The sequence below is a fragment of the Drosophila melanogaster genome, chromosome 4 (genome assembly GCF_000001215.4).
Source record: "Drosophila melanogaster chromosome 4".
NCBI classification, from domain to species: domain Eukaryota; kingdom Metazoa; phylum Arthropoda; class Insecta; order Diptera; family Drosophilidae; genus Drosophila; species Drosophila melanogaster.
In genome coordinates, this window is record NC_004353.4 from 609,924 (window position 1) to 724,123 (window position 114,200).

Genomic DNA, 114,200 nt, shown 5'->3' on the forward strand with positions numbered 1-114,200 from the left:
CGCTCTTAAAAGTAAATAATTTCGTTTGCTCACCTATTAAAACTATATTGGTACATATGTATGTACTTTTTGAAATAGGACGTGAGAAAAAAAAAACTAAAAAACATAAGCAAGCCGGTGGAAAAACAATTCCAGCTTTTAAATTAAAAAAAATATTTATTTATTCTTTTTGGCTTAAAAACCATTTTACTTTAAAACTCCATTGGTTTGCCTACCCTTTAAAAGCTTTATGGACAACGATGCAAACGTTGATGTTTTTAAGCTTTCCAAGTGTTGTCTTTATTTTCATTAATGGTCCGTTTTGGTTTCCTATGGATTCTTTCCCGAACTACCTTTATTAAATGGAAAATTAAATTATCATTAATCATTAGAGCTACTATAACGGCTTTCACAAAAAAAAGTAAGCAATCGAATCGTTTAGTGATCAGTAGATATGCAACGATTACATATACATATGCATATACATATATGAATGTCAGATTATTACGATTATCAAGCAAGATATTAAAAGTATTGGTAACGCCTTTTTTTTAATATTTCGTTTAAATTTTCAGTAGAGAGACAATCACTTTTAATGAATATTATTCTCGTTCTATATTAATTAAAGGCCAAGTGTCAATAATTCGTATAAAACATAAAACAAGAACATCAGTTTATGCTGTTAGCTCATTTTGTACCAATTTCATTATTCCGAATTTGTGGTATTTCGTCGATGCTATTTTAACTTATTTTTTTTAAAGAAAATTTGTTTTCATGGATTTTAATGACGTTATAAAAGTTATCGATACCAGTTGTTTTAACAGAATTGCTGAGTATAAGTGAATTTAAAAAATAAAAAATAAAGAAAAAAGACTGAAAATGATACTCTGGTCTTTACCAAGTATCAATAGAAAATCTACAAGGGATTTTGTGGTCGTAAAAGAACCACTTTAAAATTAAAACGAGACTTCCATAGTAGTAGTCGGCTGTAAAGGTATCAATAAAAGTGGTCCTAAATGACAAAATGTACAAATAAAATAATAAAATCCGTTCAAATATCTTGTGTTCCAAAGCCATAACATCTTGAATTGATAACAGTAATCATCCGTGAAATGTAATGTTTAAATCGAAGCTAGCGTCCCTTAACAAGAATACATACACACTGTCATTTTGTGTAAATATGTATAACATGTATGGTCGTATGTATGTATATAGCAGCGTCGGAAAATGCAGGCTCATATGTGTATACGCTTCCTTGTATATATGGATATGCACATATGCCAGTGAATACCGAACAGGAACAGATCCTTCCAAATTATTTATACATTAATCACATTCATGCTTATACAAAGTGCATTAAAGCTAATCAATTTATTTTTTAGTCTTGGATTTTAAACTGGACCCACAAACACAAATAATGCTATTGACATTGGTAAATCCGCATCAGAGTGCGTACAACCCAAATCAAAAATAAAACTGTTCGAAAACGATCCCAACAAAATGAAAATGGTTGGGTGCCACCCAAATGACAAAAAGGTGAAATATGATGGTATTAAAAGTAAAACTTCTTCCGTAACCATTCTAACTTCCGTACTAAATGATGCTATAAGCGCCCTCAAGTCTGCGTTTTACAAAAATCAAGCTCCAATTAGCGAGCAAAACAGATCTCAAATTGTTTCGAGAATGTCATTATTAAGGACAATACTGCTTATTATAATTTCAATTCACTTTAAATTGGCACATGCAGATCAGGGTACGTACTGCTTAACAATATTAAGACTTAACAGTAAATGATATCTTTTTAATGCTCACGAATATCTGCAGTTGTTCTATTGGATACAACTCGAGAAGCTACATTAGAGTGGACCAGGTATCCATATGGACCTCAAGCCCAAACACCAGGGGTACGCATTATATGTTATTGTTGCTCTTATTTTCAATTTTTATTTAAAAAACAAACGTTTGTTTGTAGTTAAACTTACGTCGACAATAATAAGATAGTAGTAATAAGATATTTATATTCAATTTATTCTATGTCAATTCGATTGTGTACAAATTCTTAAAGATTTTATATAGATTTCTTTATATGTGCTCTTTTTTCTAATTGAAAATCATTTAATTTTGAACGTTTTTAATATGTAAATATGCTTATGCTGCTGCGACTGCCAACGACTTCCAGAACTCTTCGCTTGCCGCTCAAAAGAACCTTTGTCTTCGACTTTTAATTTTCTCAGAAGCAGAATCAAATTCATGTGAAATGAACTTACCACAGTTTTTTAAACGCTGATATAATCATGTGTTTTTATTTGGTATACACAACATTTGGAATAATGTTTACTTTGATCCGAAGCAGATGACTAACATTCTTCAGCTGCCATAGAAACGTTTGGGAAATTTATTTAAAACATTTGAAAAGAATTCATCGTTTCGTCGTTTCTAATCATAAAATGTCTTTTTCAGTATAACCAAAGACACTAGAATAACAAGATGCGTAACGGCCATACATTGGTTTGGCACTATGCAGCCACTTTTTTAGTGACGGCCAAAATTGCTCTCTTTCCGCTCGCTCCGGCTGAGAGCGTAAGAAATCTAAAAATAGAATTTGCTTGCTTGTGTGAGTGGAAACAAGAGACGAGAACGCGTATATGATTTTCGGGCCGAAATAAATTCTGATCGACGAAAAGAATTTACATTGTACATATTAGGGTAGTTTTTTGCCAATTTCGTAGCAATATGATAAAATAAGATAATTTTTAAAAATTCGCTCTGACTATTATAATTTTAAAGCTTTTTAAATTTGTTTGTTAAAATCGCCGCTCGAATTAGCTACCGTTTACACATTTATATTTATGTTTAATTCTAATTTGTCTTTCATCTGCCAATCTTTTAAAAGCGAAATATTTTTTTAAACACTTTTAATGTTAATGTTACATCATATTAAGTCAAATGACTTAATAAATATACTAAATAATTAAAGGAAGTACAATAGAAATTATTATAACTACTGTAATTTCATAAATTTCATAAAAATATGATAACTGTTTATTGCAAAAGTCATATCAAAGACACAAGCACTCAACAGTTATTGCCTTATTAATTTTTCAAGATGAATACTCTAATGACAAATATTCTTATATAAAGTCATTTTTGAAATTTATTTTTGTGATATGTACATAGATTTGGCTATTTCTAATCTATTTTCAAATAATAATAACGTTAAGGCAATGCAAAACAAGAATCGCATGGTGCCAATTGATCAAAAATAATATAGATTTAAAGTCAAAGAACTTCTAAGGTGAAGGGCATATTTTGTCAAATTTATAATGCATGAGCATACGTGTGCACACATACAGTTGTCTGCTATCACTTTATGCGTTGAAAAGAGCTGTTCGCTGTAGCGCTCTCCGCTCTCTCGCTCTCTAACCAAAATTCGAGAGAGCCTGGAGCCGCCTTCAGAGCCACGGCGAAAAAATCGTGTGCCAAAAAATCGTATGGCGTTACGCATCTTGTTATTCTAGTGTCTTTGGTATAACCCACTTATTATATGTATAGACAATAACTGCAAGGATATATATATAATATATTAAGTATTGTGTTTTTTTTAAATTGCAATGAATATGTACATAATTTAAAGTTAATAGTGTATTAAGATCCTATAAAGTTTCTTTATGTACCGATACAAAATATCTCCTTCATTTAAACTTATTTTTAGTGGGTGGAGGAGTCATTTACCGACTTCGTTAAGGGCATTAACTGGAGGAGCTATGTGGTTTGCGATGTGGCATATCACAACGTCAATAACTGGTTGTGGTCGCCGTTTATCGATCGTGGATCAGCAAACCGACTTTACATTGAAATTCAGTTCACAATACGCGATTGTTCTTTATTCCCAGGTAAGTGTATAAAATTGTTTCTAACAAAAAAATGATACGAATATTGGTGAACAAATTTTGAAGTTCCTGTTATGTATGCGGTTTGTAGGGTATTATTTAGTGTAATAATCTTTATTAGAAAAATGTGTTCAATTTTTTTAGGAAACGCCTTGTCATGCAAGGAAACATTTAGCTTACTTTTTTACGAGTTTGATGCGGCTACTAGAGAACCTCCACCATGGCAAACAGACAGCTACAGGCTGATTGCTCGCATCGCGGCTGGCGAGGGGCGCTTCAATCAGAACTCCGATGTAGATATTAACACAGAGGTGAAGAGTATAGCCGTCAACAAAAAAGGCGTATATTTTGCTTTCAGAGATCAGGGCGCTTGTATTAGCGTTCTGGCAGTAAAAGTATATTATATTACGTGTCCTGCTGTTACCGAAAACTTTGCACACTTTAACGAAACACCTACGGGAAGAGAAATTACTATAATTGAGAAACAAAATGGAACATGTGTCGATAACGCAGAACCGTATGAGACGCCAACTTACTTATGTAAAGGTGATGGAAAATGGACAATTCTTACTGGTGGGTGTCGTTGCAAGGCTGGCTATGAGCCGAATTACACAAATAAGACTTGTACAGGTTGGTATTATTTATAACTTTCCAATGTTTAACTCCTTATTATTTTCCCATCCGCGAATTGAGTAATTATTGTAGCCGATCATAATGAACTTAGGAAGAGCTCTGATTTTGTTTTACTTCAGATGAATTGCTCATCAGTTCTCTTAGTTTAATGTCTTTATAGTGTCTTATTTTCTAATAGTTTAAGTAAATGACATCTTTCGTATAATAAGAGGGGAAGTTGTGGATAATAACGTTCATAAGGGAGCTGCATAAATTTATTATTTGTAAGTTGTTCTTTATTTTGATTAGAAGTGAACCTAAGCTTTTTGCATTCTTCAACTTCAGCTACTTAGGCAAAACGTATTTACTTCTCGATAACAGTATCGAATTGAGTTAGATCTGCTTAATTTATATATTTTTAACATGAGATTTCAATAGTTCGGTAGGGGTAGAGTGCCCCGATCCCCATCATTTATTTATATATATATTTATATTTATATATATTATATTTATTTGGCGCTTAGGTTATGTTGCGCATTTGCTGCACGTGCACTTTAAACATGCTTTGCGGAGCGTAGACAACATAATACTGAGCTGTAGCTTTTAATGTTATTTTAATATATTTTTTCAGAATGTCCACTTGGGACATTTAAATCCCCAGAGGTTACAAAATGTACTCCGTGTCCTCCCAATTCAAATGCTTCAAAAACTGGTTCACCTTTCTGTAAGTGTGCGTCTGGATTCTATAGACATCCAAATGATGGTCGACATATGCCGTGTTATAGTCCACCAGCTGCGCCTACTAATCTCACGTTGTTGTTTGTTGATCAAACAAGTGCAATAATATCTTGGAGCGCACCGGCCAAAAATGAATCGTTTTCATCTGAAACTAATTCTAAAATATATCACAGTGATATTGTGTACAAGATCAAGTGTAATATATGCAGCCCAAATGTGGTTTACAATCCCTCAACTGACACATTTAACGAAACAAAAATAACACTTACAAATCTGGAACCGGTAACGACATACACTGTGCAGATACACGCAATAAATAGCGTGTCTCATATTAACGAATTTAAAAGGCACTCCAACGAGTCTTCCCTGGTGGCAGTCAGTGACATAGTATTTTCAAATACGTCTTTATTAAATATACCTTTGGATTTAAACGAAGTAAAGACTGGTCAAGCTGAAATCGTTTTTACAACTGAGTCAGTTTTGCTCTCGACAGTTTTTAATTTGCGTATATTGGCTATAACTAATAAAGATGCCGATCTAGAATGGGATAAACCTGTTCAAAGTGATTTTCCACTTGAATTTTATGAAGTGCGCTGGTTTCCAAAGGTCGAATTAGATGCTATAAATAAATCAGCTTTGAACACAAAAGAAACGAAGGCACATATAGTAGGACTTCTAGAAAATACGGAGTATGGATTTCAAGTTCGTTGTAAAACGAATAATGGATTTGGCTCTTATAGTAACATGATTTACGCCCAAACTCTTCAATCCGTTGGTTCAGGTAATTGTCATTCTTATATATAGTAATATATATATATATAATATATATAGTAATATTTAATCATATATTCCATCATAACAGTATATGACGATTCTGTGCAAATACGATTTATTGCTGGAGCCATCGTGACGGGAGTATTATTTCTAGTCATTTTTATAATAGCTACAGTATATTTCATGAGATCGAAGCATCAGGATGATCTTGATAAAAAATCGACAAATCATTTGCCATTACCACTTGACTACGCCAGCAACGAAGGTAAGATTTTTTTTATAAATAATATGCTAGTTGTGTATTCAAACTATGAAAATCATATCATAAAAATAATCCAAAAAAATTTAACCTTTTTAAAAAAAATGGATGTGACTCGAAGCATTTATGCAGACAAAAGATTTGGAATCGTTATTTAGAGGCAGATGTATTCTTCACCTGTACATTTTATTTTACCCGTTGGGAAATATAAAATGTAAGCTCTTGTAGCGCACCTTTTAATAAAAGCACTAGGGCGCTTAAGATTGTTGTATGAAAATAATTGCGATTATATAAGCAAACGTCGATAGAAATTATGGGGTGAGCGCTTTTTGCACCTTCGATCGGCATTATTGTGGGTGTGCTGAAAAGGTTTCTGGCAAATCGATTTTTCAATCAATGACAACTCAAATGAATTAATAAGAACAAGTCGTGCAGAAAGAGTATTATTATTCCCATTGCTCGTAGAGAAAATTTTATTACCCAATATCTATCGATATCGCAGAAAAATGATAAAATTTCCCGTTCGCATTTACACTAGCTATGTAACGGGTATCTGATAGTCGGGAAACTCGACTATAGCATTCTCTCTTATTTTTGATTTAAAATCAGGACACCTTTGAGATGTCGAGAATTGGCCCGGAATAGGAGTCGTTAGAATCTAAGTTTTAATTTCTCGAAACCACGTGTAACATAATGGAAAAAGCTTTTAAATTGAGAGAACTGTTAGACAGCAGTACAAACGCATGTTCCAAAGTACTGACTAAAAGTTATGTCCCCTAATATTTGACCGTAATAATAATAAGGGTAAAAATTGAATGGATAAATGTGTAAGTGTGCATATAAGGCATATTTTCTGTATCCATTTTGTGTGCTTAATTAGTGCAACATTTTCGAGCGATTTAAAAGACATGGATACGGTTCTGTTGTCAGTGGGTGCTTCCCTATGACGTTTTTTGTCGGACTAGTTGAAACCTCCGAAAGAAAAGAAATACCAGATTGTCGATGAATAAGTATAGGGTAGCTGGCGTCGATGTCCGAGTATAACATTTTTGTTCGTGAATTTTCGATTTGGTAATTATACAAACGCTATATCCATACAATACAACATATTTTTATTTTTATTTTTAGTTAATTCTATGGATACTACTCCAATTGTTAAAAAACTTCATTTAAACGGTATAACTTTTCGTGACTTTGTATATCTTTGCTATATTCTAAGTTTAAGTGGTTTTGGTTGCATGCATTTAGTATATTTATGGATAGTGTCGTCATTAGAAGTAGATAAGTTAAATACCAGTTCTCGAAATCTATTTCTAAAGGCGTGTTAACTTTTAAATTAATAGTCTTCCTGGTAAGGTAAGCTGCAGTTTTTGCTTTTGTGCCTGTCGAACTGCTTGTAGGCAGTCAGTGAGTTCAGTGAGTAAGTTTTTACAACTGAACAACTGTAACTTTTCCGTAACAATACGTGAAATTGGAATTCAATACTCTGAATTGGTACCGAGTATAGCCACGGAAAACGGTTCTGTTAGTACAAACTAATAAAATTTAATTAATTTCCGCGTCCGAAATTGATGCTTGTTTGGGTTTAAGGGTAATTCGTAGGGATTGTATAATTATACAAAGTTAAAAGACAAGGGCAATGTCCGATTTCAGAGCTCTCTTCAACTTTATTGTCGAAAATGTCTTTTTTCTTGAAACTAAAATTTTAACAAAATTGCAAAACAGACTGCTACAATCTTGGCTTGTTTTTTCCAATCCATAATAATAATTGGAACCGAGTATAGCCACGGAAAACGGTTCTGCTTGTACAAACTAATAAAATTTATTTAATTTTTGCGTCCGAAATTGATGCTTGGTTTATGCATATTATGCATAAAAAAGTTTGGGTTTAAGGGTAACTCGTAGGGATTGTATATATTTACAAAGTTAAAAGACAAGAAGGGCAATGTCCGATTTCAGAGCTCTTTTCAACTTTATTGTCGAAAATGTCTTTCTTCTTGCTACTAAAATTTTAACAAAGTTCAGAAAAACAGACTGCTACAATCTTGGCTTGTTATTTCCAATCCATACTAATAATTATATCTTTAATAATAATTATGTATATATACCTAAGTATTTACTAGAATAAATGGTAATTTTGTCAAGACTCTTATTATCCTATGTCCATTTTAGTGACGACGCCTTTATTTGGAAATAGCAGAAGCTACGTAGATCCGCATACCTATGAAGATCCTAATCAAGCTATAAGGGAATTCGCTCGAGAAATCGATGCAAACTACATTACAATAGAAGCTATTATCGGTAAGTTTTTTGCCACATTCATACTAAATATTTAGTATCTTACGAACAACATTGTTTAGGAGGTGGAGAATTTGGCGATGTATGTCGTGGTCGATTAAAAATACCCCCAAACTTTGTACAGGACATTGATGTGGCAATAAAGACTTTAAAACCAGGCAAGTTTGCAAGTGGTTTAACAAGTATTTGTTTTAACATCTAAAACATTCGTTATCACAGGGTCTTCGGAAAAAGCGCGCTGTGATTTCTTGACAGAGGCTTCTATTATGGGACAGTTTGATCATCCAAACGTTATTTATCTACAGGGAGTAGTTACTCGGTCTAATCCAGTTATGATTATTACTGAGTACATGGAAAATGGCAGCTTAGACACATTTCTTCGGGTGAATGATGGAAAGTTTCAAACATTACAGCTTATAGTTATGCTTCGGGGTATAGCCAGCGGGATGTCATATTTAAGTGATATGAATTATGTACACAGAGACTTGGCGGCACGTAATGTTCTTGTAAATGCCCAATTAATATGCAAAATCGCGGACTTCGGATTGTCACGTGAAATTGAAAATGCAAGTGATGCATACACAACTCGGGTAAGTAAAACTGATCGAATAACTTATGATTTAATTGTACGATATATATGTACAAGAGAAACTGTTTAATACGATAACAGTACCATTACGATGTGTTTATTATGAATAATATGAAGGTATCTAATCTGATACCTTTAAACCACGTTTTAATGTCATTAGGTGATTTTAGGGAGCAGTTTTTTTTATTACAAATTTTTATATGAAGAAGTTTTAGTGTTTTAAAGGGTTTGCCACGCCCGTTCTTACGCCAGCAAATATCTTGATCCGTATGAACGACGATATCTCAGAAACTATAAAAGCTAGAAGGTTGTAGAATTGAATTGCACCTTCAACTCTAGAAATATTACATTTGGGACAAATATTAGTAACATTTACAAAAATTTAATAAAATTAATGTATCTTGTTTCGATTGAGGTAAGCTCTGTTCGAAGTATATTACAGATCTCAACACCCCAAAATAAAATAAGTTAAAAAGGCGGCGTCATCATTATAATTTTCTGTGTTAGTGGGCCATTGTTTTTCACATGTGTTTCCTTCGTCTTTACATTAGGCTTATATGTTTGTTATTTAAAGGGCGGTAAAATTCCTGTACGTTGGACTGCGCCGGAAGCCATTGCTTTTAGAAAATTTACTTCAGCATCGGATGTTTGGTCGTATGGAGTAGTTCTATGGGAGGTCATGTCCTATGGGGAACGTCCATATTGGAACTGGTCAAATCAGGTATGACCTCGATCCAAATCTATTATATTTTTATTTATACTTGTAACACCTATTCATTCTCTAGGACGTGATAAAGAGTATAGAAAAGGGCTACCGTTTACCAGCTCCGATGGATTGTCCAGAAGCCCTTTATCAGCTAATGTTGGATTGCTGGCAAAAGCAACGTACTCATCGCCCCACATTTGCAAGTATCGTTTCAACTCTTGACAATTTGGCACGACAACCACAGTCATTATTGACAACACGACCCTCGCCAGAATCAGACGGTAATCATATTTTGGATGGACAGCGCGGTCAAAATATTTTCATAAGCACTGACCTTTGGTTAGAGCACATTAAAATGTCTAGATACTGTCATCATTTTAAAGAGGCTAATTTAATAAATGCTCAACAGGTAAACTCTTCTAATTATCATTTTTGTATTAATCAATTTTTTATTGTCAAATATTAATAGTAATTTTCGTGTACAGATATCCAGGTTAACAGCTCAACAACTTTCGGACATGGGAATTACTTTAGTTGGACATCAAAAAAAGATCTTACATCAAGCCCGGCAACTCGACACTATAATATAAACAATTTATTTTTACAAAGTAGTGTAAGGTGTACATATAATGAATACATAATGTATTATATAAATAATATAATATATGGTGGAACTTTCTTATTTCGAATCAACATCTGCATCATAAAATCAAGTTATACAATATTATTCACATGCATTTTTATCTTCTTTTGCCAAAAAAGATACAGATTTCGAATTAGGAAAGTTCGAGTGTAATTGACACGTGTGAAATACCAGAACACATACATTTTATAAGAATTTTATAGGTTCTCTTAACTAGAACAATAGAATATATAATAGGAAAAGTATTGTTTTTACGTTGTTTAAAAATTATACCTTATATATCAATGTGTACCAATTATTTATTATACGAACAATTTTCAAGCTTATTATTATAAGAGTTTAGAGGCGCTATGATTGCCTTGCTATATTTTACCTTTTTTTGTTGTGATAGAAGTGGAATTAAAGAACTATTCATCTTTATTAGATTATATTTCATGGTTTACTTTGCATAAAATAGTGAAAAACTCAATAAAATTACACTCGTACGTAAGGTGCGGTATTCCGGCCTAAATCATAATGTTACTACCGTGTTATCACTAATCAGTATTATTAAATTAGTAGGATTTCAAAATATCATTATATATTATGTCTAGTAAGTATTCCAAAGGAAAATTGAGCGCTATAAAGTCTTCGTGCCTGAATTCAGCAATACAAGATGTATTAGTCTATACCAGTGGTCCCACTGGACCCACTCTAATGGGCGTTGCTTGGTGGATTTAATAGTAATGCCTGACCGTGAATAGAAAGCTCCGATAAGGTTGCTGTCTAAGAAATACATTTTTCATTTCTATAAATAAAAACTGAAATTTATTTGTATTTTATCATTTCTTTTCGGCCTGTTAAGTTTATATACAAACTTCAAAAAATAAATAAATTATATTAATTTGGGCTATATATTCTTAGGTTATGCCGTAATTGCAAATTATATATTATATTTGCATTAAATAGACATATTTATTTTTTCATTCATTCTAAACCAAACATGCTGATATGAGCACTACCGTCGATTGCCTACAGCTTGCAAATTTCATTTATTAAGTATCTATACATCATAACGTACTTACGTATTTATTTATTATTTATAGTTCGATGATACATAACTCAAACGACAGAAGTCTAAAATAAATATGAACTCTGCTTATACAGTATATAATGTCGGGTATAATAGTTTTTTCACAACGTTTGGTATCGAAACTTTTGTATATTAAGGGAGGCCCTCACTTGCTTTTTTTGCAGCGAAGTCGTAACTAATAAGTGCTTGTCTAATTCAATTATACTAGAATTACGTGTTTATAAGAAGGGACTTGGCCAGATCGACTCGGCTAAAGATGCTCTATATACAGTTAATTAAGCCTAACACAGTCAGAAGTGGACTATCCGGAATACTTACATATGTAGATCGTCTCTGGATTGATTCTAACTAAGCACAAAAAAGCGTTCCCAAGAAATGTAGGAAACAAGGTAAGAGTTTATGAAATCGTTTATATATACATTTATTTAATCGAATATAGTTCCAGAAGGGAAAACAAGCATCGGCAAACGAAAGATTAAATATAATTTCTTTTCATTAAGACTTTTTAAAAGAAAATTATATTAAATGGTAAAAGAATAAGTCGGATAATAAGAAATTAAACAGAAACCCATTATAATATGTAAAAATATTAATACCAAAAAAATATAATTCTTAATAATATTATTTAGACGTTTCAAAATAAACAAGAGAAAATGCTATAGTCGACTTCCCCGACTATCACAACATTTTTGAAAAGCGTTGCCTTGGCAGTTTTAGGAGAATGTAGGCGCAAGAGTGGGCGTGGCAAAGTTTTTAGGCAATCAATACAAATTTACACGACTGATAAAAATATAAAAAAATATCAAAACATTTTGCAAAAGTGGGCGTGCAGCACGAATCGACAAACTTCCGCTGTGTACTTAATCTCAACCTTCTAGCTTCTATAGTTCCTAAGACCTCGACGTTCATTCGGACTGACGGACAGACGAACCATGGCTAGATCGACTGGGCTATTGATCCTGATCAGGAATATATATAATTTATGTGGTCGGAAACGTTTCCATTTGCCTGTTACATACGAACATACATACCTTTGTCTTGCGTCTTAATTTATAACTTCGTCTATATAAGGATAAGAATGTTAAAAATAATGTAAGTTTATTTTCAAAAATATATTTAGATGTAGTTTTTTTTATTTTGTTTTTGTATTTTAATTTTACATCAAATTGTTAATTCAATCAATTTAAATAAATAACGTTCATATCTATGTTAGAACATTTATATACATATTCTTAATAATTAATAATCAAACAAACAAGTGCATCAGTGCAGACAATTTTTTCTTTCGTCTTTGGATTGTATATAATCAATTTCCTTATATTTTCAAAAAATACAAACTATTGGATTTTTGTTGAACACTATAAAAAGCCGTTTGATGCAATGTACCTAGCCACATTTTTTTATATTCACGTGAAAAAAACTAGTACTTTTCCTATGCGCTCCCCAAACTTCGACAGGAAAATCAATGTGCGCCTGATGTACTGAGATTTCTTTTCGATTTGTTAAAGTAGTCATTTTGTTTTTACGATTAGCAAAAACCAAATCATTCTAACCACGCTTTTCGAGACCTCTTTCTCATATTATCAGGACTGCAATCATGCAGCTTTTAGTGATTCCTGCGCATCACTGGTTTTTGCATAGGACTGACTGCCTTCTACATCTAAACGTCTTTATCTTCCCTCAAGGAATTCGCCAAAAGTCATTAGTGCAATAGCGGTAATAAAACACACAATTTGTAAATGCCGCTATACGAACAAAAAATATTTCTATTTATTCAGCATTGTTACATGTTTAAAAATTCACAAAATTTGAACCAAATGAGAAACAAAACTTAAAAACGAATAATAGAATATGTATGTAAGAATAATTCGTTAGAGAAAGTTTTTTTTACGAACAGGCACATTCTACAACCTGCATATCACTCCATGTCGAAATTTTGAGTTTGTCGCTGTGGTTTTCGTCAACATGCAATATTTCAAGCATCTCAAGCTTTGAAGGAGTACAGCATGGACGGGGGGCTCTTTTGTGATCTTCTTGCCATATCAGACTTTGCAGTAGGGCGTGGTGGTGGGCGGGATTGTGACGTGGTGGACATCTTCCGTGGCAGTACCCTGCATCGAATACCTTCGGCTGTAAAATGAATTCGAATCCCTTAATGCTCTTAAAGGCAACATCCAATTGATTTCTACAACATCGTTGGTGCAATTTGTAACAGTTGTTGGTCCACTTATCTTTTCTCCAGGTGCTATCATGGTTTGAACGGTGATGCACGTATTGATCGCTTCTATTATTGGTCAGCATGATTTGGTGAATATCCGCGTCGCCGTGCTGTTGGGAATTCAGCGTTCCGTGTCCAATTATATTAAGAACTGGCATGAGGTTTAAGTGTTCGTCGCTTGAGGCGGTCGAGCGTGGTGGTGTTGACGGGCTGAAATCACTCAATATACGAGCCCCTATACTTTTACATTTATCACATTGAATTTCTATCCCCAAGTTTTCATGGCTTTTGTTCAACCAACTACGAACAGCTTTGGTCACGTCAAATTCTATCCACTGTGTTCGAGTTTCTTGGAAGCCAACATTTCCAAATTCAATTTTACGAGACGTTATCTTTCTTCGTCTATTCGCTGAAAGAAGTTGATATACTTTTAAAGTTAATTGCTGGCTACTATTTTTGTTAGATTGGTTCAAATTGACATCACCAAAATTACAGTGCCTTTCGATGTTATCATTCCCGGAAATTTGACTGATCTTATTTTTCCTAGATCCTGGCCCTCGTCGGAAATTTGTTGCCAACGATGAACTATAGAGAAGCATAAGCCTAACATTGGCCTCGTCGATTTTATCATGGTGAAAATTTGCATCTTGTGCATTTGTCAATGGAAAGTGTAAAAGAATATTCATTGTATCCTGTTCGCCACGTAGTAGGTCTCCATAATTTTGATGCTTTTTTGGGTTTTGGTTTAATCTGTTAATTTTTTTAAGCGACCTTCTATGGCGCAATCGTTTGTTGCTTATATCATTGAATCCGTTTGTGGTAATGCTTAGAAAATGTAGGTCTCTTGTAAAGGAAGCTCCCATGAAGTTGTTAAAATAGCTGTTGCCCTTCTCCTGGTTACTTCTTAGGCGACTTAAGTATTCTATATATTTGCTGGAATATTCAGCTTGGCTTATATTGACCTGTAAATAAATAATATCCTTTAGGTGGACCCTTCTGTATACGGTTTGGCATAACACTGCACAGCTTTCTTTTACAGGACGTGACAATAGCTGTAATTTAAATCTTACCTTTCTCATATCTGGTAGTTTTTTAATTCCAAGGCCCTTCAAAACGAGGTGCTTTAGTCTGGTTTCATCTACTCTTTTTGATGGCTTACTATGCCTCTTAGTTTCTAGGCCGATATCCCTAGTTTCCCTCGTTTGCCTACTTTGAATTGGTACGGTGTTTATCCACTGAACTGACAATTTTTTATTGAATAATTGAGGAAAGTTTTTTGACTGGCTTACATTAATCAGACTATATTTATTTGAACTGGCATTGTAGATTGAGTCTCTGCTTTGTTTGCTAAAGCTTTCAAATACATTTTTAAGACCCATTTTCGGAGTTGATTTGGCTCGGATTATTGGATGTTGATTTGTTTCTAGTCTCTTAGCTTCATTTTCTAAATTTTGAAGCTGCAAATTGGTAAATGTAATATTTTCTTTAGGCTGATAGTATGAAAATACTGCTTTTGAACTTGACGTTTGGCGGAATATGCCATGGCCACTGACTTGATGCTGAGTTGACATCAATAAAATCAATATAAACCATATTTTGTAAAGCTTTAGTGACCTACTACAAACTAGGGTGAGCTTAGCCTCAGCATTATCAGTAATAGGCGGATGTTTGCAAGGAGGTTCTCGTGCTTTAGAGTTTCTTATAGTTATGGTATGGTGAACACAAATATGCCACAAAATACTAACGATCCAGTTGGACTTGTTCAAAAGCGATGGAAATATTTTTATTGTACGGTTACTAACTTTACATTTATGTTGAAAAGAGTCGCACCACACAGCTGTTTCCTTTTTTGGCGTTAAGTTTGGATTAATGTCTATTATCATGTTTTCTCCGCATGGCCATTAGGGTTCCTTTGCTAATGTCAATTATAAAAATGATTATCGTTCTTCCAGTCGATCAATCTTCCAGTATGTACTCTTCTTCAAAATTACACATTCGCATGCCTACATATGTATATACATACTAATGAACGTTGGCAAGTATCTACATATGTATGTAGGCTCAGAATCTCTGTAAAAATGTTCACATCCACACCATTACTTATTAGGTTAAATCTGCACGAGTTTGTTGATTGCATTGATCTTATTTTCGGGATTTCGTTTACGGCACTTAATTTAAAGAAACAAAAAATTTCTTTCGGTAAAGTAAATAAATGATCACAGTTCCTCGAAAATGTGTATATATTTTCGTCTCGGTCGCACTCTCATTAACATTCTTGTACACATCGATACGGAACCTGTTCGGACATTGCTTCAAATTCGACTAAAATACCCACAGCAAATGCTTACTTAACAGCAGCAATATGAACATTAGTCTCATACCCCCACACACACCCACACATCTGCAGTGGACTCATGCACGTCTTACAAACACAAGATTTTCTGGGTGTTGCGTTGTGTGTACCTGTGTACAGGCGTATTCACATGCAACATCCCTTACATCTTGCTTGATTATACTCCGCCCGCCGTGCATTCCCAGGATAGGCTTTGCTCCCTTTCCCATAACCAGATCGGATTCGGAGAAAAAATTGTTTCGAATTGTTCGAAAGTGTGGGGCATGGCAAAGTGTTTTTGGTGTACCTATAGAGATTGGCAAGACAAGTGACAAATCAATAGAAATTTACAAAACTAAAAGTATAAAAAAAATGCACAAGTGTGGGCGTGGCAGTTTTGGGCGGTTTTAGGGCGTGGCAAACTTGCTCTGCTTCTGTCTCTAGAAGTTGCATTCTTAATCGCAACATTCTATTTTTTATAGTTCCTGAGATCGAGGCCTTCATACGGACAGACGGACACAGACAGTTCGACTAGGCTATTGATCCTGATTTGCTCGAAAACGTTTCCTTCTGTCTGTTATATGGTTTTCGAGTAACTGGTTTAAAAACCCTAAGGTGGCATATGGCTCATATTTCCAATCGCGCATGTTCAGGTACAACCAAAAACTATGTTTTCCCTAAGCATAGTTGTAGCAGAATACTATTATCTTTTTTAAATTATATTTTGATTTTTTTACTCGTATTTAAATATTGAATATTGATATATTTTCTAAAATACCTTAAATTATTGAATAGGGATTTCTTATACATAAAATATTTTCTCGAAAAGTGTGTACATTTATGTTTCCTTTTTTTATTAAATTTGTTAAACGAAATTATTTAATTGACCAGCGTACTTCTTAGACAACTTAATCTAATCGGTATCAATTTAAACGAATCTGAATATCTAAGTTATTTACAAAGATTATATGATTATGAGTATTCAAGAAGTGGAATGTGAGGCTATAATATTTAGAAGATTATAATTAAGTAAGTTTTATGTGAAGTCTCGGTTAGTCAGGTCTTGAGGGTGGTGGCGTTTCAATCTTCTTCTCGTTATTCTCCGATGGCTTTGGGCTGCGATACTTAGTCGTCTAGCTAGACTATTCGGATAAGATTCTAGTCTGTGCTTATGTTTCCTGACCCTATATTTTTGAACTCCATAGTAAGCAAGGCAGGCAAATTGCTGATCAAACGGTACTTAGGAATAATAAATGACAAAAGACATAGTAAAAGAACAAAGAAGCGCCTAGCACTTTTTCCTCTCTGTATTTTTGTTTCTCTTAACTTGCATTTTACATTTTGAATCGTCAGAGTTTTCTCAAAGACACTAGAATTCTTATTCTAGGGTCTTTGGTTTTCTGGTGTCTGAGAAATGTTTTTCAGGTACATTACATATATATGTACATTATTCATAAATATGTATATAAAAAATATTCAATAAAATAAAAACTGAATTACTTAATGTATTTATTTTTTATATTCTTTGGGAACTTTTCCTGCTGTTTAGATATAAGACATTCAAAAGCATCCGTGTGGTCGATTTCTAAACGTATTTAAGAAACATTACTGAGTGAAGTTCACGAAAGCTTTGTAATAAATATATGTAAATATCCTAGAAATATTAATTTCGGAAAACACCCTGAAGCCTTTCCGGGATGCAAACGGATGCGTTTTGAATTGGGAGGTTTACAAAGTGATTGTAAAAAACTTGTCTCAATGTGATTAACGTAAGTGCGATATTTTGTAGAGCAAAATGATGACCACTTCGTCAATCTTAATCTAATTTTCCACATCGCTATGACCTTTGCTCGTAAAGCAAAAGGAAGCTTTTCCGACCATACATATAAAGTATATAAATTAAGCACTTATTAAGTTAAGACAAATAATAATTATTATTCTTTATTAAGTGCATCAGAATACGACTGATCACTTTTGAGCTGTGTTTAAAACTAAACTACAATTTCATATTCAAATATTTATAGCGGCACTTCTGCCTACTTATGATAACATATATATTCATGGGAAGGATCAGTAACCTGTTTCTTGTGTCATATTTTTATTACTCTTGTAAGTTTTTGTCAATTTGCCAAACCATATTTGACTTCGCCACCTCTAACGTAGTATTCCATACTGTGTGCATAATAACTTATTATTCAAAGAAGAATACAGATTTAAAACTGATTTTAGCATTTTAACTGTACATTCTTAAATGCGAACATTCACCATTTAAAGGCTTTTGAAAATAAATGGCATTGAGATTATTCATTTTCCGAGTCGTTCTGGTAGACAAATATTTAACTTTGCCCTTTGTAAATGCTTTTTATGACTTCCAAGCTGAGTGTTTTCTGGACGGTAGGCGTGTATACAGATTTGAAAAAGAGGTTGAGTAAATTGGCTGAAACCCTTTTATTTGAGTAAATGGGAAAAAATGTTTGCTCTTGTATTTGTCCAACGCATAGATTCTGAGTCCTTTATTAGCATTTATGCTAACAAGAGAGAATGCTAAAGTCGAGTTCTCCGTTTATCAGATACCCGTTACTCAGCTGTAAGTGTAAAAGATTTCAATACTTTCTGGGAGTATCGGTAGAAGTTGGGGAAATAATAATAAAACACACAATATTTATATTTGTTCAAAAGTGTGAGTGTGACAGGCTTGGGCGGCAGGGATCGACTCGGCTATTGATCATGATCAAGAATATACATACCGAACTTTTTCGGAGTTGCTTCCTTCTACATGATGTAAATACTTTTCTAGGAATCTAGCATACTCTTTTACTCTACGAGTATCGGATATAAGAAGTGTATATATGTATGTACATATGTAGGTAGATTAGTATATTGTATGTACATCTGTATATATAGCACATTCTTCACCTCGATATAAAATTGTATAAGTAAAAGTATAAAAAAAGTAAAAGTAAGTTACAGGTATGTAAAAGGAGTAGTACACGACCATATAAAGTATACATATCTATGATCAGGATCAATAGCCAAGTCGATCTGGTCATATCTGCCTGTCCGTCCGCATAAACAAGATGTTAGGAGCTATAAAAGCTAGAATGTTGAGACTAAAAAAATACAGATTCCTGAACCTGACGCAATCGCAATCGATCTTTACAGTATAGGATCCTTTCTTCTTCAGAGTTTTGATAAAAAATATATCCTTTTATCGTTTTAATTTGCAAATCCAATAATTTGTACACCATAAGGAATTCTTTTGAAGTCATTCATTTTAAATTAGGTTCTCTATTTGTGGGCTGGCTTGGACACGGGTACTCAACAGACTTAAATATATATTTTAAATGGGTCAGTAAATTGTTAATCATTGTTTTGTGGGGGAAATCACCATTCAAGCGTAAATCTTATTTAATTTAACATCCGGAACTAAATTTGTAACACACCGTGTATTTACACAAACTTACCACTGCGCCTACGACCCCATTGTTAAATTGGGCAATGTCTGAACCCCCTTCTTAAATCATTATTAAATTAAATTGTATGTAAAAACGTCAACTAACCAGCCCCCTTATTTTTAAGCGTCGCTTTTATTATCATCGCTACAATGGGGCAATCTCCGTTTGCGGAACAGAGCATTGTATTAGGTAGCTTAGCTACTCAGTTTAATACCAGCAATTGCCCGGCGAGGGTGCTGTTTTTGTGACTCTGAACTAAGTCAAAAACGAGAGCAAAAGACGCAGTGTTTGATTGTCCTAGACTATCCGTTTGTCGTCCTTAATACTTATTAAAATTTATTGTCGAAATGTACACAAACTCCGCAAGCGATGGTGACGGAGGAGGAGATGTGTGTAAGCACGAATCTATTGAAATGAGTAAAGAATTGGGCCACACAACCAGCTTGCAGTCCAGCTCACCTACAACTACGGACACGTCCAATAAACAGCAGGTTAGTGTATAAATTATAAAGGCGCTCATCCCTAAATACATAATATATTATTATTAATTCTCACCATGTGAAATCTTTAATCACAGTTGGTTTTCTGGAATAATAATAAAAATATCCGCTAATCAAATTGTGATAATGTAATGCTCTTAAAATAAGGTCCGAAGCAGAACCCATACATTAATCAAAATTTTCTTTGTATCGGCTGCTCAATTTTTTTACTTTTTTAATCCCAGATTACGGGGAGGCTTCAAAGAAGCAATTTCACAAAGCTAATCAATAAATTCATCCCTCATCTAGTTGTTGGATTTTTTTTTACATCTTTATTTGTTATATTTCAAAAACCTTATATACGAATCTGACGTCTTAAGCTAAAGACCTCTAACCAAAGATGTCTTCTTGTTGCTTTTGTTTCTCTGGTATTCTATTTATTTTACGACTATTTTGTCATCGTCTTATCATATTATAAGTAAAATATCGTAGTAGATATGTTTCCGACCGTCCACCTTTTTTGATTATATTCTTTAATATCTATCGATATGCCTGAAAAATTATGAAATTTTGCGTTCGCACTTCCACTAGTTAAGAATCGGGTATCTGATAGTCGGAGAACTCAGCTATAGCAATCTCTTTTTTTTTTATAAACAGGTAGTTGTATGTGTACTTCTTACTTGTAGGTTACTGAGTATACTAGATTCGTTAAAAGCTTGTAACTAGTAGAATGAATCGTTTCCCTATAAAGTGTATATATGCTTGATCAGGATCAATAGCCGAGTTGATCTGCCAATGTCCGCCTGTCCATATGAACGTCTCTATCTCAGGAACTATATAAAAGCTAGAATGTTGAAATTAAGCATGCGGATTCTACAGGCATAGTAGGAGCGCAAGTTTTTATACCCGTTACTCGTAGAGTAAAAGGGTATACTACATTCGTTGAAAAGTATGTAACAGGCAAAAGAAGACGTTTCCGACCATAAAAAGTATATATATTCTTGATCAGCACCAATAGCTAAGCCCAACTCGCCATGTTCGTCTGTCGCGCGAAACCGACAAATAATTTGTAAGATATGCTTTTTTCCTAATTATAACAGGCGAAAGAAAGCGTTTCCGACTATATAAAGTATATATATATATATATATATCAGGATCCGTCCGTATGAACGTTGAGATCTCAGGAACTAAAGAAGCTAAGAAGTTGAGATTAAACATACAGTTTCCAGAGACATAGACGCTGCGACCACTCTAACGCCCACAAGCCACCCAAAACTGCCACGCCCACACTTTTGAAAAATTTTTAAATTGTTTTCTCATTCTCACTTCTTGTGGATGTTGAATATAGCATTCTCTCTTGTTTCATTTTAATTTGTCTTACTATTTTATCGGTACACCAAAAACTTAAGTACTTACGTACCTACAAACCAAAAATTTGTAACTTGGCTCTTAGAGTTTTGAGCGGCTTGTGGGTATTAGACTGGACATGGCAAAAAATTGTTTGGCCAATCTATAGAAATTTACAAGCCAAATAAAAATATGAAAATATATCAAAACTTTTTTTACTCGTTTTAATAATAGTTGAGCAACATTTAGATTCCATATAAAATCGAATCTAGACATTTATATTTGTATATATTTATATTTTTAATTTTTCAGTTGGTAAAAATTGAGCAACTCCCCGATCGCGGATCATGGTCTTCCAAAATGGATTTCATACTATCAGTAGTGGGCCTAGCTATAGGTTTGGGAAACGTTTGGCGATTTCCCTATTTGTGCTACAAAAATGGAGGCGGTGCATTTATATTACCATACATTATTACACTGTTTTTGGCAGGTATTCCAATGTTTTTCATGGAACTAGCTCTTGGTCAAATGTTGACGATTGGTGGACTCGGTGTATTCAAAATTGCACCCATATTTAAAGGTGAGAAAATATTTTTGTTACCCTTACCTTTGACCTTTACCTGTAAACGACTATATAATAATTAACGTTTTTTTGCAAGTTATGGCTATGCAATGAACGACATAAACATTTTTATATGGTATCTCTTTTAAAGGAATTGGGTATGCTGCTGCTGTAATGTCTTGTTGGATGAATGTATACTATATTGTCATTCTTGCGTGGGCGGTATTTTACTTCTTTATGTCGATGAGAGCAGGTTTGTAATCGGTTTAATTTAAATCATATTTAAATTTAAATCTGCTATTTTGTGCTTAAACACATTACGCTCATTCAGATGTTCCGTGGAGAACGTGCAACAATTGGTGGAACACAGTCAACTGTGTCAGTCAATATGAAAGGAAAAATTTGCATTGCTGGGATAAGATTATCAACGGCACCACGCAAAAGGTTTGCTCCGTATCTGCTCTTAACATAACATCTTTAGAACTCACAGATCCAGTCAAAGAGTTTTGGGAGTACGTAATATATTCAAGTGCGAGTTCATTAAATCATTCAATCAAATGTTTTGTTTAAGGCGGCGAGCTCTTCAAATATCGCATGGTATTGAGGAGATTGGAAATATTCGCTGGGAGTTGGCTGGAACTTTATTACTTGTTTGGATCCTCTGCTACTTTTGTATTTGGAAGGGAGTAAAATGGACAGGGAAAGTAGTATATTTTACTGCCTTGTTTCCCTACGTTCTCCTGACGATTCTACTGGTTCGCGGAATTACATTACCTGGCGCTTTAGAAGGCATTAAATTTTATATAATTCCAAACTTTTCAAAGTTGACTAATTCTGAGGTAAAATAAGAATTTTATTATTTTCATAAAAACAAAAGAGAATGCTATAGTGGAGTTTCCTGATCAAAGTGGCCAATGTGTTCTTGGCATACCGACGCATTAAATATGTAGTACAAGTGTTGGTATGACAGATTTGTACGGTTTGTGGGCGTTGGAATGGGCGTGGCAACTTCCTGAGAAAAATGGGGGGAACGCTGTAGCATCGCGGCAACGTATATGCTTCTTAAACTAAACTTTCTACCATTTATAGTTGTCAGACAAACGATCAAGACTAGATCGACCCGTCTTTGGTCTTGATCACGAGTATATAAATTCGGTTAATGATCAGAAATGCTTCCTTCTTCCTGTTAAATGCTTTTTAACCAATAAAAATATACCATTTGACAACGAGGTGACGTTCGATTTAAATAAAAATGTCTGTGAACTATACTCTATAAATAGTCGACTATAGCATTTTCTCTTGTCCTTTACTGAGTTCTTTATCGTATTCCAAAACAGTTTTGGAAAGTTTAAGTCCGTAAAAAATTGAAGTGAACTAATAATTGAATGCTATGGAATAAAAGCATAGTCTTAGTTATATCATTGATTAAAATATTTTTAAAATATGTTATAGGTGTGGATCGACGCTGTGACGCAAATATTTTTCTCATACGGGCTTGGACTTGGTACTTTGGTGGCGTTAGGAAGTTACAACAAGTTTACCAATAACGTCTACAAGTAGGTCACTGAACTCAAACAAAATTTACATTTTGTTGGTAAAAAAAATTATTTTTAGGGACGCGCTTATTGTCTGCACAGTTAATTCTAGCACCAGTATGTTTGCTGGATTCGTAATATTTTCGGTAATAGGATTTATGGCTCACGAGCAACAGCGACCAGTGGCTGATGTAGCCGCATCAGGACCTGGCCTTGCATTTCTTGTCTATCCATCGGCAGTTCTGCAGTTACCAGGGTCTCCAATGTGGTCTTGCCTCTTCTTCTTCATGCTTCTGCTCATTGGATTGGACTCACAGTTTTGTACAATGGAGGGCTTTATCACTGCCATTATTGATGAATGGCCGCAGTTGCTGCGGAAGCGGAAAGAAATATTTATTGCTATTGTATGCGCTCTTAGCTACTTAGTGGGCTTAACCTGTATTACACAAGTATGTTTTAAAGTTGGCACCGCTGTCGAACTTTATTCACTGGGTGTCATTATTTTTTAGGGTGGCATGTATATTTTTCAAATATTGGATTCATATGCAGTTAGCGGCTTTTGCTTACTGTGGCTCATATTCTTTGAATGTGTTTCAATATCTTGGTGCTATGGAGTGGATCGATTTTATGACGGAATAAAGGATATGATCGGATATTATCCCACTGTTTGGTGGAAGTTCTGCTGGTGTGTCACAACGCCCGCTATATGCTTGGTTAGTATTTTTATTAAATAATCATTTCTTATCTAATTATATTTTTTTATAGGGAGTGTTTTTCTTTAACATAGTTCAGTGGACTCCTGTTAAGTATCTGGACTACAGCTATCCATGGTGGGCGCATGCTTTTGGTTGGTTCACGGCGTTGTCATCCATGCTTTATATACCACTTTACATGTTTTGGTTGTGGAAACGAACTCCTGGTGAATTGAGTGAGGTAATCTTAATTAAATAGTAAACATCTCTTGCAGGCCACTTGTACATTCTCGAAATATTTTTCAGAAAATTCGAGCTCTTGTACGGATAGACGAGGATGTAACCCGGTTACGTGAGAAAATGCTGAGAGAAGCTTATGCCAAGGAGATAGAATTTAATTCTTTATAGACGTTTTTAAGTTATCTCATATTGTTTATAAGGTTCCCTTTGTTTGGCCATTCAATCAGCTAAATTTATTTAAATTAATTTTCTACAATTTGGAAAAAGACAACTTATTTTGCAAGTTTTCCTTTTCTTAAAATTAACTTCCCTATTTTGACATTTGCAATGAATCATTGTAACAGTTTTATAATTTAATTTATGTTCCCTTTATAACTCAGAACTAGTCTTTCTAATCAATCGCAAGGAGTCAAGGTTTTTCAATGGTTATTGCAGTTTTTTTGTCGTACTTACTTAAAGTGGTATGCCAGAAATATCTAGAGTAATTAGAATCACGAATTTCTGAATATTCTGCTTCTGAAGCATTAACATATATATGAAGAATCCATGCAGTTCTAAAAGCCATTTGTCCCTCATGCTCAATTTTGTGAATCACGCCACAGAGACAAATTTTATTTTTATACTATTACTTCCGTTGTAAGTTTTAGTCCGCAGAAATAGACCCAGGATGTGTTTTGCATGACTTGTCAAGAATGACTTCTCTGATCTGCATGGTTTCAACATGTCAACGGCAAAATCAAACTGTGGCCTTATCAGTGAGATAAATATCTTTTTTCAAAACTATTACTGAGTAGAATGGGGTTTGAGATTTAGTTGTGTTTAGAAATAAGATATATTATCCGCAATGAAATTATGTAATGTAATGTAATGTAATAAGGTTGACACCATATATATACAGAACAATTTTGACAATGTCTTGACAGTGCTTCAGGCATTGTTATGTAATTTATCTATAAAATGTCAATATGTTGCTTAACGTGTCAAATAAATTGAATATCTATCCACACAAGCCTTAATCGAAGATTAACGGGGAGATTTTCCGATATCTGAAAGTCGAGGACTGGACTCCATCCTTTTATCACGTACATTTGAATTTATATGGTGCTTGTTTTTCCAACTGAGACTGACGTCAATCTAATCTATACACAGGGATTGTTGACACTCTAACCTTTCCGCACTGTAAAATAATTCACATATGAAGCTTGAATTTTAGGTGTTCGAAAGAATTACAGACAATAAACGCTAGGAGTTACATATTTATTAGAAAACTGACACACACGCACAATACACAAGTGTCTATTCACAAGAGTGAATATGGGCGTGTTGCTCAGTGAACTAGTCTTCTGGACTATTGGACCTTGGCGGGCTGACCACTATCCCAAGCAAAACTCAAGAGGAATGCAGTGAAAATCAAGTAAATAAATAAATAAAACTCAATAGGGATGCATCCCTATGCAAGTTGAGCTTCGGCGTTCCGATTTCAGAGCCGTAGACCCAGCGCAAGTTTGTTTCAGACCATTGCTATGCCCACCTCACGCCCAAAAACTGCCCCTTCCGAACTTTTGAGAACTGTTTTATCTTTTTGTATTGACAATTTCTATCGATATGCGTAAAACAATTTGGCAACGCCAGTCTTAGGCCCACAAACCCCAAAGCTGTCACGCCCACAATTTGGAAAATGTTCAGATTTTTTTATTGCTATTTTTTTATTTTGAAATATCTTCTTACCATCAGCTGAGGAACTGAAGTATCTTATAGACGAGAAAATAGACATAGCGATCTTTCTTATTTTGTAATTGTGTTTATATATTTTTAGCTTTCTTTATAAATTTATAATTTCCAAGTATATGTATGTAATTTATTAGAATTAATTTCTTAAATCCTTGAATCTTTTTAAAAACTAGAACTTATAAAACATAGATCGAATCGAAAAAAAAGCATCAATACTAAGAAGCATTACGCCTTCATAGTTTATTAATTCGTTGGCCTTTCGGGATGGTACATTTGCTACATGTGCGAGTTAGTGCAGGCCTCTTTTGCTTGTTCATACACCAAGATGCGTAGCGGAGTTCCTCAGCAATTTCGATCCAAAATGAACGGTCAGGTGGGGTATAGTTTCTTTCGCTTTCGAGGATCCCATCTTGATTGTATTTATTGTTAACGACTGATTGAGATGGTGTAGCTTCATAGTTGTATCGAAAGTTATACCAAAATTCGAAGAACGCAACAACTGCAGCCACAATAATTCCAGCTATTAGCACTACAAATACGCCGCCTGTGTAATTGATTTATTACTGATTATAAGCATTACGTTGTTATTCAATTTAAATTTATTTGAGGGTTCACATGGGGGTTTCAAAAAAGAAAAATTTATTTTTAATACATGTACTTTAGTAATTGAGTATGAAGCTGTACTATACGGTATACTAAATGCGTTGAAGACACGGCAGAATGAAACGTTTCCGACTATATGACGTATACATATATATATATATATATATACATATATATATATATATATAGACGGACATGGCCAGTTCGACTGGGTCAGTCGAACTGGCCATGTCCGTCTGTCCGTATGAACGCCTCGATCTCAGGAACTATAAAATATAGAATGTTCCAGTGATATAGACGTATCGGAATTTCGTTGACCCATGTTTCCACTTCCACTCTAACGCCCACAAACGGCACAAAACTCCCACGCCCACAAATTTCATAAATTTGTAAATGTGGCTGAGTAACGGGTGTCTGATAGTCAGGGAGCTGGAATTCTCTCTTGTTTTTCATTTTATTTGTTTTCTGGTTTTGGTTGCCAATGCCTATCGATGTGCCACAAGCTACGTCACGGGTATCTGATAGTCAAAGATACCATACCATTTGTATATATTTATTTTATGCCGTCTATATTCATGTAGTAATTGTTGTTATTTGAACTTTACATACATTAATACTTTTCAAATCCATTTGCTTTTTTTAAACGAAACTATAGATATTGCAGCAACAAATGAATGAATACAAGTACCATTACTTGTTTACAAGCTTCGATTTGGAAACTTATGATCTGGAAGACTTTAAATATAATTTCGTGAACATTACATCGTTTCGATTGGTCGACACTGCGGATGTTGGGGTAAAGCAAATCTTGAAGGATATCGGATTGTATAGTCACCATATAGTTAAAAAACCTTATTTGAATCTACATATTAAAAAATCAACCATTCTTGAGGTAAGCTTAATAGAAATGACGTGGTAAGTACACTATAATAAAAGCGTTTCTACAAATCTTTAGTCAGAGCCAGCCCTAATGTTCGATTCGGTGTACGTTTTCGCGATTGGATTGCAGACACTGGAACAATCACACTCTTTAACCCTTTTAAATATAAGCTGCGAGGAGGAAAACTCGTGGGACGGGGGCCTTAGTCTTATTAACTACTTAAATGCGGTGACTTTGACTGCAAATAAGGGGCTAAACAATAAACAACATTTTATTGAAATAGCGATATTACATTTTTCAGTTTGGGGTGATTACTTCAGTATGAGAATGTACATTATGTCTATAAAAAATTATCTACGAGGTGTAAAAAGTTTACTTTACTCTAGAAATGCCTTACATTACATTATGTGACGATTAGTAGACCAAATAACAATATCAAAACAACTTCGGAATATATATAAGACCCAGTAAATGGGTTATAACCACAGATTTTGTGAAAATCAACTGGTTAAAAAGAAAGAATGCAATAAGTGTAAAATTAAAACAAAACTTTAAAAAGCAGTCGAACATCTAATATTTCGTTTGTCTCCATTTCCTTCAAAGATAATAAAAATAATTCCAACATTTGTTTTAGCTAGATGCTTTCTTAAATATCGAAATGAAGTTTATCAAAAATTTAAATTATTGTTTGGTATAATCGATATATTGTTAATATATATAAACTTTTGGAAACAAAGATGCGCTGCGTCTATGTCCCCTCTAGAAGTTGCTTGCTTAATCGCAACATTTTATCTTTCATAGTTCCTGAGATCGATGCGTTCATACGGACATGACTAGGATCCTGATCAAGATACATACTTACATATGCATATATCGCAGGAATCGATTTCACAAGGAATTTCAAGGAATTTGATATAAATATTATTTTCATGTAAAGTCAAAATTTTAAATTTAAATATATTAAATTTTCGAGATGGCGGTTTTAATCTATGTTAATGCTTGGTAGAGAGTTTCTGTGAATTTAAATTGACAAGGTTATTACCTTAGAACGAAGAATATTTAATTCCGTCTGTCGTAAGTCAATGGGGAAAAAGTGGAAAATGGTTGATAATCAAACTAAAAGGGTTGTCATCGGGTAATTCATAGTCAATTCTAAGGAAAATTATAACCATGGTGATTTACCTATCTCCAAATCCAATTAGAATGGAATTATTATTTAAGGATTACGTTTCGAATGGCAACAATAGCGTCATTGTAGAGTTTTACCATTCGTTATTTGTATATTTTTTATTTTTTTAATTTATTAGGTGAGTAATTGATCATAAGTATAAAAGCAAATCCTTAGAAAACAAATCAATATCATGTGGACAATAATAAGCAATAACTAATAATCAAACAGCATATTTACCTTAATATAACTGTAGTACATATTAGCCAATTGCATTGTGAAAACGTACCTATGCTCTCCAGACCAAGTGAATTTGCTTTAGATTGCTTGCTTGTGTTTTTGCGAGTACATGTTTCATCAGTGTTTTTCCACCACTTATCATACAACATTTGAATGTCACCCCTTTCTTGAAGCTCAAGTATAGCCAATGAAATTTTATCTCGCCAAGGCGAACCTTTTGGTGTAGCGATACCATAACCTACAGAAGTGTTAAAGAGAAATGTACACAAGAGGAAACAAAATTCTTTTTGAATTAAAAACATATTATTTGAATATTTTAACGTTATTTTTTTTACGTTAGAGGAACAACGAAGGCAAATTGTCATACCTTTTGTATCTAAAAGTCCTCCGATTTGCGTCAAATTGCAATCCCTCTGAACGATGTAATCAAGCATTGTGGATTCCATCAAAAACGCATAATTACCCTGATTTACTCGCTTAATACCATCCTCATAAGTAGTGGTAAATGCAGATGGTTTTTTGTTATCCATGCTTCTCCAAATTTTTTTGTAAGTTTCTATCACTGAGTCCTACTTAATGAATGTATTTACTTATCAAAGAAGATTTGCCACTTTACTAGTTGCATACCCGAAAAAATGTCATTGTAGATCCGCTATCTAGAGTGCCATAAGAAATCTCAGTTTGAGAAGCCAAATCCTCTGCGTTCTCGATAGGATTAATCATGCGCTCCGTTGTCAAAAAAGCTGCTAGATTTGCGGTGTAGGATGCGACAATAATAAGTGAAAAAAAACCCCAAGTACTGCTTATTATTCGAGTCGACATTGCTCGTGGATAAATATCAGGTGACTGTTGCATAAAAGTCCCTATGGTAAACCAAAAACTGTCAGTTAGGGAGAACTGGTTGCCAATAGAAATATTTTCTAGATCGCAGGCGTTAATGCACTTCCACTCGATAGGCGAAAGTTTTCCAACAATATATATGCAGAGAGACACAAGAAAATATGCAATTAGCACATATATCCAAATCTCTATCGCTAATGGATTCATAAATGAAAAAAGTCTCGTTGGCTCTGATGTTGGGACCTTGAACAAGAAGAGTCTTTTCTATTAACATTACCATATAAAGTAAAAGGATATTTACCTTAAATAAAATACTTATCCCCAAGTTCATAAATGGTTTGGTAAAATCAATGACGCTTTCTCTTGCATACGTTATAGTCATAGATCCAACTGCCAGGTCCGCCTTCTAAGTATATTTATAAGTGCTATTTGTCACTTCAAAAAAAAAAAAATATAAACAAACTTACATATTTCATCAGCTGAGCGACCATTCCGTTCCATTCCCCAGTTTCGGGGTCCTTGGCCCCATACTTTCTATCCGGTACCAGATCCAGTATGTAATCAAACCCAACTTCCCGAGAAATGGTTTCCAATATATCTACGCAAAAACCATAAAATCGTTCGTTTCCCGTAAAATTCTTCCCATAATGCATCATTACATATGGTGTTTCCTGGAAATTAACTTTACAATTACTTTTATAAATTTTTATTCGTCGTCCTCACAAACCAGAATTGTTATCACTACAAGTGTCACATTCATGGACCCAGCATCGAAAAACATTGATGGTTCAGTTATATTCAGATGCCCATGAGGAGTCCATTCCCCGACTTTTACAATGGAATGTTGCTTTAATTTAATTAAGTCCAACTTGAACTGGACCCGCTGGCCATCTTTAAACTGAATCGGACCTGTCAGACCTTTCCATTCAACCTTAAAGAGTATAAAAAGTAATAAACATAATTAGAAATATAAATAAAAACCGCGAAATTTCATAATTTTTCTGGGATATCAATAGATATTGGGAAATCAAATGAGAAAAAATTAAAGAATTGAATTCCAAAAAGTGGACGTGAACGGTTCGGCGACTTTAGTGCGTGGGCGTGGCAACGTGGCAACGTGGCAACGTGGCAACGTGGGTCAACAAACTTGCGCTGCGTCTTTATCTCTAGAATCTGTATGGTAAATCTTAAACTTCTAGCTTTTATAGTTCCTGAGATCTCGACGTTCATAAGGACAGACGGACATGGCCAGATCGACTCGGTTATTGATCCAGATCAAGAATATATATACCTTATATAGTCGCAAACGCTGCCCTTTGCCTGCTACATAATTTTCAACGAGCCTAGTACACAATTTTACTCTACTAGTAACGGGTATAACAATTTATGTACATCGTACTTACTTTTTTGCACTCTACAATCCAAACAAGAAATTCCCAAGCCAAGTCACTGCTTGTTTTCAACAAAATGGGTTTCTAACTAGAGTCCCGCTATGGTCGATTTCGACTCTACTTAGCCAGAAAAAAGGTTCGTAGATATTTTATCTTTTCGTGGGCAAAATTTCCATGACGACTAGTAAAATAAGCGTCTACGTTATATCTGTTTAGCTTTTATAATTCCAGTGAATACAACGTTTAAACTGACAGACAGATGGATATGGGCAGATCGACACGGCAGATCAACAATATATGTACTTTATTGGGCCAAAACGTGTCCTTCTAGATTTTCAAAATTTTCAACTTATACACCCAAAATTAATGCTCATTGGCTAAAACCTTTGGACAAACCATTTTCTTATTTAAATGGCACGCGACATTGCTGTATACAGATAAGTTGATTAGAAATTTTTCGTAATTTCCAGTCGCTTACTTTATTCAAGATTTGTACACCCTTTAATCAGACAGTAAAAAGGGTATACTAGATTCTTTGAAAAGTATTTACAGGTTACAAACCGCCCTAGCTGCCACGCCCACACCTTTTAAAAATGTATTTGACTTGCCAATTTCTATAGGTATCCCAACATTTATATGCCACGCCCACTCTAACCCCCACAAATAAATTTTATCTTATTTTATTTTCCGATATCTATTGATAAAAAGTATAAAATTCCGCTTTGGCATTTTAATTAGCTGAGTATCTATTAGTCGGGGGAACTCCACTATAGCATTCTATTTTCTTTTACACTTTAAACATATATAGTAGATAGTAACATGGTAAGTTCAGATTAGACATTTAGTCTCTGGTAACTCCTGAACTCGCGTCAGGCCACGTCTCTGGGTCCCACACTTATTTTATTTTAGAAAAGATAATGATAATTTTCATTTCGATATTTAGGTAAACATCCCTAGCTAACAAAATCTGTGGTTATAAACCATTTACTGGGTCTTCTAAACAAACTGAAAAATGTAATATCGCTATTTTTAATAAAATGTTGTTTCTTGTTTAGCCCCTTATTTGCAGTCAAACTCACCGCATTTAAGTAGTTAATAAGACTAAGGCCCCCGTCCCACGAGTTTTCCTCCTCGCAGCTTATATTTAAAAGGGTTAAAGAGTGTGATTGTTCCAGTGTCTGCAATCCAATCGCGAAAACGTACACCGAATCGAACATTAGGGCTGGCTCTGACTAAAGATTTGTAGAAACGCTTTTATTATAGTGTACTTACCACGTCATTTCTATTAAGCTTACCTCAAGAATGGTTGATTTTTTAATATGTAGATTCAAATAAGGTTTTTTAAATATATGGTGACTATACAATCCGATATCCTTCAAGATTTGCTTTACCCCAACATCCGCAGTGTCGACCAATCGAAACGATGTAATGTTCACGAAATTATATTTAAAGTCTTCCAGATCATAAGTTTCCAAATCGAAGCTTGTAAACAAGTAATGGTACTTGTATTCATTCATTTGTTGCTGCAATATCTATAGTTTCGTTTAAAAAAAGCAAATGGATTTGAAAAGTATTAATATGTGTAAAATTCAAATAACAACAATTACTACATTAATATAGACGGCATAAAATAAATATATACAAATGGTATGGTATGCGAATCCTAAGGCAATTTCTTTGACTATCAGATACCCGTGACGTAGCTTGCGGCACATCGATAGGCATTGGCAACCAAAACCAGAAAACAAATAAAATGAAAAACAAGAGAGAATTCCAGCTCCCCGACTATCAGACACCCGTTACTCAGCCACATTTACAAATTTATGAAATTTGCAAGACTAATAAAAATATGAAAACATTTTTCAAAAGTGTGGGCGTGGGAGTTTTGTGCCGTTTGTGGGCGTTAGAGTTTGTGGGCGTTATATCAGGAATATATATACTTTATGTGGTCGGAAACGCCTCCTTCTGACTGTTACATACTTTTCAACGGATACCCTTTTACTCTACTCTAATCAAAAAAATCCTAATGAGTGTGGCTGCGAAGTTTTGTGCGGCTTGTGGCGATAAAGTAAAACAAAATCGTGTTTCTAGAATCTGCCAGTGCTAGCTTTTCGCAGATTGACTCGTACGGAACAAGAAGTTTACAGGTTCGGAAACGAAGTGTTTTTGTTACATTTTTTCAACGAATATAATATATTTTTTTAAAGTCTATAAATTTGCAGATTGCTGATTGTTGAAAGTCAGATCATATGCAGAGTACCTTTGTGTGGTTGCTTAGAGGCATAAAGCATTATGTATCGCTTGTGATTGCGGTATACATACAAGGTGAGGCAGCATAACTTCCTTTTTTAAAATGCGAGCCAATCAGTTGGTTGATGTCATAGCGGAGCGCTAGTGGTCCCGTTCAAGAGGGTCTATTGAAAAGTTATGTTCCGACACGGTTCAATCGCCATCATGTGTTGGAATAGTGAGGAGCGTGCCTTTGCCGTTCAGGCCTACTTTTCAAGCCGGAATCGCTTTAATTTAGCCCCGTTTCAATTCAATCAATTGTTACATGGGACTACATTCAGGCAAACTGCAAGTGCGACAAAGAACTGGAGAATAATTTTTCATGATGATCTTCAATTTTGTTCGTATAAGATGGCGATAGTGCATTAACTTTCAGAACGTGACTATCTCAATTAGAGTCTCGTTACTCTATCTTAATAATGTCTCGTTACCATAAGAAAAAAAATGTAATGTAAAAACAAGTCGTTTTTAATAGATACCCTCAATATTAAAATGTTACTTACATTTTTCAACAATATGGAAATACCGTTCGAGTTTGTATCAATAATAATATTATGTATTTCCTTTCCTTTAAATTCGTTCAATGCGGATACATATGAATCCCGAGAAACTTGTCGCATATGAACTTCTCCGTGAAATGACCGGGATAGCTGATGCAAGTTTATGATTCCTGTAACGAGTTTTTTATATATTACTCTTTATATTGACTGATACTAAGAGAGAAAGCTATAGTCCTGTTCCTAGATACCTGCTACTCCGCTAGTGGGAAATCAATAATTAAATTAATAAAATTGGCGAGCGTTAGAGTGGGCCGATGTTTATAAAAATTAGTAAAACAATTTATGAACACCAAAACAAAAACAATATATAAAGTAGGCGTCGGCCATATATATTTGACACATCGATAACAAAAAATTTAAATACATATATTAAAATGTAAAAATTGAGGCATTTTCTAAAAGTGTGGGTGTGGTGGGCGGTGTATGGGGGTTAAAGTGTGCGTGGATCCCTAGAATATTTTTAACTGGGAAGTTAATAGCCTTCGATTATACCAAATAGAATAATTCTAGTGTTATACATTATATATCTATCTAGCTATATATATATAGTTAGTTTCATAGGAGTTTCAAGTGTTTTCAATGTTCCAAAAAGTGTAAAAGCTTAATTATAGCTTTTAATATGTTATATTATAAATAATAAATAAAATACGTTTGAAAAAAAATTTAAACATTCAAATGAAAAAGCCTTTTCAATGACTGAAAGCACAATTCTATATCCACAGGTGTCTGAATACCTGAACTTTATTGGTGGCCAAAATTAAGCCTTTTCATTTTTAAAAATTGCCGATAATTTTGGTTTTGTTCGTAGAATATTTTTTTAACGGCTCATTACAACTCGACAATCGTATGCGTAGCTTTTTGTAAATGCTTTTTATGAGGGAGGGATCCCCAAACAACACCAATTTTTAAAGTTCTGTCTTGCACAGTTTCACAGCTTTCTCCTAAGCCTTATATTTCTTAATGTTTTTAATTTTTTTAATTTGTATGCAAAACCCTAAGTTTTTGTTTTGTTTTTGAAACACTCGTTAACATCAGAGAACCACAGAAAAATGTAATTTCTTCTTGTATATATAGTATTCGACTAAGCTCACTTTCTTGGTTTTCTCAGGGATTTTTTAATAACTTTAATTTGTTAATTTGTTAAATAAAAACAAGAGAGAACGCCACAGTCGAGTTCCCCGTCTATCAGAAACCGTTACTCACCTAGCCCAAACCGATAGTTTTTAACATTTTTCAGGAGTATCCGTAGAAATTGGGAAAATATTAAAAAAATTGGCCGTTTTTGGGTGTGTGCGTAGCAACTTGGGTGAACAAACCTGTTTATGTCTTTAGAAACTGTATGCTTTATCTCAACCTTCTAGCTTGTATAGATCCTAAGATATCAACGTTCATAGACGGACAGACAGACGGATATATATGGCCAGTTCGACTCGGATATTGATCCCGATCAAGAATGCATGTATACACTTTATGTGGTCGAAAGCGCTTACTTCTGCCCGTTGCTTACGTTACTACTATGACTGACGTGTATAAATATTGTTATATCTTATGTAAATTAATATAAATTTTATAATCAATGAATTCTTGAAGGGAATTTAAATGTTTTCCATATTAAATTCAAGATCGTTTAATTGATCGAAAGTAGAACACTTATTCTTAATGTTAAATATAAAAGGTGTTGGGTTTTCTAGTACTTTAAAGACAAAAACGATTAAATGATGAGGATTCTCGCTACAACTACGTTAAGCAAGTGTGCCACCGAAGATTTCCAAGCCCATTATAACGCTCACAGGCTACCAAAAACTTTCTTGGCCCCACTTTTGTAAATTTTTCTTGGCATAATCTTAACGGCTCGGCCACAAAAACTGAATTAAACATTTGGATTTAACAACTGGGGACTAACCATTTTCTTTTTCATGCAATATCCCAAAGCGTGTCCAATTTAAATACTGTATTACATCGTTAAAGGCATAATTTACAAGTTGCTTCGATGGATAGACGTTAATAGAAAAGTCATGGGCAGACCGGCCTATGTTTGGGATGTCCAGTGCGTCGCAAATTGAATTTATATGGGTCGCCAAAACAGAGTCAGTTGGACTAAAAACAGCTTGAACACCAACTCGTATAAGTTTGCACACTAGAAGACAGATTACGTTTTAACTAATTATTTCCCAATCATAATCCTACCTTTTTGAACTGTCTCGAAAGAGTCAAATCGGTTTACGTATTCAACATAGTAATCAACGGTAGTCTCAGGCAAAAGGCTTTTGTCCATATTAAGTCTATGAATAGCGTATCTAAACGCTAACTCCGAGTTATACATTCCAGGCTGGTTTGAAAATATAGCTCCTTAAAGAAAATATTAGAATATTGATTGTACTAATTTCTAAACGTTTTACCAATTCTGACCAAGGGTGGAACTCCCAAACCGTATGAAAGAAACTGAAACAGTAAGAAGCCGCTTGCTATTAACATTACGACTACAGCCGCTTCGGCATAAAAGAAACGACTGGCTTAAAATCATGTTGTCTCTTTTGCAGAACCAAAACTACAGCTGAAGCCGCACAAGAGTATAGAACGGGAACGAGAAAAAAGAATGTCCCGAATGTAAAATACCGTTGGTATTATATTTTTCATAGGGTCCTATTAATAAACAAAATTTAAGAAAAATTTGTTTTGCTCTGCGAAAGTGGTATTACATATTTTACTTTTTGTCACACTAGATGTTTCCTATCAAATTGATTCTACGTTTTTATTTACTTACCGAGCACAACCCGTTTATGTGGGTTGGGGATTGATAATAAGAGCAACATGCTCTTTCTCTGAATAATAGCTATATCTTCATTTCTTCAGTTATATGTTGCGCGCATTCATTGTTAATCAAACATCAAGTTTTCATATTAGGGGTAAGGGACGAAGCGAAATGAAAATAATGGATTCCTCTTTGAAACGGCACGCGCCCTTCCAAATCGCGAATTTTATTCAGGAGTATTTAAGAAATTGGTATATCCGAATTCAGACAATTGATTAATTTTTCAAATAACAACAAATAAAACTCACAAAAGTTATTATTTGGAATAAATTAAGAATGTGAATGTAACTGCAGGGATTCGCCAAATGAAACGATTTCTAACACTGTGTACCTAATGGTCATTTCCTTTTTTATGTTATATGTACTCATATATATTGTAAGTAACTGAGTGCAGCTAAGCAAAAAACCCCTCTTTCGAACACTCTGATCAGCACAATTTCTTGTAAATTCTTCTAAATTCTAAAGCTTATTCCGCAGTTTATTAAAACTTCTTAATGTAAAACTATTAGTTGTTGCTTTTGATCCTCATATTTCTCATACCAACTATTTTTTAAGTTAATGTTAAGGTCATTACAGTAAATTAATTAATTAGGATGTGGTTTTCTGACACTTTGGGCTGCTTTTCACGAACTGAAGCACTCCAAAAGAGTATTCAAAGGCAATTACTACAGGGTGCGGCAGCATAACTTCCTTTTTTAAAATGCGCGCCAATCAGTTGGTTGATGTCATAGAGGGGCTACTGTAAAGTTTTGTTCCGACACGGTTCAGTCGCCATCATGCGTTGGAATAGTGAGGAGCTTGCCTTTGCCGTTGAGGCCTACCTTTCAAGCCAGTGTTCGGTTATTAAAACACAGCGTGCAATTCGGAATCGCTTTAATTTAGCCCCGTTTGCTCTCGTCCCGGACCGCAAATCAATTGTTACGTGGGTCACTACATTCAGGCAAACTGCAAGTGCGACAAAGAACTGGAGTCCCTCGACCGATCGTTCTGTGAGAATATTCTTCATGATGTTCTTCAACTTCATTCGTATAAGACGGCGATAGTGCATTAACTTTCAGAACGTGACTATCTCAATTAGAGGTGATTTGGAATGGCCGACTCTCCCGATCTGTCCCCTCGTGATTTTTGAAATCCCGTGTTTGTGTGGACCGTCCAAGAACCCTACAAGATTTGAAAACCAACATCCAAAAAGAAATTGCCAACATAACACCTGCTATGCTAACCAGAGTAATGACAAACGCCAGAAATCGGCTTACGCAATGTATGATGAATGGGGGACGTCACCTATAAGATTTCATCTTCAAAACAATATAAATAAAAACTTTAGACATGTACCTACATTATAAAAATAAATAAATATTTTCCGATGCCTACAATAGTTTTCATTGAGTTCTGAAAAAAGGAAATTATGCTGCTGCACCCTGTATATATTAAAAAAACGAAAGAGAATTCCCCGACTGTCAGAAATCCGTTACTCATATACCTGGCATATCAGTAGAAATTTGAGAAAATTAAAACAAATTAGAAAATGTATGAAAATCGTGGGCGCGTCAGATAAGGGCGGTTTTGTGGACGCTAATGTGGGAGTGGCAAAATGTTTTGTTTTTTGCATATAGATGGAAATTTACGGAACTAATACATAAATCATAAAAATTTCAAAACATTTGGGCGTAAAAGTTTGTGTTGTGTGTGGGCGTTACAAGGTTTGTGAACATGGGCCAACTTGCGCTGCGTCTGTCTTTAGAATCAGGCTTAACAGCTATGCCATGCCTTTTGAACCACTGAAGTGAGTCGTGTTTTTTTTTACGCATTCTTAAAGTATTTGCTTTCAATACCAAAAAACGAAAATGAAATGTAATTTTTCGGATGTTCAAATAAAAGATATATGAGATATTGTCGTCCGTTTTTAATCAAACTTAAACTGGTGCATGGTAGTTTTTTTTGTCCGATATTCCTATGGCAGCCATAGTGACAGTGGTCCGATTAAACTAGCTCCTGAGTACATAACTTGTAGTAAAGACTTTTGGGACAGTCAGCTTTAAATCTGAGTCTAGTATGAGTATAAACGGAAGGAGACGGACATAGCTATATTAACTTGCCTGTAAATACAGATTAACACACATTTGTAACATGTTTACAAATTACTCCTGCATTTCTTGAAATTAATATACCTCTGTAAGGATATTGCAAATATAGTTTGTTTGGTTTATTACATCTCTATTTCATATAGTTCTTCAGATCTCGACGCATTGGCAGGCAGACGGCCGAATATCGCTTGATCTTCTACAATAGTGATCCATTTTAGGAATATACCACTGATACTGAAGCATTGCATTTGACTTAGCATTTGACTTATGTATCTAAATACAAATTATGTACGAATTGTTCCGTATTTATTTTCGTATATTGGTGTCTCTCTCATCTATGTAATAAATTCAGATACACGTTCTTTTTAAATCACTTGGTTTTACTAAACAGACATGATATCTATTAATGGTATTCATTCCCAAGCAGAATAATAATAGCTCAATATTTAAAGGCAACAAATAACTTCTTAGATATTTTTATTGTGATTTTATAATGTATAGCCGAACTTTTTCGGTGGGAATGCTTTGATGAAAGCAAAACCGTAATACGATTACAACTTCCTCTAATGAATATAACACAGGTATTTTTTCCTTACTGGAAACACAAAAACACTCAGGAAAAGTAGGCATTTGATCGATATGCACAAGCAGAAAAATAGGACGTCGCCCTAACATATATCTATGTACACAAAAGATATACACTGCATCTATTACATATTGTATCTTGGACAATACAGGCTGCAAATTAGATAATAACATTAGACGACTTTGTCCCTTAATGCTACCGACACTCGACTTCAGTCGTTACTGAAAATTTTTATTTTCCATAAACATATGTATAGTTGTTGTAATACATATTTATTAATGTGTAATTTACCAAATGAGTTTGCATGCGCACATATACACTGTAGAGAATTTTTCCCGTTTCCCAAGGAAAGCTTTGGGAGCCAGAGTCAAAACACTTTACTTAAATAGGAAGGTTTGCAAACCATCAAGCATGCCATTTTTTTTTTTTTTTTTTTTTTTGACATATACATACATATGTATGTTGGATGTTTTTTTATATTGGTTAAATTTAAACTTACATATCGAAGTTATATCTATGAACGATGAAGAAAAATAAATCTACAGGCATACAAAATTCTAAGTCCATTCGTCTATCAGTCGATCCACTTTTGTATTCCTCACAACATGGTCTTGCTTTTCATACATACTTAGTATCATATAATTTGAAGCTTTTGGGTGTGTGTGTCTTGAGTCACAGAATGCGATAGTCAATGGCCAATGACCAATGGAACTGGTAATTGATCTTTTAATCATCAACAATGGAATAAACGAGAGATATATAATCAAAGTCAGCTTCTCTGCCTGATGGCCTGCTTTGACTTTGAAGAGCTTGGTTTTGGCTAGTTTGTCGCCATGTTGAATTGGTGCTATTAGTTAAGTTAGAAGCGCTAGACTGGCCGCTAGCTAAATTGTTTGCACTACTCTTTGAACCAGAACTGTTTGCAGTACCTGCCCCATTTATGGAATTCCCACTCGCTGTACAACTAACTACAGAAACAGTACTAGAGTTAGCAGTAACGCCAGAGGAATTTGAGACAGAGCCACTAGAACCAACAAGATTCGAATTTGCTACAGTGGTAATCGTGTTGTTGCTGCTGCTGCCCCCCCCGGCGGCACTGTTGTTGCAGCTACTGTTGCCATTGTTGCCGCTGCCGGCGCCGCTCGCGCTGCCGTTTCCGTTGCCGCTATTGTTTCCGGACAGACAAGCTGCAGAACCACTGTTTGCATTATTGGCTGAAGTGCCGACGCCTCCGACGTTGCCACCACTAGTTCCACTAGAGCTTGTAGAGGAAGGAGTTTGTGGTAAGTGCTGCATAATGCTTTGCACCTCGTTCTCGCTGGGAGATTCAGCAAATATTGTGGTGTTGGCGAGGACACAGTTGTTTAACGCCATTTGCGCCTTGTTCGCCTCCTCACGAGTAGTATATTTACATAAGGCAATTCCTTGGTTCAAATACGGGTGAAAGCTGACAAGGGGCCCATGCTGCATACACAGTGTACGCAAAGTAGGACCATCAATCTGAAAAAAAGTAATTACATGAAAAAATAATAATAATGCTAATGCAACTATACTAGTCATTGAAGAATTCATTACAAAATATAAAATTTATAGATCTTGAAATAAACACTACGGATGTTTCTACATTTTAATTTATTAATATTTAGTTAAAGATTAGAAAGATTTCGACCTCATACATCTTTCAACGAATTTTGTATGCCCATTTACTCCACAAGTTTCGGGATAACATTGCCTTCTTTGCATAGTTTCCTACCATGTTGATAAGTATATAGGTACTCAATGAAACAAATTGTTGTCTATATATATTTTTTGTACTCACATTATTTTTATAAAACGAACTAAAAGTTGGAAATTATAAGTAAACAAATAAGCTGCCAAGGGCTTTCTCTCGACCAAGGTGACAATGATTTTACATTAGATGAGAGATAACAATTTTATTTTTTTTCGGTTTGTCAGAAAGTTATTGTTTTTTTTATGTTAAAGGTTTTTGCGAAAGGTTTTTGTCGTAGTTATAAAAAGGAAAGGACCTTTAGTAAAGTGGTCATGTGGTAGGGAGGCATTCTTCTATTAAGTGGGCATTTGAGTGGTTGATGTGCCTGGCGCTGGAGTTGAAGTTTGGATAATATATAAGTGGTGTTTTTTAACACTAATTTATCGGAGTGTTTCGTTGCCTACTATGCAACGAAAAGGGAATATTGAGATCCATACATATGTTTATTATTTGGTCTACTGTACTGATTCTATTGTACTGGTCTTTTGGGTTACTTTTTTAATGTTTAGAAAAAGTCTTCCTCCAAGGGATGTGTGAAAGGATTGTGTGAGCTTGTTATAAAGTATACTTGACTGAAGTTCTTATTCCCTTGTCACAAACTTCTTTTTTCCAATTATTAAGTTGCATGTTGGTGCTCATGATGCTGTTCTGATAGCCAAACTTTCAATATAAAGTTATTAAAGTCATCGATAACTTCCATTTAGTTTTTGAGGCTTATTTAACAAAAGCAAGATAAAGATACGGGTGATAGGTGTTGTGGGTTGAGTAGAGGTTTGAAATTTGTCGTTAAAGAGAATGCACCCGAACGCATCATCCGAAGTTCGTCCTGCGGGAGCCCCACAAAAGCTGCCAGCTATTACTCAACATTTTTCCAATATTTTTCTGGTATATCGATAGAAACAATAATAATATAAAAAAAAATTTAAATGTACGACTAATTGAAATAGTAATTGGATACATTAGTAACTGTGTATGGTGAGAAAAATTTAGATTTTGAACATACCTGTGCTGTTAGATTTTTCAAAAGCAACCAACTGGAGCCCCAAGTGGTGTTACCACCTGTCCAATTAGTGTTTGTGGTTTGAACACCGCCACTTCGAGGCTGTAACCATCCATTCGCACCTCCGGTAATAGTTGTTGGCGTTGACGCATTACTATTTGCAGATTTATTTGAATTGGCAGTCAATCCTGGCGGGGGACCTCGAGACGATGATTTATTTAGCGGGCTTGTCCAAAGCTCCGAAGTGGCGGTACATTGTTGACTATTGTCAGACCAACTGTGACTGTATTGAAATATAATCGATTCTGATATTTGGGATATATATTTTCACATTTGAATATTACCTCGGATAATTTTGGTTTGGATTAAAACTCCATGTAGACGACGATAAACTTAGTGGCGGTAAATCAGTCGGTGAATTTTTACCGGTATTGGCAAATATGTCAGCATCTTTTGGCGTCGAATTAATAGACAATGGAGATCTAGCAACGCTTCCTGGTGTAATGCTGGGATCATCTTCTATGCTTTTGATCTGTGAACCCTTAAAATCAAACTTCTGCTTGGATATGTTTACATTTTATGTAAATTAACAGTTTTACCTTCCATGGCTTGCCTGGCTCAAACTCTTGGACCAGATCAGTGTAAGCAGTTGCTGCTGAAGTTGGCTGAGCAACAGACCAGTCTTTATTCTCGTTATCAGATGAGGGATCAGGCCAACCGTCACCAATACTGCGTCCAGTTGACCATGTACTATAAAATACGATGATCACATAAGAAATTACATTATGTTAGTTAGCTTCATATTGTCTTAAAATACTGAACCAATTCAACTAGATTTGCCATTATGAAACCAAATATGTGGTCGGCACACTCGTTCGACAAGCTACCGTATTTTTTTTTTTTTTTTTTTTTTGCAAATCGATAAAAATTTACAAGACTAATACAAGTTCTTGAGATCTCGAAGTTCATACGGACAGATGGACATGTCCAGATCGACTCGGCGATTGAAACTGATCAAGAATATATATACTTTATATGGTCGGAAACGCTTCCTTCTGCCTGTTACATTCCTTTTAACGAACTTTTCGGAAAGGACCGACGGGCGGACAGAATGACGTGCCTGTTGATAATGATCAACTATAAATATACTGATATTGAGTCGCAAATGTAGTAGCCAACTAGGGTATACAAACAAAGTAGACCAAATAATCAAGTATCTCGCATCAGGTTACTCAGCTTTTTCGGATGCGAAAAGAAAAGACTTCCAAATTACTAACTAGCATGCAAACTATTTTGATGCGGTAATATGGTGAGAAACAATTTAGTTAGCAATTTTTAACGAATTTAATATATATTTTTACTTGACGAGTAAATGTACGAATATAAAGTCCCACGAACTATAACATTTTGTTTCATGTTTTACACCGCGTAATTACAATAGCAACATGCCATTAAGAAAAGCTAGTAAGTTAAGCAAAGTTAGAATATATCTTTTTTAGATCTGTTTGGTAGATTTATACATACGTATTAACTAAGAGAGTAAAGGTGAAGTTATCTAATTATCTTACCTATCGTTTTGAAGACCCAAAGAGTTTATGTTGCTTGTGTTGGCCGTCAAATTTTGTTTCGTTGCACCTGGGGCACGAGAAAATTCCGTACTGTCAGAGTTGATCTCCTTATCTAATACTGGAAGCTTCCACTGATTTAATCGGGATTGTTGATTGGACGCTCCTTGATATCCACTTGGCTGAAAGCATTTAAGTGATTTGTTAAAACATCCCTACAACCATATAAATTTGAAAAACTGAATTTGTGCAGTTTTGTGTTTATATTAAAATTCGAAAGACACCGTAGCTCCGGAGACGTCATTAAGGCGGGAAACCGCACCAGAGGTGCCCAAATCATAGCAAACCCCATCAATACCCCCGATCCTTATTTAAACATTGTACATTAACAATATTTATAGATGATTAAAAAGGTAACAAACCGAAAAAATAAATAATAGTACCCTTTTTTGCTTAATATAATATGGTTAAGCGAAGAATTTATGTGTGACACATAAAATATGACACACATAAATTTAATTATTATTTAGTTTTCAATTTTTCAACTTGCTGAAAAAATGCGTAGACGGAAACGCCTCCAAAAATTAAGTCGAGATAGAAAACAATAGTTCAGACTTACGACTTGAGATTTTGTTTACCTTATTAATATTGAGCTCAGAAAAGTTGCTTTGCAAATTATTTATTGCATCGTGACCTCTTAAATAGTCGTTGCCTGAGTTACTTAGATGAACAGAAGGAAGTTGCTGTTGTTGGGGCTGTTGTTGTTGTGAAGTTGGTTGCATATTTTGCTGTTTTACATACACAGCCTGTTGTGCATTTATCTGGTTCTGTAAATTCTGGATTTGCTGCTTGTATTTAGATATAGCCACATTCACTGCCATTGGATTGACATTTCCCCCGCGGGTAAGGGATTGCTGCGCAGCCTGGAGATGCTGAAAGAACACATTTTAAATTCAGTAAGGGCTAGTATTTTTTATTAAATAATAATAATTATTTTAATAAATTATATTGGAGGACTCAAACAATTTTTGTTGATTACACTGCTTCAGGCACTTTATTCCGAGTCTGTGCATCGCAACCAACAAATACTTGTTGGGTCCCATTAGGGCAGTTTTTCATGTTACAGTTTTATTCCGGTCTAATATACTAATTTTAATTCCGTAACATGAACTGCCTTTTAAATATGGAAATTACCTTAATATTGCTAAGAAGTTGGTTTAAAAGGTTAAGGGTTGTTTGAGTTAGCGGTTGAGTCAATATCTGACTAGATATGAAACCACTATGAATGGCCAACTGAATTTGCTGGCCTAGCATGCGAATTTGCTGACCAGACGGTTGGTTGTTTGTATTTGCTGCTATATTTACAGAGGCTGCTCCTGCCACTGCTGCGTTAGACGTGTTCTGACCAAATCCGACAGATACTGCTGAAGAATTACCAACGGCTTGCGGTCCAACAGCGACACCATGTTGCCCTTGATTTAAATACTTTTGCACCTGTAAAGCTGTCATGTTTGTATTGTTGTTACCTCCAGTAACAGCGGTACCTCCCATGTTATTCATAAGGTTATTCTGCAAAACAAATAAAGGTTAAGGTTAATATATCATCCTTCGGTTTTTAGATTTAAAAGTTTTTACACGAAGGTGTGGAACAGGCGAATAGTTCGGCTGTGAAAATACTACACCCAGATTTAAGAAAAAAAGCAAATTCAATTTCAAAGAGAGCTTTAGTGGAGCGGACGGAAACAGATATAAGGATTTGGACAGTGATAATAAATACACACTCCACAGAGTTGAATCCACTCACTACCCCGCAACTTACTTTTCTAATAATATACTATACCCTTTGACTAAGCGAGTAAAAGGTATAAATATAAATATAAATTAACAAATGTAAATGAATTACAAATGCTATGCTTACAGCATGAACCACGCTCGTAAGCGTTGCTAGGACCCGCACTTTCTAAATCTTCACGGTTATATTATATTGTCTTAAAATGTCCAAGAGTCAAACGAGACGAATACCAAACTACGGTAACCTACGATAAAACCAACATACCAATTCGCGCAAATGTCGCAACAAACAAACAAACAAAAAAGCATTCAGTAGATTGATTCACAAAATATTTTAAACAAACTTTCATATTATAGTTGAGTACATAGAACTTTCTATTAAAATTACTGCCAAATGTGCCACCTGTTGGAAGGGACCGTCGCTAATTAAGAATTTGTGTGCCCATGAGTACGAGGTCGCGCTTTTAATACATAATTTAGTGATTACATATATTTATTTTAAGATATTGTTATCATTAGGCGAAAAACCTTCATTATGCTTAGTTCCACGATACTTACATGAGGAAAGGACATTGAAGGTTGTCCACTGTTGACCGGGTAACGACCAGCAAATCCACCGCTGCTTGTTGAACTATTGTGGTCGGCATAAGATCCAAGGGACTCATCATGTCGACGCCAACCATCCATTGATAGGGATGAGTTGGCACGGAGCATATCGGCTGCCTCTTCGATGTTCATATTAGCAATCACTAATGCCCGCTCTACATCTTCCTTTTTAAAGCCGTTCTCGACAAGGATCCTGTATTGCTTGCTTTGCTTAATGATCTCCGCGTTAATTACGTTCACCATTCCCACGTTAAGTCCCGCTAGTTTTTGTTGTTGCTGAGATTTTCCAATAATCCCCCCGTGCGTGTTCCACTCAGATCCTAGATCAACCCCATCCACCACGCCCGCAGCAGTGCTCCAACCTGATGAAGCACTATTGCTTGGCGGTTTGCTTTGCTTATTGCCCCAACTAACTCCAACAGGGGCCGGGTCGCTCCAAGAGTTTTGTGCCAAGGTTGAGTTGGACTTGTCATCAACCCAATTGTTGCTGGATACACTGCCACTGCTGGGAGCGCCGACATTAACGCTATGAGTGTCATCTCCCCAAGTAGTAACAGCAGCAACATTATTTCTGCCACCTACATTGCCGGAATGCACCCACATAGCGCCGCCGTCTGGTTTGTGTTGTACGCCGCCCACAGATGGAATCCGGGCTTGAGGTCCAACTACACTGCTTATAGGATTACTTGGATTGGCTCCCACTGGAACATTGCTATTTCCAACGCCGGCTATTCCTATACCTCCCGTTTGGCTTTGGCCACGCATGAGATGACTACTACGACCTATCGAATCAGTCATGTCTTTCCAGTGACCGCTTGCAGCGGGAACACGAGTTTGCTGACCCCACAACGATGTACCATCATCGTAGTTAGGAATACTGCGACGCTGAGGCGGTGGTGATGGTTCCTCCCATCCACTTATCTGTTTTGACATGTCTTTGGGACCACTTACACCAACGCTTACCGGTTGAGCAGGCCCCCACTGTGTTGGGATATTGCCTGATACTGTACTAGGACCGGGACCTCCAGGACCGATGCCCGAGCCAGATGTTCCGACACTGGTGCTGGCAGTTGCTACACTTTGACCAACCATTTTGTTGATACCTTGCAACTGGTTATGGGACATTTGTGGATGATGACCCCACATTTCAGAGGTCCCATTAAGACGACCAGATATTCCACGGGGATCTCCTCGAATAGGGTCACGCGGATCGATCATGCGAATGTCTCGTGGATCGCTCGAAGTTGCTCCAGAACCGTTACCGCCGCGATGTTCAACATTTCGAATATCCATGGAGCCACCAACTCCCAAAGGGCGTATTTCACGAGGGTCTCCCCAACCGTTACCAGCGTTGCTGGAGTTTCCGCTACTACCTGTTGCGACTCCAGACGATCCAGTTATATTGCTTGACCCGTTACCTCCTTAAATAACAGCAGAAATATAAAAGTATTTCGGGTTAATGAAATAAAAGTTTCTGTAGAACTTAGAATAGGTAATTCCCCAGATAAGGCTCCAACTTCAATTACTACACTTTATGTTTTTATCATGTATTGTTAGTCACATTTTGAGGGAAAAGCTAGAGCCTTTATCTGATCGTTTGCGCTTAACTTCATTAATTCTAATAGATATTAGGCCTACCAGTTGATCCAAGTCCGACGCCAACGACACCTTGTCCCCACTGAGGTCCGCCAGACGAAACAACACCGCCTGGACCGACATTAACTCCGGCTTGGTTTACTCCCACTGCAGCTCCGGATCCCGCGTTGCTAACAGCTCCTCCAGTCCACACACTACTACTATCGGCGCCATCGTCGTCCTCACCCCATGTTCCACCTAAGTTAGAGGATGGTGTATGACCCCACGACGGCTTTGGAACTTGCTGTGCGGCCGGCTGACCTCCGTTTCTCAAATTGGACTCCCAAAGATCAGTACCATTGTTAATGCTTGGCTTCCACATTGGTGGACCGGGTGCATCCTTATTGGCTGGTTCTGGCGAACTGGGAACTTCCCAATTAGTATCCTGGTTAACATGCTGACAGCCCCAGCCATCTTGGGAAAAAAGGGCTTCACGCATAGTGCTCAAGTGTTCTAACTGATTGTCAGCTTCAAAAGTAGCATTCCTTACTATTCCAACATCCACTTGATCTTTAACTTCATTATCATAAGCATTTATGGCAATTTTTAAAAGTTATTTAATTTAATCGAAAAGGAATGACTTAATCTGAATCCTTGTTCTTTCCGTGTTCTGTAGAAATATAGAAAACATTTATTATTTTTATTACAAAATATTCATTCTAAATCAAATTGCTAAGTTCTTTTTTTATTTTCTTGTATATACACAGGATAAATAAACTTAATCACCGTGATACGTTTATGCTTTATACACATTATTAATAGAGTAAAATGGTATATGGTATACCAGATTTGTTCTAAAGTATGTTACATAGCGGAAGCGTTTTCGACATAAAAGCTAGACAGTTGAGAATAAGCATGCAGATTCTAGTGACCCCTACGTTGTGCACGTTTGTTTTTAGTTTTTCTATTGTTCGTTGTTCTTAAAAAATTTTTTAATTCTGATCAGCTTTTCGTAGGCTTAATCAATATCTTCTTTACAGATTTTTAACTGCATAACATCAGTTAAAATTCTGAAGGAGAAATCATAAAAATTTAAGCTTTATAATCGATTCAAAAAGTCTGAGGACATACATATGGGTATATAAGAGTGGGAGTCATTTGACAGGAGTTAAACATGTATACTTAGTATGTACATAAAGAATTTTAAAAATGAAATATGCATCGCGATCGCTGACCTACCAGGTCTGCTGCCCAACCGGCAGAATCCCCACCCACATTAACGACAAATTCCTGTGTGAAAAACGAATGCATGTCAAAAAATAAAACAATTAAATTCACAACTCTGTAATGGTATATAAATATACATATGCATATGTACACAAGTAAAATGAATTTGTCAACTCTGGGCAGGCAGACATTGACGGAAGCACCCTATTTTATGTCTCCCTTTCCTAATTTCGCACTTGCAATTATGCTCAAATAAACTTAGAATTTAAAATGTATTTACACAACCTGTATATATGCAAGTATTGGCAAAAAGACTAATGCGATAGATATATACATGTATATACATTTGTATGAATACATTTTCAGTACTCTAGTGCATATGTAGAGAAGTCATTGTACAATACTTAGTATATTCGCGTGTCTTGTACCCTATGTGTAGAAATACAAGCGAAAAGCTGAGAACGTCACAAAATGGAGATCTAACTAAAACCTACCAAACAGAAATTAGAAATTAATATCTATTGCCAGAATATGCGTTTATAGTAAAATTGAACACTTGTGTATACGCTAATAGTTCACCGAATATTTGCAACAATTTTTGCCTTTACTGAACGAGAAGTTGATTTTCTCTATATATGTAAATATATGTGCATTTTTGTGTGTATGCATGTCAAGCCACTTTGACGAGTTCACAAAGTGTGTATGTGTTGTAAAACATACACACATTCGACAATCAATTATAGTTTTTCATATTTCACAAAATAAACTGGGATTAATAACAATCTTGAATGCGAAAACTGATTAGACTCAACAATAATTATAATTCGATGTAATTGAATATAAATTTCTGCGCACGTTCGACGATGGGGACGGCAGTTACTAGTGTATTAAATAAACCCATACAGATATTCCTGCTTGCAATATTGCCACCTAGTCAAAATTTAAAGACGGAATGGAAAGGTATGTGGAGTATAGACTAATGCAAATATGCAAAATGCTTACTTTATTTTTAATTACACTATTACTAAATTTTAACTGTTGGTGTGGAAAACCTCAAAGCAAATGCGACACATTTAAATTCCCTATTGCTTTGTCATTATGTAAAAGATTTAAAGCGTGGCAACTCTTGACTGGAACATATGTACATATAGACTTTTCCAATGCACGATACACAAGCGAACAGAATTTATTCTGCACTGATACACACATGCGTATGTCCGAAACTAAACGCTTGGGTTTTTGCGACCATTTAGGTTATGCACACTTAGGTTATGTCAGAAAGTTTCGCTTTTAATCGTACTGAGTACGTCTTCAACCATACATTAAAATTATTCTACTTCAATTTAGCTGCATTACTCCGTACATTCTATCCGTGGTGGGCTGTTGGCAATCTTTTCGTTTTAATGACAAAGCGCTTGTTTTCGAAAGATTACGCACACAAAAACATTCACTACTCGTGCTAATTCATTTTAACACACGCAATTTAAATAAAAAGTAACTATACGATGCTCTCACTCGCACTTCGCCTGGATCACGACAGACTCTTCTAGGTAGATGTCCGATATTTTCTTAAACTAATCGATATTAATCAATCTTAGGTAATACCCAGTTTACACAACTGCCTAAAATAAGTGCTGTGACCCGTTCACATCGAAGAGGTCAGATAGAGGGTACACAACAGAAGGATTAATTGATTAAAATAAATTAGCTGATATAATTTAAATTAATTCAAAACAGAGCTGTTTCAAACAAGTTCCAACTCATATAACTCTCGACCATTTCTAACAATTCAAATGAAATTTAAGGGATTAAAACAATACAGTGAGATAACATATGCATTAATAAATTTTAAAGCTTGAATGCCTTATTGAAGTGAGAATTGAAACAGGTTTGGGCAATCCATTAAATTCATAACTTATTTTATTAAGTCTATGTTAAAAAAGAATCCTTAATAATGTAATGTATAAAGTTTGGACTTACGACCGATTAATATTAATGTGTATGTTTTGGTGTTTTGCCTTGAAATCAAATGAAATTATGTTCTAAAATATCGGCTCTCCTTCGACTATCTATGAGATTTAAATAGGTTTTACCAATTGCTAAGAAAATCGAAACCCTTAGGCATTTTTAGTTCAGGGGATAACAGTTTTGTATTTTCGTCTTGACGTGCATCTTTAAATTCGTTTTCATAATCAGACAAGTCGTTTAACACACTGTTTTTCGATCCACATTTAACGAGCAGTTGCATTTTCTCATTAGATTCAATACATTCATCAATATAAACAGTTTGGGTTTTTGAGAAGTTTTCATGAATGGAAATCTTTCTTTCCGTTGTGTTAACGCCGGTTTTATCATTAGAATTAAGGTGGAGAATTGGTATTTTTTTATTGGTTGAATCTTTTGTCTTCAATTTTAAATGAATGGCCTTTTTTACGCCTAATGGAGTTTCAACAAGACAGATATCATCAAATTCTTTTAATACTATGTTAATTTGTGATTTGGTTCGATAAGAAAATGGAAACGAATGTTCATCTTGAAAATCTCCGGTGTTTTCATCGCGTAATATTTTTAAACCAACGTTTTGATAATTATATGTGTGTAAATCTTGGCCGTTATATAAATATACAATGTCTCTGAAACAAAATTTACGGTAATCATTTTTACTAACTTCAGTATTTTCGTACGGATCCTGTGCCGCATAGTTTTCTTTAGTCTTATGACAGTACTTAGAAAATATAACAGGATCTATTAATTGGTTATTCAATATTTTTTCCTGTTCGTTTAAAGTCAATTTAAGCCAAGCGTCTTGGTTGTATGTAGATTTAACTTTATTGAGATCGCAGGTAATTTTTTCGGAAATTGAATTAAGACGTGAGAAGTATGACTGAGCCTCATCGTGTGTTGTCATTTTTGATCTGAAAATAAATATGGTTTGCTGTATTAAATGGTTAGCGGAACGTTAGATTCTATCATAAAATCGAATAATTATATTAACCTGAATTCTTGAAAAAGTATTTATAATTCTTTTATACTCTTCACTCGTAAAGTAAGGGGGTTATTAAAAATTAAAAAAGAACATAACAGGTGAACAAAAAGGTTTCCGAGACTAGTTAATGAACTTCGGGATTTGGACACTATATGATGTCCAAACCGAAAACAAATGCAATAAAAAAGAAATATATAACCTTAGAATCAAATTAGCCCACCTCTCCTTTATTTACATTACTAATTTTTGGTAGCCAGAGGAGTGCTTCCCGACATTACAACATTCATAGGGGCAGACGGAAGTATCAACTCGGATGGGTGTTTCTTTCTAATCTAGACACATACATATGTATGTATATACTACATAGGGTTTATGTGTGTTTAAATTGATATGGGCGTTACAGTTTTGAACGATTTGTAGGTATTTGGTTAAAATTGTTTTTGGCAGTTTTTGGGCGGTTCGTGGTCGTTAGAACAAGCGTGTAAACATTTGGAAACATGTGAGTATAAAATGGGATCGATGCGTTCCTATTACATACATATACTTTCTATGATCGGAGACGGTTTCTTCTACCAATTACATACATTGCAGCGAATCTAATACATATACGATTTTACTTTACAAGTAATGGGTATAATATAGGAAATAAACAAAAATCGGCAAGCCGATTTTTATATGCTTATACTGAATAATATCTATTTATGATCACGAACAGAAAAAATTTGACTTTTCCAAGGCATATGGTCGAAAACTGTTCAATACCGAGATAAAACACTTTCTAACAAAAAAGAAGATATGTATGTATGTTCCCCTTTGTCGAGGTCTTTCTGCCATACATGTAGTATGCATAGTATCGGCAACAGAAAGGCTTTTAGAAAGATTTAGTGAGAAACGGGCGTACGGATATGGCTATGTCCACCTGGCTCTTGACACTTCACATTATTTAGGATATTTTTACTGAAGTTTAAATTTACTATTTAAATAATAAAAATTACTGCGATTTCCCGTTTTAACCATCATACAACCTTAAATACGAATTGATCCGGCTATTTAAGCTCTATATAATTGTATATGTGTATGCTTTAAGAAATACGCATCCATCGATAGATCAAGATAAAAGTATCGGAAATAAATTATTATATTGTGTTCACACAGTTAAGTCACTAAGGCCATTTCCATTTCATTTACATAGCACAAAATTGATACGAAACGACAAGAACTTCAATGACAGGTGCGTATCAAACAATAGTGGTTACAAAAACCATTCTATAGCAACTCTTTTTAGTCAAGGGGCACCTCCGCTTTTCGTGGTTATCAATGCCTAAGCCATTGAAATATTATATTATATTATCAATTTCATTACATCAACTTCAACTTTATATTCAACAATATGAATTGAAAATTGGTACAGTCTGAAAATATGCGTTTATACGAGCGGATAATTTTAATTGCTATGATTTCTCAATCCGTTAACGGTTTCCATTCCGTTGCGAGTTATTAAACGATTACTTAAGAGAATCGATTACAATTTTTATCAAAAAGAATACGTAAATGATATAAATGAAAACAAAAGGTTTGGCCACACTTTCGAAAAAATATGTATACAATTAAATGAAAATAAATATGAGTTTTGGATTTTAAGCATCACTATGAGTATTGCCGACGTGGAGTACGAATATGTTGTGTTAAAAGTAAGTTCAATATAAAGTAGGACTAAGAACCGAGTTCTCGTTTTACCATAAATAGTTCCATTCGTGTGAAATCTGTTTTTTAGCGTTTCAAAATGCACATATTCTGTTTCAGATAAACGGTTACGATATTAGTCATTTGTCGAGGTATGAAGCGGTTCAAAAGTTCCTTCAATCTAAAGAAACCCTTGTCGTAGAAATACGCAGACAGAAACACAATGCATTAGATTTAGAATTAAAACATGGCTCCAATGCCAAAATATCAAAAGTGGACAATCCCGGAGAACTTTCTGTCCTAACTGACAAGTCAGCAGAAGGGACGATCACAGCTGCCAGTGCCTCTCAACAAATAAATTGCCCATCTTCAACATCGTTGAAAGAAATCGAGACGAAAACTCCTGTGGTTTTAACTCTTCGGGCTAGAAGTCATGAGGATCGTTTGGGAAGTCTACAAGCCGCATCGAAGGAAACTCAAACCCAATCTGTCGTTGGTACGGACGTTTTAAAGGATAACGATTTGGTTAACACAATTACCGACAACTTCATAGAGCATGAACACCATTTGTTCGAACAATGCCTGGAACCGGAAATCGACATTGAGGTATTTACCATACATTACTACAGCAGTACCACAAAACTGTTCTGGTCTGTCTTCGCGATGTGCGATGGCGACTTCTCTATACACTTAAGACCCATTCTATGCTTATTTAATGCAAATACAAATTGCGTTTGTATGAGCATTTGTGTAGCGTTTGCTTGGGCTGCGGGCCCACATTCAACCCTTGCCCTTGCGAAGTGCAGAAATTTTAAATGCTCATATTCTCCATATGTACATACATATGTATGTTGCAGTTTTGTTATATTCGTTGAGGAGAGACTATATACCAACACAAGCCATCTGTAGACTTTGAATGATCGAGCGGTCGGACGGGCATAACAGTTATTATTAATATTCACAAAGTTTATTATTAAAATTTTTTGGAGTTGTGTGTACACTGTCACTTGCTAAGTATTTGCACACAATGATATTTAAACAAATTTCGAGAAAGCAAAAAATATCAAATAAAATAAATAAAAATTTTTGGAAGGTATAAGGTGATTGCCTTTTGTACGCCAGTGGTTTATTTACTCTCGCCGTCTACATAAATATTATTGAAACCGATGTATTTATAACAGATCCTAAAACTGTCAGTTGCTTAGATATGTGTGTTGGGATTCAAAATAATAGTATTTTTTTATAATCAACAGGAAGTAACGCTTGTTAAAGGTGTTGAACAGTCAAGCAGCAATCAAATCGGGCTCATTGTTACCTCCTCCGGAATTCAGCAATCAAGTACCGACACGAATAAAGGTGACATACTAGGTAACGTTTTAGAACATAGTGAGGATGTGTTCATCAGTGGTGTACAACCGGAAAGTATAGCCTATCGTGATGGGCGCCTGCGACAGGGGGATCAGATTCTTCGTATTAACGGCTTGGATGTTAAAAACCAGGAGGAGTTAGAAACTCAGATAGCCAGGAGTAGTACATCAGTAACGCTACTAGTTAGTCGAATTCTATACCCTGTAAGTCGAAATTTCTAATACCAAAAAAAAATTCCCAAATAAACACTTAGTTCATAACTATAGTAAGGGGTTATACCACTGTAGAATTTAATACGCTAAAAAATGCGCACCATTAAATTAAAAAAAATATTGTTCGTTCTGGTTTTTAATTTAGATCCGATTTCGACTTGTTGCCTCAGAGTAACCGCCTTCAATCTCGTAACTTAAAATCATGGTTTTGTTTGGAGTATATCTTTATATATATATTTACCTTACGGTCAAATTCGCATACGCTTACTAACGATTTTCCATGAATCCTCAAACTCGTTTTATAAAATATGTGCTTAACCAGGTTAGTAATACTATTAATACCCACATTCCATATAGATGAGATGGGTGTTGGGACTATAAAGTCCATAGCGATATGTATAATATTTGAAAAGTCAATAATGTTAATGGTAAATATTTTTGTGATTGTATTCTTAAAACAGACCGCAGTGGGAGTTGAGAATTTGTAGAAAAATATTATTTATTTATCCAAAATAAGTGCCTACAGTTGTGTGACCCATTGATAACCGATAAAACCATTTTTATTAATCAAAGTATAAAGTTTAAAACTGTAAATATTTTAACTAGCTGCAATATTTTGGAACAAATTTTTTATAGGAAGACGATGATGACGAAGATATACATTTTGAGTATGCTAATACATTTCTGCCAGATGACTATACAAATGTAGTGGATAAATTGGATAAGGTTTTGTTAACTCACGTCAAGTCTTTGGAAGAACTATCCAATAAATCCGCCATGCAATCTGACGAATGCTATCACATACCAGAAAAGAACTCATCTGATTCAAACGTTAAAATATCTTCTTTGGCGAAAAATATCATTGAGCAATCTACCAAGTCCTGTAGTAAAATAAAGCTTCGACCGAATGCAAACTTGGATTATAAAAAAAAATTCAATCTACCTTTAAGCCAAGAAGAAGTTCATCTGCAATATGAGTACGATGAAAGCGAGCACATTTACGAAACCATTCCAGAAGATTCTGAAAGTGAACCAGTGTATTGTTCACCGTACCAACGTTCAAACGACAAGACGTCAATAGGTTGTTCATCTCCAATAGCATCGAGACCGGCCGAATCATTAGAAAGAACAATGCAACAACAAACTCAAAGAGTCGCCCAGTGGTTGGGCTTGAAGCCACAATACCAGAAAACTAGACAAACTCTAGTTGGTCGACCCCCGCCGTTGAAATTAGTACAGCAACCTACTTGTAGTCGTGTTTTTACATTGCGTAGCACCTTAACCAACACAAGCGCATCCAGCAGTAGTGGAGTGGCATACAGCTCTTATGGACAAAATAATGTTGTTACAGGGAACGCCGCGGCTCCTGGCGAAGAGGTCGATAACTCCTCAAGTGCCTACAACACTGGTGATTCTAATAATAGCGCCTCCCCCCATCAAAATACTACAAATCCTGATGAAGCCATCGCCACTGGTCGCAAGCTAGATAGTACTGTTATTGATAGCCCCAATGATCATTTGGATGCCACAGGTGTAAGCACTATGTTGCTATTACCATTCGGCAAGTCTGGCCGTATTGGTCTCTGCTCTTCCAATCTGCCTACAGCGTATGTCAGCGGTATGCATAACAATTATATTTTAGTTGCAGATAGTACGTAGCGTCTGACATATCAGACGTGCTCCACTTTAAAAGCTCTTCACCTTTTACTTTTTAAACTTTGAATTAAATGGTACTAGGCTCGTTAAAAAGCTAGTAAACGGTTGAAGAAAATTTCAAACCCTGTAAAGTATAAATTCTTGATTACTAGACGAGTCTATCTGGTCATGTCCCTCTGTCCTTACGGATGTCGAGATGTCGGTAGATATAAAAGCTAGAAAGTTGAAACTAAAGGCTTATATTTTAACTGGAAAAGTCAATATGTTAATGATAAATATTTTTCCGATTGGATTCAACAAAAAGAGACGCAGTGTAGGTTGAGGAATTGTAGACAAAATATTATTTATCTATCGAAAATAAGTGCCTACAGTTGTGTTAACCATTGAGAATCGATAGAAACCATTTTTATTAATCAAAGTATAAAATTCAAAGGTGTAAATGGTTTAACAAATTTTTATAGGACGACGATGATGTCGAAGATATACATTTTGAGTATGCTAATACATTTTTGCCAGATGACTATACAAATGTAGTGGATGAACTTGATAAGATTTTCTTAACTTACGTCCGCTATTCAATCTGACAAATGCTATCATATACCACCAAAAAAACTCATCTGACTAAAATGTTAAAATATCTTTATTGGCGAAAAATATCATTGAGCAATCTAACAAGTCGTGTAGTAAAATAAAGCTTCGACCGAATGCAAACTTGGATTATAGAAAAAGCTTCAATCAATCTTTAAGCCAAAAATAAGTAAATCTGCAATGTGATTGCGCGCACACCTATGAGGCCATTCCATAAGATTCTGAAAGTGAACCAGTACCAACGTTCAAACAATAAGACGTAAATATATATTATTGATTACTAGACGAGTCTGTCTGGCCATGCCCCTGTGTCCTTAAAAACGTCGAGATCTCGGAAGCTATAAAAGTTATAAAGTTGGGACAGCATGCAGTGATTCTCTCTATCGATATGTCAAAAAATTTGGACCCGCCCATTTTAACGCCATTTTAGAGAATGCTATAGTCAAGTTCCCCGACTATCAGATACCCGTTACTCAGCTAGTGTAAATGCGAACGCGAAATTTCATAATTTGTCTGGGATATCAATAAATATGGGGGAATACAATAAGAAAAAATTTTAAAATTTTTCAAAAGTGTGGGCGTGCATAGACGTTCATGTCCAGAACGACTCGCCTATTGACACTGATCAAGAATATATGTATATACTTTATATGGTTGAAACGCTTTCTTCTACCTGTTAGATACTTTTCTCCACGGGTATAAAACGATTTATCATTTTTGCCTTGATAAAAAAAATTCTGAAGCAATTAACATTTTCAAATTTGTGTAACATTTAACTGAACGTCTTATTATAAGATTTACAAACTGAAAACGATATATCGTGAACTTCATTTAATTACCATTAACATTATTCCACTTCAGAGCGGTATACCAACGTTGGGTCTGAAAATGAAATTCATCCACTTAAAAGCGACATTGAAATACTAAGAGTTAAACCAACTGATGATTCCTATAGTCATTGTCCACAGTTTAACGCCCCAAATTTGAGTAGTTACCACTTTGTTAGTAGTCAAGAGGTAAGTACAAGTTTAATGTATGTGCATATGGGGTAAAATGGTATTAGTAGGGGATTAAAACGAATGGATGACAATGATTTTAACAGTTGACGGTTAAATCTAAGATTTCATTTGAATGTTACACATCTTAATGAATTAAGTATCATCCATTGAAAATATTTTAATAATTTTCTTATAAGTGCATTTACTGAACGTTTTCTATGGGTTTAAAATTTAAAACATGTAAGGATCAACAGGTCAGGAAAATACATATTTTTACCACTATTTACTACTTTATTCAACTTTTTTCTAAGATCATTCCAATAAGAGATCACATGAAAGGAGGTTTTAAATCGATTTTTAGTGAAAAATTATGCATCAAAAAAAGAACAATTCTAAAAACATTGTACATTTTCAATAAAATTCAAAGGGCAAATATACCATATAAGTAGGCTTGCAAATCTATTAAATCTATTAGTATATACATGTATCTCATATTCCATCTCTCTCATATTCCATTGAATATATTTTTTTGCCCATATTCTATAAATAAAAGTTTTGATTACTTTTGTAAAGGTTGCAAACAGATGTCATATTTCAACAAGCTTACAAAAAAATGCTACTTTGCTTAACGGTGAAAGTGCTGAGGAAATACCCATGGTATGGAAGGTTAAAAGGCGACCAGATGGAACGCGGTACATAGTAAAACGGCCAGTACGTAATCGACCCCAAGTTGCATTGCGGAAAAATATGCGTTACAACGAGGTTACCACGACGGAAGACGATACAATATCTGAAGTAAAAATAGGTCGTTATTGGACAAAAGAAGAACGAAAGCGGCATATCGAACGAGCTCGAGAGAAGAGACATCATCAGACGCAGCAACAGCAACAATAGCCACAGTAACATTTTCCTTTTGTACCATTTAAAACTTACATAGCTTTAACAACAGTCTTAAGAACACTAATTGGATTTACTGTCGAACAATTTTATTTGATTGTTATGGTCGTCATCAAAACTTAAAGAGATTATCAAGGTGCAAAAACAAGATTTGTCATAATTCCACTTTAAAATTTTATAATCTAACATTTTTTGGTGTGTCCAAATTGAATTAAAACGTTGTTTTGGGGGTCGTTATAAAATTCAAAAACTGTTCCTATACAAGTTATTTGTTAAAATAATCCCTACAATGCGTATAGTCTTCGTTGATGCTGCCACGATTATTTACGGCATATTACACATGTAATTAATGAAATACTTTCAGTTAGGTATAACATAATAATGCAAGTAATTCTAAGGTATTGTTTATCTAAAATAAAGAAATCGTGAACAAAAACGTTGCTTTCAAATTATCTCATCTATCGAGGAACTCGACTATAGCGATTTCTCTTATTTTGATTTCAAAATAAAATAATAGCTTTCCAGGTCAAATACCTATTTACCAAAACTTCTTTTAACTTCTTTTTGAAATTTAAACTCATTTTAATACCCGTAGAGTAAAAGAGTATACTAGATGTATCAGGTAGAAGGTAGCGTTTCTCACCCCATAAAGTAGATATGTATATTCTTTTAAACTATGGAAGCTAAAATGTCCCGAAACAAAGACGGAGGGCAAGATTTTACCCTCATATTGCCACGCCCACAAACCGCAATTTTTTTTAGCGTTCAGCTAAAAACTTTTTCGAAGACTATTGTCCACAAGCTGCACAAAACGTAGTAAAAAGTTTTGATTATTTGTTTGTGTTATTATTTGCCTAGACAATTTCTATTGGTATACCAAGAAACCGCCCAAAACTGCCTCGCCCAATCTTTTGAAACAGTTTTTTTTTTGTTTTTTCCCAATTTGTATCGATATGCCAGAAAAACGTTAAAATTTATCGTTTTCACTTCCCCTAGCTGAGTTACGGGTATCTGATATCCTGGGATATCGACTATAGGATTCTGTCTAACTTCTAATCCCTGTCTAATCATGGATTCTGATTCGCAAAACAGATTTTCGTTCAACTTGAGATTTTTAGGATCGTCATTCCGTGTTAAGCAAGGGTCAAGTGTGCGCTATCTGTAGACTCATTCCGCATGCTCTTTTGACCTATTCTGTTGACTCTAGAGGGATTATTTGTTGATTTTTGGCGCATGATTTGTTTTAAATTAAAAAAAAACTACAAAATATGTGCTTATAATTTAGTTAATAGTCAAAATTCCCATAATCTAAATCATTGGTTCTCAAAAAATGTATTTGAAATTTATTGAAGTATTTTTATCTATTAATATTATTTCCAATGGGTGTTATATGTTTTACTACTTATTAGCTTACAAACTTCAGGTTTTAATCTAAGAGTTTCCTGTATACATAATTTTTGATACTTTGAGAACAGGGCCAATGTTGCACCGCAACTGCAATATCAATTTTGCTAACTCTTAAGCTATAAATTTCATACACATATGAAACAATAACTTTTAAGTACAAGAAGTAAGCTATTGCATTTATCAGAGCTCTAAGTGGTTCAGTGTCAATGGTCTATAATTAAATATTCCAATATACCGGCTCTCATCTCTGAGACATCGATAGTTGTAATATTTTTGATTGCATTCTTTATCGTGTGTTGAATGCCGGTAATGTCATTAAATTGAATTTGGTGTGCTTAATAAAATAACTGTTGCTGTGTCCTTTTATGACAATTTTGTCAGTACAGTTCATCTAAGGAATCGCTTTCCATATACTAATTAGCCTGCGTACCTCCACCCTCAACCCTCCACCATCTTTCCATACAAAAGGCGTGACGAAATACTGCCGGAATGTGTACCTGGGGATTCAAGTTTTCGAGTGTACACACGTAAATTTTGGGCCACTGGGCTGGCGTTGATAACAGTGTTATTTGTAAAAAATATATCGTGAATTTGCTAATTGATATTACCATGCGTTGTTAATGGACTGCATTTAGACAATAAGCTGCCCTATTTAGTTTAAGGATCGGCGCCTACATAACTATGTATTCATCGTTCATTTAGTATTAGGCGATGTGTGTTTTAGGGAGGGTATGAGAAGAAAAGAAGTTACAAGGGGTGAGTGACACAAAAGTTGTAAGTTAGGGGTTGGTCACGAGCGAGTTAAGTCCGTGATCGAGGGTGGAGCCTTTTGTGAAGATATGATGTGTAAATGTATGAAGGTTTTTAAGTTTCAGCAGATAGTTGTAGTGTGAAGATTTCCAATAAAGAATACGACTGACTTTCTTGAAGTTCAAAATCAGTGTGAAGTTTATTGTCAGAGAGTGGCTACTCGAGTCCTCCGTTTTCGTCTTATACATAAGTACATAGGTTCTTAATTGTAAGCATAATGAACATGCCGACTCGGCATGTGGCTGGCTAGCTGGGGACAATGTTGCAGTGCGACTTTTGTGTAATGTCAGCATTCGGCCGGAATGTCAGCATTCGGCCGGATGCGGTGTTCCAGTTGCCGTCTTCCCGGTTGAGTGTCCGATGATTTGTTTAGAGGCGTGGGGGTTTAGGGGGTGGGGTGGTAACTCCTCCCCCCCCAGTTCGAAGTGACGGCCATAGCGAAGGTATGGATGACGCGTAGATTGGTACGTGATGATCCTCGTGGATGTGGACGATGTGTTTCGTTCGTCGGTGCAGCCATAAGATGACTGCTAGGAACGTTACCAATCCGAGCAGAGTGTAGAGTGTCCAGGTGTGCTGTATAGTATTGTGATGGACGGCCAGGATTTTATCCATTGTTTGGGTGGCTTCGAGGTGCAGTTTTTCTAGGCTTAGTACCGTAATAGTGGTATTCCTAGTTACTTTTCGCATGGGGGGAAGATCAAAATCCGTCTGTTCAGGGAACGTGTCAACCGTGCCGTCGTAATCGATACCGTTAATCTGTATTGTTTCGTTAATGTATCTGATGATGGCTGACCCCATTATTGAGAGCTCGGAGCCGTTTGTTAGGGATACCTTCAGTTTGTTCACGTTGAATGCGAAGATGTAACCTCTCTCTGCCTCGAACACGTCGGTGATGGGGCCGGTTTCCCGTACATCGCAGGAACTGTTTTCTCCGTTCAAAAGGTGTTCCAGGCATGTGTTGTTCTGTGGTGTATCAACGTAGAAGTTCTCGTCGCACAAGAATGTATTATCCAGTTTGGGGCATTTACGGGTCATATGAAATTTCTTATTATTAATATTATAAGCTAGGTAATTTGGGGTTATTACAAAATATGTGTTATTTATTGGTAATGGAACTAGTCTGGCGAGGGTATGAAAAGGTTGTTTAAAAATTGGGACTTTGATATTAAAAATAATCTTTTGTTCGTAATTTAGTGTATTCATTTGTAGGAAATTGTATATACTTTGTTCATTTTTGACTGTGATATTTTGTTTTTCCAGTATTGTTTTTATTTTATCCATTTCTTGTTCATTTAGGATGAACTTGGGAATTATATTTATTTTCGCCAATAGCATACTTTCTGTTATGTCGTTTAGGTGGTTAATGAATAATTCTATGTTATAATTAATCCTATTTAAATATTGTATTTCTTCCAGAAGGGTATCTTGTAAGTTTAAGTGTTTGTATATTTTGTTTTGTGAGGTATCAAAGAATTTACTTATCAAAATTTGTTCATTATTTATATGGTCCGTGATATTTTCGAACCGGATAAGTATTTCGTTGTTAAACATTACTTGTTTTTGGAGATTGTCGTTACTGACTTCGGAATTTTTCTTTATATTGTCAAGTTCTTCATGTATTTCTTTATTGTCGTTGGCATCCATGTTGCCGGTAACCACCTTTACTAGACTCCCCAATCCGTTAATCAAACCCCGTTTGTTTCTATATGAAGGTGTAAGGGCTTTGAGCTTTACTTGGGCTTGGGTTAATTTGGTTTTTAAAATTGTGACGGAGTCCGTCAACGTGGAATCGGGGTTAAATTTATTAATGGTCAGATGGAATTGTTCCATACATCTGCTGTAGTCTTGTAGGTTGATTACATGACTAATTATTTTGTACCTCTCAATTAGTAAGGCTTTCCCTAGTTCTATCTTGGCTATAGGGGCGTTATCATTTAAATAATGGACATGGATAGCCTGAGTTGGCACAAGGGTGAACCTGAAATGGTAAGTTAAGAGGTAGTGGGGTCAGTTATTATCAGTGTTGGGTACGTTGTTGCTTTTGTCTTTTTTCAAAACTGTTTTTCGAATTTTTGATTTGTGTAGTTTTTGATTCCTAGCAGTTATCAATGTATGACCTTTGTCGTGTTTGACTTTGTGAATCGAAAACCTGGGTGTAATCTTATTACGTCTGTTTTCCTTCCTAAGGACTAAAGTGTCTGGTTGTAGGTCTACGGGGTCTGTTCGGGTTTCATTTAATTTTAGGGTTCTCCTAACTACGTCATTTGAAAGTTTGTCCGTGATGAGGGGGTACAACTTCTCGCGAAATTCATTTAATTTCGTTAAGTAGTCGTGTTCGTTATTGAACTGGATTGTTTGGTTGAATATATGAGTACGTCCGTTAAATAGTTCAAAGGGGGTATGTTTAGTTGCAGAATGAATAGCGTTATTATATGTGATTAGGGTTTCGGACATTATCTCGTCATGCTCGCTACTGAGTTTCTGTTGTTTCCTGACGTCAAGTATTATTCTGTAAATCTCAGTTAGTGTCGAGTGAAGCCGTTCAACGGGAGAGTTACTAGAGGATTGTTGAAAGGACGTAACGTGTAGGTCAATGTTAAATTGAGTGCAGAACTTATTGAACATATCGCTAGCGAATTCTGCTCCCTGATCATAGATCAGCTTTTTGGGAATACCAAATTGGGAAATGAAATGTTTTAAGGCTTTAACTACGTTAATGCAATTCCTATTAGTTATAGGGTAGGCAGCCGCAAATTTAGAAAATTTATCGATAATAGTAAGGTTATAATTTTTGTTAATAGTATAAATGTCTATATGTAAGATGTCCAACGGTTTTGAAGGTAGTTCGGATATTTGGTAAGTGATCTTTTGAGGTTGTCTGTCGTATTTTAATTTTAAACATGTTTCACATTTTCGAATTAACTGAGTTATTCTCTCCTTCATATGTGGGAAGAACTGTTGTCGTTTTATGTGTAAATATGTTTCATCGATCCCTCGATGGTTACTATTATAGTGATAGTCGGTTATAATTTTTTCGATCTCCGTACTATCAGTAATTTCGGGGAGGAAGATCAAACATCTAATGAGTTTAAATTGACTGTGGGCTGAGAAGTAGGTTTGGTAGGCTTGTTCCACCATTTGAAAAATGTGGTCGGGGGCAAATACCGCGCATGTCTTGTTTGGTTTTAACGACTGCCTAAGAATGCAAACTACGTCGTCATACTGAAAATTGGGTTTACAGAATTCCCTCCTAAGTTTGTGTTTAAACGGGGTCAGTGTGGCGTTATTTGTATCTGGGGTTATTTTGAACAGGAGCTGAATATTAAAATCATTAAGGGGTTTCTCTGAGATGGGGCAAACATTTTGAGGAATTGATAGGGCTTCGTTATGGTTGACAGAGGCCTCTGGTCTACTGAGAGCATCAGCAATTACATTTTGAGAGCCTTTCTTGTAGACGACTTCGAAATCGTACTCCTGAAGCTGGAGTCTCCACCTAACTATTTTAGAATTTGGTTGTTTGAAATTCATTAACCAAGTTAGTGGTTTGTGATCGGTGATTATAGTGAATCTCCTGCCAAAGAGGTAGGGTCTGAAGTATTGGACCGCCCATATAATGGCCAGCATTTCCTTCTCAATTGTGGAATAATTTGTTTCCGCAGCCGACAAGGTTCTACTAGCAAAACATACGGGCCTATCACTATGCACCGGACCTTGGGATAGGACAGCTCCTATTGCGAAATTACTTGCGTCCGTGGTTAGTGTGAAAGGTTTTGTAAAGTCCGGGTATTGGAGGATTGGGTCGTTAGACAGTAAGGTTTTGCAATATTCAAAGGCCTTTTTGAATTCATCATCTATTATGATCGATTTATTGTTTCCCCTTAATTTTTGTGTCATGGGTTGGGTAAGTCTCGCAAAATCTCTGATAAATTTTCTGTAATATCCCAACAAGCCTAGGAAAGACTTAATTGACTTTTTACTGTGGGGACATGGAAAGTTTTTTATAGCTTCGATCTTATTGGGATTTGGCCTAACACCTTCTTGTGAAACGATGTGGCCAAGGAATTCTGTCTCCCGCCTGAGGAAGTAGGATTTTGTGAGTTGGACTTTAAAGTTGGCAGATCTGAGTCTTCCAAAAATAGTTTTCAAGTGTATGAAGTGTTCTTGTAAGGAGGTTGAGAAAATTATTATATCATCTAGGTAAACTAGGCAGATAGTTCCGATAAGGTCTCCAAAAATATTGTCCATCACCCTTTGGAATGTGGCTGGGGCATTTTTGAGGCCAAACGGCATTCTAATGAACTCGTAGTGGCCCCCCTCTACTGTAAATGCAGTTTTGGGTGTGTCGTCGGGATTCATTTCTATCTGATGGAATCCACTTGCCAGATCAAGTGTGGAGAAATATTTGGCTTTGCCCAATCTGTCTAAGATATCCGCGATGTTAGGTATTGGATATCTATCGGATATAGTCTTCTCGTTGAGTTTTCTATAATCGATAACTAGACGCCATTTTTGCTCTCCCGTAGGAGTGATTTTCTTTGGGACGACCCAGACGGGGGCGCTCCACGGGGAATAACTGGATTTGATAATGTCCTGATTTAACATTGCCTCTATTTGTTTTTTGACCTCCTCTTTATGAATGTAAGGATATCTATAAGATTTTGTATGAATGGGGGTGTCGTCCGTGGTTTTAATCGTGTGTGTAATCTTGTTGGTGAAGGTCAATGATTTGTCTTCATTGTAGAAGATATCTAGATAACTTTTGCAAAGTGAAAGTAGGCTTTGTTTCTCTTCAGAGGAGAGGTGATCGACGCCAAGGGCTTGTAACGACGCTGCGGAGTTTTGGGGCTGTGGGGTGTCTGAAGTGATACTGAAAAGTTCAACATTGTTGGCCGTGGAGTATGGCATGCCTTTTATCGGGCTCTCGAGGTACAATAACTGATCCCTCTCGCTATAGTTTGTGATAACGAAATTAGCAATATTGTTTTGGGCATTATAAATCCCGTCTGATATTATTAAGTCATCATTGATTGTAATTGAATCGATGTAGAAGTCGCCCTGTTTGGTTTCCACTGGTAGTGGCAAAATAGTTTTCGTATGTCCAGAGATATTAAATACGTTTGAAGTTGAGTTACTGTGGGTCCATAAGGGTATAATGGTACTTGGGGTTTTTAGATTTAGGTTAAGTAAATCTATTTCTGTTTTTAGGTAAGATAATAAGTCCATTCCTATCAATCCGTCAAAATAAGAGTGGAACTTGAAAGGTAGAAGGGTCATTTTGCCCGTGATTTGGAATTCCGGTGGAAATGGTATAGAGACGTTTTGATATATTTTAAAACTGTTCAGGGCTGTTTTGAGTGTTATGGGCGTATCTAAGGTCACACAGTTCCTAGGGTCGACATATTTTGGGTCGATGAAGGAGTGTGTAGAGCCTGTGTCAATTAAAAACTTCAGGGGGTTTGTCTGGGATAGTTTGATTTTTATAAAAGGAAGCGAGGGGTTGTGCGTGGCTGGGCTTATGTACCCTGTTGGTTTCCCGAGGCCGTTTGCTGAAAATTCGAATCAGGTTGAGGGTTCTCCTCTATATTATTCAAACTATGTGAAGGTGCTCGAAAGGGGTTTGATGTATTGGCCCGGTTGTCCTTGGTGCCGGATTGGGGTGTGCGATTGTGTGAATTAAATGGTCTATTTTGGCCAGAGTTAGAGTTAGAGTTAGAGTTAGAGTAGGGTCCCCTACGGTCATTTCGGTCGTTACGTCCGCTGCGGTAATTGCTGTCGTAGCTATTTCGGTAGGTTTTATTGTCTGATCCATTGGGTCCCTGCTCTGGTCTGTTGGTTCGCTTGTTTTGTGCCCTATATAAGGTCTGCTCTATTTGGCATTGCTCGTACGCCTGTTCAAGTGTAGAAGGGGACTTTATCCTGACGAAAGTCTTGAGAGGTTCCTTCAAACCAGTCATAAAAGCATTGAGACAAACCTCGTTGTAGACAACCTTTTTTGCATCTACAACAGTGTTGTTGTGTTCGCTGTTTTTGAGTATGGAGAAGAGTTGGCTTCTCACCTTTGATATACCAAAGAACAGTTGGCCCAAGGTCAGGTTGTCCGAAAATGTGTTAAGCTCGCTTAACAAGTTGGCCTCGCTTTTCTTGCTCGAGTAGAGGCGGATGAGATTGCTTTTAATCTCATCCCAAACCAAGGGGGTATTTGCCAGTTCCAAGGCTTCGTCGGCCCTATCAATGATTTTGTTCCTGATGGTCCTCGGAGTAAGCAGGCCATACGGTGTTTGGTCAGCTCCCCTGATGAGCATCAGGATTTCTTCTACGCTAGTGATAAACCTGTCCAATAGACGAGGTGTACCATCAAAGGTTGGCAAATGCTCAACAAATGCCATGATATCTTTAGGCTTGAACGTAGTTGAAATTAAGGAGCTAATACCACTGACAGTGGGCGCCAGAGGGGATGGAGTGGGGCGGGCAGAATCGTTTCCCGAGTCCATATTGGGGGTTTGGGAAGATATTGATTTGGGTTCTTCCGAAATCGGGAGAAGGGAGTCAGGACGTCTAACGGGATGTGGGGGCCTATTAGTGTTTGGTGGAACTCCAACAACTGAACGTGTAGTTTTCCTAAGGTTGTAAACGAACTTTTTTGACATTAAATTTGAGGTTACTTAGTATATTATGTATGATTGAAAAATAATGAACAAATTTCTTGTTTACTAGAGTGTATGGGTGTCTGTCTTTGGCTTTATATTTTCCCTTTTATATTCTGCAATGTGATTGGTATTAGTATTTGTTTGATATACAAAATTACACAATGAAAGGAAACAAAATATATCTGTATATGTCGACTTCTTTAGTACATTTGTTTTGGTTATTTTGAATGTGCAATACATGAGCGTAGCAACCCATTGTAGAAGAGTGAAAGGCAAGAACACTTGACGATACTCAAGCGTTTTCCCCTTACCTCGGCTACCCAGACATGGGTGCGCCACTACACATGCAGTGTCGTTGTCGTTGTGGTACGCAGAATGAGCCTCGCTTGGTTTGAAATGATTTTTGCTTATGTTTTGATTTTTCGCCGACGTATGGCAGTGTGCGTTTTGAGTGTACAATGTATTAGAGAGGCTTTGGTGCTTTGTTTGTTTACCACGGTGGCATGGTGATCAGCGTTTGATTCCATGCCAACGAGGCGGTACAGTACGTGGATGTATTGGATTGTAGTTGATATTGTATGCTCACATATATAAGTGTATATAGAGGCTTTGGCGATGCGTTGGCCAGCGTATGTAAGTGCCGATGACGTGATGATCAGCGATAGATTCCACGTCAGCGCGGCAGTACGGTACACTTGCACTCTTTTTTTTTTATAAAAACTTATGACGTTTGGCAGAGTATGGACATACCGATGGCGTGGTGATCAGCGATAGATTCCACGTCAGCGCAGCAGTACGGTACACTTGCACTTTTTTTATAAAAATTATGACGTTTGGCAGAGTATGGACATACCGATGGCGTGATGATCAGCGATAGATTCCACGTCAGCGCGGCAGTACGGTACACTTGCACTTTTTTATAAAAATTATGACGTTTGGCAGAGTATGGACATACCGATGGCGTGATGATCAGCGATAGATTCCACGTCAGCGCGGCAGTACGGTACACTTGCACTTTTTTATAAAAATTATGACGTTCGGCAGAGTATGGACATACCGATGGCGTGATGATCAGCGATAGATTCCACGTCAGTGCGGCAGTACGGTACACTTGCACTTTTTTAAAAAAATTATGACGTTCGGCAGAGTATGGACATACCGATGGCGTGATGATCAGCGATAGATTCCACGTCAGCGCGGCAGTACGGTACACTTGCACTTTTTTTTTGTATATTTATTTATTTTACATTTTTCCTCTCTCTTTTTTTTTCCTGTGTTTGAATATATGTTTGAGTTTCATTTGGTACTTCACAACTTCAATTTTGTTTTATAAAAATTTGTTCCTAGTCACTTTCAGTCGACATCTTGCATATAGTTTGTTTCGTTTCTTACATGTTTACTTACAGGTAGGTAATTATTAATAGGTAGGACATCCTACCGGCTGCGCCAGTTAAGTCCGTGATCGAGGGTGGAGCCTTTTGTGAAGATATGATGTGTAAATGTATGAAGGTTTTTAAGTTTCAGCAGATAGTTGTAGTGTGAAGATTTCCAATAAAGAATACGACTGACTTTCTTGAAGTTCAAAATCAGTGTGAAGTTTATTGTCAGAGAGTGGCTACTCGAGTCCTCCGTTTTCGTCTTATACATAAGTACATAGGTTCTTAATTGTAAGCATAATGAACATGCCGACTCGGCATGTGGCTGGCTAGCTGGGGACAATGTTGCAGTGCGACTTTTGTGTAATGTCAGCATTCGGCCGGAATGTCAGCATTCGGCCGGATGCGGTGTTCCAGTTGCCGTCTTCCCGGTTGAGTGTCCGATGATTTGTTTAGAGGCGTGGGGGTTTAGGGGGTGGGGTGGTAACTAGCGCGGTATTCTGTATGCTGGGTGCTAAGTCATCGCATCAGTAAGAGAGACCACACTTTATTTTAGTTGTCGGAAACTAATACATTATAATAGCTGTCTAGAATAAACAAAGTACCACGTACGTAATTATATACCAGATGCTTATTCTTAAGTACAAAGAACATTCGTACCATTAGGCAAATGCACAGTTATCATTCCCATAAGCATACGTATGTATACCAAATGCAATTTCGGTCTTTTCTGTGTATTGCAGAAAATCCAGAAAGGGCTGAACAACGAATATATTGTTACCAACATTCGACTTGGGTCTGGCCAAATGTGGCTAAACGAGGAAGTCTTTTAGTTTAAAGCTGGATAAAACCTTGACATGACCGCACACATAACAAAGGAATTAAGTGGATTCATAGAGTGAGTTCAAGTTCTCTATCTAGTTCCATATCATCCGTCAATTTCTCATCGGCTTCCGTTCCACCGAGCTCCTCCTCATTGCGCGAGATTGCTGTTGCACCGGTTTTCATTACCATGGCGGCTCAGGTCACACCAAAGATCTCTACATGCATTAACTCGAAAGGGTCTATCCAGAAAAAAAATCAAGCACAACATCACGATATGTCTGAACAATCCAAAGTCAATGAATCAACGCTACCACTATCCGACGATCCGAGGACACTGCAATTGGCATTGGAACTATCATTGGTCGGATTTAACGACAATCAAAATTGCTATGCGCAGCCTGCTCAACCGCTACCAATGCCCCTAAGTGCACGAAGTGACTTTGAAATAGGGACCATCAACAGCACGCTACCAATTCCATCGGCACCGAACTGTCTTCTATTACCGAATGCCGGCGCCGTCAGTTCAGAAGATCGATCTAAGAAGTCGCAAAATATGACCGAATGTGTTCCAGTCCCCAGTTCTGAACATGTAGCAGAAATAGTGGGCAGGCAGGGTAAGCTTTTTATAAAGTAGATAATACTTATTGTTAACTCATATTTACTCGTTTCATATGAGAGTTGCTACCATAAGTTTTTTTGTTTTAGGCAAGCATTCATAAAATAAGCATTTGTGATTGCCATTAAGTGGTCAAAAAATTAGAAAATTGGTACACCCGTATACGACCAAATAAAGTCTTAATCGGGATCGATACCGTAGTCGATCTGGCCGAGTCCGTCTGTCTGTATGAACGTTTAGATCTCAGGAACTCAAAAAATACCATATTAAAATAAAGCTGGCATTTTCTAGAGACATCGGCGATATTGTTTGTAAGTTTGGAAGAAGAACCGCAAAAAAATTATACGTCCAGACTTTTTTTTAAAATTATTTTGATACCCGTTACTAGATTAAGTATGTAACAGGTACAAGGAAGAGCTTACGGCCATATAAAGTATATATTGTACATTCCAGCAAAGACACTAGAATAACAAGATGCGTAACGCCATACGATTTTTTGGCACACGAATTTTTCGCCGTGGCTCTAGAGGTGGCTCGAGGCGAACAGCTCTTTTCTACGCATACAGTGATAGCAGACAACTGTATGTGTGCACACGTATGGTCATGCATTGTAAATTTGACAAAATATGCCTTCACCTTAGAAGATCTTAGACTTTAAATCTATATTATTTTTGATCAATTGGCACCATCCGAAAAATTCTTTTGCATTGCCTTAACGTTATTATTATTTAAATAAAGCTTAGAAATAGTAATAGCCGAATCATAATATCACGAAAAAAATGAAGATTTTTGTTATGTTTTTGAAAAAAAAAAAATGATATAAAAACCAATTTAGCAGATCAGAAACTTTGCTATAGATAGATGAATAGATATGTAAATTCGTTTCTTCGATCAGAATTGATTTCGTACCGAAAATCGTCTTCTAGCACAACACGCACACATATACGCGTTCTCGTCTCCTGTTTTTACTCACACAAGCAAGCAAATTCTATTTTTTCTTACGCTCTCAGCGTAAGCGAGCGGAAAGAGAGCAATTTTTTCACGTCCGCCCAAAGGTTTTCTGTTGGATTCAAGTCGGGTGACTGAGCAGGCCATTTCATTACTCGGATCGATTTGTGCTCAAACCACTTTCGAGCTTTCTTGCTCGTGTGTTTTGGGTCGTTATCCTGTTGAAATGTCTAAACCAACGGCATTTCGTCCTCAGCATATGGCAGCATCACATTTTCCAGGATATCTGTGTAAACGTGCTGATCCATGATGCCTTGAATCCAATGAATCGGACCTACTCCATAGTATGAAAAGCACGCCCATACCATGATGTTTGATCCCTCGTGCTTTACCGCCTTAAAGGTGAAGTGAGGATTATATTCAGTTCGTGGTGGACGCCGAACATAAGACCGAAAGCCTTTCCCACCAAACAACACAATTTTGCTCTCATCTGACCACAAAATGTTGCGCCACTTCTCCACAGGCCAGTCCTTGTGTATCTTATATTCGATTTGCTTTGCCACATGCTTAACAGTCAAAAGCGGGACTTTTCTGGGACTATGTATGCTTTTCGGATCCCTCCGAACTTATTTTACGTGGCGTGTTCCACACTGAAGGGATTACAACCACGGCACCCTATACACCCACAAGTGAGCATATGGTGCATGTGTCTGGATACGCCAGACAAGCGTCCCGGACTAGAAGCTATAGCTATGTACATAGCGACCACCCCGGTAGCAATTCGAGAACTTGCTTGCCGGGCAAGCACTCCCCCTTGCTGAGGAGGGAGATCTACCTAAAATCTCTACTGATCTCTGGGTCTCAGCACCCGAGTTTTGCGCAACCAGCACCGTAACTCAAACGTCGAGCATGAAGGCTCTACCCGCGATATGGGTACCAACCACAGCCACCACGATACTCCCACCAGGGGACCTACCTCAATGAGCAGTCTTGGATAGCTGTTCAACCCGTGGTACCGAAAAGAGGCTCGGTGGGCCTCCCCCTTTTTGCTCCGACAAGCAGGGTTAGGGGAAACCTATCGCTGTATTAGTCGTCTCTTACGACAAGCAACAGCGGACTGTGGTAGTATTCTCGCCCGCTAACCACACGGCTGTACGCATTAAGGTTGTTTTGTCCTAAGCGTTTGCGAACTGTTTCCACGCTTGCAGCTATCTGAAGCTCCTTTTTCAGTTCCGTCGCCGGCTTTAAAGGCTCCTTCTTGCTTTGCCAAACCAAGCGCTTTATCTCCACGTTGGACATTGAGGGCTTTCTTCGCCGTGTTTCGTTCTTTTCGACAAACAGCAGTGCTTTGCGGATCATTTTGTTTGAACAACCGAAAATTCGACCAATTTCCTTCAGAGATAATGTTTTTAATCAAATTTATTTTTTCGACGGTACAATGCTTTCCGCTAGACAATTTTTGGTCTTCGGTTGGAACAAATTCAAATAAAACCTTTAATGCAACTCCTTTTTTCAAAATTTGTCGAAAAAAAATTCCAAAGCAATCACTCCTATTAATTTTATTGAACAAATAAAAAATACAAATAAAAAGAACCGTTATATTGAGAGAGTAAAAATTTCTTGCTCAGAGAGACAACAAATGGTACTTATTATTCATGCAAACTGACTTAAAAAAAAAAACATTTAATAATTTTTTTTAGCAAATCAACTTTCAACCTGCAGTAGTGCTATTACTTTAACCGCAGCTGTATGTATCAGGATCAATAGCCGAGTCGACCTGGCCATATTTATTTAACATATGTAAAGTTGGAATAAGCGTGCAGGAAGACGCAGCGCAAGTTAGTTTCTTGAAATTGTTTCTAACGACCACATATCGCCCAGAACTGCTACACCTTACTTTTGACAAATGTTTTGATTTTTATTCGTTTTATTGTTTTTCTTGCAAATTTCTATCGGTCTATCAAAGACACTACGACCACGCCCCTACTAGCACCTATAATCCGCCCAAAACAGTCACACACACATTCTGCCTTGTGCCAAATCAATTTGTCGAAGACTGATTTAACGACCACAAACTGCGTAAAGGTGTCAAGTCCTCGAGTCTGCATGCTTAGTATTTAATCACTGTTCATGGTCAGACTGACTCGGCTGGTGATCCGGATCCAAAATATAAATACTATATATATATATATGTATATATATATATATATACTATAATGGAAATAGGAAAATTCCAGTAACTTTCTGGAAGGATGTCAGCAATTTTTTTTGCTGGTGTCAAAGTTCGTGTAAGTGCAATATGTGTAGTTCCTTTATAATTATTTAAGGTAAGGCTATGTTCTAGATTTGGTAGTGCTTTACGGTTGTAGTATCGATTGAATGCCTTTGTTTATAACTATAGTTATTTTATACCTATCTATCTGTTTATTACAGATAATGGTGATCAAAGTTCGTAAAAATATATATAATTTTTGAATACCCTCTTTCCATTTTAGGGTGCAAAATTAAAGCTTTGAGAGCCAAAACCAACACTTACATTAAGACACCAGTTCGAGGAGAGGAGCCTGTGTTCGTTGTGACTGGTCGAAAGGAAGATGTAAACAAGGCTAAACGAGAAATACTTTCTGCTGCCGACCACTTTAGCTTAATTCGCGCATCACGTAAGCCTGTAAGCGATAGTCAGAACAATGGAATGGTAGGAAGTACGACTAGCTCCGGTGGTGGTGCAGTTCCCCGCATGTCAGGTCCCCCTTGTATGCCTGGACAGGTTACCATACAGGTACGTGTACCTTATCGGGTAGTTGGACTCGTTGTTGGGCCAAAAGGTGCTACTATCAAACATATTCAACAAGAGACGCAAACTTACATTGTGACACCATCGCGAGAAAAGGAACCAATTTTTGAAGTGACTGGCTTGCCAGATAACGTTGATACTGCACGAAAGCAAATAGAAGCTCACATTGCCCTTAGAACTGGTAGCGGATCTGGAAGTGGTGATGCTATTACTATGCAAAGTAGTGATTCGGTCGATACTAAAGAATACGCGTCACTGCCTTCATTAACTCAAATTTTAAATGATGATTTAAATTCGGAAATTCTATCGTCCATATACAAAAATTCCGTTCCGTCTACGCAGGAGTATGCAAATAATTCAATGAAGACGGTTGTAAACGTAAGCAATTCAGTGAAACTTGTGCAAGGACATCATACTGGGAACTGTTTTCAAAAATCAGAGTTTGCTGAGATGGAAATGACAGCAAATATAACAGCAGCAGATATATTAGATAAACGTCTTCCTGGAAATGAAGTTTCTGTGCCTTTGGCCAAAGCTAATGTTGCTAATATTGTTTTTCGCACTACGTCTAGTAAAACATTGTCTTTCTGTCCTCCCACATCTACATCGGCATCGTTTCATTCCAACTGTAATGCAAATATTTTAACAAGATCTTGTTCATCCGCTTCTTCTACCACTTCTACAAAAAGTACCAACAATAGCGCCAATACACCTCCAGAAATATTAAATATATGGAAAAGTATTAGTGATTCAATTGACGTTGACGAGGGTATAGGCGACTCTCCTAGTATTTGGAACCAACCGGCAAATATCATACCCACAGCTCATTGCTCGCCCACAATATCAATTAGTCCTACCGACTCACTGTTAGGTATGGGTGAACATTCTGCAAATCAACAAAATTTGAACCATGCTAAAGAGCCCATTATGCCTAATCTCCCGCAAAAGATAAAAGGCATTCAAGTGCAATCTAACGCAGACAATTTTTTAACTCATCGAGAATGCTTTGTATGTAATGAAAATACTGTTACCACTGCTTTGGTTCCGTGTGGTCACAATATGTTTTGTATGGAGTGCGCCAATCACATCTGTCTTTCTATGGATGCAGTTTGTCCGGTTTGTAATTCTATTGTTTACCATGCAATGCGGATTTTAGGATAATTTGAATTTTTTTGTAAATGTATTTAATATTTGTTAGTTTTTAGTTAGTCGGTTACACATCTAGTCGTGGCTTCCGTGAAGTCTATTAACATTAGTTGAACGTTCAGGGATTAAAGGGAATTCTTAATTTAAAATTAACTGCTGATTATAACGAACCAATATATTAAAAATTTCTTTTAATTTGGCTTCAGGGGACGAGACACAAATTTAATATTACGATTTTTTTGAACGCGATGTCAACTTTATGTAACGTCTTCGTTCCTAGAAAACTGGTTGACCCTACCTACTATTTATATTTAAAATTTCAAAATCGGAGTGCTTTTTTGGTTTCTTGCAAATAATTGTTTAGCGATTCTCTCTTGCAAATTTTTTATAACTGGCCAATACTTTGAGTTATAATAATGAATATTGTGCGGAAATAAGCTTTAATGATACTGTCAGATGTTGCGGTTTAATAAGTGAAAATTTTCAAACTGTCTTTATAAACACAATAACAATTTATAAAAATGCTTATTGGGTGCACTAAATGTTATTGTAAGCACTCAGTACTCCAAATATTGAATATTATAGTTTTTTTTTTTTAAACCGATCCATATTTACACAAAAAGTGAGTTTTGGCTAGTGGTCCGTTTTGATTTTCTAAAAAGTCTGTACTTCGGTTCGGTGCTGCTCCGAATTGGTTGACAGCCATAATAGGAACACCCTCTTAAACAGTTTACGAAGTTATATTCAATGGCTATACAATGAGTATGACATTTTATTTTGAAGTTTGCAATGTTTTACAGAAATCTTCATCCCATGGGTGAACTGAAAAAGAAACTTTTGAAAATACGAGAATAAAAAAGTTTTGTTGTTATACCCCGTTACTAGTAGAGGGATTAGTATACGAGAATCGTTGAAAAGTATTTAACAGGCACATAGAAGCGTTTTGTATGTGTATATTAATTTTTATCAAGCCAACTCTAACGTCTACACAACTCGCACATCTTTCATTTGAGTGGCCTGTCCGCATCGCTCAAATCGTTAGATCGAACTTCCTGACTGCGAGATAGAAAACTTTTGGAGGCATATCAATATAAGTTGTCAAATAAAATTAAAATGAAAAAAAGTCTTTTTCAAAGTGTTGTCCTGATCATTCTATATGCGATAAATACCAAAATATGGGCGGATATGGCGAGATTAAATATTAAAAAATATATACATACCTACTTATATATATACATATATATAGGGTCGAAAATGTTTCCTTCTATATGCTACATACGTTTCAACGAATCTAGTATATCCTCTTCTTTTACGAATAGCGGATATAAAAATTTTTCTGTGTTTTAGGAAGTCATCTATAAAATAAATAAATATACTATCAAGTAATATTTATATAAGTAGAACAAACCCAAATTCTATTGAAGACCTTAGTGAAGAATTTTAATAGTGTAAACAAAGAACTTAGATTATAAACATATATAATACCATATAGAAATACCTTATATTTTAATATTATTTTGAATAAAGAATAAATATTCGTATTTTATGTTATTTTGAGATTCGTGAATCTATATTCCTATTGGATTATAAAAAAGTAAATCAAAATAGTTTTTAATAGAAAATATATCGATTTTATTTTTACTATTGGACGTTCGTCCAAAAAATGTTAAATGTGTAATAAATCTGACACAATTTTTTAGTTAATTTCTATAATCTATATTCCAAAAATAATTCAAAGAATTTCCAAAGCCTCAGTTCTGGCTTAAATGTTTAACAGGGCTTAATATTGGCTACATTTGTGGGAATCCAAAAATTTTGATTGCGGCGCACAAATTGCGAATTCGGTCAGAAAATAATTCATTGAAGCTAGCTAATTCATTTAAAACTTTGCGTGCGAAATTACATGTTATGTTAGCAAGTTATAAACACTCTATTCTTTTTCGTATATCTTCGTTGGAAAATAATAAAACTTGAACATAATGCTTCTTAAACCATATTTATTTTGAACTTTTAGGAGCTTTCAGTGAAACTAGTTTCAGAATGACTTTGTTGGCCTGTTTTTACATCCGTACATCGTAATCAATTACAAATTTTGGGTTCGATCAGTGTAATTCTTTCATGCTATGCAGTAATATCAGGCAATGTTGAAATGTTTTAGCGTAATTTCTCTATTATTGACTTTTTGACTTTTTATGTAAATGTGAGTCACTGAGCTTTTAATTGTTTAATAGATACGGAGAAATCGATAGAACTTAGGCGAACTAACAAACTGCCGAAAAACATATAATAAATGATTATTTACACCCAATTGTATTAGTTTTTGTGGTTAACGGATAAGTATGTATGTATCTTATTTATTTTGAGTTTTTCATATAAATTGCCTTTTTATATCCGTCTGATTGTTGACGTTGTGAAATTCCTGATCTGTTATAAAACTTTAAAAATTATACTGTGGAGTTTTGTGGAAAATAAGTGCGATAACTAATTCTTAAATTTGTGACGCTTAGTTAAATTATTAACCATGGTCCCATTTAGAAAGTCTTGGAAGTCTCTTAGAAACTAAACTCTTTTGTTTACATGAAGCTGACTACTTTTTATTTACGTGTGTGAACAAACTTGTTCTTTAGACTTCTGTCAATTAAACAATAAATTAGCATTTTTTTAATTACTTTTAAAAAATATTTTGATATAATTTTAGGTTGCACAAATAATTAAGTCTCGATTTCATTGTTCCCCATGTGCAATTTATAATCAGCCTATTACATAAGCCATCAAACCATTTATTTTTAAACAACAAACATGATGAAAAATATATTGTATCTATAAAGTAAACTTTATGATACTAATTCTCTGAAAAATTTAAAACGACTGATAAATTAGCATAAATATTAAGATCGGACACAATATATATATACATAAATAATACAATAGATAAAGTAAAAAAATACAAAAGTTATATATACTTAAATCTACGATATATGACCCACATGTGACAACTACCTTTAAAAACTTACTATTAATGTGAATAAAAAGACTTATATATTATAGTCAATCATATTTAATATTTATAATACAATGTGAGTTGCGTGGAATGTTATAAAACCCAACGTATTTCGGTTCGGTTCGAATTCAATTTTTAATATTAGAATTTATGTTATACCTGTGTTTTAAAATTGTGTACTGTGCTTCAAGGTTAAATGAATCAATCGAAAATTTGTAATAGAGGCTGGCTTATATATATTTAAATGTATAAAATTTTAACATTAAATTTTTAAGGTCAAAATTTCAACGAGTGAGACTAAATAATTTATTTATCGCACAAAATAAACCTCTTACATTATTAATGAGATATAACTAGAAAAATTTAATTTCATAAACAAATTTTTTAAAAATATATTGTGCATTTATACATACATACTATATAATTATATATACGCATTGCTTAGCCCTAAATAATATTCTTCGTAAGATAGCATAGTGTTGTAAGGTATTTAATGCGTTCTCATTCATATGACAAAGAATAAGTATATCTAAATAAAATAAATAGAACATATTAATCTGTAAAATTCCATTACTTACGTTTTTTTTAAATAAAACGGTATCTATGGTGCTTATAACAAACTTGAACCATAATTATTGTTTGATGAAAAAAGCTCCCATATAACATTGAAAATAAATTCATGGAAAATTAATGATAGAAAATATGGATACCCCAACAGTCGAGTTCAGATTAAATTACGGACTTCGGCAATTGAGACATTTTTATTTCTGAAAAATTATAAAATATAATATCTTCACAATTGCAATTTATAGTCAATATTTTAAATGTTTTTACCTGAAAATGTTGCTTACATATTTTGTTACAAATTAAATTTCATTTTATCTTTTATTTTAGAATAGCGCAAAAAATTGTGCAACAATAAAATGTTAATTCCAATAAAGACGTAAAGAATGTCTATTTAATTTATTTTTACCAAGTTTAACATCTTGGTGGCATATTTAATTCGACCGTTTGGTTCTGCAATAAATTCTATTGTGCTACGCTCAAATAAAAGATTGAATAGTCTTCAAAAAATATAATTTGTAATACGTACAAACAAAAAGAGTAGTAAATATTTTTGTACACAGTTTGTAAGGACTTGCATTTAACTTATAATTGGCGGCTAATACATTTACAACGAATGTTTTACTAATTCAAACGAGGTATCACTTCAATTGGGAAACAAAAACAAATAATTTATGCAAAACAACAATAAGAATTAATATAGATGTAAAATATAAATACGTTCACCTAATTTAAAATTTATAATTATAAGTATAATACAAAAGTAATTAAAAGAGAAGTAAGCGCCCAATAACAAACATTAAACAACAAAAAACAAAATATTAACAATATGAAAATATCCGTATTGTGTTCGACAAAAAGTAATATATCTTAAAGTACATTTCATATATCGACTTAGATCGGCATTCCCATTTTACTGATTAGTATTCACATTAAAGGGCCAACTTAAGAACCGAGAGCCCTAAATTTATATGAGAAATATTTATGGAAATATAAGTATATCAACTTATATACTAATGTATCACTAAATGGTTATATAATAAATTTTTCGGAAATAAATAAATTGGTTGGCTTATTAGTAAAAGGGGGGGGGGGGGGGGGTTGACATTATGAGTTTATACCGAAAGCTTAGGTATATCGAAACCCATATTCTATTAAAAAAAAAAAAACAAGAGAACGCTTTAGACGTGTAATCCAGATAAGATCGTATGACTCCTTGGCGATGGTACTCCTTAGCGAGCCTAAGTTTTTGGCAAAATGCCGTAATTTTTTTCAAGAGTTTTTATCTTCACCCACTCTATATTCGGAATGTCACACAATCATCTCACGACTATCCCCTTTAAGTGCTTACCTATCATCAGCTAATGTTGGAGCACTTGTCAAAATTATTATTATTGACAACTCCTAAGTACTCTTGCAAACGTTTAGAAGCCAATCCTGCGACAAGTAGTGTTAATAGAAGATTCGAAAATAACGCATAAGAAAAATAAGTTCTTTTTGGCACTCAACCAAGCATTCGAGCTTATATCGTAGGAACTAATCGGAATAAGTTTCAAAACTAACCAATTCTAGCATATTTTTTTTTAACACTATGTAGATGGAGATAGAGAAAGTGAGCGCTGTAACGCCACTGCGCTGCATTGCTACTTGTATATCTATATTTCTCTGGCACGTTATTTAACTTTTAATTATTATGAAATAAGTTCTGTGTGCTTTGCGAAACGTAAGGTTAGCCTTTGTTCTAATCAACATTATTCATACAAATCCTTACTTGTCTTGAAAAGAACAGCATATGGAAGTCTCGTTTGCACACGCACAAAGCCGTTCACTGTAAAATATTCTATATGCTCACGATGCACGGGATATGAACACCTTTATACATTTAGCTGTGTATTCAAATTAGGTAATCACACAACCGTAAATGATCCACATGTAGCCTCCGTTCAGACTATATTTGTCTGACGGTGCCATTTGTTATTCACTCAATTTTTATCAAAACTTAAGGTACTTAGTTTATTTTAACCGTGTATTTCTTTATGCGTCATACAATCATTTTATTTAAAACGATTATTTTTTGTTTGCTTTTCATTTGTAATTCGTAATGCACAGTTTAAAATATATTGTTTCGCTCTATACTTATCTTATACGGTAATGTAGGAATTCATTTTTAAATATTTTTTAATTTTTTACTGTTTTTAATTGCGATCTATTTATTAATTTGGGAATCATCAGCATGCAATCTGACCTATTTTACATTTTAAAAATGTAAATTTTATATCAAATTTGGGAATTGTACTTTAAACTAGCCTTCTCAAACAGATCCATATTCCTTTGCGTTAATTTATTTACATAGCATATGTATTAGTTCTATTTTCAAAGAACACTTTCGAATTTTGTTCGCTAAGAACAGCTGCAACCCTCGACAGACATATTTGGTATAACACTTAAAACCAGATTATGGTTATCGTCAAAATATAACAAACTTAAGGAACTCATTTTTGTCGGCGAGCAACACGGTGTGGCCGATGTCGTTAAGGCTGCTAAATGTGTATGGGGATATTGCTCTAGGTAACCAACTTTGCAGTCACCACTGCAGAAGTATGCGTCAAAGGACGTTGGTGCTACAACGAAATGCCATCCAAAGCTGGTGAAATTAACTTTGAGGGGATATCGACAACAGCGCATGTCATGATCATTTTCTGTGCAGTCCATATATACGCTGCGCTTTCTTCGATGCTTTTTTTGCGACCCAATTTCTATGTGAACAGTCTGAAATATTAAAAATATATTTAGTAGAGTAAGTGTATTCAACTTCATTATAAATGGCTTCTAACCAATGGATTTTTCGATGTGTTGTCTGTGGTCACCACTAATGACTTCATCCAGGTTTCTGCGCCCTTTATTAGAATTTCTTGCGTCATATTAGACCCAAGATTACCAAGCAGAGACTTTAAGTCCACAGCAACCCATTGTCCAAGTCCTGACGGAATACTATGTCGAAACTCAAACATTTTGACTTTAGGATTAAAGCTTGTTGTATTTGCAACCCTAATAGCGCGGTGAATAGTCACAACAATATCTTTACGTGGCTGTTTTTTAATTTCTTCAAGAAGTCCAGGTTGATGAGCACTTATCCAATCCCAACCACGTAAATATAGATGAAGGGTAGCGTAAGACAAGTCTGAGTAGCTACTGTCAATTTGAAACCGAAAAACATCGACCTTGCGATTGTGCCGAACATGAGGTTGAATTTCTAAAAGAACGAAAATATAAACGAAAATTATTAATTTTTTCATTGAAATTTGATTTCTTAAAAGCAAAAATTGGGTATTGATTAATGTTTGTTGTAAACAGTTCATTTTTTGTATGTTAAAGGGGTCAATGCCACTTGTCTTTTACCTCGTCAAGATTTTAGGAAATGTGTCGATTCTTTTTTGAAAATACACTACGCCAATGAATTTTGGGAAAACAATTTCTAAAGATAGAGAAGAAGTCATATGTATTTTTGCTTGCTTTCTCTTATTAAAGGAAAAAAGTTCGAAATCTAAACCTATAACCAAATCGGGCCCAAAAAAGATATAAATATAAGATAAATGATTATGCTTCTTACTTACAAAAAGTCTAGAAATATATTTACACAGATTTTAGTGACGTTATATATGCTTTTTACTTCTCTTAAGCTCTCCTTGTCTTTTCCTCCCTTTATCTATACCTACTCTTATATATAATATCTTCTCTTATTCAATATCTTCCTATATCTATATCTACTTTAAGAATGCTGTTTACTTACCCTCGGGAAATATGTATATACTGCTGATGTGAGACAAAATACTCTCGTACTCCTCATCGTTGGTATTAATAGGAATGTCCGACTTTTTAGCTTGATTTTTATTCAAATCTATCAGAAATTCATTAACAGTGTTAGCATCATCTCCCTGCATTTGGGAGGATGAACTTTCATCAAAAAAATCAGTCATTATGTGGTCGCCATAAGTGTCATTTATAGACAAATGAGATTCGTCAATGCTTTCCATGCGATTCCAAACAGTAGTTTTTGAAGATGCATTATAATCTCTATAAAAGTTATCTATTATATTTTGTGGTACTGAAATTGGTTTTGTTATATTGGGAAGTTTTTTTAAATTCAAGCGCATAAGTATGTGCATTTTAATCGATTCTATACTATCCACTTTGGCTTTCTCACGCAACTGACGCTGTAGCATACTTTCTATATTTATTAAGGTATTGCGATACAAAGATACACTTTGAACTCTTGATAAATCTCCATGCTCTGATACCTTTGCTAAAGGGGTACTTTTTTTCCCCGGTTTACTTTGTACTTTCATTTGGAATATTCCCATATTTTCATTTATTTTATCATCCGCCGATATTGAAGAAGAACCATTTTTTTCTGATAGTACTTTTGCACTATTGTTTGTTTCGTTACTCAACATAACCATTTCCGGACTATCGTTGTTGGAAGAATTACTGAAGCTTTTATTTTCTGGCTGAGCATAAGCATTGACTGCAGTCGATAAAATTAAGAGTACGGTGACCGTGACATATCGAGTTACACGGAAATTACCTCTCTTATGTCCAAGAATATTCATTCGCCCGATATTTATTTTTTTTGAGTCAAGATTAAATCTGTAAGAACCTGGAAACTGGATTTCGTTGGAGTTCACTTCTATGTGAACTGTTGTATCTGATGTGTTCTGTCGAGTTTTTTTCTTTAGGGTTCTATGATGCTGATCATGGGTTTTATATTTTCTCCAACCGCAGCATGAGTTGGCCAGCATGATTTTTGATCAAACCGTTGATGAATGCTGAAAAGGACTTGTATTTATAAATATACTTGATATATTTTAAAATAAGAAAAAATAAAAATAATAATTATTATTTATTTTTGGAGACAGCGGCTGGTGATCTTGTCATCCAATCAACTTGGCTCTTGTTGGCCTTATTTTACAATTTTTTTAAAAATCAAATCGCGAAATACAAGCTGTTAGATAATCCCCTGCTGTATTCGATTAAGTCGGATTCCCAAGGTAATACCTTAAACAGCTGTGCAGAGAAAAAAGAAGAGCGCACCCCTTTAAACCCTATTAAAGCATTAGCACGGAAGTCAATGATTCCCCTTCGCGAGTCAATACAAAAAAAAAAAAAAAAAAAAATTGAATAGCTTACGCCACTGACGATCTCTAACTTCAAAAATATTAAAATTATTGGCAAAATTTGGACAATATAATATTTCGGTTTTAAATTGATAGACTTTTGACGATCATATCATATAGCTAACTGTTGAAAAAAATTATAGACTCGTTGTTTTCAAATAAAAAGAGTTCTTCTTCAGTATGCACATTTTTTTGAAAATATATAATTTAGGTTTTTAATCGATCAAAATCAGACGACCATACACTTATATACCTGCCATAGGGAAAAATGGCTCTATGGCTATAAAGCTTAGGAAAAAACACTGACAATTGTAAAACCATTTTTCGTCACAAATCGGCACGGTGAGGCTGCGATCGTCACTTGATTTGTGTGCTCGTGAATATTCTAAAACTCGGAATAACGGAATAATAACCTTCAAAAACTTGTTTCAGGCTACGAAAAAACTTACTTTGAATATAGTAGAAGTATAAAATCCTGCAGCACCGGATATAATGATTTTTAAAAATTAAAAATCATATCTGCATTGTTTGATCCGCCTTGGAAGCGCGATGCGCCAGCAGAAAATGACCACCCTAATGTGCACACAGTCGTAAAAGTTAGTTCAAGCTACATATGTACATGCACATATGCAAAGCCCGTTCATAAACGTTTCACATGAGTCCTCTTTATGACCACTATTGTATTCAATTAAAACCATTTATAAACATAATAAATTATTGTGCTCTTGAACTTCAGTTCATCGCTGAAAGTGCATTATTCCCCTTTTACAAGCAGAACAACGTAAATGAGATATATCATATGTATGTACATACGTAAATTATACATACATACAGAATAAATAGCATGCATATAAGCACATATGTACATTTTTAAAGCTGTGTATGTACAAAGTTATGTACATTTAGCGATAACAAACTTTTTAAACACCTACCAATTGTACATAAGTAGATATATACTTATCTATCGGTATTTATTTTATTTTTATACACTTGTACAACCAAAATCTATTTTGAAACTAGGCAATTGTGTGTTTTAATATATGTATAGTATATATTATTAAATGTTTTATATTGAAGTAACAGTGGGCCTACGGTTTCGAACATTATTCTTTTGCAATCCGCTTTTGTTAAATTTATTATTCATTGTCCAAAAACACATAGTTTGAAAAAATTGTGTATTCAATTGCGCACTAAATAATAATAATTTATTTCTCATAGAGAACCAATATTTGAAAACCCGCAGAGATTCTGTACTGCTGTGCGATTGAGCGACGAAGTAGAACTGAAAGCAGCTGATCAGATGCGATCGGATACATACGGCTCACCGGCAATTTCGTTTTAGTTGGCATAACAGGCCGCTTTTAAAAATGTATCTGCTGAAACGCATTGCAAGAGTAAACTTTAATTCATATTAACATTTTTATCGAGCAAAATAGCATTATATTAAAATGAAATATTTATTGAATATACTCCTACTTTTTTTTTTACAATTCTAGAAAACATTTTATTTATATTTCCACTGTCGCTAATAATCACTTTCTATTGTAAATCAATTTAATCCTTAAGCCGTTTTAACTCTTATAAGTTATGAGTGTAGACATTTTTACATTTCAAAGATTTCAAATAGACCCGAAGAAACTATATAAGATATATTTTTATTAGCAGGATTTGATTTGTCTCTATAATTTTGGTTCCCTAGTTGTTTTTTTTTATTACACAAAATTGAGTGCTATTATACAACAAAAATTACATGCGTATTAATTTGTACTACTGGAATGACTATATTGATACAAAGGAATTTTTAAAATTTAACCGAAGTTCCGCATTCTTGTCCTAACATTTCGTGTTTTAAATTAACGGCAAAAATGTCGTTACTCTGGAATTAATAAAAAGTACCCAACGCACTTACATAAGTATGCAAAAATAATTTTATGTGTATAAAAGAAACTTATATTAAATCAAGTACATATTCGTGCGGGTCCCCTTTGTTCCGCAGTCTTCTTATATAATTATTGCCCATTAATATGGTTGTGTAAGAAGGCAATCTGGGAACTCCATAAAAAGGGTAGGGACAATTACCGCGATGTCTAGTGTTTTCCAGATTAGCTGTCGATATATCGACGCCCGTACAGATGTTTAAGCCTTTCCACACATACATTTATGAGTTTCCTATCGATATGGAAGAAAACGATAGGTGTTCACACTGTACTAACTTATTTTTATTGCTTTGTATCAGCAATTCTGTTGTTTTACTTAAGAATAGCAATTCAAATGGAGAAGACTTCTTTTATGTATCAACAAAGTAACTGATAAGAGATTATTTATTGGATGGATTGTAAGCTACTTATTTTTTCCATTGTGGTTAACAATTTACGATTTTTTTTTGGTTATAATAAAGATTTAAATAAAATAATTTCAACAAGTGCGTCAATTTTCCTTCATCTACGCACATATAGATGGTAATCGTGCGATAAACCTAATATTACGAAAATGGCGATCACGCATTCAACCGATAAATACAGAACTAAAATACTTCCTGATCAAAAACAAGAATTTATAATTTTTTTTCTATTATTTCCACTACGTTGCAATTTTCTGACAGAAATCACTATACGCTCTGCAATGGTTTAACAATAGGAAACGCTTTAGTTGGCTTTCAAATATTTTTCACAACATTTTCAACGAGTAGATTAGTTGAACTATTAATAGCTCATTAATGGACCGATTCTTTAGGTCTGCTAAATTATCATTCTTATATCTGTGAATTTATTTATTTACTGCATCGAATTTTTGAAAATAACGTATTCTCTACGCAATCACTGGTATTGGGTTGCCATATCGATTTCTATATATGTTAAGAGTTGCCGTTTGTATTTTTACACGCCGAGAGTTGCCATCCTGATACGAGCAGATGCGTGCTGAAGTCCAATCGATACTACAAAATACCAAAATACACAGAAAATATAAACAATATTGCATAAACAATATTGTACGAACGTTCGTTTTAGTGTTTAATCACATACTGTTTTTCCCCCATCCGAAAATCGAAGAAAATGTGTGACAATCAATATCTAATAAAAGAATCAGGATACATGTGCGACCATTCGTAATATAAATATGTATGTATATTTTGTAAATATTATTCCCTACTAACTAAACCCATCTGTGTGAATTTTTCCCAAAAGCCCTCTTATTATTGCAGGTAGTACATATATTAGTCGAAATAATTATGATCCGAAAGTTTTTTAATAAGGCTTTTGACCGTAATTAATTTCGAATTGGTTTAACCAAAAAGTGACGACGGTCATTTAAAAGGTCAGAAATTTAATTTAAAATATTAGAAGAGAAACTCTAATATTTTTATTTTGTGTCATACATTGCACCCATTCGGAATATACCGTTTTTTTTTAAAATTATATGTAATGCCCTTTGGCTTGCCACTCACTCGGTGAGGCCATAAGATGTTCTCCGATCGCCACCGTGTTTAAGAGAGAAAGTTGCAGAATGAAGTCTTACAAGCACATTTCTAAAAAAGGGACAACGCTCTTAAAAGGAAATAGTTATATATACCGAGTAATGACATCTGTGATTAGTCTATGATTTATATTATAATATAGCTACGCAGATCGTAACTAACAGATACCCCTTACATTGCTGGTAGGAGTTTTTACTCCTACTCTCTTTTGAGAGATGGAGAAAAAATAAAAAGAAAAACACTCTTCGATATTGGTCGATAGCTTAAGCTGGTGGCGGTTAGATTAATTGCCATTGTAATTTGCGGGCGTTACTCATTTGGCACTCTTAAAATCAAAGTGGAAAGAAAGGTGGATAAGTAAAAAAGGGTGCGGAATGAGTACCGTTTATATAGTGTGTTTATCAAGTAAATGACAATTTTTTCGTCACTAAAGTTGATATTACAACTTTTTATGTTGGAGGTTCGATCTGAAAATAGCAACAGCAATAAAACATCGACTCTCAGAAACCAGTTACCAGAAACCATCGACAAAAATTGGCCCGAAAAACATTAAAAAACTAAACAAAAACAATTCAAATTTCAAAAGTGCGGGCGTGGGGTTATGGGTTATGGGGTTATGTTGACATGGGTAAACAAACTTGAGCTGCGTCTATGTCTCTGGAATCTGCAAGTCAACTCTATAGCTTTATTAGTTCCTGAGATCGCGGCGTTCATATGGTTAGACGGACGAACAGACGAACATGTTCATATTGACTCGGCTATTGATACTGATCAATAATATATATACTTTATATGGTCGGAAACGCTCTCTTCTATTTGCTACATAATCTTCAAAGCATAAAATAATAATAATGGGTGTAATAATGGTTTTTTATTTTGGCAAGCCAATTTATAGTGAATTATTAAAAATTATAAACTGCAGTCAATAAAGTAACATTGCTTGTTATTTAAGAAATCGCAGGCCTTATGACTAGTCAAGAATTTAATATATTTAAAGGTCTCAACCCCAGGATTCAGGAACTTCTCCCAGTGAACCCCACTAGTTTGGTACTAAAGGCATTACCGTAAGACGCTTATATCGACTCCTCTTTGTTATTTCCAGTTTGGGCAGATCGAACACTTTGATCTTCCTTGTTGGGCCTCACAGCGGGAAAAAAAAAGTTGCTTTGCATGGGTTTAGGGAACTTTACAACTGTTCGATCACGATCTTTGCAGTGCAACCCCTAGGAGCCAAGTCGGGAAGCGGGTTAGCCGGTCTGCTATCGATTCTCGTGTGAACACATGCAATTATGGTTTTATTTGTATTATTCGTAGTTTGCATTTACAAGTTTTTGTTTGTTTTCAAAATAGAACCTTAAGTTTGAAATTTTCATGATCATGAGAAGCTATTGTTCGTGAAAGCCCAACAGCGTGGCAACCCTAATTGTTTTGTAAAAAGAAATATAAAACATTTAAAGGCATGTGAATGTTGGAAGAAACCACTATTCATTTTGATACCGAATAAGTACATTTTATATAGTTCAAATAAATATAAAACAACGTCCTGTATCAAACCAAAATTCACAAAAAGTTTTAATTTTATGATCCCCAAAAATGTATATTTGGGAATGTCTTCTTATGAAACCCCATCAGCCACAATTGTCTAAACTTGTACTTCAGTTGAGCTCCTAGTGGGAGTTCAAAGCAGAAATTTCCATATTTCTTTTTGTCAAATCGATAGAAAGCAGCTAGACAATAAGGAAATACGTTTTAATATTTTTAAAAAGTGTACGTATGCATGCTTTGTCTCAAATTTCTGGCCTTGATAGTTAGTTACTGAAATCTCAAAGTTTACACGGCTGGACTGACATAAGTACGGATAGGCGGACGTGGCCTAGTAGACTCGTTTTGTGATCGTGAAATATGTGAATAAAAAGAAAAAATCGCTTTTTTTTATCTATTGCGAACTTAAAGAATATAGTCTAGCTGGGCACTCTACGGGTAAGGGGCTTACATTTATCGCTGTTAAGGACGCAGTTATTTCAAGTTTTATAATTGTGCTATATTTACGCTCGGGATGGATGAGAAGCACTTGATATGGCTGAGCAAGGCCACTGGGCACTAGCAAAAACTTCCAACCACTTTACTTTGTTAAATTTGATTTTAATCCGCTGATAATATTTTAAGACTTTCTCTTTCGCTCGGTTGAATTTAATGCGATTTAATCACACCGTATACAAAGAGTGTACATCAATTTTCGTTCCAGGAGGAAAAAGGTGGCGTGCTAAAAAATAACTTAAATCGTAAAGGCGATATCGTAACCAATTTAAATGTTTAACCTTTTATGAAATACTTTAAGAAATATCAAAAATTAAACTTTACGAGTAACGGGTATAAAGCAAAAGGAACACACTCCACATTGCGTATTGTATAGATATTCTGATTATACGCATTAGATTGGTTGAACTGTCTGCAACAGGAAGAAGGAAGGGCGCTTGCACTATATAGCGTTATAGCGTGCTACTATATTCTGGTCGGACGGACATCATCCTTCCGTACGAAGATCGAAATCTCGGGAACAATAAAAGGTATGAGGTGGGATTGTTTATGCATATTCCAGAGGCGGACACAGCGGACATTTGATTCTTGATGTCGCTACGCTCACAAACAACCCAAGTTTTTTTTTATTACTTTATTTCTATTGGCATACCAAAAACATACCAAAACTGTCACGCCCACACGTTGCAATTTTTAAACATTTTTTATTTTATATTTTTTTTATGAAAATCGCATTGAATTTATTATTAGTTACTCCGACAGAACACTGTGCCTCTATCTTGAAGGGGAATAATATGAAATCACGGCTCCAATGTTTCAAGCTCAGCATGGTTTCCTTAATTACGAATGAGCTTTGTACACAGTACCACCTGTAGGGTATTGTCACTCGAAGTACTTTTCGTCCAGTTAAGTGATAGTCGGAAACTTCAGGCAATGGGTGTGCGTGGTCGGTGGTCGGGCGCGAAAGGCGCGGACACGGAATGTTCATAATAATTGAAGCATATTTACAGTGGCTGCCTCTTTCAGAAAGGGCGTATGTGAACCCCCCGTGAGCGTGAAGCACCCACACCAAAAGCTTGCCTTCTAGGGATTCCCCTTGGGCCCTTTCCAAAAGCCTTTTCCATGTTTGTATTTGGTTGGTTGGCCAAATGCTTCGCTGGTCATCTCCAGGCCGGGTATGGTTCGGTTTTCAGTGAGCCGTGTCTGGGGCTGCCTTAATTGTTTAATGGCTCGTTATTTGAATTCCCAGCGGGGGACCTTTTATACGTTCGTGCTAGCTAGTAATTTCAAGTGATAATTGTAGCGTTTTATTACGGATTAAGCAAATTTCGTGAAAAATATATCTATATTTCATGGTCAATGTCACATTGAAGATCAGCAGTAAATCATTTAGTAACTGCTTAAATTACATGGTCGACCCTATAGTCTATACATATTCAGGGTTACGATCACGAGCCAAAAGTCCCTGCTCTCAAATGAATGCATTTTTTCAAGTCGAAAACCAAATAAAAATCTTTCATTTATATTTTTTAAAACTTACAAATTAAATAACATATTACGTAGATTCTTTAACTCTTTTTTTTTTTTGTAAAAGGATAGCTTGACTTGACTTTTTATACCTAGGGTGTTTTGACCTTCCTTGTTCAAATTAAAACTCTTCTCAAGAAACTGAGTCTTGTGACAGATTGTGGACTAACTTGCGGAGGTCCTTATTGAATTTTCTACGAACTTTGGCGATATAACAGCTAGACGCCCCTTTTCTCGTTCCCCACCCCTAAATACCATTGCGTGGCCGTGTGAAGTCTTGCGGACAGACGATAAGAAGAACGACGCTTTTTTATGTCAGCACAAAAGCAACTGTTGCCGCACACACACTGGCTGTATGTAATAGCCATCTGGATTGGGTATTTTTCATCATCTTAAATCTAAATTGGTGGTGGTGGAAGAAATGGGAGAGGTGGTATGTCGTTTCTTTGGTGAGTGGGAAGCTATTAGCCTTCTTTCTTCTTAATTGTATAAGCTAAATACTAAAGCTCGTTATGGGCCGCGTTTTCATTAAAACATTACGCGTTAAGCCGAAAAAAGCTTGTTTGGCCAAAAACGTCAGTTTTAAGCAAGAGTCTATACTATAGCTGAGTTCCTCGACTCTTAGGTTCCCGTTACTAGATATGCAAAAGGAAAGGCGGCAGTTATATTGTTAACAGGGCCACTTAATACATTTCATATCAGATATTTTCGTTGACGGTGGTAACAGATAGATAAGATTTTGTACTCAAATGAGCGAATTGAGAATTAAGTAAATACATACATATGCTTTTATATAACTATTGTAGCTAATCTTTTCGCCCACCCAGCCATCTGTCCGATTCTACTCATATGCTATGTTTGTTATCGCGGTACTCACAAAACAGTCAGAAAGAACTCTATAGTGCCTATATCTTAATATACCCTTGGAGACATTTTGCCCGCAAATGTATTATTGATACCCGCCTACCCAGACTTCCATCCCGTTAACAGCATATATATGTAAGTACATGTATTCCAGATCTCGATCACTTACTGAATCGACGACCTAGCCAATCTCCAAACGAAGAGTTTTTTATTGGCGATTCTTGCTATTATTAATATATGGGTGTCGAAACCCTCGGAGGCGGTCTGCATCTGAAGCAGACTAAGCCGAAACGGAACAACTTTTTGCTCCACGAGCATGTGCCGTGTCGTTGGCACGTGCCACGTGGCGATTGCTTGGGCTGCGTTCCATCCTCAGCACCAGTGCGAAGATAATATGATGATAGCAGGGCTGATTCAGCTTCCTGCGGGGGACATACTTTCATGTGCTACCATGTAGCCTAATAAAAACATTTGTTTCCTCCACCTTTAGGCGTTTTATGATGTAATCTGTGCATATTAAATCTTGAATATTATAAAGGGATATGGCAATCGGATCAAATGAAAATGATTCAGTCTTACCTGTAATAATAAAAATTACATGTGCGAAAGTAAGTTCAAACATTTTATAGTCAATGAAACGCCCAGTAAGTTAAGTATTTAGAACAGTTGCGCGCCTAACATTCTCACATATATTCAGATATCGATCGTGCGTGCATTTTATTCATAAAAATGTCAACGGGCTTGGTTAAATTGTTTAGTGATTGCTAATGTTTTTAAAATATGTCAAATATTTCAACCCCAATTCTTTCAGATTTGCTACAAATTTCGACAGAACAAAATTAAATATTATAAATACAATGTAGAACTATTGCAAGGGTACATTAAAAACATTCTGGAAGTGACTTAGAAGTAATATGCATTATTATTACATTTCACTTTTCAGAAGTCATAAGGACGTTATAAACCGTGTGAGAAGAACTCTTCGCATTGGAGAGCCCAATTGTATTGGAAACAGAAAAATTGGCCGGATATTGCTGTTGAATTTTGTGAATTGCACTTAAATCGACATTATCCCATACAGTCGTGTAGGTGCGCTATAGTTTTTTAATATTTCTCTAGAGGATTTTGAAACATGGCCTTTTAGCCATAACACTGGCCGTCCCTTTCAGGCTATTGGCAACTCGTTCTCTCGCTGTGCGGCGCAAAAGCAGGACAGGAACTTCCTCTTTGGGGCCCACCCAGCCTCCACATGTGACGACAGCTTATGGGATGGTGGCTGGTGGGTGTGACCGTGCTTAGGCTTGTCGACATTTTACTAAACAACCGTACGCCCACACCCAGCTCCCCTCGATATGGCTGTGTGTGTAGGCTCGCACTGCCGAAGCGGAAACGTGCGGGTAGTTAACGGAAATGTGAAGCGCTTATTGTATCGGAATGAAACAATTCCATTGGACGAGTGTGCTGCTGGCAACTTGTCTGGCCAGCTTGAATTCAAATGGAATGCAACATGTGTGTAATTGCTGGGGGGGGGGGGGGTGTGGCACTGGGCGACTTCTCGAAAGGCGGTGAAAGCGGCAGGCGCTGCACCGTTTACACACAGTTTCTTGCTGGAAGGAACAACATCCAGTTCCAGACCAGCACTTTCATGTCTGTTCAGGACCAAACCATTCCATTATGTGCTGCTGGTCCGTCTAGAGTTGGTTCTTCCTTTATTTTCAGATTCCGTTGCCACGATATGCTTAACGACACAACGCAGCTGCAGAACTGCACCGTGCCGAATCGCTTTCATCTTCCGCCAACTAACCTTACACGGGTGCGAGAGGGACAACTGGTGTGCTTCAACAACCAATCATGGGGCTAGCCTATAGCAAATGGTGGTGAGTGGACCAGCCATGCTGGTCTTTGCCAATCGCACGCGGTTCCGTGGCAACAAACCCAGCCTTTTGCGCAGGGGGGTGCTGGCCAGCCGAGGGTCGGCCTAGTCTGTTTCTGAAACGGATCCGGGTAGGCAGGTCGTGACATTATTATTTCGTGTTGCGCTTCTAAGGTAAATACTGTTCCGCCGCCGTGTCGCGAAGTTTAAGAAAGGTTGTTCGATTCACCGTGCGTATTAATCTTTATATCAAATGAAATTACCGGCTAAGTTAGCAATCGGTAGACCCGGGAATAATACGTGTTACGTGCAGTACAAATATGATGCTAACATGAGTGCAATCAAAAGTGGCGTTCGAAAAATGAACAAGTGAACTAAAACAAAAGCGGCTGCTCAGTTATATTTGTGTTTCCGAATTCGTAACTCTTAGGTCCTCACGGCGCGATCAACAATAGGTTTTTTGATCACTGCAGGACGTCATTCTCACCATCTGCGCAAATTTACTCTTAACTCTTGCTTGACTCGCCCTGCAAGAGTTCGCACGGCGTGCGTTTGGCTGAACACAGCAGTCTCTTGGCTAAAGCTTTCATGAGCAGTGCATGTAATAAAAACTGAGATCCAACTATGTTTACATTGCAACCAACTCCAACTGCTATAGGCACCGTGGTTCCCCCATGGTCAGCGGGAACATTGATAGAGCGCCTGCCGTCTTTAGAAGACATGGCTCACAAGGGTAAGTGAATTTTTTAAATTTCTTGATTGGCATCATCGTCTTTATCCGACCCTCTTATAAATATATATGAGTCTTAGCCAACACATATGTTAATGCTGCCCATGGGCAGTTGATCCGGTCCTACTAGGCGAGTGCAGTTTCGTTCGGCTGTTGGTCTCTTTTGGCGCAGTTTACCAATAGATAAAAAGCTTCTGAACTGAATCGTTTGCGAACTCTTCTCTCAAACTCAAACTCCCGAGAGTAAGACGGCTTTATACTCCGTATAAATTGTCCAAATCAAAGATATTCAAATCTTCGCCGTGACTCTTATAATTCGAAAAACCTATATTTGTATTATACCCGTAGCTTGTTGCTAATTTGTATTTAAAGTAGTTAGTGGAAGGAAGAGTTCCCGGCTAGTCGATTTTCCGATGACCGTTGGCATGTCTGTCCGTCAGTATTGACGTCGAGACCTTTGGAAGCGAAATAAGTAGGAATTATGCAAATTCCAGTAATGCATACGCAGCTTAATTTTATATTAAACCATTGTCACTCACTCACATTGTAAATTACAACGCAAAGGCGTTTAATGATCAATGGCGTTCCTACGGGCGTATCTCATGCTATCCCGCGCGTATATGATTATTGAGTACTTCATACTAGCTGACTCTTTCGTTTTATACAAATTTGTATACTCGTTACTCATAGATTAAAGGGTTATTAGATTTTTTAAATTTAAAGTATATATATTCTTGATCATGGTCAATCGGTCAATCTAGCCATGTCCGTCTAGCCATGTCCGTCTGCATGGACGTCGAGTTCTTAGGAACTATAAGAGCCAAAAGATTGCAATTTCTCGTTCACACATGCAGCCCAATTACGGGTATTTGATAGTCAATAAACCGGACTATAGCTCTCTTTCTCCTGTTTTAGCTCATAACGCTAACTGAAAAAGATTAAGCGCCTCCTTCTAAAAGCCCCATAAACGGCCCAAGTAGTCTATGGTATATATTCGTTCATACTGGGAACTTTTTAAACTAGTTCTTTTAAGTAATAGCTTAGGTCAAAAGTGATATTCTAGTTGAATTCTTTAACCATTTGGTTGTATACCTAGCTATGATTTATCCGTTTGTATTCTTCACGACTACCTTCTGCACGCAAGTTGCGAAGTCTTTTCCTGCAAGGTTTAAAACTATGCGGCTTACTGCTGAAATCGAAATTAGTTTGATTACTTTTAATACATTTTTTTGCACTTTTATCTCGCAATAAAATGATAACCCAAATACATAGCTTATGTTTTTGGGTTTCAGTTTAATTAAAACAATTAGGTAATCCTGATTTTTCAATTCGTTGCAGGTATAATATATTACAAAAAATAATTCGAATCGAACTATGACCTGAAATTTTATATTGCCAAAAAAAGTAGAGTATACCGAATTTAATTAATACATATAACTGATATATGTAAGAAAATATGTAACTAACAATGTAATGAAATAATTCTAATTCCTATGCAATCTGGCTCAACTTCTTAACTGAAATAAGAGAAAATGTTATAGTAGAGTTTCTCGATCAAACACAGGTCTAATTTAAAATTTGCAGTATTTTAGTTCCCGAATTCAGAGTGTTTAATAATGCATGTTCTTTAGAGACTAGGACAAAAAATCTGCAGAGTGTTCGGCAACTTTTGCAGTAGATTTCAGATTATAGATAGATTACAAAGAGAATAAATAAAACAAAAGAGAATGCTTTAGTCGAGTTCCGACTATCAGATACCCTTCACTTCGCTAGTGGGAATGCAAACGGAATGCAAATATATATGCGGGAATAAAATGAGAAAATATTTAAAAATGGTTTGAAAGTGTGGGTGTGGCAGTTTAGGGCGGTTTTAGTGCGTTTGAGTGGGTATTCTGTATTCTGTATGCCTCTGTATGAGATCTGGACGTTCATACGGACGGACATGGCCAGAATGACTTAGCTTTGATCCTGATCAAAAATATATATACTTTATGTGGTCGAAACGCTTCCTTCTACCTGTTACACACTTTTGAACGAATCTAGTATACCCTTTTACTCTACAAGTACTAGTACTTAAAATATGTTACATTTTTATAAACACTTAAGCAAGTTCAAAGTTGGTTCAAATTTAAAGATCTATTCCACTATTATTATAAATGAATTCCAAGTACAAACTGACTTCTTGATACGAATTTTACTCCTTTGATTTTCTTTTTTATAGACAATGTGATTGCAATGAGAAATTTACCCTGTTTGGGTACCGCTGGTGGTAGCGGACTAGGCGGTATTGCTGGGAAACCTTCCCCTACTATGGAAGCCGTGGAAGCCAGCACAGCGTCACATCCCCATTCGACATCTTCATACTTCGCCACAACTTACTACCATTTAACCGATGATGAATGTACGTTTTAATAAATAACGCATAGCTAAACCCCTCCCGCTTTCACTCGATTTCAGATAGCCCCGATTATAATACTATTATATCACATTCACCAATAGATTAAAATTTATACACACAGACCGTCTTTACATAAACTAAATATGAATACACCATTAATAGATTTTATTGAGTCTAACCGATCCATAAGCTTTGCAAATTTAGTGTGTAATCGCAGTTTCTTGCACTAAATACCAGTTAGGATAGATAACAGATATGTATTTTGATTCTGCCCTATGTTGGGGGCTACTATAAACTTCAAATCGACTTTGGTGTTCTGTTTCTAAAAACATTACCGAGAGTAGTTTGGCGTTCAGAAAATGTCCAAGGACATTTTTGTATTCATAGTTCACTTTATTTATTTCTAACATCTATTAATACACCGCAAGTATTATAAATTAAGAGCTTGTTATTCGTTATATTATCAAAAGCTTTTTAATAACAACAGAAATGGTTTTACCGTACGACGAACCTTAGTTTATAGATATACAATTCACTTTTAGAGAAAAAGTGTGTAACACGAAGAAGGTGGATTTTCCGAACCAATAAAGTATTTACATTCTTGATCAGAATGTTCGTCCGTATACGCGATTAGATATCGGAAACTAAAAAACCTAAATGTTTTATCCAGTTATATTAAGACTTAAAGAACAGCTCTTTTACTGATATAGGATGAGGTGAATAATTATAGTATTTCCAATTTATTATAATTTTCCACTGCAAAATCACTAGGTATACCTATTTCATAGCTCGACCCGAGAAGATTAAGGAAACATTTCAAAATACTTGTATGAAGACATCGCGCTAATTTTTTTGTATTGCTAAACATGTGTCACGAAGATTTGTTATTGGTGTGAAAACAGCTCAATGTCTGGGTAAGCCCAAAGCATACAGCTGAATGGAATGGCATTGTTCAGTAGCTGACTCCAAATCTCGCACATGCTGCCAATTATAGTGGCACAATGGGTAGAGGTGATCATCGGTGACAATTGGGATCGGCATAGACTTTCAAGACGGTGATGAGTCAAACAATAATTTACGAATTGCGGAGTAGATTATAGGCATTCCTCAAATCCCTTTTCTAAACGTAACCTCATCCCGGGCCCGTCGAGCTGTTAAGTACTCTCTGTCAGGTCACCCTATTGTAGTGCCCGTGAATCAATACAATAATTTTCCAGCTTTAATGATCTTGAAGTGTGTGTTCGTTGTCGACGACCGTTTCGTGTAAAGTCGCTACAAATGGAAACAATTAATGGCTCTGAAAGCCGAAGTCGAGTAAATACAAACACACACAATGCACTCAAAAATGCCAAATGAGCCTCTTTAGCGGCTGCCGGGAACCGACGCATATTGGCATTGTATCCGTGGTCTTTGTAGACTCACCCCGCTGTTCTGTCCATTTTCGCATGCGAGGAAAATCAGTCCCTGCCCCTGAATGGATGGACCAGTCCCCTAGAGGGTCCATCTCCAGTTCCCGTTTCCAGGGCTTTGTCTTTCTTCCCATCGGATTTGTGCAGCAATTACATTATTAATCCCACTGGCAAGATGTTTTTGTAAATTGTGTATCCTGTCACACTGCAAATCACATTTTTGAAAAGCAATCCAATTTCGGAGTCCCTGCACTAATACCGCAAATACTCTCGCCATGGCCGCTTTCCTGAATAATATGAACGTGTTCAGGCCGATCTCACGTTAAAGATGACTTGTTGGGGCGCTCAATTGAATCCAAAACACAGTGTTTGGAATTATCTGTGTAGGAATCTTAACTTGTTTGAAATCAAGGTAAAAGGGCTCGCCAGAGGTTTTCCGCTTTGATTCTGAATACAGAAAGATCATTTGGATTATAACTAAGTCAGATGATGGCTTACATGAACGGATTAAGACAAGGAATAGCAATAGTCGAAATTCTCGACTATCAGATACCCGCTACTTTGCTGCTTCAGCTAACAAGAAATTTCAAAACAAAACGATTTTGTTAAACCGATATAAATATGCAAAACTAATAATAAAACGAAAAAATAGGAAAATATAAGAGTGGGCATTAGAGTGGTCGTCGCAAAGTTCTCTTGCATCTGTATGTTTTTTTTGTGTGTTTAAGTTACCGTGACATCCGTAAATATTGTGGGAATATTTGGCCACAATCGTGTACACGGAAAATGCCAAGGACTAATATGTATGTCACATCTCTAGCTTTCATACTCACCGAGATCGGGGCGTTCATACGGACGGACGGACATCGCTAACTTGACTCGGTTATATTTTATTTTTGCTGTTACATACTGTTCAACGAATCTAGTATACCCTTTTATTCTATGAGTAACGGGTATAAGTATATGAACGTATAAGTATGTATGTACATGTATCTATGTTTTTCTGCTGCTCCGATGATTTTCTTTCCAATAAAGCGGTAAATTGATACGGAGACTTTAGGATTTTATTTCTATAAGTCCAAATACTCGGAAATTTGTATAAAACCCTTCCATTTTTATGCTCGACCTGAGCGACGAGTGTGCCCATTTAGCCTTTTAGCTTTTCCCTTTGTGCTCTTCTTCGTACTTTTATTAAATACACATTAAAGATGTTTGCTATCTTTGGAATCGAAAACAATAAAATGGTTGGAACTTTTTCGAACTTTCGAATTGGTTGACGAATACATGACATATTTGTCCCTTAAAATATCAAGAAAATCTACAAGATGACTTATTGTCCAGAGTAAAATAAATGTATTAAAATGCAGCAAAACTTAGTCAAACTTTTTATTTTTATTTTAGTTATTTTTAAGGTACAGTACTATTTCAGTGTATCATGGGTGCAAGGGTGTGTGCTTATTGTTACTAAATTGTTGAGACTAACCAGGAACGGTCATTGTATACAAATTGAGATGCTAAGTCCCGACGCAAAGGCACAAAGACAGATACCAACGAAGTTGTTCTCCCCTTCAGAATATCCATCTCGAATTTGGGTCGACGAATATATTTTGACGTCTTTTAAAGCGTGACAAACTAAATTATCCGCCTCATTGGCGCAATCTTGTGTGTGTGTATGGAAGTGAACACACATAGTCATGCATCCTAGTGCGTAGTGCGTGTGAGCAAAAATAGTAAAATGTATGATGAAAAATGAAACAGCAACTATTCAACTTAGATATAACACCGATAGTAAAAGAGAGCGTATTTATTTCTATACTTTTTATTCTGCTTTGATTGCAGGTCACAGTGGAGTAAATCAGCTGGGTGGCGTTTTTGTTGGAGGAAGGCCTTTGCCAGATTCAACACGGCAAAAAATTGTCGAACTGGCACATTCTGGAGCTCGGCCATGTGATATTTCTCGAATTCTGCAAGTATCAAATGGATGTGTGAGCAAAATTCTCGGGAGGTAGGACCATTTCCGTATATTTCTTAATTCTTAATACGTTTTGAAAATGATATGTCTTGGTGTAGACAATGGTGTACAGGGTTTAAACATTCATATTGTTTAGATTTTATTTTCTACTATTTCTCAAAAATGTTCTAACTAGTCATACTCTCTCTAAGAAGTACAACAACGCAAAAATATTGGTCATAAGCTTAAGCTCTCGAAGATTATAAATTTATTTATTAAATTTAAGATTATAATTTATTTTAACAATATAATGAAGCTATTGTTGATCAAGACACTGATACCTATGTATGCGGCAACTAAAACTGATCTTCTTAAATTATTTCAGTTTTTATTGTGGGCTTGTTACGTTAAGACTAGACGAAGTTTTATCCTTATAGTTTTTATCCTAGGGTGAATTCTAACCGATTATGATTGTAAATTCTAGGTTTTTAATGTGCAACATTTAATTTTTGCAATTTTAGTTTTTTTTAATTATTGATGTCCTACCATGCCGAAACCCAGTCGGGGTGGTCACGGTGGTGGTGGCGCTTAAGTCTCCTTTTGACTCTAGTTCGAGGGGCAGCACTGATAGTTCTGCACTGACTGGCCAGGCTGTTTGGGTGCGCATTAAGTCGTTCCATATATTTTTCGGGGATGTTCTGGAGCTTCTCTCCGAGTTTGGGGGTCTTGAGATCGCGTTCGAGAAATTCTTCTTAGGGTCTTCGTCTGTAGAGCCCGGATCTTATTTAGGCGACTTTTTGCAGCAATGGCGTGCGAGTATATCTGAATCCCGTAGAACAGGCTGGGGCCAATGTGGACTTGCAGTCAAGCGACAGTTTGTTGTGTGGAGCAATAAGCCAGGCCATTCGAGCTACCTTCCTATAGAGGGTTATACCAAGGTATTTATTCGCCTGGTGGTTGTGGATCGTTTTACCATTAAGGCAGATACCCGGACAACTACCTGTCACATTGGCACACTTTTCAGCTCCAGTTCCGGTTCTCAGCCCATTCATCCAGTTATTAGACCAAGGGAGCAGACATTATACTTGTGTTTTTCGCACAGTAGCATCGTCAGCTTAGGTGGCTATGGGGACATTTTCTTTCTCTACTCCTGTGACTGGTGTGTGAGTAGGCATGTCCGAAGCAAAGACTGAGTATAGGATGGGGCCTATTTATCAGAACTAAAAAAACACCCGACGCACCATTCAGAAGATTCTACATCTTATTGTCTGGAGTCCAAGAATTAAATGGGCAAGGACTAATAATATTAAACAGATAGCATGCCTTCGCTAGACGTAAGATCTACTTCCAGCTTTCCTACGAATATATACCAAGTAGATTGCAAATTGCAAAGGAACTTAATGTTTCATTATATATCAAGTTTATTTGTTGAAATAAAAATTATAATGATGGATTTATTTTTAGGTATTATGAAACAGGAAGCATACGACCACGTGCTATCGGAGGATCCAAGCCACGTGTGGCCACAGCCGAAGTCGTTAGCAAAATTTCGCAGTACAAACGCGAGTGTCCTAGCATATTTGCTTGGGAAATTCGGGATAGATTACTTCAGGAGAACGTTTGTACTAACGATAATATACCAAGTGTAAGTCACTCAGTTCTGAATAAGAAAGCATTCATTTTGTTTAAATACTTAGTTACGCCACCCGAATCAAATTATTGCAGTTGCGTGCGACTCTTTTTGTCTCTATTCGACGCAGCCATTTTCTTAGCCACGCATCAACATTTTCCTTTCCTTTCCTTTTTTTTTATCATATTATTTATTAAGTATGCCAAAAAAGATGCCAGCCAAATGAATTGTGACAGCGATGCTCATGCCAATAGCCGCCCCATGGCCGATGTGGCCCTGCCTGCTCGCCTTGTTCTACTCCTATTGACAGTTGTGTGGAAAATGTGCTCGTTCAAATGGAAGGGAAAATCTTTTATGCACATTAAACGACTAAAAGGGAAATCAGTGCTAGAAAAATGTATGAAAAAATACAATATTAAATAAATACGGCCCGCCGCCACCACAAACCGTTAAGCGTTGAAATTCACGCGCCAGTGCTAGGGGGAACTGCTGAATCACGTTTACATCTGAAATCGTATTCGGGTCGGTTCTGAACTAAGGGTGAGAATCGACCACTCGGGTTCAAGTCCACACGATGGCCGTCGGGTACAATGCGGAAAATATCTACGCACTGACCTCTTACATGCGACTAAGCTTGTGATACTTTCGATGATTGCACATACTAAAGGTATCCTTTGGCGTACAGCTTGCGCATGCACTTGTTGTCCCCAAAGGAAACGAATGCAATCCAGGAAAGCGGGAACTGGTGCCGGATTGGTCGAGTGCGCCTGCCTGTACACTAGTTAGGAACCGGATGTGCTTATTTTAGAAGAAATGAGTTTCTGTGTGGCCCCCTGGCAAAGGACATTCCGCCTAATTTTTCCACTCAAATGCACTTTTCTCTGTTGTTCATCCTCGCTCACTCGCTCATTTATATGTTTGCCCGGTTATTCTTTTTCGTTTTCTTTCCTTCTTTCCTTTTGAATTCGGTTGAAAAGCGTTGTCAAGCGCAGGCACAGCATTAATACAATAAGAAACTGAATAAATTGCAATTCAAAGCAAACAAACGTGCGTCTTTTCTGAGTGCTACCAGAAGTAGCAGAAAATTTGCTTTTTGATGTTAGATTTTACTTGCCTTGCCGATTTAGAATTCTTTACGAATCACAATGCCATTAGTAAATTTACAGCGCTAACTATATCAACACAACTTTACGTTCTAGGTGTCCTCAATAAACCGTGTATTGAGAAACTTGGCTGCGCAAAAGGAGCAGCAAAGCACGGGATCCGGGAGCTCCAGCACATCCGCCGGCAACTCAATCAGCGCAAAAGTGTCTGTCAGCATCGGTGGCAACGTGAGCAATGTGGCAAGCGGATCGAGAGGCACGTTGAGCTCTTCCACCGATCTTATGCAGACAGCCACTCCTCTTAACTCTTCGGAAAGCGGTGGCGCAAGCAACTCCGGGGAGGGTAGTGAACAGGAGGCGATTTACGAGAAGCTTCGGCTGTTAAATACTCAGCACGCTGCAGGACCAGGACCACTGGAGCCTGCCAGAGCAGCGCCCTTGGTAGGTCAATCACCCAACCACCTAGGAACCCGATCCAGCCACCCCCAGCTGGTGCACGGTAACCATCAGGCACTACAGCAGCATCAACAGCAGAGCTGGCCGCCCCGTCACTATTCCGGATCTTGGTACCCCACCTCTCTTAGCGAAATACCCATCTCATCGGCTCCCAATATCGCATCCGTTACGGCGTATGCATCAGGACCTTCACTTGCTCACTCACTGAGTCCACCCAACGACATCGAAAGCCTGGCCAGTATCGGTCACCAGAGAAACTGCCCCGTTGCAACGGAGGACATACATTTAAAAAAAGGTGAGGTGAAAACCTGGAATTCTAAAATTTCGTGTGCCTTAATGCAATTGTTACATAACATATTCGTTCCGAAGAGCCGATTCATATATAAATATACATAATTAAATTGTCCTATATATGTCGCCGATCAATAAAATGGTTGTTGTGGTGTTTTACTTGCCTAAATATTTTGGTCATTAGTGACAGGCACCGAAGCAAAGAAATTAAAAAAATCATTTGAAATAAAAAGCGGAAAAACATAAAACATATATCACAGCCGTATCTTCTCGACTTGCAATTTCGCAATCATCACAGATATCACGAAATAATTTTTGTCAAATTACGCACGAGCGAACTTGGCATTTGCAAATTTTCGTTTGCTGATAGGCCGTTTTTTATTTTTTTCAGTTATAAAAGTCTACAGCTACACCAAAAGGTTGTCGCGTCGTGCGTAAATCCGACAGACACGTGACCAACGAGCAATACACTTGTTCTGATTGTGTCAACACCGCAAGTCTTATAAGGATTTCACAAAGAAACATAAGAGAACGCTAAAGCCGAGTACTGCGATTATTAAATACCCGTTACTGCGATGAGTGTTGTAAAGAGCATGTAGTATTAGGATTATTAGGATTCTAAAAGTCCGATTTAAACCAATTCCTATAGCCAAACGAAATATTTTTTAAGCATTGACGACATTTGACCGCATAGAGGCTAAGCAAACCTTAAATTTATTCTGCGCTGCGGTCAATAGAGTCTGCGTTTTAGGTCTGAGCTTTCCAGCTTTTACAGTCAGTGCCATATTGTTTTTTGTCAGAAAAGATGATATCAGATGTTTTGTATGTTTAAGGTGGTATCAACAATAGAGTTTTTCCTTCATAAAGAGGTGTTTTTGCTTGAGTGAATGTATTCATATTTAAATCAAATTAAATACATTTAAAACTGACGAAAACATTGATACTTGTTTTTTTTATTCAGGTCAATCAGGTCAGTGCATATATAATTGAATCTCGATGTGGTACTAGTAAATTGGCTAAACAGGTATCATTTCAATAACAGTACATATTCTCGCCCAAAGCTTGCCCAAGAGCATGTGTGTCAAAACAGTCAATGCTCGACCTCCCCCGAACCACTTCCCAAAGCTTCCACTTTTGATCGAGCATAGCTGTGGGGCAACCACTGCCGTTACCACCGCCGTGGTTGACAGGTTTACCCTTAACCGTGTAGTTTGCTTTAATGCGATTTAGAGACTCATTTTACAGGCGATGACACTTCATTAAACGACAAACCGTGAGGGTGGTTGTGGTTAGGGATGGGTTCACGGACAGGCCTAGAATGGTTGGATGCTAGATTGGATGCTGGGAGTCTTAGGGGTGCATAAATAGATTACAGAAATACATATTTATAAAATTATTTTTCAAATCCCCATGCTAGAGCTCTGACCTTATCAGGGTTTGTCTTAGCGCATAAAAATGTGACAGTTTCGCAGCCCGTCCCTTCCTCCGGTTCAATCTCCGTATTCGATTCCACCTCCAACTCACCATCTCGGCAGACCTAGTCTCTGTGTTCAGATAGCGTCGATTTTGTTGCTCGGCATCTGACGCCGTCTGTCATTGTAACGCTGTTGCCGCTGTCAGAACATTGCGATTTGCCAGCTAGTGACATGTGCTTTAAAGGCTCTGGACGGAGTCTATGTCTATCCCGCGGCATATCTTTGGGCTATCACCATCTATTTGCTTTGTCACATTCACTAACAATCAACGTCATTTCCACAATGTGGAACGGCTTTCGTCTACCGGTCCAAGCTGACCTCAGCTGACATACAAATGATTTGCATTTTTCTTTAATGTGGCCGCTGATGCAGGTCGTCCAGCTGCATGTTATCCCAACTATAGAAGAACAACTATACTACTAAATAGCAGATTAAATTATAAATTTGAAGTGTAACTTTATAATATTTATTAATAACTGCATATATAATATATATAAAATATTGTAAGACAATATTAAAACATGTTCAAAGGAGAGAAAACAAAGTTCGTTATCTTATTTCAATGCACTCATATTAATGAAATATTTGTTTAATTCTTTTAATTCCCTATTTGAAATTAAAACAAGAGAGAATGCGATAGTATAGTTCCCTGGCTATCAGATACCCGTTACTCAGCTAGTGTGAATGCGATCGAGAAATTTCATAATTTTTCTGGGATATCGACAGATATTGGGAAATAAAATGAGAAAAAATTTAAAAATTGTTCAAAAGTGTGGGCGTGGCAGATTTGGGCGGTTTTGGGGCGTTGCAAAATCGATAGAAATTTACACGTCTAATAAAATTATGAAAAAATATCAAAGCAATTTGCAAAAGTGTGGGCGTGACAGTTTTGTGCGAATTGTGGGCGTGGGTCAACAAATACGGGTCTCTAGAATCTGTATGCTGAATCTCAACCTTCTAGCTTTTATAGTTTCTGAGATCTCGACGTTCGATGCTTTCGATCATAAAGTGTATACACATGAATTTTCTTTAATATGTATAATTCTGCATTGGTATGTTATCTTCGGCATGGTGCATGGAAATTTGAAATTTCAACCGACGAATTGGTTATGTTGTTTACACTTTAAAACTGTATTTTGCCAGAACTTGATGGTCATCAGTCCGATGAAACGGGCTCCGGTGAAGGTGAAAACTCCAATGGTGGCGCTTCAAATATAGGAAACACTGAGGATGATCAAGCTCGGCTCATACTAAAAAGAAAGTTGCAACGCAATCGAACATCTTTCACGAACGACCAGATAGACAGTCTTGAAAAAGGTAAAAACGTTTAGCAATAATCCACCAATTATTAAAAATTGTAGGTTTATAAAACATTGCATATATCAAAATTCTAGCTGTACGCCTTAATATTCAAAACAATTACACACATTTCTAATATACGGATTTGTTCGTGTGCGTATCAAACGATTATATACTATGGAAACCTTACCACCATAAATTTTTATTTATAACAAATTAAAGGTAACGGTTACTCTTCTATTAATTTTTTGTTAGGGCATTACACTTTTGGATTGCCTTGTGCCTTAATTAAAATTATAAAAACCTAAATATTACACTGTAAAAACTAATACTAAGTATACCTTTCATAATTATTAAAATATTTATTTTAGAGTTTGAACGAACACACTATCCAGATGTTTTTGCCCGCGAACGTTTGGCTGGAAAGATTGGGTTGCCAGAGGCAAGAATTCAGGTTTGGTTCTCAAACCGTCGAGCAAAATGGCGTCGCGAGGAGAAGCTGCGAAACCAGCGAAGAACACCAAATTCCACAGGAGCTAGTGCAACTTCTTCCTCTACATCGGCAACCGCCTCTTTGACTGACAGCCCTAACAGCCTAAGTGCTTGTTCCTCGCTGCTGTCCGGATCAGCTGGGGGTCCCTCAGTCAGTAAGTATAAATAATTTTGAAATCAAAGGACCTTGTCGTGACACTCTTCAAAGTCGCTCTTATGAAAGAGATTACAACATGGTCGTTACATTGCATAAAATATTTTTATACAGTTTGCTATATAGTTTACGCTATAAATATTATTTAAAACAACTTCCTTTTGTTGTTAGTCTTAATCAATCCACAACAAATTGATGTTGACTCTTTTCTCGGGAGTATTTTGCTTATACATTTTTAACCGTGCATTAGGTATTATATTTTAAATCCAAAGTTTTTGACACATCAATTGGTTCTGTGGCCGGTTAATCATTTATTCTTAGGCGGGTAAGGTTGCTGGTTAAAGATTCGAGGGCTTCGGCAATTTGCAATTCATCACTGCATCAGAATGTTGCGGCTATATATATTTAGTTTTTGGCACTTTTAACTCTGCCCTCTGAATCAGATCTATGTTTCTGTTACTGCCGCTGCCCCATTATTACCAGTGATATTTGCAAAAGGCTTTATGCCGTCGAGAGCTCTTATTTATATTTTTAGGCACATCCAGTTTTCTGGTCTTTTATTGTTTTATTCCAAGTGTGGCGTTTAAATGAAAAGATTAAATATTTGTTTGTAGATTTCCTCGATGAGGTCAAATTTAGGTATTCTGGAATGATCCATGAATGTGCTCGGCAGGAGTAAGTAATCATATTGTTATCCGTGTTGTAAGGATTTTGCTCAAAAGCTCTCTAAAGGTGTTAGGCTTTTTGCGTCATTTGTTTTGTAGCTGGGATCGGTGGGACTGGAGGAGGATTGAGTATTTCAGTAACGCTAAAGGTGAGCCAGATTGTTTCAGAACGTTGCCACATCCATTCCAGGGCGTACAAGCTGCTTGGGTTGGCGTTCCATATCTTGCAGAGAAATCGACGATAGAGGGCGCCAAGTTCTCTTTGTTGCTTCCCGGAGTATAGATAGTAATCTTAATTGAGATCCTACGTTCGGCATACGAGGTTTTTGGGTTTGGTTAACCCAACTTGGTGCGCTTTTCGTTGTGTCGAGGTTTAATTTATGCATAACTGATCGAATAATACAATAATAATAATACAATAATACAAATGCTCGCTTTAAGCAGATTCCAAATATTTGCCGCAAACAGCATAGCATTCGCTCTCGTTTTTAATTTGAACTGGCTTTATATGCTTAAAATTATTCGTCAGATCTATTTACAAAACCAAGCCCTCTGCCAGTTCTTGAATAATCTATAATTTATTGTACTAAGTATGACATCTGATTTTAAATGTGTGACGGCAATTTAAGAATGACCGTAAAATGCAGATAGATAAATTAATTTTCCTATTCCATATTTAGGTACCATTAATGGCTTATCGTCTCCAAGCACATTGTCTACTAATGTCAATGCTCCAACGCTTGGCGCTGGGATCGATAGCTCTGAAAGCCCAACACCAATCCCGCACATTCGGCCTAGCTGCACCTCTGACAATGACAATGGTCGTCAAAGTGAAGATTGCAGAAGAGTTTGTTCTCCATGCCCACTTGGCGTTGGCGGGCATCAAAATACTCATCATATCCAGAGCAATGGTCACGCCCAAGGTCATGCACTTGTTCCTGCCATTTCGCCACGACTCAATTTTAATAGTGGTAGTTTCGGCGCGATGTACTCCAACATGCATCATACGGCGTTATCCATGAGCGATTCATATGGGTAAGCATATTCAGCAACTACAGTTTTCAAATTTTTCAGTCATCCCACTTATACAGTATATTAGCTTGCATAATACTGAAAAAACTCGTTGATGCTATTGCTGGTAATATATTTAGACGGTAGAATAAAAACTCAAAAGAAAACAACACAAGAGATATGTCAACATACTGACTGATACATTTGTCATTATATATTAGGAATTAGAAATTGAATCTGTATTAGTTCGTTGATATGGACTTAAGTCACATTAAGAACTTTTACTTCTAAAGCTCCACTCAATTAGGAAGAGTTTTGAACCGTATATAGTTTATATATCCTTGCTTAGATCGAGCAAGGATTAGCAATGTACGTCGGTATTCACGATATCACGGAATCTATAAAAGATGGTAGGCATAGACAAGGCACGCAGTTTAAAAATGTAAAAAAGTGAGCCGCTCACTTTTTAAAACATATTATTTTTTCATTTTATTCCTTTTCTTTCAAATTTTTATCTAAATGCCAAAAAAATTCTGAAGCTTCACCCTCGCACTCCCACTATTTAAGTAATGAGTCTCTCTTTTTTTTATTGCTAATAACCTCTAGCCTCTAAAATATCAAACTCACTAGGTATGCATAGGTACATTAATACTTATATGTATATCTCATAGTCTATAACCATGTGAAAGTCAATACCTAAATGGCTTTATTTTTCAGGGCGGTTACGCCGATTCCGAGCTTTAACCACTCAGCTGTCGGTCCGCTGGCTCCGCCATCGCCAATACCGCAACAGGGCGATCTTACCCCTTCCTCGTTATATCCGTGCCACATGACCCTACGACCCCCTCCGATGGCTCCCGCTCACCATCACATCGTGCCGGGTGACGGTGGCAGACCTGCGGGCGTTGGCCTAGGCAGTGGCCAATCTGCGAATTTGGGAGCAAGCTGCAGCGGATCGGGATACGAAGTGCTATCTGCCTACGCGTTGCCACCGCCCCCTATGGCGTCGAGCTCTGCTGCTGATTCAAGCTTCTCAGCCGCGTCCAGTGCCAGCGCTAATGTGACCCCACATCACACCATAGCCCAAGAATCATGCCCCTCTCCGTGTTCAAGCGCGAGCCACTTTGGAGTTGCTCACAGTTCTGGGTTTTCGTCCGACCCGATTTCACCGGCTGTATCTTCGTATGCACATATGAGCTACAATTACGCGTCGTCCGCTAACACCATGACGCCTTCCTCCGCCAGCGGCACATCAGCACACGTGGCCCCGGGAAAACAACAGTTCTTCGCCTCCTGTTTCTACTCACCGTGGGTCTAGGAACAGACTGGCGATTTGAGCAGAGAAGCACTGCGAAAGGACTATTTACATAGTTGAATGTATATCTAAAGGAGGCCATAATAAATCGAATTTACATATCTCTTGAAAAATAATGGAGGTTGTAGAAAAATACATTTGTATGTATAAATTATATAGTTCCGCCCATTAAATCCAATCTATAGTGTAGAATAATTGGTGTAAATTAAATGATATAATTTTGACAAATAAAAAGAACAAAATGTTGTTTCCTTAAATTTCCTTATTCTTTTCCTTGGAGTCTTCAAAAAGTAAGTGCATAGTTTGTTTTTCAATTTAAAAATGCTTGATCTGTTAAAAATTTTCTTAAGAGGGCTTAATAATTTTATTGTATTTAGTGGTTCCTTCGCAAACCTGATATTAATGCAGTGACTTCAATGGTAAATCTGGCAATTTAAGATTCCAGGGAAGACATTTTCGAATATAATCTCTTTAAGAAACAATCCATCCCAGCACTTGTTACCCTTTTCAGTGGTAAGCTTTAATGTTCCTTTACAAAATCTAAAATTTTAAACAGGAACTGTTCTACAAATTAAAATGAAATATATGAATTATCTGATCAAAAAGTTTTTACGACATCTTTTAAATTCAAATTACATCTACAAATTTTTACAAGGACAAGGATTAAAAACGAGCAGATACTTTATCTGGGGTCACAAGGGTTACTCTCTTCTTATTATTATTGTTGTTAACTTCTTAAAATAATTTAATACAAATATCATTAAATCAGTTGGTTTTTGCCAAGGTTAGAAAAATCATAAATACGTAATTAAGAAAGACTATACGAAAATTAGTATATTAAAAATAAGGGTCATACTTTTTGTGATTTACGTCGCTGCAAAAAAAATATTAACTAAGTATCTTATCTAAATATCTCTCCGTTTTGAAGTTATTAGTATTGCCCAGAAAACGTTGAGAAAGATTTCTCACACATTTTGATAAAACTAACGAAATACACAGAAACAAGAAAACATTATCCAACACTACTGAAGTGAAATGACATTAATTACAATATTTATTTATTTGGACACGAACCAATGAACATTTTGACTGTCGGAATCTATCAACGGATACACCAAAGGCAAGGTTAATATAAAATGGTTGGAACAGTAAATACTTTGATAAAACATCCCGAACAAGAATTTTAAATAGTGAAATTATTTTCGATAACGTTTGTAACACATTCGTTACTTGTTTTTACATCGTCAAAAGATGTTTTTTGATTAAACAAAAGTTTATACAAGACGTTTATACAAGAATTCCTGTTTGGAATATTTATTAACATGTTATGAATTAACGGCTAATAATAATTATGAGTGATATGTTTATGCCTTTCTGCTGACTTTTTTAATAAGAAAGATAAAGAAATGTGAGATTGGGCACTAAAGGCCAAGATTCGCTAATATTTCTGGAGTTTCTTACATCCTAACAAATGGTAATTGGAACGATATAAACCCTCATAATGTACAACCTTCTGGAAAAGAAAGTAAGTCTTTTTTTAAATGGAACTTACGTTTAAAATAAGATGGCGTTTCTACATTCTACATTATACCGATGAATAAGCGTTCGCCATGTAAAGATTTATAAAATGCATTTATACCTTTATACCATTTTAATAGTTTACTCTGACGACTATGATATATAGTAGTGCTGGGTAAACCTAGGTCAATTTGGAGAATAAGCTCGTTCGTTCGTTTAAAATCATTGAACTAGGTCGTTCATTTAGTTCAATCGTTCATTTTTTAAACTTGCTTAAAGGTGCTGCGCAAAAAAAGTGTTATTTAATTTATTTCATACAATGCCGTCATTGAAAATTAATATTATTTATTCAATTTATGTCAAAAACACTTGTACATAATAATAATAAGAAATAATAAAGAGTTTTCAACTATATTGAACTGAGTGAACTATATTGAACTATAAAGACAGGCCTAGTTCGTTCGTTCAGTTTCGTGAATAGTTAAATTTAGTTCGTTCGTTCACGAACGACACAACACTAATATATAGTAACATATATATATATAGATATAACATATAGATATGTATATCGATATCCCAGAAAGATGATGAAATTTCGCGATCACATTCTGACACTAGCTGAGTAATGGGTATCTGATAGTCGCGGAACCCGACTTCTGCTTAAAAGTGTGGTCTTGCCAGTTTTGGGCGGTTTTAGGCGTGGCAAAAATTTTTTTTGGCAAATCGATGAAAAATTATCAAAGCATTTTTTTAAAGTGTGGGCGTGGCACTTTTTTGCGTTTTGTGGGCAATATTGGACACAAACATGCGCTCCGTCAATGTCTTTGGAATCTGAACATTCTAAAAACATTTCATTCACTTAAATATATTTTGTACATTCTTTAAAATAAATAATAGTGACTTTAATTTGATTAAAATATTGTCACTGAAAGGGTATATAAGCTTTGGCTTGCCGAAACTATTTTCCTTACTTGTTTAGGGTGACTTTCTTGTTTAGGGTGATCAGCATTTTTAAGTGTGCATGTTTCCCTGCACGTTAATATGGTTCATAAATAGAGATTTGATAAGCTTAATATTTTACCCCATTTAGCTTATGAACATAAAGATTATATCGTTACAATGCACGCTAAATTTAATCCCCTTCGTTACATACATATTAAATTGATTTAAATTAACTGTACAAATAAAATGAGTTAAAAAGAAAATATAATCATTGTCGATTGCATAATTATGTAAATATACTTTATCAAAGTTGTTATTAGTTCCTTTATAACTCTTTTCCGAGTAAAATTTGTTCCACAACTACGAAAGTTACTTTTCCATTTTGACGGGCAGGAGAATCTTTCCTACTTCTCGTGCAACGCATCTTTAAGCACTTCGTGAAAGGCTTCTGGATGCATTCTCTAAAAGGCTTCTTGAAGTTTTTCGAAACAAGTATTCGAGAATATTTATATTGCCAATACCTTTGTAAACATTACTCAGGATTGTTCTATCGGTGTACCAAAACACATTGTCCATGCCCGCCTCTCCTAACTACAAAACGCCCAAACGATCACGCCCACTCTATTGGAGTTTTTTTTTCAATTTTTTCCTATTTTATTTCCCAATCTTCCCATATTTATCAATATGCCAGAAAAATTAACAATATTTCCGTTCGATTTTCCGCTAGCTGAGTAGTTTTTAACT

General features: G+C 36.0%; 10 protein-coding genes, 1 non-coding gene and 1 pseudogene across 35 annotated transcripts, besides 43 other annotated features; 7 read left to right on the top strand and 5 right to left on the bottom strand.

Annotated features, from left to right (window-relative positions):
- Nucleotides 1-45: part of a mobile genetic element that runs on past the window's edge.
- A 715-nt stretch (nucleotides 46-760) lies between these two features.
- Nucleotides 761-12,547, top strand: Eph (Eph receptor tyrosine kinase). Of its 6 annotated transcripts, NM_001169353.2 has the most exons (15): nucleotides 761-973; nucleotides 1,362-1,515; nucleotides 1,590-1,732; nucleotides 1,804-1,883; nucleotides 3,692-3,872; nucleotides 4,014-4,499; nucleotides 5,113-6,000; nucleotides 6,082-6,258; nucleotides 7,381-7,428; nucleotides 8,425-8,553; nucleotides 8,613-8,708; nucleotides 8,770-9,140; nucleotides 9,714-9,860; nucleotides 9,925-10,184; nucleotides 10,331-10,811. In NM_001169353.2, coding segments are annotated over exons 2-15 (3,018 nt in total). In that variant the 5' UTR covers nucleotides 761-973; nucleotides 1,362-1,504; the 3' UTR covers nucleotides 10,332-10,811. The 6 variants fall into 6 exon arrangements, with proteins under 6 accessions (NP_001162824.1, NP_726590.2, NP_524625.3 ...); NM_166776.4 differs by lacking the exon at nucleotides 7,381-7,428 and adding an exon at nucleotides 12,006-12,547 and having other exon boundaries at nucleotides 1,362-1,732; nucleotides 9,925-10,254; nucleotides 10,331-11,949; NM_079886.5 differs by having other exon boundaries at nucleotides 1,362-1,732; nucleotides 9,925-10,254; nucleotides 10,331-11,003.
- Nucleotides 2,446-3,505: a mobile genetic element.
- Nucleotides 6,737-6,850: a mobile genetic element.
- Nucleotides 9,404-9,454: a mobile genetic element.
- Nucleotides 12,206-12,577: a mobile genetic element.
- A 718-nt stretch (nucleotides 12,578-13,295) lies between these two features.
- Nucleotides 13,296-16,108, bottom strand: mav (maverick). The gene is made up of 2 exons (NM_079887.3): nucleotides 14,849-16,108; nucleotides 13,296-14,740 (listed from the first exon to the last, which is right to left on the bottom strand). The coding sequence occupies exons 1-2, from the start codon at nucleotides 15,659-15,661 to the stop codon at nucleotides 13,448-13,450; spliced, it is 2,106 nt and encodes a 701-aa protein (NP_524626.1). The 5' UTR covers nucleotides 15,662-16,108; the 3' UTR covers nucleotides 13,296-13,447.
- A 94-nt stretch (nucleotides 16,109-16,202) lies between these two features.
- Nucleotides 16,203-16,289, top strand: mir-954 (mir-954 stem loop). Its single transcript, NR_047709.1, has one exon. It is a non-coding gene; the product is annotated as a mir-954 precursor RNA (primary transcript).
- A 154-nt stretch (nucleotides 16,290-16,443) lies between these two features.
- Nucleotides 16,444-16,693: a mobile genetic element.
- A 260-nt stretch (nucleotides 16,694-16,953) lies between these two features.
- Nucleotides 16,954-17,277: a mobile genetic element.
- Nucleotides 17,278-17,470: 193 nt separating this feature from the next.
- Nucleotides 17,471-17,509: a mobile genetic element.
- A 498-nt stretch (nucleotides 17,510-18,007) lies between these two features.
- Nucleotides 18,008-18,147: a mobile genetic element.
- Nucleotides 18,148-18,643: 496 nt separating this feature from the next.
- Nucleotides 18,644-18,740: a mobile genetic element.
- Nucleotides 18,741-19,102: 362 nt separating this feature from the next.
- Nucleotides 19,103-20,690: a mobile genetic element.
- Nucleotides 19,768-25,427, top strand: Gat (GABA transporter). Of its 2 annotated transcripts, none has more exons than NM_143673.3 (10): nucleotides 19,768-20,056; nucleotides 21,704-21,971; nucleotides 22,105-22,206; nucleotides 22,285-22,465; nucleotides 22,525-22,792; nucleotides 23,406-23,509; nucleotides 23,568-23,937; nucleotides 23,998-24,201; nucleotides 24,254-24,421; nucleotides 24,487-25,427. In NM_143673.3, the coding sequence occupies exons 1-10, from the start codon at nucleotides 19,913-19,915 to the stop codon at nucleotides 24,586-24,588; spliced, it is 1,911 nt and encodes a 636-aa protein (NP_651930.2). In that variant the 5' UTR covers nucleotides 19,768-19,912; the 3' UTR covers nucleotides 24,589-25,427. The 2 variants fall into 2 exon arrangements, with proteins under 2 accessions (NP_651930.2, NP_726594.2); NM_166779.4 differs by having other exon boundaries at nucleotides 19,770-20,056; nucleotides 24,038-24,201.
- Nucleotides 20,742-20,915: a mobile genetic element.
- A 780-nt stretch (nucleotides 25,428-26,207) lies between the features above and the next one.
- On the bottom strand, nucleotides 26,208-36,633 carry Ekar (Eye-enriched kainate receptor). Of its 3 annotated transcripts, none has more exons than NM_001042786.2 (13): nucleotides 36,522-36,633; nucleotides 36,310-36,471; nucleotides 36,026-36,259; nucleotides 34,066-34,232; nucleotides 32,569-32,805; nucleotides 32,353-32,505; nucleotides 30,610-30,813; nucleotides 30,350-30,553; nucleotides 30,184-30,285; nucleotides 29,670-30,125; nucleotides 29,410-29,611; nucleotides 29,092-29,280; nucleotides 26,208-26,695 (listed from the first exon to the last, which is right to left on the bottom strand). In NM_001042786.2, the coding sequence occupies exons 1-13, from the start codon at nucleotides 36,595-36,597 to the stop codon at nucleotides 26,385-26,387; spliced, it is 2,697 nt and encodes an 898-aa protein (NP_001036251.2). In that variant the 5' UTR covers nucleotides 36,598-36,633; the 3' UTR covers nucleotides 26,208-26,384. The 3 variants fall into 3 exon arrangements, with proteins under 3 accessions (NP_001036251.2, NP_001036250.1, NP_651931.1); NM_001042785.2 differs by having other exon boundaries at nucleotides 30,184-30,288; NM_143674.2 differs by having other exon boundaries at nucleotides 29,410-30,125; nucleotides 30,184-30,288.
- Nucleotides 26,970-27,198: a mobile genetic element.
- CR44028 lies at nucleotides 27,410-27,864 on the top strand (annotated as a pseudogene).
- Nucleotides 28,406-28,507: a mobile genetic element.
- Nucleotides 30,865-31,231: a mobile genetic element.
- Nucleotides 31,485-31,575: a mobile genetic element.
- Nucleotides 31,942-32,060: a mobile genetic element.
- Nucleotides 33,036-33,183: a mobile genetic element.
- Nucleotides 33,595-33,873: a mobile genetic element.
- Nucleotides 34,278-34,331: a mobile genetic element.
- Nucleotides 35,275-35,625: a mobile genetic element.
- A 969-nt stretch (nucleotides 36,634-37,602) lies between the features above and the next one.
- Nucleotides 37,603-38,358: a mobile genetic element.
- Nucleotides 38,359-39,117: 759 nt separating this feature from the next.
- gw (gawky) lies at nucleotides 39,118-50,685 on the bottom strand. Of its 5 annotated transcripts, none has more exons than NM_001014691.3 (10): nucleotides 50,506-50,685; nucleotides 47,979-48,585; nucleotides 46,293-47,761; nucleotides 45,138-45,512; nucleotides 44,582-44,875; nucleotides 43,947-44,125; nucleotides 42,978-43,128; nucleotides 42,723-42,919; nucleotides 42,382-42,655; nucleotides 39,118-41,107 (listed from the first exon to the last, which is right to left on the bottom strand). In NM_001014691.3, exons 2-10 carry the CDS (start codon nucleotides 48,412-48,414, stop codon nucleotides 40,334-40,336), a joined length of 4,149 nt encoding a protein of 1,382 aa, NP_001014691.2. In that variant the 5' UTR covers nucleotides 48,415-48,585; nucleotides 50,506-50,685; the 3' UTR covers nucleotides 39,118-40,333. The 5 variants fall into 5 exon arrangements, with proteins under 5 accessions (NP_001014691.2, NP_726597.1, NP_726600.1 ...); NM_166781.2 differs by having other exon boundaries at nucleotides 40,048-41,107; nucleotides 42,382-42,661; NM_166784.2 differs by lacking the exon at nucleotides 50,506-50,685 and adding an exon at nucleotides 49,998-50,060 and having other exon boundaries at nucleotides 40,048-41,107; nucleotides 42,382-42,661.
- Nucleotides 43,324-43,459: a mobile genetic element.
- Nucleotides 50,686-51,085: 400 nt separating the features above from the next.
- Nucleotides 51,086-53,201, bottom strand: CG46466 (uncharacterized protein). 3 transcript variants are annotated; one of them, NM_001382170.1, is made up of 2 exons: nucleotides 53,154-53,201; nucleotides 51,086-52,057 (listed from the first exon to the last, which is right to left on the bottom strand). In NM_001382170.1, exon 2 carries the CDS (start codon nucleotides 52,048-52,050, stop codon nucleotides 51,232-51,234), a length of 819 nt encoding a protein of 272 aa, NP_001368987.1. In that variant the 5' UTR covers nucleotides 52,051-52,057; nucleotides 53,154-53,201; the 3' UTR covers nucleotides 51,086-51,231. The 3 variants fall into 3 exon arrangements, with proteins under 3 accessions (NP_001368987.1, NP_001368988.1, NP_001368989.1); NM_001382171.1 differs by having other exon boundaries at nucleotides 53,030-53,201; NM_001382172.1 differs by lacking the exon at nucleotides 53,154-53,201 and adding an exon at nucleotides 52,842-52,908.
- Nucleotides 52,394-52,501: a mobile genetic element.
- Nucleotides 53,202-53,697: 496 nt separating the features above from the next.
- Nucleotides 53,698-59,961, top strand: Slip1 (SLo interacting protein 1). 3 transcript variants are annotated; one of them, NM_143676.2, is made up of 6 exons: nucleotides 53,698-53,819; nucleotides 53,932-54,417; nucleotides 55,065-55,382; nucleotides 56,028-57,009; nucleotides 58,497-58,651; nucleotides 59,207-59,961. In NM_143676.2, exons 1-6 carry the CDS (start codon nucleotides 53,778-53,780, stop codon nucleotides 59,525-59,527), a joined length of 2,304 nt encoding a protein of 767 aa, NP_651933.1. In that variant the 5' UTR covers nucleotides 53,698-53,777; the 3' UTR covers nucleotides 59,528-59,961. The 3 variants fall into 3 exon arrangements, with proteins under 3 accessions (NP_651933.1, NP_001259067.1, NP_001259066.1); NM_001272138.1 differs by lacking the exon at nucleotides 58,497-58,651; NM_001272137.1 differs by lacking the exon at nucleotides 55,065-55,382.
- Nucleotides 57,155-57,272: a mobile genetic element.
- Nucleotides 57,893-58,006: a mobile genetic element.
- Nucleotides 58,064-58,324: a mobile genetic element.
- A 515-nt stretch (nucleotides 59,962-60,476) lies between the features above and the next one.
- Nucleotides 60,477-60,577: a mobile genetic element.
- Nucleotides 60,578-61,218: 641 nt separating this feature from the next.
- Nucleotides 61,219-80,727, top strand: CG11360 (uncharacterized protein). 4 transcript variants are annotated; one of them, NM_001272139.1, is made up of 4 exons: nucleotides 61,219-61,243; nucleotides 61,324-61,464; nucleotides 70,517-71,212; nucleotides 74,658-80,727. In NM_001272139.1, the coding sequence occupies exons 3-4, from the start codon at nucleotides 70,786-70,788 to the stop codon at nucleotides 76,115-76,117; spliced, it is 1,887 nt and encodes a 628-aa protein (NP_001259068.1). In that variant the 5' UTR covers nucleotides 61,219-61,243; nucleotides 61,324-61,464; nucleotides 70,517-70,785; the 3' UTR covers nucleotides 76,118-80,727. The 4 variants fall into 4 exon arrangements, with proteins under 4 accessions (NP_001259068.1, NP_001259070.1, NP_001259069.1 ...); NM_001272141.1 differs by having other exon boundaries at nucleotides 61,219-61,693; nucleotides 74,658-77,642; NM_001272140.1 differs by lacking the exons at nucleotides 61,219-61,243; nucleotides 61,324-61,464 and adding an exon at nucleotides 70,347-70,381 and having other exon boundaries at nucleotides 74,658-77,642.
- Nucleotides 61,737-70,262: a mobile genetic element.
- Nucleotides 71,392-71,466: a mobile genetic element.
- Nucleotides 71,589-73,949: a mobile genetic element.
- Nucleotides 71,668-72,248: a mobile genetic element.
- Nucleotides 72,249-73,912: a mobile genetic element.
- Nucleotides 72,762-73,310: a mobile genetic element.
- Nucleotides 77,281-77,430: a mobile genetic element.
- A 35-nt stretch (nucleotides 80,728-80,762) lies between the features above and the next one.
- Nucleotides 80,763-86,132, bottom strand: myo (myoglianin). 3 transcript variants are annotated; one of them, NM_166788.2, is made up of 5 exons: nucleotides 85,774-86,132; nucleotides 85,291-85,414; nucleotides 83,458-84,493; nucleotides 82,502-82,920; nucleotides 80,763-82,436 (listed from the first exon to the last, which is right to left on the bottom strand). In NM_166788.2, the coding sequence occupies exons 3-5, from the start codon at nucleotides 84,464-84,466 to the stop codon at nucleotides 82,068-82,070; spliced, it is 1,797 nt and encodes a 598-aa protein (NP_726606.1). In that variant the 5' UTR covers nucleotides 84,467-84,493; nucleotides 85,291-85,414; nucleotides 85,774-86,132; the 3' UTR covers nucleotides 80,763-82,067. The 3 variants fall into 3 exon arrangements, with proteins under 3 accessions (NP_726606.1, NP_726604.1, NP_726605.1); NM_166786.2 differs by lacking the exon at nucleotides 85,291-85,414 and having other exon boundaries at nucleotides 81,355-82,436; NM_166787.2 differs by having other exon boundaries at nucleotides 81,678-82,436; nucleotides 85,291-86,132.
- Nucleotides 86,133-87,765: 1,633 nt separating this feature from the next.
- ey (eyeless) lies at nucleotides 87,766-111,250 on the top strand. 4 transcript variants are annotated; one of them, NM_001014693.2, is made up of 9 exons: nucleotides 94,728-95,350; nucleotides 97,569-97,748; nucleotides 100,994-101,159; nucleotides 102,570-102,750; nucleotides 103,935-104,589; nucleotides 107,204-107,377; nucleotides 107,731-108,006; nucleotides 109,351-109,705; nucleotides 110,399-111,250. In NM_001014693.2, exons 1-9 carry the CDS (start codon nucleotides 95,242-95,244, stop codon nucleotides 110,997-110,999), a joined length of 2,697 nt encoding a protein of 898 aa, NP_001014693.1. In that variant the 5' UTR covers nucleotides 94,728-95,241; the 3' UTR covers nucleotides 111,000-111,250. The 4 variants fall into 4 exon arrangements, with proteins under 4 accessions (NP_726607.1, NP_001014693.1, NP_524628.2 ...); NM_166789.2 differs by lacking the exons at nucleotides 94,728-95,350; nucleotides 97,569-97,748 and adding an exon at nucleotides 87,766-87,960; NM_079889.3 differs by lacking the exon at nucleotides 97,569-97,748.
- Nucleotides 88,880-89,141: a mobile genetic element.
- Nucleotides 96,072-96,250: a mobile genetic element.
- Nucleotides 97,067-97,392: a mobile genetic element.
- Nucleotides 99,672-100,041: a mobile genetic element.
- Nucleotides 101,428-102,313: a mobile genetic element.
- Nucleotides 105,094-105,157: a mobile genetic element.
- Nucleotides 106,684-107,050: a mobile genetic element.
- A 1,943-nt stretch (nucleotides 111,251-113,193) lies between the features above and the next one.
- Nucleotides 113,194-113,357: a mobile genetic element.
- Between the last annotated feature and the right edge of the window lie 843 nt (nucleotides 113,358-114,200).

What these genes read in the sequence shown, in the direction of transcription:
- Gat (NM_143673.3), top strand. Translation starts at nt 19,913, where the DNA reads ATGTACACAAACTCCGCAAGCGATGGTGACGGAGGAGGAGATGTGTGT. An exon ending in TTTACCAATAACGTCTACAA is followed by an intron (nt 23,510 to 23,567) that starts GTAGGTCACTGA and finishes AATTATTTTTAG; the next exon opens with GGACGCGCTTATTGTCTGCA. An exon ending in GCTTAACCTGTATTACACAA is followed by an intron (nt 23,938 to 23,997) that starts GTATGTTTTAAA and finishes ATTATTTTTTAG; the next exon opens with GGTGGCATGTATATTTTTCA.
- Ekar (NM_001042785.2), bottom strand. Translation starts at nt 36,597, where the DNA reads ATGTTAATAGCAAGCGGCTTCTTACTGTTTCAGTTTCTTTCATACGGT. An exon ending in TTTCGAGACAGTTCAAAAAG is followed by an intron (nt 36,260 to 36,309) that starts GTAGGATTATGA and finishes TCTGTCTTCTAG; the next exon opens with TGTGCAAACTTATACGAGTT. An exon ending in AGGACTTTTAGATACAAAAG is followed by an intron (nt 29,281 to 29,409) that starts GTATGACAATTT and finishes ACACTTCTGTAG; the next exon opens with GTTATGGTATCGCTACACCA.
- Eph (NM_079886.5), top strand. Translation starts at nt 1,480, where the DNA reads ATGAAAATGGTTGGGTGCCACCCAAATGACAAAAAGGTGAAATATGAT. An exon ending in ATTGGCACATGCAGATCAGG is followed by an intron (nt 1,733 to 1,803) that starts GTACGTACTGCT and finishes GAATATCTGCAG; the next exon opens with TTGTTCTATTGGATACAACT. An exon ending in CACAAATAAGACTTGTACAG is followed by an intron (nt 4,500 to 5,112) that starts GTTGGTATTATT and finishes ATATTTTTTCAG; the next exon opens with AATGTCCACTTGGGACATTT.
- myo (NM_166788.2), bottom strand. Translation starts at nt 84,466, where the DNA reads ATGCTGGCCAACTCATGCTGCGGTTGGAGAAAATATAAAACCCATGAT. An exon ending in TATATACATATTTCCCGAGG is followed by an intron (nt 82,921 to 83,457) that starts GTAAGTAAACAG and finishes TCGTTCTTTTAG; the next exon opens with AAATTCAACCTCATGTTCGG. An exon ending in ACACATCGAAAAATCCATTG is followed by an intron (nt 82,437 to 82,501) that starts GTTAGAAGCCAT and finishes TTAATATTTCAG; the next exon opens with ACTGTTCACATAGAAATTGG.
- gw (NM_166781.2), bottom strand. Translation starts at nt 48,414, where the DNA reads ATGCGTGAAGCCCTTTTTTCCCAAGATGGCTGGGGCTGTCAGCATGTT. An exon ending in CCAAACCAAAATTATCCGAG is followed by an intron (nt 42,662 to 42,722) that starts GTAATATTCAAA and finishes ATTTCAATACAG; the next exon opens with TCACAGTTGGTCTGACAATA. An exon ending in TGAAAAATCTAACAGCACAG is followed by an intron (nt 41,108 to 42,381) that starts GTATGTTCAAAA and finishes ACTTTTTTTCAG; the next exon opens with ATTGATGGTCCTACTTTGCG.
- CG46466 (NM_001382170.1), bottom strand. Translation starts at nt 52,050, where the DNA reads ATGACAACACACGATGAGGCTCAGTCATACTTCTCACGTCTTAATTCA.
- Slip1 (NM_143676.2), top strand. Translation starts at nt 53,778, where the DNA reads ATGAGTATTGCCGACGTGGAGTACGAATATGTTGTGTTAAAA. An exon ending in TTAGTCGAATTCTATACCCT is followed by an intron (nt 55,383 to 56,027) that starts GTAAGTCGAAAT and finishes AATTTTTTATAG; the next exon opens with GAAGACGATGATGACGAAGA. An exon ending in GCCTACAGCGTATGTCAGCG is followed by an intron (nt 57,010 to 58,496) that starts GTATGCATAACA and finishes ATTCCACTTCAG; the next exon opens with AGCGGTATACCAACGTTGGG.
- mav (NM_079887.3), bottom strand. Translation starts at nt 15,661, where the DNA reads ATGATAATAGACATTAATCCAAACTTAACGCCAAAAAAGGAAACAGCT. An exon ending in AACTACCAGATATGAGAAAG is followed by an intron (nt 14,741 to 14,848) that starts GTAAGATTTAAA and finishes ATTTATTTACAG; the next exon opens with GTCAATATAAGCCAAGCTGA.
- CG11360 (NM_001272139.1), top strand. Translation starts at nt 70,786, where the DNA reads ATGGCGGCTCAGGTCACACCAAAGATCTCTACATGCATTAACTCGAAA. An exon ending in AGAAATAGTGGGCAGGCAGG is followed by an intron (nt 71,213 to 74,657) that starts GTAAGCTTTTTA and finishes TTTCCATTTTAG; the next exon opens with GGTGCAAAATTAAAGCTTTG.
- ey (NM_001014693.2), top strand. Translation starts at nt 95,242, where the DNA reads ATGTTTACATTGCAACCAACTCCAACTGCTATAGGCACCGTGGTTCCC. An exon ending in CCATTTAACCGATGATGAAT is followed by an intron (nt 97,749 to 100,993) that starts GTACGTTTTAAT and finishes CTTTGATTGCAG; the next exon opens with GTCACAGTGGAGTAAATCAG. An exon ending in GTGAGCAAAATTCTCGGGAG is followed by an intron (nt 101,160 to 102,569) that starts GTAGGACCATTT and finishes ATTTATTTTTAG; the next exon opens with GTATTATGAAACAGGAAGCA.